The 144,179-nt window shown below is 42.3% G+C and overlaps 1 protein-coding gene and 1 long non-coding RNA gene across 3 annotated transcripts; one reads left to right on the top strand and one right to left on the bottom strand.

Moving 5' to 3' along the window:
- Window positions 1-43,171: 43,171 nt before the first annotated feature.
- On the top strand, window positions 43,172-98,129 carry LOC122181952. Its single transcript, XR_006179632.1, has 3 exons — window positions 43,172-43,240; window positions 92,467-92,759; window positions 97,873-98,129. It is a non-coding gene; the product is annotated as an uncharacterized LOC122181952 (long non-coding RNA).
- Window positions 95,829-128,480, bottom strand: MTX2 (metaxin 2). Of its 2 annotated transcripts, XM_042874870.1 has the most exons (10): window positions 128,374-128,480; window positions 115,400-115,447; window positions 114,418-114,464; window positions 102,797-102,869; window positions 100,178-100,254; window positions 99,447-99,539; window positions 98,710-98,748; window positions 98,205-98,330; window positions 97,522-97,598; window positions 95,829-96,321 (listed from the first exon to the last, which is right to left on the bottom strand). In XM_042874870.1, exons 1-10 carry the CDS (start codon window positions 128,411-128,413, stop codon window positions 96,111-96,113), a joined length of 831 nt encoding a protein of 276 aa, XP_042730804.1. In that variant the 5' UTR covers window positions 128,414-128,480; the 3' UTR covers window positions 95,829-96,110. The 2 variants fall into 2 exon arrangements, with proteins under 2 accessions (XP_042730804.1, XP_042730805.1); XM_042874871.1 differs by lacking the exon at window positions 98,710-98,748.
- Between the last annotated feature and the right edge of the window lie 15,699 nt (window positions 128,481-144,179).

Here is a 144,179-nt window from a genome sequence, read left to right as displayed (position 1 = left end):
AAAACAGCCTGGTTGGTAATTCTGGATGAGCTTTGGGCTGGAATGATGAAACGAGGCATAAATTAGACAAGTTCAAGGCTGGCGGTGTTTAATATACATAATACAGGGAGGGTTTCGAGCCAGGGCTATGCTTTTGTCCTAGTTGCAGAGCAGAATAATGAAAAACCTGATCTTTTAATCTTCCAGCAAATATTTTAATTCCTTTTTAAGTCCTTTTTCCTTTAGCGCTGCTGGGTGTGTGAGCATTCATAGATCTACAGCGGCTGTGGAACTTCTTCACGTCCCATCAGCCAACAGAGAAATATTACCCAGCAGCGAACAGACCACCCCAGCCAAATTTGACTGAGGAGGATGAAAGCAGCTTGCCAGGGAACACTCTGATCTACACACTGGCTTTTTGAAAAGCTGGAAGAGTCTGAGGGGACTGTAAAAGAGGCTAAGGTCATGCAAATGTTTTTAAATGGTAAATGTGATGACTAATAGACAGCCAGCCTATTAATCTGAAAAGAGCCAGGGTCCATGCCTTGGAAGCTTAGTATTCATAGAATCATAGAATGGTCTGGTAAGGACCTCAAAAATCATCTAGTTTCAACCCCCTGCTATGTGCAGGGTTGCCAACTACAAGACCAGGCTGCCTAGAGCTACATCTACCCTGACCATGAATGCATTCAAGGATGGGGCATCCACAACCTCCTCGGGCAACCTGTTCCAGTGTGTCACCACCCTCTGGGTGAAAAACTTCCTCCTAAAATCTAACCTAAATCTCCCCTGTCTCAGTTTAAAACCGTTCCCCGTTGTCTCATCACTATCCACCCTCGTAAAGAGCCGTTCTTCCTCCCGTTTGTATAGTTGGCCTTCTGGGCTGCAAGTGATATTAGAGGCAATCAGTAAATAACAAAAGGACAGCAGCAGAACATTCCTCCCTCTGTGCTTCCAGGGAAGCAAGTCTTATCAAACAAGTCTGATCTTCAATGTTTTTGGTTGGAAAAGGAATTTCTATTGATAATAAAGCAACGTTTTCATGCTAAATGGACTAAACTTAGCAAACAGATAATGCTGAGTAGTTGAGAACCAGCCAGAATTCCTTGTTGAGGTTCCACAGACACTGCCCTCATCCTTCTCCTATTCTGTAGCTGAGGGTGGCCTTGAGGCCAGGACAGGGATCTGCACTCCAGCAGAGCAGAGCAGGCACAGAGACAGCACTTGCCACAGGCCCAAGAACCCACAGAGCCCAGAAAACTCCATAGCATCAAGGTCGAGCAGGGAACTTCTGTGAGAAAGTCTAGTTCAGCATCAGCATGGTAGAAGACTGACACAGGTGTACCTAAAATGTAGCTTGGGGAAGACCAAAAGCAAAAGTATGAGCTGAAGTGCAGCTTCTGAGCATTTTGTGTTAGGTAATGTGCTAGTGGGAATATTGGATCAGTTCTTGAAGTATATTATGAAGCTAGAAAAAGATTATAAAAATATATTCAAAGAAAAAAAGTCAAGAAAAGATGCTTTAATCTGTTAGGGTTATCCAAGAAAGAGTTAAAAAAAATGCTTTAATCAAAGTCTGCAAGTATCTACGTAAGGAAAAGATTTCTGATAACAAATAGCTGCCTAGTTGAACAGAAAAAGGCACAGGAAGATCCAGTGGCAGAAAGCTCAGTACTTTCTCCAGCATGGGCCATTAATCATTAATCTACCGCAGGATGGGGTGGATCATCTGAAGTCTTTACATCAAGGCCACATCTTTCCAAAAGAGGTTCTCCCTCTCTAACAAAATCTGCATCTGATGCATATGCCCTGGTTGAGGTTTGCACCCTGAGTTACTGAGGATTGAGGTGAAGTCCTTAAAATGTATCACAGGAAAAATACCAGCTATGTGGAAAAATCAGTGAAGACAAGTGGAGTGTTATAGAGCAAAGTGACTGATTCTCATGCCTTTGTCACCAAAGCTCACACAGCTTCTTACAAGAGCAAATTATGGAAAAGGTGCAGACTGGGAAAAGGTGATTTTTCCAAATATATGTCTTCTGTCCTTTAAACACAGTGTAAGATAGACATGCTTCTTCTTGAAGTTCGTCTGGTGAAGTTTTGGCTGAACATGGTGATGGGCTCACCAGTTGTTATTTATGAAGCACAGATTCTTGAGCATGGTTAAAAAATACCAGTTGGTCTTCTTTCAGTTAAATCCCATTCCTTTGAGGCCAATTTAATCATGCCTGAAAGAGATCTGTAAAACAGAAGCACTGTGAGTTTCCTACAGAGAAAAGAGGAAGGCACCAGCCTGTGGGAGAGATTACAGCTCTCACGTCAAAAAGAGCACATGCACAGGGTGCAATTCCATGGCTGCACTCCTGAGCTCAAACTGCCTACGTTTATGGCCAGAACTCCCACGGGGAGGGGCAGGAATATATGAGGATATTTGCCACTATTTATAGTAATAGCGGTATAATTTATATACTTGTAGTGCTCTCCTCTGATGGGACTTTCTTTGTGCTGGGAGCTGGACATATACAGGAGACAAGGCGGGAAGAAGACAATTCAGGCACTGTGGGAGCTCTGTAGCACAGCGTCTCCAGCAGCCTGCTAGAAGGCTGGAGCTGCTCTTTTGGGGCTGCTGCCCAGGCAGAAAAAGTTCTCCCATTCCCGGCTGCTTTGAGCCAGTGTGAAAAATCATTCTCTCAGATTTTATGTTGAGTTTTTACTTCTGATATGCAAACAGCTGCTGGATGAAAGAGTCTGTTCCAAGCACACTGGGTTTTTCATGATCAGAGAGCAACAGTAAAGAGCTGGATGCAAAAAGTTAGTGCTGGCTTTGCTCCATCTGTCCCTTGGGATCCAGTAGCTATGTTCTAACACTTCTGTGACCCAAGCTTGTGCAATGCATATCATATGGCTCAAGGTATCTATGAGGAAATGAAAACGCACAGTGATCTACCTGCTGATTTGTTATCTGCGTGCCAAGAGACATGGACATGGCATGTGAGAGGTGGATGCGTGTGCTGTGTGTGTGTGTGTGTGCTGGATGGCGTATGTGTTGGATCTGTGTGTGCATGTCCATGTTCCACATGTCTGCATGCTGTGTGTATGTGTACGCCATCTTCTCACTGAAATATGATGGCTTAATTAAATTTGGGAGCTCTGCGGAGTGAGCAATCTGTGCCTGCCTATTGCTGGTAAAGGAATGGGAGCGCAAGCCCAGGTCAGGGCTCTGAGTGCAGCCATAGCATAAATAGCATTCAGTCACAACTCAGAGTTCCCGCTGTCAAGCCCTTAAGCTCATTGGCCATTTCACATGTTTTGCAATTTACATTGTTGAATCGCTTCTCCTTCTTCCGTAAGCTTACAAAAACAAGCAATTAGTTAAGAAAATACCTAAGGCTTTTCTCCCCACACAAGCCTATTTCAGTCTTCTCTCCAGAGCCCGCTGTTGGGCTCAGCAGCATTCCTGCCCCCTGTGGGCCACATCCCTGCAGTGATGGCAGCCAGATGAGGCCGTGTTGGCATGGCACAAGTGCTGCTATCTCTGCAGAGGCCAAACCTGTGCCCAAAGTACCCCACAGAGCGCTGGCTGCAGCCAGGCCGCAGGCTCTGCCGCTGTTGGGCAGTCACACTGTCCGCCATCCCAGCCGGGATCCCCCACACGACATCCCGGGCTGCAAATCACACACAGCGTGCAGCGCTCCAGCACTGTGTGTGCGTGTGTGTGGCTTCTGGGTGAATGTTTTAAATTTGTTTTGTTCTGGAAATACCAACCGTGTCCTTTGGGACCATTAGAAATGGGGTCTGTGTAGACGTGGTAAAAGACCACTGTGGGCAAGGATAATAAAATATGAAATTATTATTATGAAAGTTATTACAACTGGTTTAAAAGAGGAAGTGCTGAGTTTTTCAAGTTCAGCAAGTGTGATTATTTTTCTCTTTTGTTTTCTATGTGCCTGCAAATATACAATACTAATTTGAGAAGTGGAAAAAATGGGTTTGTTTACGAGCAAGCAATATAAACTCATCTATCAGACTCATCAGTACATGGGGCAAATCATAAATTGCCATCTCTGTGTTGGCTTTAAGGGAACAATGACAGTTACCCCATGCGAGCATGTGCCCCTTATTTCCAAATCAGGGAAGCTAAGAGCTTTGCTTCTGGCAAGGGCAACTCTAAAAGGAATCATTCCTAATGCAATCTGTCCTTGAAATAAAGCTCTGTCTCTTCTGCATTCCCTGTCTCATCTGATAGGAGCTTCAAATATACAATTTCCACTGTTTTCATATGACATTGTTGGGACAGGAAAAAATATTAGCAACATGATTCCTAACAGAATCTGCATGAAGTCATCACGCATTTGAGTTCCTGCTAGACATAAATCCATTATCTTACAAACTGCGTTGCTCACATGACATTCCTACTAACCAGCTGCAGATGATAAGAGCTACTCTGCATAATTTACTTTGAAGTATATTTGAGATAGGATTAACCAGATGATGTGCTCTTTTTTTTTCTCTTTCCCCTTTTCTCTCTTGTTGTTGCTGTTGGTATCAGCAGCAGTACGCTCCTATGAAAAGGTTTGTGGCTCACAGATACCTATGGGATGTATGTAAACCCTGTGAGCAGAATGTCTGTATCTTACTCTGAATGTGTTAATGTTGGAAGTGCTAAATAATGGGCATTTCTGCCATGCAGAGAGAAATCTGAAACTGCTGAAATCAGATAGTAAAAAAGCACTGCAATTAGCTTGTACAAGTACTTGACAATACATCTGATTTACCAACAAATGATTGTTCTGTCTTTTCATCAGCTTTCTCTCAAGTCCAAGTGTGCATTGTTTTTTAATCATTAGCTCTTGGAACATGATTTCATTAACAAGAATGCTTCAGCATTGTTGGAAAATGAGAATAGTTTATATTTGCATTTGGTGACAACATTCTGAGACACTGAATTGTTTTGTAGCTTCTTCCAAGGGATAGCCTTGCTTAGTGGAGAACCATGTCTTTGCCCATTCATTTTCTGCTTCACTTGTTATACACAATGCAAAGGAAGTGACTATGAAAATGCAAATGAATATCCTTGTCTGAGTAGTGTTAATATGATAGCATGCTGTATGTCTGAATGGCTCCGAAAATTAATGGATAACAATCTGAACTGTGGAACCGTTGAGCCATGGTGAGAAAGTTGCAGTTCAGATGCACTACTTTTTCCTCCTCAACTCCAAACCTTGAATAAAAGAAGGAAGCGTTTATGGGACACAGACACCAGATACCTTCATGGCATCAGCTTGGGTTTGGCTCTTTGTCTTACTACGGTCAAACGAAGCACCTCGTCAAATTTAGATGAAGATGGTAAACTAAATCAAGGTCAACTTTTTATTACCTTTTGCTTTTACCTCTACTCTGTTTAAGTGTGTTTGCTCTGAAATCTCCCGGCTGCCACTGCTGGAAGTTTAGTGGCAATACTAAGACTTTTAGCTTTTATGGATTCTACAAGAACAATATAACATAATACTGACAATCATAAACAGATACTAAGTTGTTTCAGTTTGGAAACAATTGCAGCCATATAACCCTTGGTGGGCTCTTTTATACGAACTTTTATTTTTCTCTGTACAATGGCTAACATGGGAGCTATCCCCCATCCAATAGGACAGCTTGTATTTGCTCAGGAAATGGTTAAGTTGCTGCAGGTCACTCCTGGTACTTCGTGGAAATGCTTTGATTTGTCTTCCATACAAAAACAGTTAGAGTCATTTGTTTTACTAACAACTCCCCTCAGAGCAGAACCTCAACAGTATCTTAAAAAAAATTAACTTCACACATGACTTTGTCAAGAACCTTATTTCCGTCTCAAGAGAGTTCACATTTCATAAGACCTGGACACTGCGTAGTTAAGAGGACAGACTTTGGAAATGTTATTTCCTTTATTTTTGCTGTCCATACCCAATTCAGCCATGGACATAAAGGCTTGCTAAGCTTATCGAAATGTCTGGACTTGACTGGGTGTACCCAGCTTGGCCATTACCAAGATGGCTCTGGACAAAATCGTGGTGGTGCCTCCAGACTGCAGTCTGGCTAGTTCAAAGACATATCTCATGGATAAGTCAGCAGTAGTCACACTTTGTGCAAGCTTCTGGCAATTTGAAAAATTTGGTGTATCTAAAAATAGGGAATGATTCTGGACTGGCTAATTACTTTCAAAATGGAGGAAATACAGCTGCAGTCACAAAAATAGATTGGCAAGGCAGCTTAAAGCTACAAATAAGAATAGGTGGATAGCAGGGGATTTGGATGTATCCCATTCCCCCCTCCTCTGAGGTGTCACATGGACATGAAGCTTTTTACTATTGAATGTAAGTCCTGTAAGGAAAAAAACCAAAATCTCACTCCTCCTGTTGTTTAATTATTGCAGTTTAATTGTGATAAGTCTAGTTTGTCTTGCACATCCAGATCGGTTGAGAATGCTATCTGGACTTGAAATAGAGGAAAAATAAAAAAATTCTTTTTGTTACAATTTCAAAGCACTTCACATTCACCACAAACCGCCTGCAAACAGTAAAGCTCAGAATACCAGCCTGTATCAAGTCATTAACCTTTTAGGACTCAATCAAAGCAGTGTTGTGTGACACTTCATTAATGAATGCTTTAATGTGGTATATAAAAGCTAACAAACATGGAAACTGGCAATGATTCATCAAATTTAATATTCCATCAAGCATTTCATATTGAAGCCTGGCACTTTTTAAAAATAGTCCCATGGCATACAAGTTCAGAGGAATTCCTCTAACGAAATTCATCCCCCTCTTCTTAGGACTTCTCAAAACTGTGTTTAGACACCCAGCAAAAGCAAGAAATGTACATAAAAAATGTTGAAGCAGTTATGTGACCTTCTAAATTACATTTGAAGATATTTTATGGAATCTGTTGTGAAGAGTGGAGGAAGTTGTCCTTACAAATACACTTGCAGTTTAGGTCACAAATTGTCTGCAGTCATTGCTAGGAGGCAAAAGCCCTGTTGTAAAACAGCTGGGCTTCTTGGCTTGGGGCAAAGGCAAATTCCACAGCCAGAAACCTAATTAGACACTTTTGGAATTCACAGCACCCTTTCACGCTATGACCTTTTCCTTTCTGTCTTCCCCTCTCTTCTCTCCAGCTCCCCCCCATATGTCCTCCGCCCCCTCTGCCCCCTGTGATCATTTGAGCCTCTCCTCACTAAATATGTTGCTTTTTTACATAAATACTGTCTGCCGGCCAAATTCAACTCTGCTGGTAACAAGAGCAACTTGGAAGTCATCAAACTGATGGCAGGGCTGTATTTGTCCCTGAGATCCATTTAACTTCTGAATGACTCACAGCATATCCAGTCCCCTACAAATTCCCAAAAACATGTGCTGCAGAGCAGTGGTGTCAGAGAAATGGTTTCATCTGTGCTGGAAAATTGGAGAAGTCCCCAAAGAATTCTCACCTTACCCTAGGAAAAAAAAAGCAAAAACATAGAGGTGTGTTCTAAACATGACCCATACGGAGCGCTTACCTGAATGGGGACAGCCCAGGTTCAAATGCCTGCAGGGACTTGAACCTGAGTCTTCCACATCTCAGGTAAGCCTACCAAATCTGGCCTCATACTTGCTTTTTTTTTTTTTTTTTTTTTTTTGAAGCTGACTTTTCTCATTAAATGTTTTACATGTCCACCAAATATTTTTCAGATTGTCAGATAGGTATTTTTCAATGAACAGTATTACTGCAAATTTGCTGAACACCTACATCCCCAAACATGTTCAAAACTTTTCTAAAAGGATGATAAACTCTAAGTGTTGCTTGTATCAAGGAGCAATAGCATCCAAAGGTAGACATAAGGATCTCTGTGTCTTGTAAAATAAATGAGTAACTGATAGAAATGAAAGGCTATTAAATGCCACTGAGGTTGTGTAATTTACAGTGAGACTATTATATATCATTTTCTTAAATTGTTTTTATAACTGAAGTTGTAATTCTTATCCAAACTCATTTCAGCCAAAGAGCATGTTCCCTCACATGGATTTTTCACTTAACTAAAAACTGCAGCCTTCATCCATTAAAAAAAAAAATACATGATAAATAGGATATTTTAACAGAATTGGGTAATGGAGAACTGCTGTGCCACTCTGGAGAAATGTCTATAACTCACTTATGCCTTCTGGTATTTGTACAGAATGTTGACTCATGAATCACAGAGTAGCTATCATAAAAAAAAAAAAGCAACGTCTCCTTGACAAAAAAAAATACATTTTACTCAGCTGAGATTTACAGTAAAGATTCATGCCCACATTTTTAAAATCACAAACGCTATTATGTTACACTTGGGGTTTTGTTTTGTAAATCTGTGGAGTCCAGTAGTACGTTTCCTGTTCCAAGTTCCACAAAACACTAACAAATTACTTCTTGCCACGCTCCTGAAGGACCATTCTCATTTTACAGATGGCAACACTGAGGCAGAGGGGCTCACTGGGCTGACCAGAGGAGGAGTGAGGCTTCACTCCCATTTTCCATGGCTGTCAACCCCAGGAGCAGGACCCTTCTGCCTTTGCAATCACCCAGCAGCAGCACCTCTCCACTGCTGCCCCTTTTTGATCAAACAGCATTTTTAGGCTTTTGCACCATTCTGCCTCCTCCCTATGGAAATACACATTTTTTCCCTAGCCACAGGGCTTGTAGTTTTGTATGGAAAGAAGCAGAAAGGTTTAGGCAGATTTTGATGAAATATGTGGAGCACTTTTCATGTCAGTATGCTTTTGTCACAGCCGGGCATGACGAGCAGCAGAAATTATCACAGTCACTGACATTGGGAAGGAAACAGAGGGCTACAAAGCATGCAGGGAATGGCCAGGCTGTGTGTTCCTGTGGGAGAGCAGGAGCTCACTGCTCAGAGCTTGTGGAGCAGAGGGCCAAAGTTGGGAGGGTGCTGGAGGTGCTGCTGAGAGGAGACTCTAGCAGAACAGAGTCCCAGCATCAATAAAGCAGAGAAGAAATCCCGCAGGGCTCTCTGTGACTTCACATAGACACAGTGTTGCCTCTTTCTGGGACCGGTGATGCTTCCCCAGCTGTCCGAACACCAGACACCACACATGCCAGCTGCGGCTGCAGCACATTCTATCCCTGTGCCTCCAGCCAGTACCTCCCTTAGCCTCTGTCCCAAAATAGCCCTCATTTCATCTCCCCCAACAAGCGTGTACCCGCACACACTGATGCCATTTGCATAGGATTGGATATTTAAATCAGAGAAAAATATTGTTCATTATTATTTGCAAGTATCATTTTAATCACAACCTAAACCTCAAAGCAATGCTAAGCATGCCTGATAGCTACCTGGTCAGCACCATCAAGATCCCCTGGAAAAACTAATGAGTGTGTTACTATATATCTGCATACCTCGGAGATAAATGTTGTTTGCATCTCCTGCCCTAATGACAGAATGGAAATTGTTCAGTAAAGCACCCTACCTCTTAATATGCAGGGTTTGTTATAGCAGCAGCTCAACTCATATTTCCACCGGTTTGATGGTAAGCGAACAGCAGTAGCAATATTAATCTGCAGTAACCTGTCAGTGAACTCTACAGCTAATATGATGTAGTTATGATTTTACCATCAATCAGAACTGAACAGGCCCCGGACAATCCTTACAGCACTGCCTCAAAAAATCTAATTGTGCAAAAGCTTCATCGGTTTCCAACATTTCTTTTTTATCTGTCACAGACTTTTGGCCTACTACACAACCTTTTATTGTTGGTCTTATTGCATTAGCTTGTTGGACAAAAAAGAGAAGGCTAAATCTAAGAGTTCCCCTGCATTCCATCATTTGTTACCACGCGGGATCCTATTTGACAGATCCATATTATTTTAGATTTAGATAAATATTATTGGGACATATGGTATTGTGTGAACTTTTGAACCACCGATTGCCAGCATATAAAAAAGGCTTGTAATGTTTTCACCTCCGTGTTTGCATGTTCAGATATATAAGAAATATAAAACAAGAATGGAAGAACTGAGGTGTACCACAGAGCTGGATTTTAGATGAAATGTAAACACACACCTTTTTTTAGTTAATTTTATTCATAGAAAAGAACAGTGGCTGAAAAACGAATTATTGGCAACAAATACGAACTTTCACAGAAGTTAGAGTTCTATTAGCAGTTAAGATGCCCTCTTTGGGGCATTTTTAGTACAACCATCTATTATGTAGTTCTGTAGCTTAAATCTGATGCGTGTGTGTAAATACCATAAAGGCAGCACAGACACACGTTCCCAGCAAGGAGCTCTCTTTCAAATGCTGGCTGTAAGGGATCACAACTTGCTGTGAGATACGTTTCAGCCACACTATTTCTGGTGAGTTTGCCACGCCAGAAGTTTGGGTGTAACTTTCGCGATTTTAAACATATAAAGACATCAAGGAAGACCAACTATTAACATTATCTGTTGAGACATTGTAATCTCTTGCATCTTAAATGTAATCAGGGTTTTCAGAACTCAAATTGCTAATCAGCACGTTGGGTAAATGTGCACATTCAGAGTTAACAGCTGGCTGTAAAAATATATTTATATTAGTGATTTAACGTATCACCGACTTTATATTTCATTTCACTTAGCTTTACTCAGAAACTGTGAACATTTTTGCTAGCATGATGTTTTTGGGCAGCAGTTTTAGAGCGGCAGAAAAGCAGGGAGTAATGACTGAGGTGTGCCCACAGTGCATTGTGTGCTCTTTACAGCGAGTTATGTCCTTTTCACCAAACAAAAATTTGTGCCCACTTTCAGCTCGCTTCATCCCTTCCTAACAGGAGCAAAGCTCCTACAAAGCAGAGGAGGCTGTGCAGGCCCACAATGCAGGCAGTGTGTGCTCTGTGCTGGAGCGGCCGCTTGGGAATTGAGCAATTCAGACACTAATGGAGGAAAGTCTTGTTTTAAGAAAAGGGCTCGGACTTCAAAGAAATATTTTGGCTATATGAACATCAAATGAACAGCCGAGTTTTAGCCCTCAATCGATCATAATGTAAAGTAATTGTAATCCAATAAAAATAGCCCTACAAAATAAGGAAATGGCTGTCGCATCCTGTCAAAAACACGTAGGAATGCGGCTTCGGAACTACTGAGAGAGCCGAGGTGGCAGAAAGACAAAAACAGGATGTCAAACTGTTAGGACAATTGGGAAGCGCTGATTTTTTCAGCACCTCCCGCCGGCCGCGGTAGTTGGTCAAGCTGCCTCTAGGGGGTCCTGTGCGGCTGCGGAGCGGTGCTGCGCTGCAGGTGTGCGGCTGCGTCCTGCGGGGCAGCGAACGTGGCAAGGGAGGGGTTCGCACCTTCAGCCCGCCTTGCTGTGCGTACCGCCGCAATGCACGTCATTGCATTCAGCTGTGTCTGTTAAGTCTTTTAGATGGCTGTATTCAAAAGCCAACCACAAAGTCGTTTGTTGCGCTTTAACAACAATTTCACTGTTTGTTTTGGAAGGCTGTCAGTGAAGAATGCTCATTTTGCTTCCTAATTTCACAGCCCTCTTTTGGCACAAACTACAGCCCCACGCCACATCTCCGCTGTGACTGGAGGACCAGCTCCAGCAGGTTGCTGGACTTCGCTCCAGCAGCTTGCCAGGGTTCCCTCTTCCTTCAAGTCCAGCGTTACACTGTTCATAATGGAACAACAAAAGAATAACGTGAAAGTCGGTGTGGTGAGAAGTACTGTGCCCGGCCAACCACAAATACAGCAATAGAATTATAAGCTCAGCTGGTTAGAGAACAATAAAGCCACACCCATTAAAATGAGTTCAAAGATTAATAACAATATAATTAAGAAAAAAACCTCAAGCCATTCTTTAATGAATATTTTAACATGAGCAACAACGTTTGGGGATCTTTGTAACTAACAACTCTATTTGCCCAGATTTTTCAAACATGAGAACATTTAGTCACAAATCCTGATTCACTCTGGGGAAGGTCAGTAAATGAGAGGCAAAATATTGCAGAGGTCTGCTAAACTGCTCCTCTTTGCTGTGATACCTGAGAAAGAGCTCGCATGTTGCAGGAACCCCGTCATTCACTGCTGGCACAATAGGGTAGCTCTTAACCTGGTGCTCATAGTGAAATTGATAGAATTTGAACAAATAATTCAGATAATGATGGTTTGTCTGTTTTTAACCTTTATCATGGATATGGCATCATTTTATTTAGAAAGGAAATAAATGAAGATTCTGACTGTCACCACTTATATTACAAAGTATAGAACACCTCTTGCTATTCAGTAGCTAGGAAGCTCCAAGCAGAGCACTTGCAGAGAAAGTTAATTGTAGGTAATTTCAAGTCAAAGTTTGACATTCTTCTCCAAAGCGGTGGATGAGGCCAGGTCTGGCTGAACTGTTCTCACAGTCCACACTGAGGTGAAGACCTGTGCATATATATATTTTTGGACATTTTCTCAGAATGGAGCATCCCCTCTGGGCAGGGATGTGACAAGAGTGAGAGCTCAACCCTCCACTCCCTGACACGCTTCCCTTCACCCCACCTTTCCTTTCTTCCTTCTGTTGAAACCCACATTCCAACAAAGGTTGTCCAAACTCAAATAAAATGTCCTGTGGTTTCAGCTATCTTGGGGACCTTGGGCAAATTTCATGCTTGTCTCTGCATGCAGCTGAGCTGCTGAGCCGGCCCGCAGCGCTGGTATCTGGGTGAGGGGTGCATGGGAACGCTCCCCGGCAGCTTCTCACAAGGCCCTGCCTCCCTGGCTATTTGCAGCATGGACATCATAGTAAAATCAGTGAAAACAAAGCAGTGAGCTCTAAGGGGGATTGCAGAATGTGCAGTGACATTTGACACTGCCCAGCTAAAGAGCATTTAGGCAGAATGTCAGCCACCACCTAAGACACTGTACCCATACATTTATTTTTTGCTTTATTGTCACTACAATAAGAGTAGAAGTGAAACTATAACCAGCAAGCTGGGAAGTCGAATTTAAAAAGTAATGAATTAGGCTGATATCTATAAAGTGCAACTTTTTCTCATTTAATACATACTTTAAAATAAAATAATGTATTTCAAGACAGTTAAAAGCAACCTTACACTAATACAACCAAGTATAGAGATTACACCAGCTATTGCCTATTTTATCCCACAAAATAGATACTTATCTAATGAAAGCAGGTATGCAAAGCAGCATCTTCTCAGCTTCTCCTAACCAAGATGCAGATGTAACAAGTCCTGGGAGTTCTGAACTCCTCCAAAGGACCCACTTTTAAACAATTATTTCCCAAGATGACATAGTCTTTCTGGGATGGGTAACATGCACGAATGAACTGTGGGCTACCTCAGAACCAGCCCACAAAACAGGAGAGCACTCTGAGTAACAAATGTCTGCTCCACTGTGGTCAGTCATGGGAGACCTTATTCAAAATACAGTGAGGTTAATAAGATTTTTGTATGCTCCAAATAAATTTGTCTCAGATTCTATGCAACGAAGGACAACAAAGTAGAGAAAGGCTTTCTTGTGTTAGAAGAGTATGAGAAATTAGAATTCATAAAAGTAAAAATAAAATGGGTGAAGATTAATTTAAACACATCCTTATCAACTTTAAACTATTCAAGATATTTCCCTTTGCACCATTTAGGTTGTTGTATCATTAGCCTGAGGTTCAAAGGAAAAGATTTCTTTGAGCAATTTTTTAAGAAGCCATTGATACACTCTAAAAATCAGAAACATTTCCCCGTACTTTCTGAATCAAAAGAGTTTTGAGATGGAGCCCTCCTTGAAATCATTTTGGTTCCAATGGCTCACGATTGTCATGAGAAAACACTCTGTCATTTTCTGATGCAGAGCTCTGGACTAGTGTACATGTGGCTCTTCAATCCCTTGTGACATCCAAGAGAGAGGACTGCTGTCTTGTCACCCGTTGGATCCACTGCTTTTGTGAAGTGGTTAGATAGTTTGGGAGTACTTTTAATCTTTATACATCAAAAAATAACTCATAGCATTGTGTACATAACGCAGTAGGGAGAGTAATGTCAAACTTAAAAGGAACATTAACAATAAAATAAGATTCATAACGAGTGCATGCAAGCTCTTGGAACTAGCTGCTCGACTGGCTGTTTTCTGATCCGCTGACCTTCCGCACAGAGCGAGGGCAGAACTCATAAGCCTGTTCTCCATCCCATCAGAGCTCAGGGGAATGCTCACGACCACAGCTGACCACACAGCCTCTGCGTTTTCATTCTAAGCCAAGAGGCCAATAGTTTCCTCTATAATTGAGCTGAAGGACATTTAGAAATAATTAATAGGATTTGGTACAACTACTATTATTTGTTGTGCTGTGTGCAGTCTAATTTTTATTGCCTGCTTCCAGAGCTCACTTTTCTTAGGAGAGGTTGAATACCAATGGTTCTGAAAGTAGTCCCAAGGCAAGGCAGAATATAAATAGCTCTGCAAGCATAACAAGCTGAAGGCTCCACTGAGGCGAAAGCACATCAAGTAATTAAAAAACACTCTATGATATAAATAGGGAATAGCCCTTTGCAGTTGCAGAACATATATATTAAGTATACTATCAGGATCTGAGTTGTTTTTAACTCTGATACTGATGGGAGTAAAGCACAAACAGGAAGAGTGAAGGTACGGGGGGAACAGCTTGTTCCATATACAACCCCTTGAGGCAGGTCCACCTGGTAGTGCAAACCCACATGGTAGCCGTTTCTGACAGTCTTGTGATCCAAGTTTTCACCCATAACACAACTAAATTTTTAGTCAGAAAGCTTCTTCTTGCATCAAGACATTAACAAAAAAGAGCAGATTTTTCTACTTCATGCAGATCATTTCGCAGACCTATCCATCCTGAATTATTTAGGGCACAGATAACTGCTGTTGCTTCACTGACAGAAGTGTAACAGATGTAGGACTGGGGTTTGTGAGAGAGAGAAAATGAGGAATGACTGTATGCATGCTTGATGCGAGCAGCTATCTGACTGTATGCTGGAAAGCTGTGATTTTATTTTGCCTTTTTTGTGGGCCTTGCGGACTGGGATTGACTTTCCCTCTCCACAGGAAGTCCTGACATGCAACCAATGCAGAAAGCCTTCTGAAGTCTCACGAGCCCCTAAAGGCTGTGTGTATTTTCTTCTAAGTATGGCCCTACCTGATGTTGCAGCACCATCCATCATGTCAGCAACCAGCACTGCTCTGGGGACATGATTTGTTAGTTAACACAGCCTTTGTTAGCTGGCTTTCCAGTAGCACACATTGATGGAGGCCTGCAGCCTTCAGGAAATTTCCAGCAATAGACAAGAAAGGCAAAAACTAGGCCAGGTGCAATATGTGCACTGATTTGAGCCCATCAAAAACTTGGCTGATCCTGTTCATTACCCAGGTGATGTACTCTGCCATAGAAACTGCACTGTGAGGCAGGTTACTTCTTAGATTGAGATTGTGGCCTCTTAAATCTAGTTTTCATCTCCATTTAAACATATATAAAGTGCAGGAGCCCTGGATGGAAACCCGATGTATATGGACTATTCCTGCTTTTTATTCCTTTATTTATTAATGTAAGAGCAAGCATAAATGCAGCACAAATACTCTAACAACCAGTGTACAGGAGTACAAATTGGTATGCTGCATCAGAGGAATAAAGGAGAGGGCTGATAGAATGGGGAGAGTAATTTACTGTGCACTGGTCTCAGCTGCCAGTGATTGCAAAGGGAACTCAGCAGATGTTTTTTTGATAAAGGTTGTTTCTTGCTGCTGCTGCAGCAAAATCCATAGCATTATTCTGTAGGACTTTGCACATCATGATTCTGCCATTTCAGTTAGTCTTAACAGCTGGATGATAAAAAAAAAAAAAAAAAAAAAATTGTTCCAGTGGATTATTTGAAATTTGTCATGTTGATTTAGTTTCATTACTGTTATTAAATTTTATTCTGGAATGGTTTACATATCAAGAATGCATAATGGGTTTCTGTGTGGCCTGGGATTTATTCCTTGAATGAGGAAAGGACTCTACTGTGACAAAGTCATAAAGCCTTATTGACTTGATCCTTTGCCATAAACATAGGATTCAGGGAGTTAGATCAAATATTAAAATTGATATGATGGTTGTACTTTCATCAAGAGAATAATCTCTTCCAAAATAAAACCTCACAGTAAGTCTAGACCTACAGAATAGTTTCAGAAATCTGCTATTCCCTGCTGTGAATAGGAAAATATTCTCCTAATTAAGAACTTTGTAGGCAATAATGTTGAAGAGTACCAAAATAAATATGCACATTTAATTCACTATCCAGATCCTGAACAAAAACAAAACAAGATTAACAATGTCATAAAAATTAAAAGTGCACTGACATATGGAAGGGTCTAAACAAGCAAAAGAATGTTTCTGAGCAAAGAAATTGTGAACACAAAACAGCAAATCAAAATTGAAGCTGTAGTGAAAGATGAGCCAACTGAAATCCTACACTCAGAAGACAGTCACATTTTATTTTAATTCAGCTTTTGGATCCCTTCTTTCCTAATGGGGACACCTGCAACACAACAAACCTTTGCATTTGGATCTAAACACTATGGTGTAAGAAAGCGCTCCTATGTGAGTAGTGGCCATTTTGTCACATTCCTGGAGGGCAATTTGCACACAGGAGAAAGCTGCCGTGTCATAGAACGTAAATTATGCAAGATTGCATGTCACCTCGGAGAGATATACTCTTGCTGATTTGTAAATTAAAGACAAGCCACAAAAGTTCCTAATTCCTTCACAACATAACTACTCATGAGTTTCTGCTGAAAGACTGCCATCAAAAGGCAATAAATCTTCAGGAAATAATATCACAATGCAAGCTTTAAAGCACTCATGACTTTTCCCCAACTTTCTCTGGAATATTTCTTCCAAAAGAAAGCAGATGGCAAAATACTCAGTGGGACTGCTTTTGCGTTCAAACACTCCCAGGGGTTTCCATTAATGTGAGTTGTCTCTACACAGACACAGATATGAACAGAAATAGCTGTCCATCTTTCCTTAGGATCACCATGTTTTTTTTCCTCAAAGTATCATTTGAAACTCGTGTCGCTATTAGGTGCATTTGCAATGCAAAAACACAATGAGAGAAAATACAAATTAGCACTTCTAGCTGAAGTGAATTTGCAGATCCAGGATGTGTCAGGATCCAGCCTGGACCCATCCTTCTCCTATGAGGCTGTGGAACAGAGGACAGAGGACCTGACTTTTCTGCTTCTCTGCTGGCCTAGCTGCATGGCCAGGCAAAAACAGGTCTGCTCTGGAAGTCAGAGACCACCGCTGAGCTGAAGTTCCTGAAGAAGCTGAATTACTGTGGAGAATTAGATTTATTTATTTACTGATGTACCAGGGAAAAACAAACCCCTGAAAAGACAGATTTTCAGAGCTGGCCCCATTCTGTCTCTATTGATGTCAGCAACATCCATTGAAAACAAAATAAATCCATTGTTGGACGATTCCAAAGATCTCACATTTTGTAAAGCACAGAGAAGTTCACAGCAACTTCATTAGTGGCATTGCAGCTAACAAACAAAGCGCAGCCGGGTGCAGGGCGCTGGCTGGCAGCCCCGTGGTGGTGGCCGCAGCCTGGTGGCCCCAGGGATGTGCGTCATGGCAGGGAGCACCCAGCCACACTGGTGCTGAGCAGCCGGCCGTTGCCAGGGGATACAGTGGACACAGCAAGGGACCAGGCTCGCACAACCTGGAATGAGTGTTTCAGTCCAAAAAAGGGAAACATCGCGCATGAGAAATGCAACAGTGAGGGCTAAGCATGAGAGATAATCAGATGTTAATATAACCGCGGTTCTTCCCAGTGTAATAAATAAACATCAGAAAACATGACAAGCATGTTCCAAGTAACAGAGGGATATTTTCTAACAGTGAATTCAGATAACTCAGGTTCTGCTGTACAGAAGCAAACAAGAGAGACACAGCAAACCCAGAACAGTGCACAGGTCTGCAGCAGCGTTGCAACACCTCTGCATTGGCGAGCTGCACTGCTGGGCTTGAGGCCCACAGCACATCCGCAAGGCCCACTCATCCCACCCAAAGGTGTTTTAAGCAGCCCACAACCGGGAGGAATTAAAGGTTTATGACTGCATTTAGACTAACCACCTCTCCTGTGTAGCTGCACGAGGGAAGAAACCCTGACCAACACCTATTTGGAGTGAAGGCAGCCAGCTCACCAGCCAACACTTAAATGTCAGATGCTCCATCTTCAGACCACATGTGTTTGCAGTTTTTCAGGTGATTTCACTTTTGAGCATGTACACTGTGCGGAGACTAGTAAGCTAGTCACAAGTTGTTTTTTTTTTTTTAAAGGGGTTAAATTTTAATAAGCACACAAAGCTGTTAGCTTGACAGTCCTGTTTTCCATAAAACTCACATTCATAACAAGCAATAAAGATGGAACTTTACTGCAGTTTGACTCATGAGTCAGCCTAAAACATGGATCTGAAGAGGTCTCCATCAAAGGAAAATGTAGTATAGGCTTCATGCCAGGTCAGTCTTTTGTTTCTTTACAATAAGAGAAGGAGTGCCAACTATGATACAGTTTTATAAGGAAGTCATCTATTTTTCAATAACATGTTTGAAACTGGCCGTTCACTACATGTAGGCATTCAAAAGCCAATATTGTTAATTGACATAATCTTCTTCCTTTCTTTCAAGTGAAAAAAGAATACGTATCTTTTTTTCTGATCTGTTTTTACCTCAGCATTGATATTTACTGCATTCCTCTGCTTAAAAGGAGAGAATTAAATGAAAGCCAAAGACCTGACCTTATTGTGGTACTTTTTTGCAATATTTATCCATCTCTTTCTCAAGATGCATGTGTAAAACACAAGACTGTAGCAGAACATTATTGGCTCATTCAGGCCAAGCATGCTTTGTTTTGAGTCCATTTGGCACATGCACCATGGATTCACAGCACATTAAAATCAATAGCAGACTTTGCGTACACTGTATTGAACTTCAACTGCATGCCACAATGTGAAAAAAAAAAGGACAAGATACAGAGGGCTGAAACAATTGTTCTGCCAATTACTTTGTCTACAGTGCACAGCCAGCATATTTGAGGGGACTACAGGCAACCATTGTAATGTATTCCACAGGAATCTCTTTTCCAGAAGAGCAATCCCTATCTGCAATCAAATTAATTGTAAAAATGTCTGTAATAATAAAAACTTAGATGCTGACAGAACCTGCCAGCATCCGAGAAATATGGCCTATTTATATATCTCAGAATGGCAAGTATTAGAAATGTAAAAGAATTATCTCATCAGATCCTGAAAATCCAAAATTATTTCTTCATGCTTTTTTTATGCTTGTTTTTTGAAAGATAAGAAAGAAACAGACAGAAAGATCTCACTGTTAAAATAGCTTGTAAACAGAACAAGGAAGAGATTTGTCTCTATAGGTCTGATTCATGCCATACAGTCAGTTTGACTCCTGGCCTTTTGTTTGCCCATCTTTAATAAGAGAGATAGCAATATCTTTCTATTCTCCAAGACAGTTATGCTGATTACTTATCACTTACCAAAATCTTTCAAACTGAAAGAAGTGTCACAGAGGCTACATGAGACATAATTTGGTCTTTCATTGCATTTCTTGCTTCCATTTTGAGTTGAGAGCCAAGACTCATTTCTGATAGCTATCATGTTCTGCTCCTTCTCTCATCAATTACTTGAAGAAGTTACTGCCATCCAAGGTTATGTTTCTAATGATTTCTTTAGTTGTGTAATTTAGAATGTAAAATCACTCAATTTCATCTTATTCTGGAGATCACTAACTATAATTATACATGGAAATGATGAAATGAAGGATAACTAGATATACTCTCATCCACTTTCAAGGTCTACCATAAAAAATCCAGGTCAGATATGCTTATTTCAAACAATATCATTTCACCAGCATTTCAGAATAATAGGGCTCGCATCCAATTATGGTGCAAAGGTTTGCTTACAAATATTTCATTTTCCTTACATATACCATGGAACTGTATTTAAAAGAAATCATTCCGACTCTTTGGCCAGTCAAAAGTTGCAAGTGAAATGAAAACACAGATATAAGCAATTCCCAATACAAAAGACATCTTTTCCCAAAAGCTCCAAGCCCCCAAAGCAACTGAAAAAAAAAAACATACTGCAAAACTTTGTTAGCCAAAGAGTTCGAGGAGATTGACCTTGACTCTTTCAAGGGCTTTCAGAAGTATTCTTTGAAGAAAAGAAAGGCTAGTGAGAACAGATCCTTTCACACACAGAAGGAATAAATGAAATGGCTCTGACACCAAGTTCCTTTTCAGATATTTCCTCAGTGGGAAAAACAAAGAAACGCTTGGAACACTGAGGGAGGATGGGATGAGAATCCTTTAAAAATATATATATAATAAATTAAAAAAAAACCTGCAACTGAGAAATGACAGACAAGAGAACACATAAGGGAAATGTGAACAAACACAAAAAAAAACCTGGACAGCTTGCATCTGTTAGGGCTTACAGGAGTTAGTTAAACTAATTTATGTTCACCTTGCATAAGCCAAAGAACTGAAAAAAGATAGAGCAGAGGGAAAGATACACATTACCAACTTTTACAACAGCAAGGGTACTGCATCCAGACACTCTCTTGTAAATGCAGTTTCTAATAGTCACTGCTGACTTCAGTGAGCTTTGGCTGTAGATCCTGTAGCAAGGACAGAGAACTACAAACTAGCAAACACATTGTGTATCAGCTTTCATAAAGCTGTGATGATGTGTCTCACAGGATCTTAGCTGAAAAAGTAATTCACACTGCCTTGGCCATTTCCATATGGCTTTCAATGAAACTGTAATGAAATTACAAGAAGTAGGCTGCAATGTAGTAAAGTGGTGGGAAGTGTCTCCTGGCTACCATGTGGGTGACTGCTAGGAACGGTCTGTGTCTGACTTCTTTATTAATGAGCTGGAAAAGGGAGTGCACAGCACTTTGATGAACTCACAAATACAAGTATGAAAGAACGAAAGATCAGTGTACAAAGAAAATAACAGAGAATTTCCTAGAGCAGATAGAACCGTGGAAAGAAAATAACGAAATGAGACTCAGCTTTGAAAAACTGCAGGCTAGGACGGCATCTGAGAGGGAATAACAGGAAGGAGAAATCTGGGATGCAATAACGATGAAAGAGATCTAAGTGAGATAGTGCATGCTAAATGACATGAATTGGCAACATGATACGGTGTGAAAAGGCCACTACAGTACTGCAGAGAGAAAACAGTATCAAATCACCACAAAAGGAAAAAATAACCGCATTCTGTATGGGCACTAGTATAGCTCCATCTGGAATATTATACACATTTCTGGATATTGACAAATTAGAGAGTTCAGAGAAGAGCACCAAACATGATCCAAAGACTAGAAGGATTGATTTATGAGGAGAGATTAGAAGAGTTAAATATATAAATTGCTCATCTAAGAAATGATTAATGGAGGACATGATAACAGCCTACAAATATTTGAAGAAGACCACCAGTGAAGGAAAGGCATTTTTCAGTGGGATTCACAGGGAACAGCTAAGAGTCAGGAGATGTGACTGAAAAGCCAAAACATGCATCAAGTATCAAGAAATGCTTCCTGAACGTGAATTAGTATAATCTGTGGAATAATTTCCCCAGTGGAGCAACAAGGAGCTTTTACTTGTGGCTTTTAACTGCAGAACTGAATAATCCCTCAGGAAACACATGCTACAGTTTAACTGTCCACAACTGGAAAGGTGTGGACCCAGTGACCTCTCTAATCCCTCCCAGTTTAGCTGAGCAGGATGCAGCCTGCGTCTCTGCTTTCTCCACAGAGATGAATTTGGCATAGGAGAAATGACTGTATTTGTAAACATGCTGCATTCTTATTTGTGTTTCTCTCTGTGCTGTTTGCTATGTTGGCATTCATCAAACTGAAATAAACAATAGCTGCTGTTACAGAAGTACTTTTATTACTTGATGGCTGTGGTGAAATTCTCAGCACCTGTCTTACCGCTGTGTGCAGATAACAAATCAGCACCTGATATGCACAGAGTGCTTTCAGTGGCTCAGTTGGCTTTGTTGATGAGATATATTCAAGATAAATATTAGATGCCAGTGCAACTTTCTTCTTTAAAGGTGAAAAAAGCCTGACTACTGTGGTTATATCAGAAAGCTCATGCCAGCTACCAACACCAGAGAACTGATATAAGCATGGCAAGGTGTGGAGTCTGCTACAGAGCATTATCTGGGGAGGCATAACACCATGGCACGTGTCATGCATCAGCTACAAAAGTTTAAATCTTGCAGCCCCCTTAGCTAGATCTATCTCCCAAAGTTAGATTAATTGTGAGTCTTTCATCTTCAGGCATCTCTGAAAGGCCTTATCTTTATCTCTGCTTTCAGAGGTCCATAAATTTCTTTGTGTTCAAAGGCTCCATCCCTTCCCCCAGTCCATTTCTAGTTCAGACATCCTCAAACTCCAGCATGATGGTCAAGTCTCTCTGTATTTAATACCCTTAAATTATCTCCCTTCTTTGTAGTTCCTTCCATGATTTTCACCAGCTTCTTTACAGTACTGCACCTGCTCAGCACATCTTTGCTGAACCTTTCTGCTGGAAATTTCCCTGCTACCACAGACATTCCCATCATGGGTGCCAACACTGCTGCTTTCATTATCCCTGCTACATCCTGCTGGTCACCTGCCTGTGAGGTGCTTAGCTCAAAATGCACCTAGCTTCTGGAAAACCTAGCTGTCACCGGGCTGACTGTAAACAATTTAACCAGATGGTTCCCAAGCCACCCTGGTACTAAAAAACCTAAAAGATTTAAAGTAAGTTTAAAAAAATAAAGTTCATTTTAATGCTTTTGCTTTTTTCTGTGGACACCTTCCTCACCTCTCTGGAGGCAGCTCTGTAAGCTGCTGGCAGTGGTTATGCATAGTCTTCGTGGGAAAAGGTAGTGTGAAATACATTCATCTTTGACACTTGCTTTCTGCCAAGTAAGGGGATTTTAATCACTAAACTATAATAGATTTAGCTTATAACCAGGCAGCTATGTTTTTCAGCATTGTTTTCATACATATTGTTATACATCAGACATACCTGTACACTAGGTTACCATAATTATGCACTATACCCATCTCAAAATTAGTTCCAGCTAGTTAGCTTCTCTGCAAGACAATTCACACTGCCAATTGAGAATTCAACCTCGTTCGATGATGGATTTGTATAAACAGTAAAATCCATTATTTATACACTGTAGGAAAATAAACTCTGGCTGGCCGGGTATATGAAGCATGTGAAGGGTTTTCATTTTAGATGGTTGGAATTTTAAACTCAAGCAGCTTTTAATCAACGTACCATTGAAAACAAATTTCAGCAATCACATTTCTTATTCAGCAGCAGTACAATGTAACTGAAAATAGAATCTCCAAAAGCTTTATGGGCTATTACTCAACATGTGCTTATAATAAATTAGATGTAAATAGCATTTATTGTGTAACAAGAAAAGCAAGAAAAGATGACCAATTTCAATAAGCTGGCAGGGCTGAGAAGATGGCCATTTCTGCCCTACTGGTCTGAAATAATTTCTATAATTCAAACATTTACATGTATCATTGTTCTCTATTATTATCAAGTCACAGTAGCATCTAGACACTCAAGACCCATCATATTAAAATAGTTTTTCAAAAGCTAATGGCAGTCATCTAGTTTATGAAGTAGGCAGCACAAGACTTTAACTATTAATGTAGACATCAGATTAAGAATTCACTGAAACAGAGTGAAGTTCCTTCTTTTAAACCTGGAAAAAAAAAAAAAAAAAAAAAAAAAAAAAAAAGAAAAAAAAAGAAGACAAGCTGTTTTTATTTATGGCTCTGAAGATTTTCATATTCTTTATGTTCTAGGTGAAGACAGCCATGAAGCACACACATCCTACAGAATGACTGCGATATGGACTACAGTTCTTCACACTGACAGCATGAGAAGAAAGAAGAAACAGTGATGAATTCACTCTGTGTATTAAGGATCTCTACCACGTTCCCCCATTAACCCCTGCCTTACATCCTCATCCTGCACCTCTGGAAGCTCACTTGTTAGTGCAGTATCATGGGTTATCTTTAGTGCCTCAACTCAGGGTGTGGTTGGAGGCAGCTGGGTGCTCCTTCTGTATACTAAGTGTCCTAGCTCGGGCTGAAGGGGCAAACCCGCTCCCTCTGGACTCTGTATCCATGTGAGCAGAATGACAAAACACTTGTTGTAAAAGTTGGCGAAGAACTGCTGCAGAGTTATTTGGAGTCTGATAAAACTGACTGGGAACAAAAAACCTCACTGACACAGCACAAGAATTAATCATCTTGAATCACAATAATTTGTCATAGAAAAAAAAAATACTAAGATCAAAGGCAATTTTACAGGAGTGATTATTCGGACAGATGTAGCATGTGGAGCTGTAGGTATTATAGCACGCAGCATGGAAGTGCCAGCCTATGCGAAATGTGCATGCTGCTATCAGAAGGGTATGCACTAAAAAGTAAAACATTCAGATGAATTTGTCAGCCAAGTGGTAGACAGCACTGCAGCCGATGGCAAGTGTTTACCTGACAGAAAAAGGAGTATGTGCTACTTCATGTTGGACAGTGATGCCCAAACCAGTGCAGTACAAGAATCTTAAGTCATTCACAATGACAGAAAAGCCAAAAGAAGAAGACAGAAGCCCATTACTTGGTATAACTATGTTCTACAGCTTCCTCAGGAGAATGTCTTCATCGGGGAAGCAAAGGAGAAAAACAGCTTAAGAAAAATTTCAGGATTTTCCATAGCATAGTGACAAATTGCACCTTTTCCAGTTTGTTAGCTATTATATATATCTCTGGTAGGGAAAGGATCAGTGGTACATATTTATCTTTCTCCACTTATCCTAGGATGAAAGTCTGTAGAAAAGTACATGTGCCTTTTAGCACAAAGTGGCTGGTGCTGTATATTCCCTGCATCTGATGCCAGCATAGAAGAAAAAATGACATGGGACATTGTTTAAAAAGAATGGAAAGATGACTTACGCCATGTTGAATAAAAATACTGAGAAGAACATGGGATGGTTAGCTAGGCATGCATAAACCCTCGCAAAAGGTATGAAGATATGCTGCATTGCCTGAAAATGGAAGGCGACATGGGAAAATCTAAGACTCTTCACAGGTGCCAGAATGGAACTAAATCAAGCAAAACTTCAGAAGACAAAGGTTCCTCAAAAGCAAAGCAGGCTTTGCTTTACATAGGCTTGAAAAACAAAACCACATACCCTATGCTATTTTTCTTTCTTTGCTGAGCTAACCTAAATAGAAGATATTACAGATGAGTGTATGGGTCAAAAGCATTGGATAAGTTGGGATGCAGCTGACACAACCATAAGTGACAGCGACATTATTTAGTTTAAGTAGTTTGCAGTTAAGTATAGACTTAGACATAATCTTGCCAATGGAACAGTTCCCACCCTAATATGTGAGTAAGAAATGGTGCCAGATTAATAAAGTTTATTGAAGAGAAGCCAGAGCCAGAGCCTGATCCACATTTAGAACAACCAAGTTTGAGAGCAGCATCAGTGATGCATGGAGCTGTCACCTGAGGACGTTTTTTCCTATGGAAAACTGAAATTCAGAATAGCTGCATTATTAGACACCAGAGACTTGTAGAAATGGAGGGTGAGACAGCAAGGCAGACTCCTCGGTTAAACTCACTGTTCTCAAATCCATTTCCTCTGAGAATAAGGGTCAGAGTTGATACAAAACTTCACGGGGATTTTGAGCCTCCCGGCAGTTACAAATGTGTGATTCTAAGAGTAACTGCTGCGTAAGTAATCCGTTCATGTTCTTCCTGCAGCACGCACTCCATGCCCACTGCAGACCATCAGCACATACTGCTCGTAATCCCCATCCCGGTCCATTCTTTTCACTTCGGCACGTGTGAAAGACTCAAGGATTTTATGTTATGGAAATAAGGTCAGTCACATCTGTAATGCCAACTTGTAGTACACCGCCTCAGGGCTCTTTCAGGTATTGCATTTATGCAAAAACTTGTCTCTGCAATACAAGAGCGATTGCGCATTCAGAGTGCTGCTTTAAACACAGCAGGTCGTTCTTTCTGAAGCGTGACTTCAGAGGGACTTTTACATGTTATAAACAGTTCACTGGAAGATTAACAAAATAGTGTGACGTTGTCTAGATCATAAGTATCTTTATTTTATGGAATATCCAACTGTAAACACATTGTTGTCAGACCAAATACACAAAATCTAAGCAGATACAGGAAAATACCCTAAACAGTAACGGTGGTCGGCTTTCATAGCCTCTGCCACAGAGTACCGAAATTCACGCCACGGGAGCCCCGGTCGCCAGCTCAGCAGAAGCCGTTGGACAGAAGCCGTTCCGGCCTGAAGGGAGGTTTTGCTTTCACCGAAAAGCAAAACGCCTCTGCAGACGCCGAGGCCGCAGCGCCGCGCGCCATGCCCGCAGCCAGGCGGCCGTTGCGCCGCACCGCCGCTGGGTGTCGCCCACGGTGAGGCCGCGGCGCGGAGGCGGGGCGCGCGGCGCTGCACAAAAGGAGCGGCGCCGTTGTTGCGGCCGTCGCCATCTTGGCTCGGCGCCTCCCTCGGTGGTGGGCGGGGGAAGCTGCCGCCCTAAGGCGAGGTTTAACCCTCTGGTGACCGCCGTCCGTCAGAATGCGTCTTGTCCTTTAACGGCGCGCGCGGCGGTGTAGCGGCGCCGTCACGGGCGGGGTGGGGGGCTGACCGAAAGCCTTGTCCACGGGTTTGCATGCGAGGAGGAGCCGTGCGACGGCAGTGGCGAGCGGGGCTGCGCGGGTTTGAAGAGCGTTGATACCGCAAAGGAATGCAGCGTGCAGAGCGTGCTTTAGGCTTTGCGAGCAGCTGATGTAATTTGCTGGAAAATTGAATTTGGGGGCGCAGAGAAAATCAAATCAGGGACAGAAAAGTGATAAGAATGCTGAGCAAGGGCTTGTCTTAGGAATCACAGATGAAGACTGATTTTGCAGCTGTAGGAGTGGCAGAGCACTCCCAGCTGCTGGGAAACCAAAATCAAGAGATGAGGAGGTACTGGAAGGCACAAATACCCAGCGGTTGCCCTTGTTTTCTTTCCTGGAGACCAGGAGTCCACGCTGGGGAAATGAGCACACTGTCCTTCCACGTGGTCCTTCTAAGACTCCACACATGTGGTCGTTCCACGTGGCTCAAACCTTGCTGTAGGTTACCCCAAGGCTGGCCCCCAGGCTGGGTGTGGAAGGTGCCTCTGGTGAACAGGTGTGATGGCATTGCCTGCTGCCCATCCCCAGAGCAGCCCTATGGACCATGAGGCAAGGCACAGCAGGTTCAGGTTCACAGTGCCGTGTTTAATGTTTGGCGTTCCCTCTTTGTGAAAATGTCTGTTATTGGGAAAGGGACAGCGTTGGCTGGGGCTACTGATTAGCAATGGACCACACGTTCCTGTGACACTGCTGTTTGCAACCACTCGCATGTGCAGGAGTACTGTGAATGCTTTATAAAAAGTAGTGAAGAGAAATGAAAGTGGAAATTAGGAGATGAGAAGTTTATGGAAGTGACTCGTGACAACTGCATGCAAAGGTGAAAGATACTCAACACCTTAGATGGGAAAAGAGCTCAAATCTGCTTGATGCGAATTTCCATGAGGATATTTTGATGTTAAAACGTAGACTGTATAAAGTCAGTACAGAATCAAGTTTTTAACAGGAAAGCTGCTTAACTTTTATGAGGCTCTTTTTGAAATGTTCAGAATGACAGAACTGATAAGAAATGAACACTTCAGGAATTGATCATATTCTGGAACATTTTTCAAGTGAAGGATGTTGTTAGAAATGATCGTCTTTGAAAATGCCTTAAGAAAACTTATTTTTTGCATATTTCTGACATAAATCTGTATTCATTCTATATTCCACAGAATGCAGTATCGTCTTGGTTGATCACTGTATGGTAAAAGGCCGTAGTTTAGCTCAAACTAAACTTCTTGGAGGCAGGCTGTTAACTTTCCTGCATGGGACTTTTCCTTAGGATGCTGCCTCCCTTAGAGGCCAGAAATGGGAGCTCTCCTTTCATTTACATCCTCCTCCTCCCACAAACTGAGGAGGAGGGGAATAGAGTATAGCCCTGGTTTGTGCCCTGGAAGATCTTTGCCCAGCCACAGCTATCACCAGCCAGGTGCCATGTGTCTGTGATGCCTTACCAGGAAATAGTGGTGATGTGATAATATGAAATATGATGCTTTCATCATATTTCTGCCTGTTTCCTTGCCTACTCAGTCCATGAACTTCCCAAAATAGCTGATTACAGCCCTTCATCTTACAGGGAGAAAAGTCTTGTATCTCCCTAATAAAATGAGACATCTAAAGGGAGCTGGGAATCCCCTTGGGAGCAAATGGAACTCATCATAGCAAACTGCTGTTAAATTCAGCTTTAAAATTTTGTAGTTCAGCTGACAAATCTACAGATGTCAATACCAGCAGCACTGATACAAGAAGCACTGGGAATCACTGAGAAGACATCTAACAGTAGCAGCAGAAACAGATTAGGAGTCTGGTGCATTTTGTCCTCCTCATACATCGGCACGCACTCTCAGTAGTGAGCTGCTCAGGCAACAAATTGCTGACAGGTGTGCAACGACAAGCCTGTCTAGATAGGCTTAAATCATCCCTGGTGGTTGCACCTGTGTGTTTATGGTCAGTACAAGTATAAATTTGATAGAATTTAGCTAGGATACCCACTAGTTGAAAATATCTTTAAATACAAGCAAGCCAACAGGTTCAACTGGAGTTGTTCGCCCCTGGCCTGCTAACTTTATGTAAGAGGTGTGGGCAGACAGGTGTAACAGGCTATGGGGAAACATCAAATGTGTACCAGAAGGAATCTGCGAATTCATTATTTTTCCTTCGTTTTTATGTTTTGTTTAAACTGCCACATGTAACAGCTTTGATTTCCATGTTTTAAGAATGAGCAATGGATGTTCTAAACCCTGCTGTAGAAAAGGTGTTGGAGTCTCAAAAATTGCTATGTGCATTTTGTGTCGTCGCCCAACGCTGGTAAACACATAAAGAGCAAAGGAGTATCTGCAGCTGCTACAAGTTGAGACTTACTGAAGCCAATCAGAATCTGTATCCATTTCTCTACTTGGCAGATTAGATATGAATTCAACGGAGAACTATTCTTCTTTGGAGTTAATTCTATCTTCGTTTGTGAATTTATGCATCGAATAAATAAAACATGAACAGCAGCAATGTGATCATTCACCTGAGATGTATCCATCCTGAATCAAATTAAACTGTGACAGGTAGAATGGCTCTCCTGTACTTCTGCTAACCCAGCCAATACAATGGTACTGGTGACAGAAGGCTTTAAGCAAGATAATATCTGTCTGCTTTATATGGGTGACAATCAGATGATAATACATTCAGGCTGCTGAATTAGATTTGTGCAGGCAAATGAGATTCCTTTACTTGTTAACCTGCAGTTGTAGCCATTGTCCTGGGCACAGTTGTTCTAAATAAGATCATAGGTGTCAAAGTCTTCATCTGCTTTGCTCTTAGTAGCAGAACACAGCTTGTGGCAGCTGAGTTTCTGGTGCTTTCAAGCTGATTTTGAGGGCCACATAAAAATAAGTTGTTTGTTTAACCCGAAGTAAGCAGAGGAGGAAGTTCTTCGCACAAATGTTAAAGATCCTCAATTCAGGCCCTTTAATGTAGCAGAAAAGAGTCATAAAAGTCTCAGTTTTGCAGTAAAAGGATTCCTTTGATGTAGAGAATGTGGAATAAGCTTTGTAGATATCTTCTAAACTCCAGTACAGGGTACATGTGCTGAGGAGCATGTGTTCTAAATGGAGGTGCAGTGGAGCGCAGGCAGCATCATGGCCCCTCAGAGGAAGGACTGTGGGGAGGCTTGTAGTGTTTAGCCTCTGCATGACTAAAGTAAGGTAGCAGACTTAGTAGAGGCTTCATAGTAACAGACTGTGTACAATGGGGAATTTTGTCAACACACCTTACACTTAATTTTTTAATCTCAATTATTTCATATATCTTATGTAAAAATAGCAAAGATCTCAACAGCACCCATGTTCCTGCAGCAATTGCAGTTCATTCATACAGAAACCCTTTCAATATCAAGTAGACTTCAAATGAGCTTGTTTTCCCACTTTATTCAGTTTGTATTCAGTGCAACTGTTCTGGACTTTTTATAGTCATTTTTTATTCCATGTTCTCATCTGCTGGCTCCATGTTTCAAGTAAATGGTGTGTTGTTTGTATGTTGTTTTGGAGAAGTTTTTTTTCCAAAATTTAGAATGTGCATATCTTTTTTTAATCCCACAGGTAAAATCCAGCCTTTCATTTCTGTTGGAATGCAGCTGGCCAACCTCCCTTATCCTCTGAGCCACCTTACCAGGGTAAAGGGACTATGAACTTTGCAGAGGTTTACAAGTGGCACCTGACATCCCATCAGTCTGCTGCAAGGTAGGGTTCAACTGGGCTGGACTGGGTTGGAAGCTGAATCTTTAAATAGCCCAGAAATGTTGGAGTCAGGGATTCGCTGCCCCACTCCCTGCCTCCCATTTTTCGGGGTTCAGATTAATCAGTATCTCTGTAGAAGAACAGCGGTGCCTTGGTTATGTAGCAGAACCCTAATCTGAAAACAGCTTCCAGGCCAAGAAAGACAGACCTTAGGGGATTCTGGCCCTATCTATGGCAGTGATGTTTTTTTGAAAGCCTTTACTTTCATTAGCAAACCTGTTCAAATTCTAAATTGTCTATCACACTAAACTAGTACAGTTCAGCTTCTAGAAAGAGGTAGCTGCTGAAGCGTGTATTTTCCACTTACAAAAGGCTCCAGCTTCAAACATGATGATGCTTTTCTGTCATCTGCTTCTTCAGCAATGGAATATTCCACGGAAATAATTTGATGTGTGTGAATTTCCATTAAAGCATATTACTCCTGTGCACAAACATTTTTACTGAATTAGTCAGCCCTGTTCCGTGTGAGTGGTATAGAGGCAGCCCTGGTTATAGGAAGGGATCCTTTAAAAAGAAACAATGACAAATGTAACCATTTAAGTGTGGTAGGGAATGCTGTGTAAAAAATCATTTGCATTTCTGCCCCGCAGTAATGCCCTGTTTCTAGAATCTTCAAGACAGCAGAATAAGTGGCACAAAGCATCAAACTCTTTTTTTATTATTTTACAAAATGTTCTGCATTGTGCCAGTGGCAGAGAGGACAAGAGGAAAAAATACTTCTATCAGGCTGCATGCAAGAGCTTTGTGGTATATTTAGAAACAAGCAAATGACAGAAAAATGCAGAATGTGGTTGAGGTCGCTTATTAACACTTTGTCTGAGTGCAGAATAAGGAAAAATGCAAGATTCTGTAGTGAATACATGAATATTTAACAAATCTGAATGAAGATAAATTGAGGAAATCTTTGAATAAACACAAACAAATACATCTTTATAACATAGGCATAGCTTTGCATTTCACATGGCCAGCTATGTTTTATGTAATAGGGTGAATGTGTATTGCTAACTATGTGGATACTGTTGAATTGAGAAAATACGTTTTTAAATTTCCATAATGGAGGAAGGCACCATGTCTGAGGTTACCAGCATTTTAGATTATTATTACTGAAGATATTTTTTACATCATTAGTTTTTAATATAGATGCTCCTTGCTTCTGTCTTACAATTCACTGTGGATGGGAGACTGAAGATACAGCACTATAGAATGTAGTCCTGCTAGAACTAAGCAGATATTTCTTGAATTTTTACACATATCTGAGAGAAGCAGTTTTTGACATTTTTGTTTAAACATCCATCAATTCCAGTCTTTCTCCATGTAAGACAAAAAGCAACAAAATCAGCATACTTTGTTTTTTTGATTTGGGCAAATAAATTTTATTTCTCTATTGACATTTGTCAAGAGAAAGTGAACATTATCTAACAGTCTATAGCAAGGATCTGAGTGCATTTCTTCTCCTCTCCTTTACGTTCCCACACAGATACAGCATGGGTTTGTTTTATTTTCTTTTTTTTTCCAGAAGAGAGGCGCGTGTAGGGCAGAGGTGCTATTACATAAAACTGCTGTATAAAGTTTGTCCACTAGGTGGTCCTTAAAGACATATTTAAGGAGGTTGGTTCGTGTTTTCATCCTATGCGTGAAGTCCTTCTTAAAGCAGGTAATTCAGTTAACAGTGTAGCAAGGCTGCTTTCAGAAGCAAATCCCTTTCTACGTGAAGAAATCCACATTTGCAGCTCACGTACTCTGTTCATATTCTGGGGACACTAAACACTTGGAAATAACAAGTTTCATTGGCATGGGGTGATGCAGGGAAAAGGGAAAAAACCACCATAGTCAAAAATAGACAAAATGACAATATACAGCACTGACAGGAATATAACTAAATATTTGCACTCCTAGCGCACTGCTTTTATTTTGAGACTACTGGAGATGAAATCTGGGAATCTTCTGTGTGCCAAAGTCTTCCTGTAGAATATGGAGCTCCATCAAAATTGAGCTGGTGTGAAACTGCCCTGAGGTATGTGCAACAAGGGACTTCTCTAGACAGCTACATCACACAGAGCCACTTGTTTTGTTGCTTGCACTAGCTATTTCAAACCTGGAAAGAAGCATCTTCACTATAGATGGCATGTGCAGATGAAGGAAACCCCTTACAGTTATGTTGTGGAATGAAAAATGTAGTGGATAACATCCACTGCAAGAAAAATGAGATGCATCAAGAACAATAGAAAATTTCACACCATTCTGAACTTTAGGTATGACAAAATTGGAAGAAAACATATAGTAATTTACACCCATTGAACAGGCAATGATTATGAGAAGGAAGTAAAAATATTTATGTCCATCTCTCATACATGCCAAATGCTGTTGTAATTAAATGTAGTTATGCAGTAGACGCATTTTGCTAAAAGTTCTGTAAATAAATGTAGAAATTAAAGTTTTCTAACAGATTTTTTAAAGTTACGTTCTTATATTTTATGATAAAAAGGGAAACCATGAGTCCATGAAACAGGTCTGCAGTCATTATGTTCCTTTTTTAGTATATTGGTGTAGTTTTTTTAGTGTGGTGATGATAAGTTTCTAAATAGATTGTACTAAATTCCATATCCAATTTTGACTTACTTCTGATTTCAGTGGTGTGAAGTATGATTCCATTAGTCATTATCGACTGATATAAAATGTAGCAAGATCTCTTTGTTAATGAAAGGAAAAATAAGAATGAAGTTATAGACTGTCATGAGGTTTAGAAATGAGGTTGCTTCATTTCATAGCAGTTCTGCTGAAAATTGTGCCAAGATTGGCAGTTCCAAGTTGTGTATAGCTTGCAGTACAAACTATGCCTAATCAAAACTGTGGGAAGGCAGGTGTGTGGGAGCCGTTAGCTCACAGCCTGAACCAGTGATTGAGCACCTGCTGAAGGGGTGTGGCCAGCCCTGAGAGCACAGGTGCAAGCAATTCATCTGGGCAACCCTGAGTCCACCCCTCCCTAAGCTCATTTAAGGGCTGGCAGCCCTGGAGATCGCCTGTTTTGAGAGTTTCCAGGGAGCTCTGATCCTCAGAAAAGGTAAGCTGCTGCTTCTTTATTACCATTGTGACCGCTGTCTTTTTTGAGCTGAAACTGGTTAAAGGCAACTGTATCAACTACCTTTTGTCCTTGCAGCTAGTGACTTGGCATTCCTATTCTTTTGTGAGCAGAGCTTCTTGCTGTAAACCAGTACGTTTGCTTAGGTATTAGAAGAAAGAAGTTGCTCCTGTAATAGGGAAATGGATACATCATACAGAGAGTAAGAGTGGAGATATATGTTTCTCTTACTGCCACTTCTGGTATCAATTGAGCTAAAAAGTTGAGTGTAGTTGTTATATTTTCCCCAAACATTTCTCCAAGAGAAATCACCACTTGCTCTAATGGTCATTTGGTAGTCCATGCTCGTTAAGTGATAGGCTTCCAGTATTCAGTGCAAGTGTTCTTGAAGGCAAGGCAAGCTACACCGTCCTGTGGGTGAAGTTCAGGTTGGAAGAATTATTTAAATTGGCATTGAGTCAAGACTTAAGCTTGCACAAGGCTTATAAGAGATGTCTATTTAGGCAACTTGTACTTTATAATAGTTGACTTCTTGAAGGAAAACTGATAAGCACTGAGCAAAAGAACTAGAAAGGTAAATCCAACAGAATCACTTCAAATTTTTATATTCTGGTACAACATATTCAAAGTAAGAGACATAGGAAATAAATAAAAACACTTTTCCATTTTCTTCCCTGTAACAGAAGTATTGCTTCCTATTTATTCAAATCTTTATCTAGTAAAAACAAGGTGCAGCCTTTAATACAACAGCCTTTAATACAACAGCCTTTAATACAACAGCCTTTAATACAACAGCCTTTTTGCATTCAGCTTCTGAATGGAGAACTATCCTCCAGCTTCTAATTTCCTTTTCCTGTCCCATATATAAAACAGCTGGGTGCGGTTGTCTGATGAGACCAGCTCCCTTGGTCTCACAGACTGTTTACCCCTTCCTGCCTCTCATTTGAGTTTCACTGTGTGTAGGGGGCAAGGAATGAAGTGAATAATTTTGGTCTGGTTTCGCATGGCTGTTTTAATCCTGACATTTCAAAGTCTTTTAGGAACCAAGAGAGTAATGTGTTCATTCTATCAGAAAAACTGAAAAGACGACGCAATGAGAGAGGGGGAGCAACTTGAGACATACACAGGGAGAAACCTCTGATCCAAAGCTAGAAGAGGGGGCTTTGTAACTTACTTCGTCTTACCACAAGGGAAAGCTATTTTAGGTAAATAAGTTACAGAAACTGTTACCTAGTTATGGTATGGAGGTGTTCCACAGAAAACTAGAGAAAAGAATCTAGTGTCTGTCTAAAGGATCAGTTAAAGAAATAAGGCAATTGAGTTGAGGCAGCATTAATGAAAGTATGAGATGGTAAGTATTTGAGCATATGCTGTGAAGTGCTTAAGAATAATACATAGAATGCATGAAAATGAAATGACTGTGTGATATGTCTAGGAAACAATCATTTGAAGGGCTAATGACAACATCCTTATTGAATGTGAGGGAGGAGATTGGAGAGGATTTTAAGTGGAAGTGGTGTCGAAAAACTACACTGTGGTGTTAATACTATGTATGGAGTTCTTAGTATTTTTCTGAGTTGGTTCTTTTCCATTTTGTTCTGTGGGGATTGCTTGGTTAGATGTTCTGTTATTGGATTTTTTGTTTTCTTTTTAGGACAAAGGTTTCTCTGTATTTTCTTTAGAAAAGAGCTTAAGGGAAAAAATGTGCAGGGACCTGTGGGGAAATCTCAGGAGAAGATAGGAGGAGATCATGGAGTGGTTGGAGGAAAACTAGTCTTCTGTGGATACTAAATGGAAGAGATCTGGGGAACAATCACTGAAAGCAAAGTAGTGAACAGATAAGAGGAAGATCTAGTCATACTCTATCAAGGCTCTTCTGGGAGACTGATATGGTCTTGTGCAGTAAAAAGGGGATAGAGACAGAAGGATCTGAGTTGTGGTTACTAAAGTTTGCAGACAATAAACTTATTTCTGCTGGGAGAAGACCAAGAGAGGAGAATAGGTTTTAGGTGGGGAAAGCCATTCTGGCCACATGCTCTTGCCAGAGACATTCCTGAACACTAGAGTAGGGGTGGAGGAAGCAGATGTTTGAGGGACTTGGCAAAATGGACAAAAATGTTGAGGCACAGAAGAGCTGAGAGGGGGAAGGAGTGAGCAGCAATCCTCCTCAGTTTGAGGGGTCCTGAGAGCCGATCCAAAACTGCCTGCCCTTTGCTGACCCTAGGCAGGTCTTGCCCTTGAGAAATGTCCTTTAGGAAAAGAAGCAACATATGTCCAAGTATAACAAGGCAACTTAGCATTCGTCTGGAAAAACAATCAGAAGGATAATCTTATAACTGTTGGAACAAATTTCATTAACAGCAAAGAGAGTGACTGTGGGGTGTTTGGTGGAGAAGACATCCAGAGAATGCTGTTTGATTCTTGTGCTTCTCAGCGGCCTCCCATTGCAGGGGGTTGCCAACTGAGCAGGGGGAAAAAGAGAAGGGAGCTCTTTTCAGCTTCAGGCAGTGAGGTTAGGGAGAATTGAGCAAGGACTTAAAACCAAAAACAAGAGCACTCAGTAGTCAATAAGTTATTTTTCTCACCTTGTCAAGTGTCCTGCTGGTCCTAGTTATGGGGAAAGCTAAATAACCATGGCTGCAGCTGATTAGCTTGCCTCTACAAAATAAGAGAAGAACTGTTCTTTACTTTTTTTTCCTGTTTCACAATGTGATGGTATTCCTCAGCAACATGTTTCCCATCAAACATGGATTCCCATTTTATGAACTCTTCCTCATTTTAGTAAAAGAATCATGATTTGGCAAGATTTTGTAGCACAAAAGTTAGATCTGGCAAGCACATCTGTAAGCATTCAGCTCTGTTTGACTCAAGGGAATTCCATCTGTGAATGTTACATGTAGGAGTCAGATGCTGAGATGGGGCAGGATATTCTCAGCACCTATTTATAGAGGAATGTATAAAGTTCTATAAACCCTGCCACGTGTGACCAAAGCCACATGACTCAAACATTGAACACAGAAATACATTCACGTGCAAACAGATTAAAAGCTAGTATAATTGAACATAAAGGCACCTTCACAAAATATATTGAGTCCCTTGTCGTTTCACATTTTATCCAGTATGGACAGGCCACCTTATCCCTCGTGTTGCTGGACTTAGTCAAACATACTGCCACACCTGAAAGGATAATGCTCTTCTAAGGAGTGAAGCCTTTTGTATATTCACTGTGTATTCTTTAAGGCACGCAAACCAAAATAGTGAAAGACATCTTAGACTTTTTTATGTGAGGATCCAGTGTGTCATACAGAATACCCTATTCTGTCGTCCTATGTTATACTTCTTAATTTTCAGTCCTGAATATTCTTTGTTACATGTATGTTTTTGTTTAAAGATTATTTTTGGATAAAAGAATGGCTTTGCTGAGCTGTACTGCTCTTAGCATTTCTTTTTACAGAAGCAGTTCTAGTAGCTGTGTAAGGATTGTAAATCCCTTCCTCTCTTTGCCCTGTGCTTTCCACAAAAGTCGTACAATTTCTGTGGGGTCATAGTGGAGCTGTGATAAAGCCTTGGTTTTGGTGCTTGAGAATGCTTCCAAGGGACAACTGAAAGTCAAAGTCAGATTGAATAGGCAAATGTCTGTTCTACTGACCTATTCTGGTGGCTCTGATTTGTGAAGAAAATTGATAGAGCAAGTGCAGTGTTTCATTATAATCCTAACCTAAAGTGATGATGTTTAAGCTGTGTTGAGATGTGGTGTTGCAGATTCCTTTTCCCTCCTTGCAACCTCTCTCCGATGTTCATTCTCCTCTCAGCCCCCACCCTCTTCCTTCTTTGAGAGCCAGTTTCAAATTAAGGCAGAGGACTCACCAATGCCTGGCTGCTGGTGTCTGCTGTCAAAGTGCTGGATGAATCCCGGTATGGTCCGTGATCTGAGGTTCACGTATTCATGTTGAGATCAGTCATGTAATGCCTTCACAAAGCTTTATAGGATAGAATGTGGGCCGTGGACTTGCTCACCCTTGGAACTGCAATCACGGAGGAATTACTGTAGAGCTGCTACCTTCAGCTTGGTGAGCTTAAGCAAAGGCTTGTCCAGGCAGTTTGCATGCTAGGCAAGTTTGAATGACAGCATGGGTTCAGACTTGAAATATAAGTGAGACTGGGGTGCCTCTGGGTCCTCCCTGCGTATGTGTTTTGCATAGCATGCCTTTTTCACTGAGGAACTCCCTCAAAACAGATATATGGCCTGACACTCACAAGAGTGGCAGACAAGACTTTGGAGTCAGCTAAAACGTTTGTGGGAGTCTGGAAGCACTTTAGAGGCCGATAGATAAGAAGTTAGAAACATCTGAAGCTTTGAGGAGGAAAGCAAGATTTATGGTGACTGTGAAGAGCAGGAAATCGAAACTGTTAAGAAACCAGCTTCGGGTCATCATAAAGTTCTGATCCCTAGTTTCACATTAAGGAACAGAATGCTACTAGAAAATCCTGCCTGCGGTAATAAATAAAATTAATAATTAGCTACTATATACTGCTTTTCATCTATAGATCTCTGTGATAAGAAGAACATAGTGAAAGTCTAATTTATTGCAACTAAATAGTTGACTGTTAAACATTTCTTTTTGTGAGACTGTAAATTCTACCTGTTGACATAAGCTCGATCTTAGCTACTTTCTGGGCTGGATTGCTTCATCATTTGGAATTAACTCCTTGCAGACATTTACAAGAGTTACTATTTCTTGCTAGCGTATTATGAAAAGGAAAAATCCCAAAAGAGAAAGAGAAATAAATTGGCAAAATGCTTTGGTGCTAATTGTAGGCATGGCCACATTTATTGTTATACAAATCAATTAGGACAGCGTTTTGTGAGTCTTAATTGAGGAAATCTGCTGTTTATTTATTTCTTTTACTGCTAAACTTGGTCTTAGAACATGCCGTATTTCAATCACATCATTTGCCTACTACTATAGGAAACTTTTTTTTTTAGTGCACACTGAAAATGTAAGACTACGTTACAAGGTGTACCCACTGTGTATCTTCTAATATAAGTAATAAATTCTGAAGGGCCTGTTGAAATAAAACACTAGTGAGAATTCTTGTATTACTTACAGACTTTGGAATTTGCCCTCTATTTAACCACAGATTTTTGGCTTTAATTCTGAAAAATGATAAATAATTTAGAGTTCCTTTGTTTTCATTGTCTCAGCAGGAGACCTTTCATATGAGCTTGGGTTCACTTTCAAATTTGCTTTAGAGTGAATGAGGTTCTTTACAGTTGTCTGAAAGTAGTTGCCCAAATTATGAGTTAGTGTTGCAACACACATTTGTGTAATATATATATTTATATATGGTGCATGTGTTTAAAAAAAAAAAAAAAAAACCTTTAAAAACTAAAAGAAAAAAGTAATAGTGTAACTTGTGTCTGACAGGTTTTTGTTATACTGAAAGATGTGTGAAGAGTCTTATTCTGTCTTTATTCTGCTCTGAGAGAAATCTGAAGGCTGTCCCTTAGTATAGTTTGGGCAGTGAGTGGAGAGAATGTCCCTAAATGTAGCTGGAAGCTCCACTTGTTGAAGCAAGCATTTTGAATTGATGTGCTGAGGTTGATCTGGTGGCTCAGTGTGATCCCAGGAAGTAGGATGGTGACTCTGAGCTGCTGAAGCTTCTACTTAAAAAATTGTGGAGAAAAGGCAGATGGAAGCGTGAGTTCAAATGTTTCATTTACATAAGTCATTGGTATTTTTGCCAGATTTCTTTTTAAAGTCTGATGGAAGTCATATGAAGATGTATATCATCTTTTTGAATTAAATATGACATGAATACTGGCTGGTGACAGTACTTAGGCTTATTGGCCTTGATCCAGAGCTAAGCAGATGTTTGTGAAGAGTTCAGATACAAATAAACTTTGAAGCTGTGAGTCACATTAGTGAAATAAAGGTGTGCTAATGTGCTTTGTTCAGGGAGGACTTGTTAAATCATGAGACCAAAAGAGTTTCCTTGGCCTCTCAGTGAGGTTATCCTGGCAACCAAAAGGACTGGGCTAACGAGGATAGCCCTAAACATGTTTTTCCTTGGTGAGGAAAAGCTAGCTAGAAGGAGCGAGTGGCGAGGAGGTTGCAAGGAAGCAGAGTGTCTGTTGTTGGAGCAAAAGGAGAGGGATTGCAGTGAGCAGTTCTGCTTTGGTGATCTTTTTGTGGGAGGGGAGAGAAGGGATTTCTAAAAATAGTAAAATATGATCGTCCAGTACTGGCTTTTGTTACCATCACCCACTTGAGTTCTGCTTTCAAGATTTATTATATCACTCTTAAATCTCTTGGAGTCATTACAATCTTGCCTTTCATCTAGTCTGTATATAAATAATTGATCATCATAAGGATTGAAAACTGTGGAAATGAAGACAGCTTAACACAGATATTCTTTATGACATCAATTACAAGGGGAATCATTTGATGAGAACAGAATATTTCAAATGGTACAATAATGCTGGCTTCTAAAATTACTTTGTATTTGAAATGAAATGTGCACGCTGATTGGTTCTGTTGCCAGTTTATGGAGAAAGTATATTATGGTTCAATGAAAAAGATGGTTAATTATCTGCACGCAGGGCTTGCTTCACTCCTCCCTGCTTCTCTTCTGCTCTCGTACAACTCTGTTGAAGTAGCTGTGTACAAATGGAGTAATGCAGTGGTGAATCAGGCCTGTGTTTTGTAAGTAATTTATTGCAAGCATTTGCAGTACTGAGAGGGGAAACATTCAGGCGTGTTCATTGCTGAGATTTAAACTCCCAGAGCTGCGTTCAGCTGGCAGCAGTCTCATGTCACAGGGTTAGACACTGAGCGCGGCAGCTATGACAGTAGCTGAGCACGTTTGTTGTGTTAAGACCTGGTAACATGCTAAAAGACTGTAAACAGTGAAAGGAAGCTGAAGTTCAAGTGATATTTTTTTTGGACGCTTTATGTAGTGTTGACTGTTAAACTTACACATTCGGTTAACTGGTGAGGACACTTCCTCTCCCATTTGTTAGTTGTCACATTGATAATTTGTGTCATTTCCCCATTCATCCATTTGCAGGTGACGCATGGCTTGGATCAGTATTCAAGCTACTGAAGGAAGCACAAGCAAGGTGCAGAAGTATTCATGGTGTGCTAGGAAGTGCTCCTGGTTGTCTGGAGTGCTCATCTCCAGCTGCCAGGAGCATGCTGGACGTGTGCAGGGCAACAATGCCATATTATATAACGTGTCTGTTGAAGGAGGAGTGTGTCAGAAACTGCTTTAATCTGTATGAACAAGTATCTGCATGGTAGTGACTTCTGTAATGGGGACTGAAGAAAAAATTAATCTCAAGTAATGTGTTAAGAGCTTGGCTTTATGAGCCATTTCTAGAACTAGACAACATCAAAAATACACAGCAGAATTGTTTCATGGTGGATGGTCTCAAGAAATGATAGGAATTGAGCTGTGAAAGAAGAGTTAAAGAATATTCCAATTAGCATGGGTGAGAAAGGCAGCATTAACTCCGGGTGTGTATTGTGTGATATTTTCAGAACTATTTCACGTTTTAAATACATCGTGTATCTGTTCCATTGCTATCTCATGTAAATCCTTTTTGCCACAGTGTTGGTGTGGTTATATGTTGTAACTGTTTATGGAGCTGGGATGAGAGAAGTTGGAAACTGAATTTATGACGAACAAAAATTCATGGTGTTAGCTTAATTGTTAGCTTTTATCTTGTTGAGGATTCAATTCAAAAAATACCGCTGTGTGTGCTCTGAAATCAGGTCATTTTCAGACTGAAATATTTCAGTGCTGTTTTTCCAGAGATAACAGATGAACAATTCATTTTTTAATTGTGGTAGCTTCTCTTTGTGTCCTTTGACTTCCAACCAAAATTATCACAGTATGTCCTAATAGGTTTTCTTACTGTTGTTATTTGTTCCTATTCGGTAGTTGTCAGAAGCCCATCATGCTTATGCCATCTGAGCAGTAGTAAGGATAGGCACAAAACCATTGGTTTGCAGTTAGAACTGCGCAGGAATATGCAGACAGCTCTTTGATTCCTTTTAGTGTATTAGGGTATGTAAGGAGTTTGGGCAGAGATACTTGGTTTTGGAGTTAAGCATTTTAGCATGATATACCCTCTTATGGTATTAGTTAGACAAAGTATTTGTCTTGCATCTCTTTCCCTAGAGGTACCAGATGCAAAACTCCATCAAACTTCTGCTTCCAGACAGGGCTTTGAGAGACCTTAAAAGACCAATTCTCCCAATTTCAAGTGATGCTTACAAGGCAAGAGAAGAATATATTGTTCACAGAGAGGCAGGAATAATGGCCCACAGATAAACGAGGGTAGGTTCTGCATGGAAGACTCCAGAGTTTATTATCCATTTAATTATTTCATTTATTCTGAGTTGTTTTCTAGAGCTGTTCTTCCTCTACTTTTTTTTATATTTTGGTGGTGAACATACCTACATTGCAACAACCTGAAGAATGCATGCATTGCATGTTGATCCTGGTAGATGATGGAAGTTCATACAGCAAAGAGAAGTTCAGAAATGGACCAGGCAGCAGAAAGGATTGCTTATGCTGACTGGAAAGCAGCATCCATTTTGAATATCACTTAATTGCACATTTTTCCAGACCGGGTTTGCACAAACCAGACTGAGTGCATTTTCAGGTTTTGGTACCAAACAGTCACATTGAGAAGTTGAATTGTAATTTTATGTAAGAGAGACAGATGCCTGTAATTAATGATAGGATTTCATTTCCAAGGGTTTGTGATTGCTTTGAGGAGTTAATGAGAACCACAGAGTGTAATACAATATCTTGTTGATTTAGACAGTAGTTTATTTTCTGTATTCTTTCATTTGAGACACTCAGGTATGAACAGATGTGCAGATGTTAGTCTGGTGTGTAGTGTGCCCAGAGGGGGAAGCGTAGATCAGGGATGATTTTTAAAACATTTCTTTTTAAGGTGTGGGATGTAATACCTTCAGGGGTTACCTTTCTGAAACTTCTAGATGACATTTCTAAACAGCTACTGAGAAAATGAGTCCTTCCATTTAAATAATATCAAAAAGAAGCTGTGCTTAAGAAGTAGCTGTAAGATCTATTCCCACTGCTGACAGATGTAATTTTTATTTGCTATTTCGGAAAGTGCTTGAAGTTGTTTTTCCTTTCCCAGTCATAGCAGTGTCCTTTGGGAAAACAAGTATGATGCTCTTGAATTTTTTTCCTTGTAGTTACCAACTCCTTCAATTAAAGGTGAAATGTTAGAGACGAGGAAACAGTAATATTTTTCATTATGAATAGTCATAGAATTGCTCAACTTGGAAAAGAGCTTAAAGATCATAGAATCCAACTACAACCTTACCATACTATCCTAATTAACAACCCTTTGCTAAATCGTGTCCTTGAGCACCTCATCCAAATGGTTTTTGAACACATCCAGGGATGGTGACTCAACCACTTCCCTGGGGAGCAGTGCTTAACAACCCTTTCTGTAAAGAAGTTTTTCCTGATACCCAACCTAAAGTTCCCCTGACGCAACTTGAGGCCGTTTCCCCTCATCATGTCGCCGGTGAGAAGAGACAAATCCTGCTCTCGCTGTAAGTATTCAAGCTCTTTGCTTGAATAGTGGTGGACATTCATATTCTAAGGGACTATGTGAGAAATGTTAAGGAAGTAATGAGGTTTGTCTATGCAAATTCAAGGACAAGTTACATCTGACAGCACTAATTACTGAACTTTTTCAGCTATTTCTTGAGCAGTTAAATCTAGTTATAATAATGCTACCTTTTAATGTTTAACAGTTTCTAACCCTGGGTTTATATGTGCTTTCTAAGACCTAGCACTATATTCTCCATTGCAGTGATGTATGTGAGCTCAAATCACAGATTAGGACATCACTGTGTACGGATGGAACAAAAATACATTTGCAGTTAGTCACAGCCAGGTCTGCATGCTGATTTAGTTTGGTTGGGGGGTTGAATTACTCTACTGCCTGGGTAGAGCTAGCCAAAGGACTACCATTTATTGAAAACTTGCCCCACATTGCAGTAATAATCATCATGTGCTCTCAAGGTCTGTAAGATTCACATCATCAGCTTTAGCTGCCTGCAGTTTGTTGTCTGGGAATGTGTTCAGAAATAGATGGATAAATTCAGGGCACCCTGGTAGAGCCTTGATATCTTCCTTCATGCTAAAGGGAGGATGGACAGCAAGCTCAAATGGGACTTTGGTAACTTTTAGATGATTAAATTAAGTAAGCCTAAGTCTGCCTTGTCAAAATGAGACCAAGTTCTTACTATGATTTCATGCTCATTTTTTTTTCCTGAGTTTCCAGGCTGTTTGAAAAGTAAGGAGAGATTGCTTTTCTTCCCTACTCAGTGCCTTTAATGATTATTTGTCTGGCTTGCTGCTAAGCTTTCAGCATCCTGGAGCCTGTGAATTTTCAGACACAGTGGTGCCTTCCAGAGGGGAGCTGGACTACTCAGTATTTTCCTCACCAGCAATTCCCTAGCTTCTCCTTTGATTTTGGGAGTATGGCACAAAGTCAGCCACTCTCTCAGACTAGATTTCAGGTTACCAACTATACTATGCTTTATTTCTTGTTTATTATTTAGAGTTTTGCTGTGTAGTTGATCTGTAACATAAAATGTGAAATACATGTAGATGTGTGGGTACATACATACAAGTGTTTAGCAGGTTCTTTTATTGTTTGAACTGTGTGATGTTTTATGTCTGTCAGAATGACAACAGAAATAGATGGGTGGGATCTGCTACTACTGTATGTGGCCTCCATCTCATCTCAGTCATCTGAAAGCATGGGGCAGGGGCAAGGACATAGCCCACTTCAAAGGGATGTTTTAGACTAAAACTATTAGTAGTTGTAAAGCATTGGGGAAAGTCTGTACATATATGAGTTCCAGCGTTGTTGTAATGTTCGTTAAGAACTTCTGAAGTTCAACAGTTCTATTAACAACTTGTGCATTTAGAAAGATACAAGGGTGTAGTGGTAGGTTGTATGAAGTTAATTCAGCAAAAGATTTAAAAGTATTACTGAACTCATAGACCTGTTGGGCTAATAAAAGTATTTTCTTCAGCTGGCTCTATCTACCCAGATGGTCCAGATATCCACATAAAAATGTAACTAATACTCCTATGAAGAGTGAAGCTGAGTATCTCCATGGCAGAGCTTCTGTGATTATTCCACATGCTCCAGTCCTTGTCCCATTAAAATATCAAGAAAAACAACAATCCTCAAAGGATGTGAGGCCAAGCTAGCACAGAATCTCTTAAAAATTCCAAACTGGTAATTTCATCATTGTATTTAACCATATTCCTTGCAAGTTTTGTGGGTTTTTTTGTTTTGGGTTGTTTTTTTTTTGTTGTGGTGGTGGTGGTGATGGGGGTTTTTGTTTGTTTTTTACAAAGCTGCCCTGAGCATGAATGTGTTAGTCTCTAGTACAAAGTCCTTAGTATTTACTGAGTATGTATCGCGCATCCTTTGGAATGCCACTTATTTCTTCTGGTAGGTTTGTGATTTAGCTGTCCTCTCAGCATGCTGTTCTAACTTTTTCTCCCTCTTACAAGTTTGTATGAACCCTGCTGCTTGCTGTGTTTATGTACAGCAACATATGCACATCTGTATGAAGTAATGTGATGAGGATAACTTCACACTTACTAGCATGGCTGTCTTCAGATTGAAAAATACTTTCTGAGGTTCATTTCTTAGCATCAGCTTCCTGATTTCTTGCTTACTAAATCATGTAGTGTTTATGAAATAAAAGACTCCCAAGCTGTCAGTCAGAACTCTAAAGCTTTTCACAGACTGTAAATTCACATTCCTCTACTTATAAATAGAAAACACTATTGCAATGGCTGTAAAACTCTCTCTCTGATGATTCTGCAGCACCAACAAATCACAAAAAGAGATGGTTGGGATGCTGTTGTCAAGATCTTTTTTGCTCAGAATTTGGATTGTGCAAATAAGTGAGCTTGTGCTGATGATTTGTAGTAATCTGTTATCACCTTTCATCAAACTATGAGGAGAAACGAAATACAGGGTATTCCAGATGTGAGTCTGGTGCTTGTATACTAAGGAATCTGTATTTCTGCTGACTGTGAAGGACAGTGAGGGTGCTGTTGCTTCTTGTACTATTTCTTGTACCAATGACCAAATCCAAGTGACTTTGTTAATGTGTTGTAATTTATAATCCTTTTGGGCATATTTGTCTTTTCAGTATTCCTCTCTTCTGTTTTGCACCACTGTAGTTCAGATGTAGAAATTAGTCTGCAGAGGAGTAAACTTCCTCCTTTTCCATGTTATTAGCCAGCTTTTCCTGCGTGTTTTTGCTTATTGCTCTTAAAATAAGTCTTGCTAGGCTACTGACTTCTGCAATGTTCTGGCTGATCAATGCTAGCATAGTTTTCAGAATGTATTTTCCACTTCAGTTTCTGGCCCCTTCATTAAAAACGGAGGTATTTGGTATCAAGAAATAAATCTAGAAGAGATCTACCAAGATTTATTTTTCTTGTACAAGTGCTGCTATGGGATTGGATTATACAGCAGCTGGGGCTTGGATATTCACTCATGTATCATTTGGACTTCTGTTATACATCAGCCACAGAAGAACAGCCATTTTTGAGTTCCAGGAGCAGTGGCTCATCTAGTGGTAATGGTAAGACTGATACAGCCCTCTATGGAGTGAAGGATGCAGTACGCAGTTCAACACCGTGAAGATACAGAAGCTATATGGAAGTTCCTAAAAATGCTGACTGGATGAGGTATGAATGTGTCCAGCTTGTTTCAGGCAGAGGCAGTAGGAGAGACTCTTTAAGGAGAGTCTGCATGCTTGGCCATTTCCCTGGTCTGTAGTCCTCATGCAGTCTTAGCATCACACTTGTTGTATTAAGGGTTCTAGAGGCCTTTTGCCTGCACAGTCCTTCTGGTGTTTATGAAACTGTTTTCCATGAATTTGCTTCAATCCCACTTGATCCTGTTGACGCTGTCTGCCTCAGCAGCCTCCCATGGCAACAAGTTCCAGGGCTTTGCTACTTGCCATAGGAAGTACTTCAATTTGATAAGTACCCTCTTAGTTTCATAACATCTTCTCCGACATTCTCTATTATTTCAGGATTTTAATTGTTTGATCATGTTTGCATGAAGTTGCAATGCTCGTAACAACCTTTTAAAAATTGCACTGACATGCCACATGTATGTTGTGCAAGAAAATCTACCCAATTTCCGCAGCTGCAAAGGTGAAAACTTTATTTCCTGAGCATCTGTGCTGTTGCATTGTCATCTGAGAGGTTACTTTTTTAGGCGTTATTGTCACCAAGTGGTCCCACTGATCACAGGAGAGCTTCCTGCTTTTCATGTATTCAATGAATGTTTTAGTATTTGGGCATTCTTTTAAAGGCTCTCTTCAGATTCTTCTTTAGAATTCTTTATTTTGTGTTTACACTTGATCTGCTTTATTCTGTGGGCTTCTCTGTCTTAATTTCAGCAAGGTGTTGCAGCTTTTCTGACAATGAAAGCTGCTATTGCTTTCCTATTACACCCTCCATTTTGGTCTGTGCCACTCAGGTCACCTGGGCTTCTGACAGCATATTCAATAGCCTTCAGGCTTAGTGCAGTCTCAGTGGCTTTTGAATAACCCTCTTAAAGTTTCTGGAGACAGGTTTATTTATTTATTTGGGGGGCAGGAGGGGAAAACCTACCCACTGCTTTGCAGCAGTCTGAATTTAGCTTCAGTAACCTTTTTGCATCACAATATCAGTGTCTCATGCGAGCACGTCAGTTCAGCTAATGTTGCCACACCACCAGGTAATAATAGTAGCTTATATTTGCATTTACAGGAGATGCTAATATCCATACTGCTAAGCACTAGTCCTGGGCAGTGTCCTCCAATTAACCCAGCCTGCTGGCTGACATGTTTTCAAAAAATCCCTGCAGGGAAGCAGAGATTTACTTCTGTCTAAGGATGCTAAGGAGTAAAGTCTACCTGAAGAGTTCATAAAGAGGAAGAAAAATATGGGTTGCCCACGTTTCTAGTATGGAGAGGAACTTTTTTTGGTAGAAGTTTGGGAAGTGTGTTTCAGGCAGGTGAAGAAAGCAGTATTCATAAGGGATAAAATGTAACACTGATTTTGGAGTTGGAAAGGGAGACGAACTCACCTGATACAAAAATAAGTCTGTATTTCCATTGCTAGCATTGAATTTTTTATTTACGTTGAAAACTTACTTTCAGTACTGTAAGCAGAAAATACAAAGCCTTTAACAAGATATGAAAGCAATGAAAATGTTTCAGATTTTCATTGGGAAGGAGTCTTTGCAGACCAAAAAGCTTTGAGTCTAATTGCCTTCGGAGCTTTTGTAAACCCTGTTGAGTTTTGTCTGACAGCTAGAAAGTGCTGAAGGTGCTCCCTGTGGGTCGGTATCTGGCTGATATCTTGAACTTCAGATAGGTACAATTCCATAATGTTGCTTGCACAGCTCAGCAGTATTCATCAGATACAGAAATGATATGGAAATGACTGATAAATACTCTGCATTTGCTTTGTAACTGCTGTCACATTGCAGTTTAAGTTCAAAGAACTCCAGTGTGGACTTTCTGGGAGGATGTTAAATCACCATTAGGGCTCTAAAGGAGAAATGTTCAGTTTCTTTCCTGGAGGAAGAATTAAAATACTTGAACTGTTAAGGCTGTCTGAAGAGCCTCTAGCAGATAAGGTGGCAAGAGATGGGAAATGGGGGGGGGGGGGGGAACCTGCTTTGAAAAAGGAAACCTTTTCACGGATGCAAAGAGTTTTCCAGACTAATGGCAAGCACAGACAGCTTGATGGGTATCAGGAGCAAAGCAGTGGGCTCCGTACTGTAAGGATGGTTGGATGGACTTTCCATTTTCCCACTCTACAAGCTTATAGGTCATGGTTTCTGCCCAGATAGGTGGTGGTCTGCCCAGATTTTTTGTGACAGAAGTGGATCTGCAAATTGTCTTCTTTCTCTAACCAAACTAAACTGAACATTGGTGCATGTATCATTGTTTGAGCACTGAAGGCCACTTTGAAGATATGCTTCTTGTTATGTCCTCTTTTTGATCCCAATAACTAGCTGGTATGTTAGAGATGTTATTAGATCAGCAAATATGATGATTACATTTAAAAAAAAAAATTAACTAGACATGCATTTTTTTAAATGGCTTTTACACTGCTGGGGTGGTTGTCTCAGGGATGCTGTGTGGCCATGTTTGGGTAGAAGAAATGGACAGTAACTCCAGAAACTTAGAGAAAGCTGACTAATATCACAAACGGTTGAGTGTTTAGGTTTTGAGTGGCTGTGCAATAATTCACCACACGTTTCCTGTGCAGGCTGATGTTTCTGCTAAAGCCTTTTACTTTTTGTGAATATCTTCATGGATTTACAGCGATTACACAATTATTTACAAGGAACAAAATGTGACCCCCTATTAATCATAACTAATCAAATTCAGCATGTTGAGTCATAAAATTTTCAGCCACTCTTTTTGGTCCTTTCATCTTTATTCATATTTTTCAAGTTAGTGATTCATAAATTAATATTTACAGTTACCACATGCTAGTATCTGAGAGCTTTTTTTTTTTTTCTTTTAGTAGGTGTTCAGTTTAACTGGGCTGTAGCCTGGGGAGACTCTGCTCCAAGCAACAATTGCTATGTTTCTGTAAAGCTAATGTTCATGTGCACTGCAGAACTGACAGCTTCTGGAGATCATGGTCCTTAAAGGAGAAGGGAGAAAAGTGGAGTGCAGAGAGCTTGCTGTCTGTCTTGCCTGGGTACCTCAGCTCTGCCTTATGACATTGAGGGAAGCACTCTGCTTTCAGGTTACTCAAACTTGGTGGCTCTGACTTCCCAGAGAGCTTGTATTCCTTTGTCATTCCTGTGAAGCAATGTTTTCTTACTTGACTTCCAGCTGATTTTTACTCCTTTGCTGTTATTTGGTAGGTGACAAGTACCCACTCCTGTTGATTCCCTGTGTAGAAATTGTTAAGATCCATTAGGAAATTGAAATGCAGCTAGTAGGTTTGTTGCTGATTGCTGATTGCTGACTGTACTGATGGTGTGTGATTTGCATGGTGCTAAACAGGTCATGCTGTGCTCTGATGTATATTTGAAGATGGGCCATTAAAAGCTGAAATGTCAACAGTGACCCATACACCTGTAATAAATATCAGCTTTGTAATTAGCAAGCTGTCTCCAAGGGCTGCATGTGTACTAAGATTAATTTTCATTATGGCCTGCCCAACGTTCTTGTGCAATGTACAGCCACCAGTTAAGACTGTCACAAGAGGCGCTTCAGTTTCTGCATGTCAATCACAGAACCAGCCTGTAGGTTCCTGGTGGCTGCAACCTTGTTTCTATACGTTAGTCTAGAACTCACTACACTATGTAAGTGTGAAGCAGAATACATACAGAGGGGGGGAAAAAGAGTTGAATTACAAGCATGTATACATGTATTTTACAGGTGAGCACTGGAGTTGTCAGCAAACAGCCTGCAAAAAAATCATGAATTGGAGCTCTCCTCTGTCTGCCCATTTCAGGCTTTGCTAGTGCTGATGACAGACAGGTGGCTCTGGATTGATGTGAAGAAGCCTCAGCTGAGGGTAACTGACACTGAAGCACACTTAAGGCAAAAAGGCATTCCAAAAGGTATCATAGCACGTCTAGACTGGAATTTGTGGTTGAAAGACAAAACTATTATCCTTTGGGTTGAAAAGTGACCCATGGCTTTTAGGCATTAGTGAATTTTGATAAATGACCTGGTTTTCCCTTGCCCCACTGTGGGAAGCAATTGGTTTCCACTGTAGACCTGAATTGTAGACAATTTGCTTTATCGTATTTGTAGGAGAGTTAGCATAGCCTAATGCAGCAGAAAAACAGTTCTTGAAAATGCCTTCATTGTGTGTTTATTTATATAAATAATCTGAACTATATCACACTGAAGACTTGAAACTTTTCATGTTTTTACTAATGCATGAGTTCTTTTTTCTCCTGGAGTGTTTTCATGGTGTGTATATATTAGCATGAATTTTTGCTATCTTAAATTGTGACGTTGCTGTTGCATATGAACCGTTTTGGTCAAGAGCCTTGTTAACTGCCCCATCAATTACCCTTCTGAATGTCTGTCAAATTAAGAAACTGCAGCTCTAGGCCCCTCAGGGTTTTTCCTTCTTTTAGGCAAAGACTTTTTGTTTTCTCCCAGCACTTTCGATCTCCTTATCATTCTGGAAAGTTTTTTGGTTTTGGTTGTTTTTTTTTTTTTTTTTTTTTTCGGATAGAAATATCTTCATGTGTGAAGCAAAAGGAGCTTTGTGAAATCTAAAACTCATGGCAGTGCTGAAGAGTCAGAGCATTTAGAATTTCTGTAGGACAGGTTATTGTTAAGGCAGAGTTTTTAATGTCTTGGGTAGAGTAACAAAGTTGCAAAGATAATTGCTATTATAGTTTGTTCTGTTCTCTCTTATTCTCTATAGAAATATGTTTGCCATGCCACGCAGGATGTATGTAGCAAATGCTGGCATTTCAGCCATAGCCAGGTATACACTGACATATTATTTCCCCTTTGTATATGGTGTGGAAGTTTGTTTCTGAGAGTCTGAGACAAAATATCTGTGCCACTTGAGAACACACAGGTACTTAATTCTGTATATTCAGTAGACCAAACATTATTGAAATGAATGTGGTGGAAAACAGCTGGAGTTAAGTGAACTATTGTTCTCACAGAGTAGGCTAGATTAAAAACCATGAGAAAGAAAAGTTTAAAAAAAGCTATTTTTTAATGTCTACAACTACAAGCCCATCTCAAGATGAGCAGCTGGCAAACATATGACTTCTTTTTTTTTTTTTTTTCCCTCCCCCACATCTTATAAAAATGGATTTCACGTCCATCCAGCTGTGCCTTTCTTAAGGGAGCCTGCTGGCATGTCATTCCTCGAGGAAATAGTCCATCTGGGAAGGCTGTAGGGTACTGGGCTGGCACCAGTCCTAGTGCCAAGCACTGCCTGATGGAGGGAGCAGAACACCCCCAGAAAAAGCCCAAAGCTTATCCCCAGCTTCCAATTCATCTGTGTGCAGGCAGGAATTTGGTAAGCATTCTCTGCAGCGTTCCTGAATGTTTTTTCCATTCCAGATAAGCTGCCAGTAAATGGGAAGGGCTGAGTGCTTCCTATTCTGCTTGTACTGTTCTAGTTCTGGGTGGCTCTGTGAAAACCTTGTATAGTCCTGAGAGCCACTGTGTAGCTTTACTTGCCCTATGCACATTTTATTATGTTTGGCTTTATGTTATGTTGGTGAGAGTCAGAAGAAAATTATTTCTGGATTACAATAAAGAAACTTCAAATTTAAGTGTTTTTAGATCATTGACCATATTAAAATAAAATTTCAAAGGGCATCAATGTTCAGAGGAAACACTTTATTTAAAAAAAAAAAAAAAAAAAGTAGCATTATTGGCCTAAAAATACTGCTGAGCCTTGGGAAGAGATTTGTGCCACGTTTCTTGTGACACTAACATCACAAAGGATATAAACCAGTCATTGGCACTCTCTCAAGAAACACATCACTGTAATTTGTTACAACAATACCACTGTGATATTTGTTCATAATATTTATGAAAGCTAGGCTATGAAAACAGTATGCACTGACTGTCAGTAGCCATGTATCATTCTTTTAAAGAGAATATGCATGACAAAATGTTTTAAATGAACTCTAAAAATATACTGGTGGGTTAGAACAATTTGGCTGGTCTTGCACTCTGTGCCAGGAGGTGCTTCCCAGGATAAGCTTCTGGATGACCTTTCTGAGGACATATATCAAATAGTCATGTATATTATGGTCCCAGTCAGTCCACAATAGCCATGATGAATGTTATGTAGCATGCACAGTCATTACAGCTCTGTGTATTGCTCTGCTCAGTTTCCAGTTGCTGTCTTTTCTCTGGAAAACAGTGCTGCTTGTGTCCTGTCACCGCGATAAACCCAGCAGTTACCCGCAAAGTGTTCCCAGTGGCACACAGCTCTATCTGGCCTGGCAGGGGGATACAGATGCTGGGAGCCTGGAAAGAGGCTCCTGCTCTGCTTCTGCAGTTGTGCCTGTGCCCTGTGGGGAGTGGCTTCTGTAGGCACTGTGATCTTTTCCAGCAGTATGCTGGCATTCACTGCACTTGTGTTAGCAGCATAAATCTGGGTCTGGGGACACTGAGGAAACACTTCTTCTATAGCTGCGTGGTCCTAATGTCATTTTTTCATCTTCCCCATTAGCATCATGGGGGAATATAAGCAGCATTAATGTTATATTTGCTGCAACCCAGCTTGGGTTGCGTCTGCTTCCTAGCTGGGAGGAGGCTGCAAGTCCTGGGTGAACTCCAGCGTGGGAGCAGGCTTTGTCTTGAAGATGGCATAGTTGGGATGAGGCTGAACAGCTGTGGTAAAGAGAAGCACGGATGGCTTTTTCTCTTAGAAAAGTGTGAGCTTTTGCTATGGTTTGGGGATATGCTTCGCTAGTGAAGGAAATAGAAACCTCAACTTCTACCTTTTCCCTCTGTTCTGAAAGCTCTGTCTGTTCTAGTGCAGTTTCTCAGCAGTATCTTGGTTATTTGCTGCACTGGGATGTGCGTGGATGAGAAGCAAAAGTGAAGGTAATTGCCTCTTACCATTGAGCAGGAAGGCTCCAAACAGGCTTGTGTCTATCACAAATGTACTAGGTCTAAAGTGGCTTAAGTCCAGTTTCCTGCGTTTGCCACCCTTTGCATGAATGGCTAGATCTGAGAACAGTGAATACCATCACTGCAGGAAGCCCCAGATCTGAACTGTGTGCATACAAAGCTGCTTATGAATCATCCTTTTTTATTTAGCCACTTCCATCTAAGGTAGTTGGTTCAGTTTAATAACAAAGTGGCCTCTCCAGAGGTCCTGTACCAGATCAGCTTATTTTTTTAGGCCAAAAAAAAAAAATCCAAATCTCAGTCTGCTTAAAAAAGATTTTCAGAAAAAATTATTTAGAAATGATAGGAACAGCTATAGATGTGGTGAGTTGTAGATTAAAAATGTAAGAACAGAAAAATGGGAAAACAGCAAATTGAGATGGAGTAAAAAACAACAGAAGAAATGATTAAGAGACCATGGTTAACAAAGAAGCAAAGATTAGAACTGGGGCAGATATGTTCATATAATGTTTTATGCAAAAACAAAAAATCGAGCTTGTTCTTTTAGGTTCTTCTCTATCACTATCCCTCTCCTGTCTTTATTTATAGCTTTAGTCATATATTATATTCATGTTATCCACTCTGTCTTTGACTCTGTAAATGTAATAATCTTTTCCAGTTTAATTAAATCTCTATTTTATACATTTACTTTAACTGACTTGCCTAAACAGCCCAAATTTCCTTTTTCATTCCTTGAGTGGATTGAAACAATACCACATATTAAGAATCAATGTTAAAGTACATGCATTTTAATAACCATATTAAGGATGACTGTAAAATTTCTGATTCATGCTAGGTTTGCAACCATGCCAAAGATTGTCAGTGATTCTACCTGATAATTTACACGTGTAACTGCAAGTACGAATATCTTATCTGCTTATAATGGAATTTCACCTGCAATGCTAGGATCCAGGTGAGGTAAAGCTGGCCAGGAGCCAAGGATGTACCCTCTTTGTCTTATTGATTCATCGGAAATAAATGATGGGCTTCCAAATGAGGGAAATCAGAAACCCAAAACTCCTAAGAGCAGTACGAAACGGTTAGCAAATATTTCTAGTTGAAATTGTTGACATCCTTGACAGAAAAAAATATTTAAAAATAGAAACCAATAGACATTTGGTAGCAATTTAGTTCCCATTTTAGCTTTAATCAAGAAGACTTAGTAATCAGAATATCGACATCAGTAATGACTTCAGTCAGAAAAATTTATAGGAAATGCAGTGTTTAGATTTAAGTTGAGAAAGCCAAAGAAGGACTTACAAACAAGGATTTAGGTTTAAAAGAAGAGACCAAATATCTTCATCTGGCTTGATTAATAGTTGCTTAGTACTTGCGTGCATATCAGATGAAAATTCACATATTGGTTTTGTAGACAAAAAATATAGAAAGTAACAAATGTTAGAAACTGAATGTATCTGTCAAGCATAGCATAAACACGCTCCAGATGATCTTATGAGATCATCCATGCACACGGACAAAAATTCAGAAGAACAGCCAACAAGATTTCAGAGTCATCCCATCTGAATGTTAACTCTGTTTCACGCTCTAGACCCACCCTAGTCTATTCCCTTTTCTCAGTTCATTTCCAATATTGATTTCAGTGATATGGGTGTTTTATTCTTTGCAAAGCAACCAGGTGTTTTTATATATAAGAAGTACTGTCAAGTAGCTCAGACTGTGAACAGAATTTTGTTTGTTGAAGGAAAACTGAATATCAGTGAACACTTGGGAAGATAAATATGAGTTGAAAGGGAAAAATAAAAAAGAGGGAGGGAGGCTTGTGCAGCATACATAGCTCTGATCTACTAGAACATATAGTCATGCAGAAATAACAAGTTTCTTAGGGAGTATGTTGTAAGCCATGTTATTCTAGAAGTACTCTGACCTCAAGAACTGATGATTTCATTTTCCATCTCCAAGTCCAAGGGAGGTTTTCAGTGTGAATGGGAAGAGTCATGGTACTTATGAGCTTTGCATTTTCAAGTCACTTCTTGCAGTGGCTTTCACCAGTCATGAATCACTTAGATGGACAAAGAACATGTTGTGTGTGACTCTTTGCTCCTTGTGAAGTTTCTTTCTTTTTTAGTCTCTACAACCACTTACAATATTTCTTCTTTAAACGTTCTACTCTTTAAAATAGCAAATTATATTTCTGTGACCTCTAAAGTATTAGGTGCAAAGAATAGGAAGAAATGCTTTCCAGCTAAATGAGAGCACTCTGTCTCAAATGCCTACAGTTTGTAATTGATATTTCCAGGATAATCTCAAGGAATTTAAAACAATCTTGAATTTAAGAGCAATCAACAGAATCGAGACAAAGTGAAACTATTACACTGAATTTATCAAAAGGCAGGGTTTAAATTGATGCTATGCATTATTCAATTTGACAGCTGCAAATTCACATTTAAGATAGCAGAGTCCAAAAGACTGCAACTGGAGGAGGAAATGCTAATTTCTTACAACTCTGAAGCTAAGCTTTTTAGTTACAATTGTTAAACGCTTTACACTTCCAGAGTATCTGTGATCAACAGAAGCTCCAATGCTTCTGAATTTATAAGTATGGTCTTAATTTCCTGTCCCATTTGTCCCCTGTGCCACCACCTATCCCAGGTGATATGCAACTGTCTCTGAAATGCAGCAGACCATTCTAAAGTGCCCTTTACACAAAGGAAAAAAACAACTTTTCTTTCCGTGCCATTTTATTTGGTTACATTGCTAAAGCACGTGTCCTCATGCTGTATAAGAAAGTGTGTGTGTAGGAAGTGAAGAAATCTGAATCTTCTCCTAACCACACTACTGCTTGGTGTACGATTTGGGATAAGTCGTATGTCCTTACGCTACACCGTAAAATGGGAACGGTGTTAGCTGATTTAGCGGTGTTCCGGTGATAGTAGATGAACCATACAGTGGATTCCTTTTTCTATGAATTGTTCCTCAGTATTTGGGAAGCCTGAATTTATTTTTTTAACTGTAAAATTATTAGAAATCACTCGGGTGGAAAAGCAGTGTAAACTATGTAAAAATGCAAATTGCTGGAGATTTAAGGCTGATGTTTTGCTATGTAATAGTTTATTTCCTGTGCAGTGATAGTGTTGGGAGGTTTACATGTGTGGGAACACCAAACGGAGATGTTGTACTCATTAACTGATGGCAGTGTCCAATATTTTTAAGCCATTACATCTCTAGTGATGTCAGTCTTCCATGAAAGCTGTCGCATGCTAGCACAGTGCCCTATAATGATTGAAGAGAGAGTTATCAGCTTTCTAAAACCCTTAGAACAAGTCACAGCTCAGAGGCATGATGAGGCAGAAAAGAATCATGCTGATGATATCATTCACTTTTTTTGTTTCATGAGTATATAGTGTGGTTTCCTGATGTACAGTATGGATGAAAACTCCTACAACATTGAATACACTTCTGTGTGTAGTGTATTGAACAATTTCTTAACTTACATTTTAATTGATTAACATAGTTGTTCCAGATTTAATCTGATGTACATTCTGCTTAGCAGATGTCAAAATATTATCTAAAAAGCAGTTAGAAGGGGGATTAGTACCTCAGAAACCTATGGGGTCCATCCTTTCCCTTAAGGATACTTGTAGGTCCTGTTAATGTCATTAGAGTCCATGTTTGCAAATGCTGTGACAGGAGGTGTTGAATTGGTACTTCTTGTTAACGACAGTTACCGAACATAAATATTACAATATTATATTCCTGGGTTCTTCCTAGGTCACTTCTGAACCATACAATCAGACACAGGAACCGGTCCAAGGACGTTCCTATGTAGCTGTAAAGCTGGGACAAATTCCACAGATTAGCCTCTTCAGTGAGATCAGGAAATGGGATTGGGAGATCAGACTGCCAGAGTTGGCTCAAGTATACTGCAAAGAATAGGATAAACCACTTTAAAAATTAATGAACTGTATGAGTTTAGGACTACTCAGATTTATAGGCTAATGGATAACCATCAGAAGGAGAAAATATTGTATGAAAACAAACACTGGGGGATTTTAGAGCCCTTACATCTCTCCTGGTTTATGCTGATGTAAATCAGGATAAGTTGCACTGAAGTCATTTGACTTACCATAATATAAGTAGAAAGAGAATGGGTGATTTATGCTCACTTTGCAGTACCACACAGATAGAATTAAGTGGTCTTTTTGGAAATAAGAAATGGGTCTTTTCTGAGCCGTTTTGCCGGAAATTAAAAATGGCAACCAGATGCTTCATTCAGTGCAGATTTTAGATGGGAAAAAGTGAACCCTGGGAGGCTTTTACAGTATTTCGCAAGACCATGTGCTATGTATTTACCAGCTATAAGTCTGTGAAATTTATATATACTGTGGACAATGTTATTTTTCAAAGAAATCTAAAATATCCGCAGCAAGAAATTCTGATCGCTTTCTATAAACACTACAGAATAGGGTGTTTTCTGCAGTCAGCCAAAGCCACAATAAATCTACAGCACAAGAACTTTGCTTCTTAAACCTGGCCACACACTGACTCTTTGTCTAGCTGTAGTAGTTCTAGAGGCTGACCCTCAAAAGGAGGCCAACTACTCCTGTTGGGCTAAGTCTCTATGTCCTGATTCTCTTTCCTTGAATTGATCCCTCTACTTAAGATCCACCTCTAACAATTAAAAAAGCAAGGCCAAAAATACTGCTGCGAACAGTAAAAGAAGATTAACTACTTGGGATCCTACCTAGTGCAGTGGAAAAAGGGGATGATGAATGCAGAGGCAGGACTTTGGCCAAATATTTATTTATTTGCCTAAGAACTTTTCTATCTATCGAAGACTGGATTTTGATTTTTGTCTCCCATTGATAGGCAGTTGCTCCTACTATTCTGTGTGGTGGTTTTAAAGAGGCTTCTGCAGTCTCACAAATAATCAGCTGGTTGATAGACTGAACAAAGTACCTAAGTAAACTAGGTGATGGAACTACCATAAAGAAGTTCCTACTAAATCTGGACACAAAACTGGCCTCAATTGTAGTTTTGGTGTTTTTTTTTTTTTTTGGTCTGTGTTCTAGGCCATGAAGAAAAAAATATGCTGTTTTTTGGAATGTACGTGCAGCTGTTAGTTCTCAGTAAATCCCAGGGTAAGTGTGATATTAGGGAGCTAGTTTTACAAAGAACTATTGGAGTATGAAAAAAGTGACTTTTTGTGTGATTGACATCTATTATTAGGTAGCTGGGACTCTCTAACTTGGAGCATGCTTCATTCCTCTTCCCTAATATAGAAATAATGTTTCAGGAACCTATCATCTATTTCACTTCAGGAACACGTGGAGACTGTTTGCTAAGAGCTCTTTCTTTATGCCTCTGTTATGATGGAGTTAAGGAACAGATGCATGGTGAGCTTCTGCTTTATCCACACCTTGGACACCAGATCTGCTTTTCTTGCCTTCAGTCATGTATCCTCCTGTTGGAGCTCAGCTCCAAGAGTAAACCCATCCTTGTGATAACCTGCAGTGTCACTCTGCGGCGCTCTGATTGCTCTGGGGAACCCCCCAGCCCTGCGCACAGGGGCCTTCATTGCTTCAGCACGTGGTGAAAAGTGCCATGACTGCCAGCAAAAGATAAATAGGAGTGAGCTAATACTGCTTTGCCTCTGCTTAGAGCAAAGTACTCTTTAGAGTAGAATTGGGGTCTGACCTGAAATTTAGTTCTTCTCAAAAGGAATTCTGTTGTGGTATTCAAGTCTGCAATTAAACTTCTTAGTTAAGTGTGAAAGTAATTTACATCTAAAAAGCTGTTTAGTGCATGCTGCAATGTTAAGGAGTTGGCTTCAAGTCAGGAAATTCTAAGTACTAGGGTAAACTTAATTTTTATCACTGTTTTTATTTATTTAATGAGGGGAACAAGGAAGGGTTAGGTTTGAGACAAGAAAAAGCAGCTTTGACTTTGAATTTTCTTGTTAGTTGTTCTGACGTGGCTAAGATATTGACTTATTTTTTTCTTAAGTAAGTATGTGACCAAGTATTAATCCATTAGTGAAGGAATTGATATTCTCAAAGATGCTCCCTAATCTCCTTCAAATATTGATTTAATATTATTATAACATGGCCAAGTACTGTATTACTCCTTATCTAAATTAACTTTTTTTTTCCAAGATATATTTAGAAAGGAAATGTGTGTTTATTGATTGTATGAATGAAGTGACTTTAATTAAGGAAACAGGCCTGCTGCCAAAAGTGGCATACATGACTATTAGTGCTGGCTGCTTCCTACAACAGGCTAAAAAGGCATCATCAAAAGCAGATGCCTGAATTAGTTACAACATATACATCCTGGCTGGACAGATGCTTCAGATGCTTGTCCATTTGAAGGATGGATTCTCTTTCCTTTGAAGCAAACTGGAGCACAGTTGCACTTGAAAGTTTTATACCAACCATCACTGAAGGCTCTGCAGCTCTAGATTAAAAATTATGCCACTGGATCTAGATTTTTCTTGTGGAGATTCCCATGTCACCTTTTAGCACTCTCATTTAGTGCTTGGAATGGGGCATGTGAAATACTTAAATTTCAGAAGTTTAATCTTTTTGCATGAAAACACAGGCTAAGAAGTGATGACAGTAATGACTACTGAAGAGGAAATATCAGTCTGTTGTGCTGTGGTTTAGTTTGCAGCAGCATTCCAGTATTCTGATTTGCATTCAAAGCTTTTAGCCTCAAAGTTGGTCAGAAATCCAGTGCAAGCTTCCAAGTGCCAATGCTACCTCCTACAAGGAAATCTTCAAAAATGGGCTGGGATCTATGGGTTAGCAACTTTCTATTAAAATGTAATTTGAGGATGCTGAGAAGTACATGTATTTTCTGAATTTAAGGTTGGTGGTTAATGGGGTGCCATACTTGCTGAATCCTCTGATGCGTGAAAATACAAAATATTTCAAACATATTGTGGAATTTTTTCCCCACTCAGACTAGAAATGGTTAAAAAATGTGTATGTAGCCTGTGCATCCAGCCGCCACAGTTGTAAGTCTTAAGTCTCACCTCCAGGCTTTTCTTAAAAGGGAGAATCCCACCACAGCAGGCAGCATCGTAAAATGAGCAGTGTTTCAGTAAAACCGTGGAAGAGGTTATCAGGGAATTCTCTGGCAGCAGGAAGTTGCCAAAATCTGCCTGGCATTGCGTGATGCTATCTAAGTTCCAGGAAGCCTCGTGGCTGAGAGTGGGCTGTAAAGAGGGTAGAAACAGCGATACTGCTTAGCAAGCAAGCCAAGGTGTGATGCTGGTGATTTGGTCAGTAGTGTTCTCATCCCTGCTGCAGCCTCTTGGGTGGTATGCAAAGGGTTGGGACCTGCATGAAGGTGCTATACAGGCAGCTTGTTGCCTTGGGAGCAAGCACTGCTACAGCTAAGCCTACCCCTGCGTGGTAAGGACTGCTCACGGAGGAGTCCCTGACCTGAAAGTAGCTAGAGAATTGAATTCAGCCTTCCAGACTGAGATTTCCTTCTTTACCTTCATTGGGAGGAAGTGCAACTACAGATCTTCCAGCCTGGTGTTCCCCATGTGGTGTTGATGTATCTATGCAGAAGAAATGTCAATACAGAGCACCTAAGTGTGTGGCATGGGAAATGGAGGAATGGTTCTTCCCATGTTCTGGTGGCCTCTTCCTCATTCTGACAGGCTGGAGTACAACTGATTATGGGAAACACGCTAGCAGGACTTAAAAGCATCTGAGCTTATTTTTGGTAGAGCTATTCTAGGCAGTGGGCAGAGATGCTCAGGAAGGATTGGCTTTACAGTATTTCCATCTGTGGGAGTCTCTGTGACCACCTCTTGCACACACCCTCTCTCTGAGGCCGTGAGATTTCTGCATCCCCTGTATATATTGGCAGAAAAAACTGGCTTCAGCAGTACTTCTGGCATGACTGACACAATTATCACTTACCCATTTTTGTAGCCACTCTGTGTAAATGTCAGTAGAATCTTCCAACCAACCTGTGTAGCTGTAATATGTGTGTAATACCTGTAAATACTGTGATTACTGTCTTAGCATGTAATGTTTGCTTACGCGCTCCCAGTGAGCATCCAAATACAGTAAGGATGCAATAAATGCAGAGACCAGTAGTATTTATGGATGATTTAAATGCGTTTGCTAAACGTGTGTGCCTTGAAGAAACTCTGTATGAGGGGTCCTCAGCTCCAGACATACAACCAGCAGCTGCTTTACATTAAATCACTTGGAGATTTGAAGCTGTACTGGGGATCTGAGTGCTGCAGTATTGTGAGTCACCAGTAAGGGGAACCCTTTTTGCAGTAAACCTTCAAGCTTTTACTGCTTTGATGGAGAGCATGGTCATAAAGATAATGTGACATTTTGGTTTAGAAAAAAAATATATATGTTTAATCAGAAGGCGAATAGAGATAAGCAGTTTAAGATGAAATCTGAATGACAATTTCAAATCTTTTCTTTAACTTTTCAGTGAGATTGAGTAAGAAATGTGAATGAACCTGCATTAACCCTTACAGTGGTGCTAAAGAAAAGATGAAAAGTTAATTTTGATGACAGATTTTAAAACCAAATGTGTCAAACTACCTCTGAACAGCGACTGTCATCAGGGATTGTTTTAACAGGAACAAGTGGTTGCTTCACTGTTTGAATTTGTCATAACAGGCAAAATTTCATGTGGCTGAGTCTTCAAGCTCCAAAAACACAATTTTGAAGATCAGTAACTACCATTCCAGATATTCTGAAGCTGTAGCAGGATGACAAGTCTCAGTACTGTAAATGATGTAGAAAAACTCTTGAAACTATTTTAATTAATCTGTGTTGCTGTGCACTAGGTACTATAACAGGAGAAAATTGCTATGCATATGGATATTTGTTCATATAATATCCATAATCATTATGATTTCTAACTGTTCTACAGCAGTAGGACTATTTTTATATTGCCTAGATAGAAATAGGCTTTATTGAGGTGAACAGAAGTTGAGCATTTACTCAACTAAATAATCTAACTGTAGGTTTTCTTATATGGGTGGTTCTGGATCTGCTGTGATGAATTGGTCTGAGGGAGCTCCCCTCCCTGTCCAGTGCAGGCTTTTGTATTACACTTAATCTTGAAAAGTTTGTTATACTTAGTCACACTTTCTTCTTTACTAAGTATCTGATAACTAACTTTATGAAACCACTGATGTACAGATTTGATGCAGCCCATAAAATCTAATGATAAATACCACTGTAAATCTGAGCCAAAGTTTCTGCCATGCTTTCTCAAAAAGTCTTTCCTTCAGACTACTAATTAGCTTTTCTCTAACAGTGAGTACACTGCTCTTTGCTGATTGATAGTGCATCAATATTAATTAATAATTTACTAGACTATTGGAATTTTCCTCTGCATGTAATCACAGCTTCAGCTCCTTGTAAACCTTTCTTTGTGTAGCGAAGAGGAGTATCATTTTACTTCACCCTCTGTTGTGTAGTCTCTCTTTTGGTTTGTCTCAGGAAAACTCCCTCTTGGATATTTCTGAAAATTCCCATGGTTTGTGTGGCAGTGTGGTTCCAATCTAGAGAAGAGTGCTGCTGCTGCTAGTTGGAGCTAGTCTAGCGTGCTGCTTCGTGCTTATACACGCAGCACAGGAGTGCTCCAGAGTGCCACCCGTACTTTGTTGGGAGCCCAGCCTGCAGATGGAATGGATGCAGATGAATTTGGGAGCGCAGCCCTCAGATGGGGCCTGGCTGCCAACCCAGCCTGCAGGTTGGCTTCTGGTGCCATGCTCTGTGCTCACCCAGAGCCGTGGGAGCTGACAGCGGGTCCATCCTTCAGAGGGTGATTGGTGCCTATATTCACACAGGCATTTGTGAAGCAGGCTGTAACATTGGTCATAATCAGGAATAATGTAATTCTCTATAACATGATCAAATTACATGATGACAGTAAAGTAATAGGTGCTGCCATGGTACGCAATAGAAGCCGAAATATTCAACCATGTTTTCACAGTAGTTGTGAATCGGTTCCTAAAAATGTTTTTCTTTCACAGGAGTCTCTGTGTAACACTTTTGTGTAACATTGATTCCCCATAAGCTCCTTGTTCATGTCCATTACCTGCTTTGTAATTGAGATCTTGACAAAAGTGAGACGTCAGGCCTCTGGAAAAAATCTTTATTTACGTGAGAGAAATATGAAAAAGTACTTTCCAGCTGCATTTAGAGGTGCTATACAGTGTCAGTCATTTGACTAACGTTATTTGTGTAGTCCCTCTTCTGAGGGGGAAGAGCTCAGGATTTGCAGTTCATTCTCCTTGTGATTTGTTCTTGTTGCAATTTATGTAGCTCAACATTGGTGCCCTTGTTCTTGTTACCAGATGGCTGTCAGAGCCTGCAACATTGTTGAAACATTCCCCAAAAGAAGCTACCTTTGCCCAAGGCTGTATGAATCTGCAGATCAGGAGCTTTTAGGGGGCAAGTTTGCATTGATTTTTGTTTGGACCAGTTTTCTGTTTCCTTCATGAGATACCAGTACATGGTATCAGCTACGTGGATAAAATACACAGCACTAGCAAGCCTTCCTTAGGATGTGCTCTCCAATTCTTGGTTATTTAAATACAATACAGGAAAGTGTACATTCTTAAGTAGTATTCAAAATGCATACATATATATTTAATTTACATTAATATTTTACATTCAAGGACAGCCTCTTCAGAACATGCAAATGGTGGTTCTGCTTTGCAGGAGGTTTAGCCAGCAGCACAGAAGGGCAGCTCAATCAGCAGGGAATTCCTGACTGAGCTCAGAAAGGTGGAGGTATGTGAGGATGGGAGCAGATACAGGCTGCCCAGGGGGAGTATAGAGACACTACTCCACTGTGCTGAGATAGAAGAGGAGCAAAGCTCAGCTGGAGCCAAAACTAAAAAGGGACACGAAGGGAAGCAGAAAAGATTTTTATGAATACATTGGCAGCAAAAGGCAGTCTAAGGATAATATGGACCAGTGTTTAGTGGACCAGGGAGCACAGTGATGAGGAGCATAAAAAATGCCAGGGTACTCAATGCCTTTCTTGCCTTTGTTTTTACTAGTAGGATCTTCCCTCCATTCTCACAAGTTGCTAGTGAAGGGATCTGTGGGAATAAAGCTCTTCCCACAGCAAGGACAAATTAAGGGACCAGTTAAGCATACTGGACATATGCTTACAGCTTTAACATCTCTGTTTAAACAGCTCAAACAGCAAGTTCAAAGGCATGTACTGCAAGTTTTTGCTCAGTACTAAACTGTGGGGAGAAGTGGGATATACTGGTTAGCAGGAATACTACTTTTGAGGGAGTTTGATAGGCTGACAAAGTGGGCTGACAGGGATTTAATGGTTTCAGTGAAGACAAGTACGGAGTCCTGCAACTGTGGGACCAAATAACTCAGTCTAAGCCTACAGCTGTATATCCCTGCATAGAAAGCAGGGATGCAGAAGACCTGAAGCTCTTGGTAGGCAGGAAGCAGTAAAGGAGACTTTTTTTTGTAGCATACAAAGCCAACAGCATACCATGAAGTGATAGCAAGGGCATCTAGGGTATTATCTCCAGTTTGTGGCTTTCTGGCACAAATAGGATATTGACATACTGAAGGAAGTCCAGCAGAGATATCCAAGATGGCCTCTAGAGCATCTGATATATGAAGAGAGACTGGGGGAAGGTTTATTCAGCCTTGAGGAAGGAAGTTAGAGGAGTCTTATTGCTGCTTGTAATGATTAGAGGCTGATCAGGGCTGTAGAGAAGAGACACTTTTCTTGGAGCCATACAGTGATATGATAGGAGGAGATAATGCAAGTCATGACATGGAAATTTTTTATTAGATAAAAATAAATTCACAGTGGTATTGCTTAAGCACTGGAATAGGGAATTAGAGAGACAAAGTCCAACCTTGGAGATCATCAGAGCTTGGTTAGAGGTGGTCCTGAGCAGTCCCATATAGCTGGACTTGTTTTGAGCAAGAGGCTGATCAAGTGACATCTGAGAGGTCCCTTCCAGCACAGACTGTTCAATGATTCTGTGATATTGCAACAAATTCCTTACTAAGTATTGACAATGAGTCAATATTACTCTGTTAGAGCCTTTTACAAGGTGTTTTGTCAAAGATCTAGCTGCCTCCATACTACAGATTAATGATGCTTTCATTATCAGACTGTGTCTCAAAGAGAAAGTAGCTGTTATTAAATATAATGTATTTTTTAAAATAAGAATGAAAGAAGATACGAGCCAAGATCAGGGTCTAGTTGTTATGTAAATTTTGCTAGTGACAGTGAGGATGAATATTTTTCTGGTCAAAGCAGGACAAGACTCCTTGCAGTGAGAACAATCTCATCAACGTTGCAAATGTAATCGGAGTTCAGAACCTTATCTTAAAATACTAGTTTGACAAAACCTGGCTGTTTTAAGGTGACTTGGCATTTTGTGGGAGCATTAAATGATGTCAGCAATCTCTTCCTTTGTGCATTCCTACCATATCCCTGTGGAGACCTTGCAGGGTAGATGCACCACACTTGCATGTTGCGGAAGATCCCCTTTACTGGTGGCTAGGTATTTCCAAAGTGCTGCATTTTTGACTGCGTAAAGTGACTGACTTACCAGGACTGCAAGTTTCAAAAAGGAATAGAAGTCTGATGATCTAAGATAATTATTAAGTCCCATTTGCCTCTTAAAAACCTACTGCTCCTGGGACAAAGCAGGAGTCTAATTTCCTTACAGTAATAGTAAAGAAACAGTTTGCTCTTGTTTTGAGCTGAAAACATATTCATTAGAATCAGAGTGCTGAGTAGGAAATAATTCTCACTGATATGTCTTAGGTCTCAATAATGGACGTAGTAGGATATGATAAAGAGATAAGCTTGTGATTGAAAGTACATTCATATCTTCAATGTTTTTCTTTTTTCTTCTAAATATAAAGTTTGCGATCTGCTTCGGTAATAAAATTGAAAGATCATTTGGGTACAAGAATGAATTAACATTTTTGTAATTTGACTGTTAATAAATAACCTTAATAGTTACTGTATTTTCTACTGGAAATGTTTTTATATTGGTTTTTCACAAAGGGAAAGTTTAGATCCTCTCCTCTCATCTAGATTTTTTAATCGTTTGAAATGGCCATTTGTAGCATATTTCTGTAAATTTCCCTGTGCTATTGAGGCTTTTGTTTTTCATCCAAACATACAAAGGTTGTAGAAAGGACCTGAGCTAGACAGAAGGACCTGACAGTAGGATGGAGATATTGAGATCTTGTCAGGTCTTCCTAGTTCTTGCAGACTTTCCAGGTAGGAGAGACTGATTTTTACTTAGAAATGTGTGGCTGTATCCAGAAGAATATGTATTTTTTTCCTTTCTACAGTGGTCCAAAAGCCCCACAGGCGGTTGCCTTACTCGTTCCAGGCTTCAGAAGGTGTCTTCACATAAAATAGAAGCAATTTTGGCTGGAATGGTTGTGTGGTAGTCTCTAGAAAGTCTGATCAAGCATACTGGAAGCTCAAAATCAGTTTAAGAGGAGTATGTTAAGGTTGTTTTCTGGGATTAGCCTATATGAATAACTGATTCAAATTTTTTTTACTGGCTAGATTCCCAATAGGTAACATGAGAATAGAGAATTCTCCAAAAAATAATATATATACCGAATATATGTCATAACTCATTGAAGGCAAATTTTCCTGGGCCTCCTATTCAGAATTATTGTGGAATATCTCTGTGACTGCTGTAACAGGGCTACTCAGCTTAATTTGGTATTGGCCAGAAGGCATTTTGCATTCTCTTTATTAAATCTGGTGTGTTCCAGTTTTGTGTATGTCTGGTGGAATGAAAATATAAATGAAGGATTTGGTTACCTCCTCCTCCAACTCATTTTCATTTTTTTGGATCTTTTTCGTGATGTCTTTGCTGTAGCGATCCATTAGGCAGGTTGAATGGAGTGAGTGCATGGTGGTGAATAGCACCTTGGCATAATACTGAATTGGGTTAAAACAATGTAGGCATTGGTGTAGGTGAGACAGTGTACAAACAGTCTCACGAAGGTACATGGAGTGTGTTGCCTTCAATATGGTTAACCACTCATTTTTCAAGCCAGTAAGATGTCCAGTATTCACCACAGCAGGATACAGGACACTCTTCTCAGGAGCATGCGTTTTACTGCTATACACCAAGACTGCCCAACATTCTGTGATATTATTACAAGAAAGTGGGAAATATCAGAGGTGCATCTGTGGCAGTGATCTCTGTGGCTAGAGTAAACCAACCCCTCTGAAGGAAGTTTCAGAACGGAGGAAAACATTGGGCCCCACCATCACAGTCTGTAGGAAATTAATGACACTTCTTTCCGTGTTTTCTTTGTATTTTGGGTCTGTAATATGCAAACATTATGGCATGCTTTTAACAGATTGTTGTCCAGTAAGGGAGGAAAGGGCTTTTTTAATGGTTTCTCTGGTGCCAAATACTAATAGCAAGACTGTATGTGTCTTTATATATTGTTCCTAGTATCTTCAGAATATCCCAACATTTTCACAACTAGATGTGGAGTTTGTGGACAAAGGCATGGTGACCATGTGCTCCTTCAGACCTGAGATCAGTCTGCATTTTTTTTGGAGCTGAGATGTAGATGGCCAAGAGATAGCCCTGTATTTTAATCCCTTTCAGTAGCTCGTTCAGACAAGTTTCTGAAGTCTTTCCCAGACCTGCCTATGCAGCCTTCATAGGTGCTTCAGCCCTGAGCATTTCCTCACACTTGCTGCCTTTACAGGGAGCAGCACAGTAATGGGGAGGGATGGAGCTGTGCATCTCCCTTCTGCAGGACCCCCATACAGCCTGGTGCAGGCATCCTGCTTGCCTGGCCCTTTGTGCTGCCTCTCAGTGCTCTCCCTGCTCTCTCTTCCAGCTCTGCTGGCAGCATCACAACACTGAGCTGGTTCCAGAGCTCTGAAATAGCAGTGGGGGATGGGGATCCTGAACAGATTGATGTCTGCTACTGGGCTGACAGGGACATAAAATGGAGCAGTATGAATGGAGAGAGAGAGAGTACAGAAGGTGGAGGAGGAGGACTAATGTGTCAAGAATGAGGGGAGGGAGAAAAATCAGACAGCAGAAGAAAGATTACCTGCAAAGGGAAGGAGCTGTGAGAGTTGAAGAGAGAGAGCAGAGTAGCAGTGGGGGAGAGAAATTAGGGCTTGGATAAATCCATTGCTAATCAAGGAGGAGATCTGGGGTGAAATTCAACAGGAAATGTTGAAAGAGGCTTTGTGACAAGAGTAAAACAAATAATTAAAGGAGATTTCTAATGAAATAGGAAGAGGAAAACTAACTTGCTCAGAACAATACTGGGAAAACTAGGAAGTACAGCAGTTCTGCATAGAGTTCAAGTTTTCTCTGCAGATCTGTCAACAAGGGCTACTTCATACTTGGCAGCATCAGAACTGAGAGTTCAGCAACCACAACTCTAGTCCTTCCCATGTAATGCAGTCTTCCTTGAAGTAATTAATGTTGGGCTCCTTTCATGTTTTTGAATCCTTGTTTATTTGAATCCTTATATATTTGTGGTGTTTCCAAGGGGTCAGTGTTGGGGCCCATCTTGCTTAATATCTTTACTGATTATTTGGATGGGAGAATTGGGCGTGCACCCCCAATGAGTTTGCAGATAACTCCAGGTTGGGGAAGTACTGATCTGTCTGAGGGCAGAACTGCCCTACAGAAGGACCTGGGCAGGTTGTATCACTGGGCTGAAGCCAATGGGATGAAGTTTAACAAGTTGAAGCACTGGGGTCCTGCATTTTGGTCACAACAACCTCAGGCAATGCTGCTGGTTTGAAACAGGGTGACTAGTAAGGCACATGAAGGAAAAGGATCTAGGGGTGTTGGTCAGTACACAGCTGAACATGAGCCAGCAGCATGGCCAGGTAGGCTGATGTATGAGAAATAGCCAGCCAGCAGGAGCGCGGAGGTGATCATCCCCCTGTACTCAGCTTTGGTGAGACTGCGTCTTTAGTACTGCATTCAGTTTTGGGCCCCTCACTACAAGAAAGACATTGAGGCCCAGGAACACGTCCAGAGAAAGGCAACAGAACTGGTGAGAAGTTTGGAGCACAAGTCTTATGTTCAGTCTGGAGAAGAGGAGGCTCAGGGGAGATCTTACTGCTCTCTACAACTACCTGAAAGGAGGTTGTGGTGAGGTACGGGTTGGCCTCTTCTCCCAACAGCAGTATGACAAGAGGTAAAAGCCTCAAGTTGTGCCATGGAAGGTTTGGGTTGGATATTAGGAAGAACTTCTTCTCAGAAAGAGTGGTCAGGCATCGGAACAGGCCACCCACTGAAGTGATAGAGTCACTGTTCCTGGAGGTGTTTAAGGAAAAGGTAGATGTAGCACTCAGGAACATGGTTTAGTGTGTAATATTGGCACTAAGTGACCATCCAGCTTCCCAAGATTAAGTACTCTCCCACAAGAATATTCCATTATCATCGGTGTTAGAATCATTTTATTCTAGAAGTGTTTTACCTGTGTGGCTTGATGGTCAGCTTTATGGTTGATTTGCTCCTAGAACATCAGCCTTAACTCACTAGTGAAACTTCAATTGCATGTCTTTATTGGTAGCTGTGTATGTAAGGAGTAATGGCTGTAGCTGCTAGTATTAATGCATATGCAAGAGAGCACACAATCTCCAGGCAGCTTGGACAGCTCTGTTATATATGCAAGAGACTTAATCAGTATAAAATGCCCTAAGAAAAGGGATCTCTTTTTCTTAACGTTTGTCTAGATCATATGTGATAATAAAGCTGAATTCTGGACAAGACTGAGCCTAACTGGAGATGCAAGTGTTAATAATGGCAGAAATAAAGAAGTTCACAAATTCCTCTGCAGTTGGTGCTCAAAGTGAGGGGAGAATATTTCTGGATCTTAACATCAAGTACAATTAAAATAAAATGCCATGGGAACCACACCCAAGCTACACATTCTCCTACATACAGAGTTCCTCAAGAGAGGAGAATGAAGCAAAGATGATGAATTTTGGTCTTGTCAGTTAATGTGCTACTCAATGGACTTTAAATGTTATCGGGATGAAGGCAGCTTAGGAGCTTCTACGGACTATGAAAGAATAATTCTATCACTGCTAAAGTATGTAACACCTGCTTGTGCAGGGGTTCTGACATCAGAAAGAAATCTTCAGCAAGGTCATGAAAAGGGCTTCACATTAGGAGTGCTTAGATATGATGATTAAAAAACTGTGATGAAATCACATTAAATAGAAAATCACAATAAAAATTGAATATCATCATGAAAATTAGGTAGAAAATAAGCCCATTAATCTTCTTCAGATAAAAAAAGAAATAACGTAGCTGACATCAAACATTTTATTAGACTATACCAGCTTCAGTTAGTTAATGGAAGCCAACTTACAGTATGTTTGTTAGTCTATCCCTGACTTGCTAGAAGCTGAGTTTTGGTGAGATAGCGTTTGTCTTTGCCATCACATATGGTAGAAAAAAGGGCCTGCCCCTCCAGTGGGGAAACAGCATTGTCAGGATGGAGTCTTCCTGTGCTCCTTAAAGAGACTCTGCTGGACTTGGCAGGTAGATTTTTTTTGAACCATTCAGATGAAGGGGAAGAGGGGACAGAATCTGGACCTTCCATATTCCAGGGAAAGTCTTCTGACCCATAGAATATGAAACAAAATGAAAACACCTCTCTATTTTTTTTAAAAGACCACATAACCCCACCCTTCTCGGTGTTTCCAAGTGATTGGCAGCATGGTCTCTATTCAGTGTAGTGATCCTGAATATTCCATCTGAAGTTGGCTGATCCTCCTTTTCTCCTTCAAGCACAAAGACCCTGTACTTGGAGTCTAGGTACCGGAATAGAGCCCAGGAAAGCCCCTACTCCTCAGTGTAATGGGTTCTTTTGGTTCTAGCCCTTGTCCCGTGAGAGTCTTAACGCCCTCCTCATCATTGCAAAACTCTTTACATCAGTTTCAAATTACACAGGAAGATGACCATTTCATTAAATGCTTCAGTGAGATTTATAGAGAGCTCTAAATGCACTTTGCAACTGATACCAGACACTAATTCCTGTAGGTTATGTTTTTAGAAGAGTTTGCACTGTTATTGTCTCTGTGGTCAAAGGTTATGCTTCCTGCTTTCCATCAATGCAGCAGGCACCAAAGTGTTTTCAGCTACTAGTCAGATCACCTTTTTTTTGTGAGTAGCATGCTAGTGAGCGTCTTCCTGTAACAGCAAAGTGCTGGCTGTATTAGAAAGACATCTGAGTCTTCTTAGTACTGGGGACTAGCTATGCACTTTCATAGGCTACGGAATTGTGAGTATGCTTTATACGGTTATTATCAACCATCATACTTGTATCTCATACCACAGATTTTAGGAAATTGTGTTGCAGTACCTTTAACAAAACATACAATATAAAATTGCACTGTTTGTGCAGTGTGATGCTGAATGCCTTACTGCTAAGGGGAAAAAGCTGTAAGTCAGCAGGGGCAGGTGGATTCCAGCATGAGACAAATTGTCCTCTTTATGTTTAAGAAGAATTAAACAAGATTTAAAAAAAAAAAAAAAAAAAAAAAAAGCCACATAATTGTCTTTTTACTCATCCAGGTTCTTTACTTTATTAGACATTCCACTCTCCACAAGTTCATTGTGACAGAAACCCAATCCGTTTGAAATGCCAAACAGAAGATCCTCTGTAGCTGAATTACAGTTCTTAGACGCTCACGTCATCTCAGCTCATGTGTCTGGGGCAGTTTGGAACAACACCCATGCTGAAGAGCACTCACACATCTCTACCTCAGTCCAGAGCATCTCAAAAACCACAGCAGATGTCTGTAGCCATCTTTTTCATTTCATTTCTGAGCTGATGCAGCACGTTCTGTGCTGAGTTGTGAACAGTATTTCCTTCTTCTCTCTTTGTGTACTCTTACTGTGGTAATTAAGCTCCTTACCATAAATAATAAGGTATGACAAAACCTACCTTCATGTGGAGGTTGTGGTGGTGCTCTCTTTCAATGAACTTTTTTTAACAGGAGCTAAACAAAGCTCTCAGGGCCCACCCACTCCATGAGTCAATTCGCATTCTTCATCCCAGTTTTCATCTTAGTTTCTTCAGATAAACCCTCCAATCTTGCATCGTTCCCCCGGGCAAACTTTGAAGGTCAACTAATTTAGCAGAGTGAAGTTTAATTTGCTGAAGGAGAGGATTATTAATTTGTTCTGGTTCCTTTTGTTGATTTTTGTTTCCTATATACAAGTCACAGATGCATATGCGAAGGGCCAGGGAATATTAATTTCAAGTACTCAATATGTGTATGTTGAAAAATTACACACGCTTTGTTTTGAGGGGACTTGTTGCTTTTTCAAATTCTCTTTGTTTCTGCTGGTGTCTGTTTGCTGATCCAAGGAACTGCTGCTGATATGAGCAGGTCATTAAACATCTGCTCCAAGGCTCATTTCTGATAAAACAGACAACAGCTTAATAATAGTAATGATAATTTCTACAAAATTGACTCCAAAAAGAATTCTATTTTATAGGAAATATTTGGTGAATGCCTGTAGTAAATTTAAATCCTGATAGGGCTTTAACTGACTAGCAGCCAGTGACGCCCTGCAGTACCTTATCAGCTTCTAAACAGGGACCAGGTAGATCATCTAGTCCAACCCCCAGCTAAAGTGAGTTCTCTACAGTAGGTTGTAACTTGTATCTGTTATAACACACTTCTAAACATGATGGGTATGAAAGTTAGTGATGAAAAAGCAGCCCCATCTTTGACCCGTGCAAGCGACGCTCCCAGCTTCACATATGGGTTGATACCTGCTTGGTAATGTCTCTCTCCTCTAGTTATAAGTTGGACATCTCACATACAACATGCAATCAATTTCTTATACCAATTTTCTCCTTTGTGTTCTTACATCAGCTTTTCCTCTACCAGAGGCAACTGGAACAGGCCTCAACAGTGCCTCAAACTCAGGGCAACAGTGTAGAACGCAGTTCATAGGTCTGTCATTTACCACTACTGCTGCTGATAATCGTTGAGGTTGTTTCATCAACGTAAGTGTGGTATTTCATCTGCTAATAATCATAGCTGAAGGAAAAGCCCACAAATCTGTTTCCAGGGAGAGGTCAGACTTACAAATATGCGAGTTCAGATGGGAACTTCTGTGCATTTGATACAGAAGAATTCAAAAAAGAAAGCCTGATGTAAGGAAAGAAATAGAATATGATATAGCTGATCCTGATTCCAGCTTAGAAATTCTATAGGAAGAAGGCAACAAAAGTTCAGCTGCAAGAGGAGTACTCGGGGCTTACTGCAAATACCAGATGACATCAGTGTTTTCAGTGCTATGTTGACAGAAGTGCCAGTTGCTCTGAGTAGTATTTGCACACCTCATGCTCATCATGGTCCATCACTACTCAGATGTTTTGCACATCAGAAAAGAATCAAAGAGAATTTCTTCAGAGTACTAAGACAGGAAGGGTTTTGAAATGAAAAGTGAAAATGGCTAAGAATGTGTTGTTGTTGTTTTTTACGAAATACCCTGCCTGCCTATTTAAGCCATATTTAATTCTGCATTAATTTTGACATAGTTATGGCTGGCCAAGAAGTGTCTTGGGCTGAGTTGTACAGTTTGCAACTTCAGAAGCAGCATTAAAGCCCTGTAGCAAATTTCTCACTATTTGAGGACCACTTTCTGCCATTTATGTTTCCCATTAAATAGTTTGTGAACACCATTTTTATTATGATTTAGGTGATTTTAGTCCCTGATGGTTTCATAAAGTTGCCAACATCAGCCTGTAAGCAAACATTAAGATGAAGTTCATCCATTTTTTTCCTTGATTTCACCACCAGTCTTTGTAAGCTATTGTACTGTCCTTACCACATTATGTGAGAATCACCCAGAAGTGCGTCACACAACATGACTAACATTTCACATGTGGGATGTCCTTTCTTCAGTCCACTCCTTGGGGAGAAAATTGCACATATAATGGAACGTTTTGCTTTGGCAGAGTTTTATTGTTTAATTGTTGCTGTTTTTTAAAGCCTGTGCCATGTGTTTATTTGCAAATTGAAGAATGATGTCTTGTACTTGGAGCAGAAGTGGGTGATATTTGTGCTGATCTTGAGTTACTGCAAGAGCTTATTCCTTGCTGATTCTTGGAGCTTTGGGTTTTGTAAGCTCAAACGTTGTCTACTGATTACTTCAAAGATTTGGCCCAGTGTCTGAAACTTCTCTAGTTATCCTCGAAGAGTTAGAGTAGACTATAGAAGATTAATTTGATGTGTTTTTAATGTCTGGAGTTACTACTAATTTCTCCATGCCATCCTTTCTGATAAATATGAGAGGATCGCTCTATATGCTTTTGGTTCTCAGCCTTGTCTCTGCTAGGTATGTCAGGCTTCTGTTCCATATTCTGCAGCCAAATTGTGAGCTTCTTTTGAAGCAATGTATTGATTTTAAAATTGCTCTCTTGACTTCTTCATCATTGTCCATTTTTATTTAATTGATTTTCTTTCTATATAAGCTTCTGTAGGCCCTGTAAAGTAAAAAGGAAAAAAAAAAAGAAAAAAAAAAGGACAATAGCAGCCAACAGCTGGTTTCTTGCTTCTGGTTAAAGAGCCCAAGGTGTTTCTCCAAGCTGTTAGTTTATTTTCTAATCACCGTCATCTTTGGTTAATGCTGTCATTATCCACTGTATCAAAACCCAAACTGGGAATCAGTGTTGCCTTGCATTGTGTCCTTTTGGCACATCATATGCTTCTATGTGTTGTTAAAACAGTCTTATTGCTGTCCTCTTAGAAACTGCCTGCATGCGTATGTTTGTGTGTACGTTGCACACACACGCACACACACTAAACGCACAAGTAGGACGTATTCCTTGTATTTTAAGCATCTGCTATTGCTCTTTGCTTTCAAGCTGCTAACACCTCCAAGTCTGCATAATATTGTTATTTCCATGTGCAATGCTGGGGTCTATCTGAGAGTACCAATGTTGGCTGGTATTGTTTAGATGTTTAGGTAGAATGTTGGCTTGTATTGTTTAGATGTAAGTTTAGGCAGATAGTAACCAGTATGTGAGCCATGTCTTGTAGCCTATGTTGGTGCACATGCTGGTTATTTTCAGTTACTAGTATCAATTCTCTAATGCAGAAAATGTCTGTCTTGTGTTCCTTGAATTTAGGAAGAACTGTTAAAGTTCTACATTAGAGGTCAGGTGTAACGAGGACAGTGACAACGTTATAATCAGGAGGAGCTATTAAACTTGCTCGGTAGTAAGAGAAACACCTTTCTGTCCCCTTCCTTGATTTCTGTTACGTTAGAGGAGTTCGACACACCATTATTCTATGTTTACTCTTCCTGTATTGTTCATTTACTAACACAGGGCACAAGAAAGCAGTGATTAGAGTATATATGTATGGAAAGACATGTTACCAGTTAATGTAATGAAGCAGCATAATTCATCCTTTGCTGTCTACGTTATGTAGAGGGAAGCAAATGTGCATTAATCATGCAGAAAGCAGGAAATTGAGATGTATGGAAGAGAAGAGTGATATTATACATGAACCCATCCCCCAGCCTCCCAGAGCTGGCAACAGGTCTGTTTTTGAATAATGCGCATTTTGACAGCTGTGTCATTTGACGGGCAGGGCTGACCAGAAGGCATGTAAGGAAGAAGTCACTTATTAGCAAGAGAAAGGAGGGAACAAAGCATGATTACATCTAATGCAAGTAATCTTGACCCAGTTACCACCTACTAACAAAAAAGTACTGGCTAACTGGCAGATTTTGGAGAGCAGCCACGTGTGAGAAACTTTCTGAGTGCTGGGTTCCTGGTGTTGGAGGCATCCTGCAGGGCTGCTACCATGACTGATGCTGCCCGGAGTGGTCTGGGTTCAGCTTCCCTGCTCTGAGCAAAGCATGCACAGAGAGGGGGGGACAGAGGGCTGCCTCCTGCCTCAGGAGGAGCTCTCTGTGGTTTGCTCTGGGACAGAAGCAAAGTAGAGCCCACAAGATGCTACCCATGGAATAAGCACGGGTGGGGGCTCTGCAGCCTGCTGGGGGGCAGTCGAAGGGCACAGCTTCTGCAAGGAGTGCAGAAGTGTAGAGCAGCTCCTGGCTCCTCCACTCATCATGCTTGATGGGTTCCCACGCTGTGCGTGTCCACGTGGCTCACAGAAGGAGGCAAACTCATTGGAAATCTGCTGTGCCAAGTGGAGCAGCTCTTGCACGTTTTTCCCTAAAACCCCATTCCTAGTGTGTGGGACCAGCTTGGCGCGTGCTGTGCCAAGAGAAGCAAGACAAAAATCTGGAATCTGCTCAGCTGGTCCCCATCAGAGCAGTGCCTCAGCATCCTTCTTCTGTCACCCTTTCCCCAAGGCATGGCATTAGAGCAAGGCCACTGCAGCAGCATGGGGTGCTACATCAGAGCTGCATTTCAGGCTGCTCTGGAAGGGATGGCACATCCCAGAGCTCTCCTGCTACCTTCCCAGCCCTGAGCCATGTGATCTTTGAGATCACTGAAGCACTGTGGGCCTCGCACTGCACACCAGAGGCCTTCTCAGTCCCAGCCCTGATTTGTGCACGCTGTTGTTCTGCACCGGCCAGGGCAGAAGTTGCCAGAGAGCCCAGTGCTTCTTCCTGATTAAATTTCAATTCCCAAAAATGCCACATATGAAATTTATATATATATATATATATATATATATATATATATATACACACTATATATATACACTTTTATGCATATTTTCAAATGAAAGGTCATAAAAAGGATAAGGATTAATTACATAAGAAAAATACTAGAAAAGGGAGTTTTGGGGTCGGAAACTTTGGCTGAAGTTCACCAGGATAGTGTGCTCAGTGCTTCATTTTTAGCTGCTTCCTATTTTTCCACAAATTGCCACTTCAGGAAAATTAAAATCACTTTTCTTTATTACAAGTCTCTTAAAAAAATCACTGTCAATATTTCATTGCTGGTTTATTTCCCTTTCTCCTATCACCTCTGTTTTTTTAATATCTCTCTTGATTTTAGATTTAGTCTCTGGGAATTTATTTTGCTTGTCTATTTTCCTAAATTCCAAGATGCTTTATACTTAGCAGAAATCAGATAGTTCCTGCCAAGGCAGAAGGTGTTTATCTTGCCTCAGTTGTCTTACAGCCAGACAAATAACAAGAGATAAAAATAAGTCCATATGGAGGAAAATGATGCTAATGAAACTGTAGCCACAGTCACTGGGTAAGCCTAAACCCCCGTACTGGTGGTAGGTAGCACAGTTTAACATTTCTTTTGCTGTGAATAATTTGAGCTCTGTTAACTGAGAGCCTTGGTGACACACAGCAGTGAGCTCCGTTACATTCCTCGATTCCGGTCGTGCTGCCCCCCTTTCCCCATTCCCCCTGCAGGTGCTCTGACAGCGGGACAAAATCCCCAAGCCTGTAGTGCTTTGCCATGGAAAAATCCTTTCTCAAGAGCCTCTGGATGAGATTTCCAGTCACATATCTCCCACGTCATTTTGTTTCCAGCTGCCAGAAGAAATTTGAAATGTATCATAGTCACTGCTCAAACTGATAACATGTGAGAGGGCCAGAAGAAATTGTTTGTAAAATTTCTGACACAGTATGTCTTGTAATGCTGCTCTGTGTCATGTTCCAGAGCTTTATGTCCTAATCTGACATTATGAGATTACATAATGCATTCGATCTTTAAACAAGAATTCCTTTGAAATGTTTGACAGAGTTATGGCATTTCAGGTATTATTTCTTACTATGGACAGATAGGTCAAATCTGCAAACAATTTAATGGCCATACATCGCTACCCTTGTCAAATCAATTCTCCTGGCAAATGTGCTATCGGCAGTAGGGACATTTAGAAGCCTAATCCTTCCAGGTGCTAAACCTGCCCGTTTTTCAGGCCGCAAGTGGAGGTGAAGGCTCTCAGCACCTCGCAGGAGCAGTGCTCCCATTAGCCTGCTCTGTACTGATGTTGGAGGCATGCACTTCTTGCATGTGTATTAGTGGTCAGACCGCGCTTTAGATTTACTTCCTTGAAACCTGAGAAGATAGAACTGTGGCTTAAAATGGCTCCATATGTTTCTTGGCTCCAGTATGTGCTGAGGATTTCTTTTTTTTTTCTTTCTCTCAGCTGAGAATTCTGCTTTCAGTTTTGCTGAGCTTATGAAAAATGTGGTGTTCTCATTAACACTTTAACCCTGCTCCCAAATAAATTACCTCACACCACCATTTAGCGGAACAGCAGCAGGCAAACTGAAAGGATTTGAGGTGTCAGAAAGGGACCAAATCTGACCCCTAGGTCCTAGGGAAGAAGTGATTCCTTGTTTTAAAGAGCTGGAGGAGCAAACAGTGCCTGAAATGCACGGCCTCATGCAGCAAACACTGATGTGATTAATTCCTCCAAGACATTGTCCAAAAAGGGTCTGACAGTGCTCCCGACTTCCTTTGTCCTTCTGTAAGTGTGCATCAGCCAAAGTGCTGTCAGTAAGGGAAGACCATTAGTGCTTATTTTATCTGCCTAGCTGTGCAGCTTTAGGGGATTTCCTTTCCAACTCATCTTAACAGGCAAAATGCTAATGAAGGAAAGAAAGACTGTGCTTAGAGCCAGGTGTGTTAAAATTTCCAGGGCATTCCTTTTTCTGTTTTAAGCCATCAAGGCAAGAGCACCTCACCACAGGGCCCCATTCCTGCTTCCAACCAAAGCTGCCACCTTCGTACCTCCTCTCTGAGGACGTATAACATAAGCTTCTGGTAGAAGAGTGAGCTGCCAAAAGGACAGCCAGAGCCCAGTTGGACATGAGTTCCTTTCAGTATTTAAGGGAAGGCTATAAAAAGGAAGGGGACAGACTCTGTAGCAGGATCTGTTGTGATGGGACAAAGGGAAATGGTTTCAAACTAAAAGAGGGGAGATTTAGGTTGGACATAAGGAAGAAATTTTTTACAGTAACGGTGGTGAGGCACTGGAACAGGTTGCCTTAGAGGAGCAGTGCGTGCCCTGTCCCTGGAGACAGTCATTGTTAGGCTGGATGGGGCTCTGAGCAACATGATGGAGCTGTAGGTGTCCCTGTTTATTGCAGGGGGTTGGACTGGATGGCCTTTAAAGGTCTCTTCCAACTCAAACAATTTTGTGACAAGAGGTGCAGTAGCAGCTCCGTATCCCAGCACTTCGCCACCACTCTTGGACATGTCTTCCTGTGAAACATTTCAGCTATGCAATCCAGGGCTGAAGGAGAAGGAGACAGGGTCATGACCAAGGAGTCTGTGGGGAATGCGTGCGCCTGGGAGGCTGTGGGCGGTGCAGAATGTTCCCTCGAGCCCCGTGCAGGTGCACTGAATAAATCAGCCCCAGACTGCTTTAAAGTATGCATGGAAATGTTTGTAGCCACAGGAGTGTGTTGCAGAGGCGACTGGGAATGAGGAGAGGATCAACACAGTCCCGTATGGTTAGGAAAGCTAAACCAAATCAGGGAGCACAGGTGGCTGTTGGGGGGGCTCAGGTGCCTGGGAGTGCCAGGAGCAGGACCAAAATGAAGCTCTGGTGCTGGTTCCGAAGTCAGAGCTACTGGGAGTAAGCCCTCTGAACACACTGCTGCAAATGAAGATTTGTTTCTGACTCTGCAGAGTCCTGCTGTGAAGAGCCCTGGAGCCATCACACAGAAAAAAAAAAAAGAGTTTAATTGGCAGAGAGAAAATAAATTCCATGTCCTAACGCTGACAGTTTAAGCACATTATATTTTTTTTCAGAAGCCACTAAAATAATGTTGTAAATAGATGGTTTTGAATATTTCTTTACTATAACATGGTGTCCCTGCAAGGAAGGCACTTGTGTTCACAGAAGAGCCAAACCAATGTGTACCTATTTCAATATAAATAATATTCCAGTATAGAAGTTCCTTCTGTAATAACAGATACCTATGAGGCAGCACTTGCCTGACACAGTATCAAGCAGTGATGGCAAAGCTGATTTTAACATTGAATGAGAGTGAGTCAACACTAAGTTGATAATGGAAAAAATACCTTCTATAGCATGCTCATTAAACTACATTTATCCAGCTACTCACTATTTACCTGTTTCTTCTGAAGCATTGTTCATTGTATTTTCTTCTTGCTATTCCAATTTATTCAAACAGTATGAATTCCTAATCAATTGGCTGTGTACAAATGTGCATGCACACACTCAAACTGATTCGAGTAGTGTTGGCTTTTGAATTGATGCTTCAGGAGTGCTCAGTAACTCTCAGTAATGGCACATTGTGAAAAGTATCTTGTTAAATGTTTCTTTCTTTATTAATTCATTCTTTAGTAATTCTAGTTTCTTGTAGAAAGAGCACAAGAAGGGACATATTTCAACAATGTATGTAGTAAAATTACAGCACTTTGACACTATTTCCAATACAAAGGAAGATATGTCATCTCATTTCTGCTTTTCTCATATAGGTTTTGGCATGGTTAAAATCACTTCCCATTTGCTATTAGAGACTGTTTGAATTGCTTTTTATTCTCTGAATTTTTAATCAGAAGAGCTGAGATTTGCTTTTTAATCAAATACAAATGCTTAACCATTTCTGATCGTGTGTTGAAAGAACAACAGGTTGTTTTGTTTCTGTTAAAAACTTTTAAACAGAGTTGAGAAACTTTTCTACATGCTGACACTGAAGAGTTGTGGAGATACTCATTCTGCTGCTCAGGTCCTGTGGGTTTGTATGGGTGTAGGTTGTAATTCTCCACACGTAATACACAGATCAGATTATATCACATTTTTGGCCATAGAAATCACTGAGTCTTAAGCCTACACTGACTGTAATTGAGAAACATGTATACCCCAGTGGTGCTGGTGGTCAGTGCTGTGCACAGCAGGAGCCAAAACCCACACAGACGGTGCCAGCTGGCACTGGGGTTGTATTTGTGCTTTAGCAGAATTTTCTGCCAACTCCCAGAGAGAAGTAGCAAATAAGAAACAAGGAATCTGGCTGCCTTGTCATGTGTTGTTGACTTCATTTTGTCTGAGATGAGACTTTTGCTTAGTAGTGGAGGACTCCCAAAAGAAGTGAAGTTTGCCACATGAGCAAACTTTGATGCTGCCTTTTGAGTGGGGTGGGACTGATGAGTCATATTTGTAGTGAAGGGTCGCTCTGAAGAACTTCCACAGCTTGATCCCGCAGCTCTTGGCAAGAGATGATGTAAGCCATGTAATCCAGCTAGAAGTCTGTTGTGATCCTGAAGAGCTGGGAAATATAAGCATTACATTCAAATGTAATGTTGGAAGCAGGTTGTTGCTTGCAGGCTCATTCCAGCCTGCAAGCTTGCTGCAGCTTGTGAGCTTAATTTTAGCTCTGGAACTTGCTCCAGTTTTGAAAGTTTGCTGTAATCCTGAGAGAAGCAGACTTCTCACATGCATGTTTTCTTAAGAATTAAGCCTCCTCCCCCCTCCAAAAAAATAGAAGCACCCTCCCAACACCAAGGGTTTGAACCAGATTTTCCCACCTGTCAAGCACATGCTGGGCCACCTGGCCTTTGTTGTTTGATAGCAGTTATTCCTCACTCCTCTGATCCCAGCAGCTCCAGCTTGGCTACCAGGATTTAATTAGTGAGCTTTTCCCAGCCCCAGAAACAGGGAGACGTGAAGGCGGCCAGGAGCCAAAGCTGTTTGGTGCCGTGTTCTGTGTCGTGCAGTGCTTTGCTTTGTCTCTGCCACCCGCAGCGTCAATAAAACAATACGGCTATTTTAAAGTTAGAGCAGCATTTGTTTGACTAACAGCCTGCTCCTTACAAGGTATTTGTATTTGAGCGTATTGAACGTTCATTATGCATTAGGCACTCAGCCTTGTAGCATTGATCCTGGAGAGGCACACCATACAGGCACCATACCTGGCTTCACCGCAATTGCAGATGGCAGCTTGGGCTGTTCCCAAAGCAGAGACTGCAGCCCAAATGCCCACTGTCTGCAGCAGGACAGAGCGGCTGAGATGGAAGAGCAGCTCTGAGCCTGCCCCACAGGCAGCTGGGCTTTGGGTTGGAAATGATCCCGCAGCCCTGGACCAGGCACTGGCAGAGGCAAAAACATTGCACACGCGGCTCGTGGCATTGTGACTGTGCTTCACTTTCTGTGTGAGCAATTCAGACTGTTCATACAAACACAGGACATATACATACGGAGATATAAAAAAACAGAGTCTGTAATACAGCTGTACCTCAAAGAATGCATTGCTTTACTTCCACATTCAAGCAGATAGCACAGCAAAAACTCCTAGAAGCAGCCTACCAGTAAGAGCACAATAATGGTTCTTTTCCTGACCATTAATTCAGACATCATGCAATCAGTCAAATGAATCTCTCCTCCTTTGCAGCTCTCTTGGAGATTGCTGTCCTCTCAGCTTCGATGGAAGGGACCCCAACTCAGTAGCCTGTGTCTTCCTTTAATTAGAGCCAGCAATAGCCCACGGACAGGATCATTTTGCCAGCAGCCATATATCATGCAGACATCGCTCCCCAGCACCTAGATTGCTGCATGTAAGCACAATGTCTCTGACATGGCGGCAGGAAGCACCCTCCAAGGCTATCACCCAGTCTGGGTGGGTTTCCATGTGATCCCAGGCTGTAGTCCGATCCCACGTCGGAGCCGGATGAAGTCCTCTGGGAGCACTGTGCAGGCAGCTGCCTCAGCAGGAGTGACTGCTCAGGAACCATCTGCATGTTAAAGAGAAACAGCCTTGGCAGGCCATCAACTTTCCTCTATTTGCCGCTGCTGCATATTTTATGTCACCACCATATTACAACATGAATATTCCATATTACAAAATTAACACTGGAAATATTTCCTGTGCATTTTGTGGAATTATGTGTGTTTAGTTTTCTCATTATTGTCTTACTTTCCTCTCTGGAGAATTAATAGTATTATTATCCAGGGCAAGCAAGCCTGGAATTAATCTGACTCAATGTTTAATTATTACTTACGATGATTTCCGGATTATGTACCAGCACTGTAGAATGCCCTGTACAAGCCTGAGCAGAGAGATGTGCACTGGGGTTATCCCAAGTCCCTGTCGCTGAGGCTTTTGGCAGTGGCATCTGATACTGCATGGGGTGAGGCTTGGCACAGGCTGCTGCTGCTCTAACCAAAGGAGCACTTGGGCCAGAAGCTGAGAGCCACCACCTGGATGGTTTAGAATGGAGCACAGCTCAGGTCAGCCAGGCACTAGGCAGTGTGGGTGCTTCAGCAGGAGAACTGCTGTCTGCTTTGGGTGCTGAGGGTGACCTGAAGGTCCTCGGAGCAGCTGGGAGTGCTCTCACCTAAAAAAAGAGGGATTCTTTATGGCTTAGGGCTCTGCAGTAGGGAATGGATGCATAGTAATCTCTTGAAGTCATTTTCAGTCTCCCCAGTTTGTGTGAACTCTGCAACTTGTAAGCCCATCAGTGTGTAGGGTCAGAGTCCATAGCGGGGCAGCGCATCCTTGCAGGAACGACTGTGCAGGTGCCAGGCAGTGCTGTGGGATCAGTGCAGCGTCACCGCAGGGCAGGAGCAGGAGCTGTGCCCTCAGCCCTACAGGGGTTGGAAGTGACCCTTTTCTGCTTCCTTCACTCAGAAGAAAGAATCACTCCTATATTTCTCTTTTCCTTTTCTCTCTTTTTTTTTTTAATTTTACCCAAAGAATGATGGTAAAAGTAGAGCTAAAGGATGACTAAACAGCAAATGCAAATTTTTTAATTTAAAATCGGATTTATAACCTCCCAGCAAGTTCCAGACAAATTATACCTAAGAACCCGTTATTAAACACTGCTTAGTGTTGTCCACCTTTGAAATTTAGTTTACATAAAGATTTAGGGGTAGGGCCAAATAATTACGTGGCAGGGTAATCTGTTCTTTCTATCTATGGTTAGAATCATTTAACAGATCCATCCATGGAGTGGTTCAGGAGCAAGTACTCAGCAGCAGCTATTTTGGGTCAGCTCAATGCATAGTCTATTAGAGGTATTACTTCTGCTTCAGAGTAATGAATCATATTTGCAGCCAGGAAGTCGCTGGTGTAATTGTCCCTAAATATAATGAACACGGAGCTATTTAAAGGTTCAGGGCTGTCTGGTGTGGTGGAAGGTGCCACTTCTCTGGAGGAAGCTCAGTATTCTTCAGTTGGTAGATAGGAGGGAAAGGCGCTGTCAGGGTTTGTGCAGTGGCTATTGCCACATTTGTAGATAAATTCATAGAATTTGTAGATAAAGTTAAATTTTGGCGTAAGAGGCACATACACGGTTCAAAGATTCCCTGTGCACGTTAAAAAGCAGCTTACAAGTATTAAAGCTGTTCCTTTTGGTTATTTATTTATTATTTATTCTGAGGTCTAACAGTGCTTAAACCCACAGTGCAAATCAAAGCAAAGACTCTTAAAATACTCCGACTGTCGCAGACAAATTCCCCAGTGCTTCATTTGACAAAAAGATGGATTAGAACAAACTCGGGAGTGTTATTATTACCAGCACCATGAACGATTGTTTCTTTTATTTGTATTAATTACCGATTAGTGCTTTGCATGGCGTCGGCTCTCTCGGACATTCTGAAGGAGATGTACTGCTTCCCTCAATCTCCTCTTAAAGGGAACCCTGTTCCAACAGCAGGTCTCAGCCCACGCACACAAGTGGTCTCTGGGTCACGGCACACTTCAGCCAAGGCCCTGAGGGAGCAGCACACAGGGCAGCACCCACAGGGCAGCACCCACCGGTTCCCTGCCACCATCTCAGCCACATGAGCAGTGTGTGGGATGGCATGGCTGAAGGCTTCTGCTGTGCCTGCCTTACAGAGCAGGCAGCGACACTTGGGCCTGAACTGTTGTGCTGGCTGCAGGGTGCTGCACCATGCTCAGTGCCCCTCCAGCCTGCGCCTTCCCCAGTCAGTGTGAGCGAAGGCCTCGCTTCTGCCTGGGGAAAGGCACGTGGAGGAGCCTTGCACAGGCAGGTGGAGGAGGCTGTGTGTAAGAGCCTCAAGATGTCCCTGAGCCCGCAGGTAGCTTGTGGAGATGTCCAGAGGAGAAGTCCAAGGCAGGCTGCTTGAGTTAGATCTTCAGTACCTTACCTGAGAAGAGAGAGAGGCAGCCTGAGGCTCAGGGCTCCAGCTTTTGTACTTTCTCTGCTTGACCATGATCGTATATGTGAAGGAGACAGGCTGTTGTTTAAGGTGTCATGTAAAACAGGACTAATATTTTGTCAAGTGGCCGTATGAAATGCAGGGATGAGCTTTTTGTGGCCCAGGTTGTGTTAAAAGGGTGATTCTAAACTAGCCCGCTGTATGCCATCAGCTGATCTGTCATTTTCCATAATTCATGAGCGCCGGGGCAAGATTAGACAATAGAGTCCTGGGCAAGAATTCATTAATTTCCGCCGTGTTTTTAGAAATGTCAGAGGTGTAAAGCTGAGAATAATAAAAGTCAAACTCCCTAGATATATCTACTGTGTTCAGAAGAATATTACTCTGAGCATCCCTGATAGTATACATCTCGGCGTGTGTGTGTCTTTAATTGGTATGCAAGGAGTTTATCTACTTTACTGCCTGCACTTATCAGAAAAGATATAAAATGGGATGGTGATAATGGCTGCCTTCAAAGAAAAAGATATGTTCTTTCAAGGGTGTAAGTGCAATAAATCTTTCTAGTTTAAGGGCTCACTGGAAGCAGAAAGATTCTGTTCTGCTGACAACTGAATGTGGGGAACTTTCCCAGGGGAAAACAAATCATGTTTCTCCATTCAAAATAGAGTAAAAAGTCACTGAAATGCAGAATCCGGAATGTGTGTTCCAGTATTTCCTACTGACTCCTCCACTGATTAAGACACACCTTCATGCTAAAATGTTTCTCAGATGGTTAAAATGAGGTACCTGGCACTGAATGCACTTAGGATGCACTTGTGAGAGGTTCCCACAGTAGTCAGCAGTTCAAATTTTAAAAAAAGACTAAAATTAACCCACTGACTTTGGGCCTTTCTGTCTGTATTTGTTTGCTTGTTTGTTTGTTTGTTGAACTGTGCCACAGGAATTAATTTGCTTAGAATAAAAGACACAGTGCTGAGTTAATTGCTATTCCAGAGACATTCTGTTCCATCCACGGAAGGCAGGGTTAAAAACTACAGGCACCTATGGGGTCTTCTGTAAGTTGAAAAGAAATCCGCATATTGACTTTAGAAAAACCCACATTATTCATAAGAATCAAACCTTGTGTGTGACTGCTGTGGTGAAACAAAAAAGACACGGGGGTTTTAAATTGATCTGTCAGTACGATACTTTCCAGTGCTCACTTTGCTCATGCAGCCAGCAACTGATGTTAGCATGAATTTAAATAATTCCTCCTGCCTTGAATAATGACCACGAAAGTTGAGTAATGGTACCTAACACATTTCCTAACTTTCGAGGAGCTGGCTCTTATCTGCGACTGTTTGTTTGCTCGTCTGCTCCATCCCTAATTGCCGCAAGGTGCTCCACCGACGTATGACTAAACATAATACAATTTGATTTGTGTTGCAGTGTTCTGCAAAGAACAAATCTGTAAAATTACAACATGTGAAAGCTTAACACAATGATATAAAATGGCAGTGGCACGGTTCATATCTTAAACTGACAGACTGATGGTGATTATTGCAAGGACAATGCCCTGCATATGTCAAACGATTTGCAAATAATTTATGTCACCTTATCCTCCATTATTGTTTTTGCAGAGGACATAAACTGTGTCACTAATATTAAACTGTCTGCAAAAAAGAGCCTACCTCAGCTTTTTCCTAGCTGAGAACGCAAAGACATCTGCTCAGAGACAAACATGCATATGGCCATCATTTGTCCAACATCTTACACATTGTGAAGGTTTTTTACTTGAAATGCCAACCTATGTGGCAGATGATGTATGTGTTTCTTCAGTCCTGTGATTACCAGCACAGAGCTGCTCCGCGGCGCTCTTCACCTCATCAGTTCCACAAGCTGCACTCCAAGGTGTGTGACACATTTGCAGGAAGATGGCATCTGACATGCAGCAAGGCAGAAGCATTCTGGTGTGAATATTTGACTCCAGATTTTGTTCAAATCAGGGTCAGATTCTGACCTGGAGAAATTAGTGTGGGTAGAGATTTAGCACTACAAAATAGCAATTTGAAAACTGGAATGAATATATTTTAAAGATTGGAAAGCAAAGGAAAATGGTGCTGTCTCCTGGGGACTCCTAAGCGGCTGCACAGGAGAGGGGAAGGAGGAAGTCTGTACAAATGACCTGGGTTTTATCCGTTTGGAAATAAGCAGAGGACAAAGCGGGCTTAGTTATTTCTGTTTGTTAACTCGCGTCGTCTCGACTGCTGGGTTCTTTGTTTAGGTTTTGATGGTTCATTTGTTACTACCAAGAAATGCCTTTGAAGGGTTATTTTCAGAGGCCGTTGTGGTTAAGAGAGAAGCAAAGAATGCAGTGCGGAGGTTGGAGCGTGGAGCTGGGAAGGCAGCCTCCAGACTCCTGGTCCAGATTTTGCTCTGCTCGCATTTGGGACAAATTACTTGCAACTGCTGTGTCTTGACTTTGCTCTTCTGTTGAACAGGTTTTGCTATCTGACTCATCCACTTGGTTTAGTTTGCCAAGTATTTTGTAATCTTTGGGTAGAAATCTCTGCTTTGATTGCAGATCAGTGACGTTTCAAACGTGTGTTGTAGTGATGCGTCAAACAACTTCTGCTGGCTGCAGTGCAAGAGATGGCTCCAACTCACTGCAGAGAGAGCACAAGGCACTGACAAACCCACTGATCTGAGCTAAGGACTGAAATGGAGCTCCTTTCTCCTGTTGCTATCAGTTTTTCCTCTTTTAAAAACTTCATTTAAGCATTTCACGCTCTTAACCCCTCAGCAGAGAGGAGTTGCTCCTTGCACTCCCAAGCTTTTCTCAGCCTGCTTTTCAGTAAGTCATTGATGATTTTTACTATTCTAATACAAGCATTCCAAATAGATTTTACAGAGCTGTGTTAGCCAAATGAGTTTTCGTCTTAATTCCTGTTATTTTCCACTGTTGAATTTTAATCAGGGGAAAGAAAAAAAAAAGAAAAAAAAACCCCACCTTGTTGCAATTTTCTGTGATTTGTGAGTCAGAAAAGCAGATTTTAGGCATCGTGGCCTGTGGAAACACATCATGAAACTGAGTGACTTTGTCAGCCTTCTGTTTCCTGCGGAAGTGGCATGAGGACTCAGAGTTGCAGGTTACGGTGGGGTTGAAGGGTGCTTCTTTCCATCTAAGCAAGCCTGGAAAGCTGGTTTTTCTGTTTGCTCTAAGGTGATTTTAGTGGTGTGAGGAATCTCTTCCAATGCAGAGCAGACAGTGGGATCCATAGGCCTAAAAACTTCGCTACGTTCCTTTTCCCAGCATAGGAAGACCATGAAGTAGCAGCAAAGGCAGGAAGGGCCCCAGGACAGCGCGCTGAACCAAATAAAAGCTCCTCCTTTGAAACAGGTACGCAGGAGCTGTCCTGTGTGTGTGTCAGAAACGTTCCCATCAGCTGATGGGCAGCATTCTGCACAGCACTGTTTTTGTGCTTTGCTACAAGCGTGTTTTGACATAAGAGAAAGCCTTGTGTGCTCATGCTTGCTTGTCATACAAAAGTTAACAAGCAGGTCTGGCCTAATGCTGGTGATTATCACACACATGCATAAACCTACCTGCCTTTTGCAAAACACCATAACCTATGACAAAATATGCTGGAGATGAATTTATTCAAGTAGATAGAAAAGTACCCTTCCCATCATGCCCCCAAACTACTGATCTCCATCAACTGGTTCTTTAAGCATGCTACAACACAGACTTAAGCTGCAAATGAAAGAGATCTTAGAGATAGTCAGTAATTTGGCTGTATACTTCTTGGCTAGGAGGCACTGTAGATCAAAATACTCTCACTTCTGAGGGAAGGAGCCAACAGAAACTGCAGTGGAATTTTAGAGAGGAATTTACAGGAATTGACGTGGAAGCAGAAAGTGGACTTGAAGGGAAGTTTTTATTGTCTTGAGAAGAAAAGAAAGGGGCAGCTCTTAGCCTAACAGCTTCCTAACATCTGAAAGATGAGAGGCATTCATCACAAGATAATCTCAGGTGATTATCCAGGGCATCAGTGACAGAACTGCTGATCACAAGAGTGAGAGAATCATGTGACCAGCAAAAGATAGCTTCAAAGTCAAGAGAAGCTGGCCAAAATTCTGCTTTGTAGATAAAAGCACAGAGAGGAGATGCTCCCATCCATGAGGGGATGACAGAGAGAGCCTGAGGTCTATGAGGAGAGAGGTTGATCCACAGCTGGAAAGTCTTTGGCAAGAACTGGTAGAGAATGTGAATTCATTATGAGAAGACAAAGGCAAAAAAGGAGCACGCTCTGGCAGCAGGATCATGCCGTAGTTTAAGCAGCATGAGTGATGGCTGCTCTTCATTCCAGCACCACAAAATTGATCAAGGCTGAGCAGCACTAGTTCCTCCCCTCAGTGCCTGCAGAAGGGCACCAATACCCCCGATGGCTCCTGCTCCGCCTAGGAGGATGGCCTTCCACTCGCCAGCCCCTTCGCTGCTCTTGTGACTGGGCATCCTCTTCATTCTCATTTCAAATTCTTGTCACTGAACAGAAGGCGCAGACCCTAGGAGACAGGTGATTGCAGCAACTCATGTAGAGAAAGTGACCATCACGTCCCACTTCCCTGAGGTCTCTCAATTTCTTCTTAAATGTAAAATAAAGGTAAAAAAAAAATCTACGTTATAAAGCATATATGTGCAGTAAAGCTTGCTTTAGGAAAGGCATGATGTCACATCAGCCTCTAATGTCAGCTCATGGTTTCAAGTCAGCCTCTATGCATGCTGGTTTGGTAGACAGCAGTGGTTTTGACTGTGTCTTCTTTCCAGAAAATGTATTAGCTGGAGCCCAAAAGGGCCTCTAAAGCAAGTCCTGTTCTTTTTTTTTTTTTTTTTTTTGTTTCTTCTTTAAACCACAACAAAAAAATGGAGCCCAAAGTTAATTTCTTTTCAGTGGTGTCCCTTCTCTACAGGGCTGAGTTCTTTGACCGTATTTGAAGCTGAGAGCAAGTTTTTACATCTCATTTATGAACCCAAAAAATGGAGTGTCCATGGGCATTCCTACCTGGCCAGCTCCTCAGCTCCGCACCACAGTCTTTCAGGGAGAGGATGGGGCACACCATGGTGGCACAGTGGTTTGCAATTATAAGAGCACACACTCACCTCATTTCTATGGAACCATGTCTGTGTAGGCCGTTTGTGCATTTATATGTGAAACACCTCTGGTCACCCAGTTACCTGGGTATAAACTCGCTTCTATTGATGTTGCTTATTTTATTTCCTGTGCCCCCATTACAGCCTTCACACAATGGTGTTTTGCCAGTCTGGTGACTGTTCCTATGGCAAAACCTTCCAGCCCAGGCAAGTCCTAGAAGGTGAAAGTAGTTTCAACATTTCTTTCCAGCCATTACACAATGGGCCCTGAGCTTCTTGCCAAACGCTGCTTTTTGCAAAGTTGGCAATGGGAGTGTGAGCCAAGTACTGCGACTGTGCCACGCGTGAGTGCATGCTCAGTCGGTGAGTGACAGCAGAGAGATCTGCCAGGAAGGTTCCGCACTACATCACAGCACAACCGGACTGCGCTAATGGTTTTTACTTCCAAGTTCCACTTTTATCCTAAGATCAGATAACAAATAGCATTTTTTCTTTGTAACAATTCATTAATCAGAGAAATGATCCTTGCTGGTGTTTAGATGTTTTACTTAATTTGGTACTTCTGGTCTGCTGCCCCAGTAGTGCCAAAATTATTATTTCTCACCCAGCAGGTGATAAATAACAACTTCAGTCATGATTAATACCATGAATTTCTCAACCTGACTAATGCAAAAAACTTCAAACCTGCAGAACAAGTGGGTGATAATTGTTGTGAGAGCCATTGGAGCTGCACTCTGCTTGTAAAGAAGGAAAGCCACAGGAAATGAAGCATTTTCAGGCAGCGTGGCTGATCCTAAGAGGCATCATTAAGTGCAGCTCAGCAGCGTTCTCCATGTGCAGGGCTTGCTATGCTCTTTTTTTTCCACCAGCCCACATTTTAAGTACATTTGAGAAGCAGGAGATTGCCAGATTATTTTTTTTTTCCTTGGAGAGGTGGAAGAGAAATAAAAGACAGAGAACACAGCAGATGTATATCTCATTAACACCACTCAGTACTACAGTTTTTACTATCTGATGTATGGAGTGATAAATCCTAGAGAAAGCTGCTAAATCCGAAGATCCTTTACCTAATGTTTCTTTGGTAACCTCATCACAGCAGTACAAAACGCAGCAGCAGACACTCCCCAGTGGAGAACTGCCTTCAGGGAGGGACAGGAGAAGCAGGGGCTCAGGGAGAGCTGTGAGCTGGAAACCAGGATCAGCGCTGTAAGGCCTGCAGCTGAAATTCCAGCTGCTTTCACACTTCCACATCCCGGGCTGTTTTCCTGTCACTGCTCACAGTGAAGTTGGGTGGATGCTCCATTTCCCACGCTGTACATTTGGATACAGGGCCCCACACTTCTACCCACTGAGCTAACCTGTGCTGGCCAAGGGATGTTCAACTCCGTGGGAGGCAGGGCAGCCCTTGCTTATTAAAAGCCATTAGGAAAACATGGGGCCATGCAATAGTTCAGTTATAATCAAAAAGGGAGAGAGAGAGAGAAAGGAGATACCCTCAAACATTTGCAGCAGAGGTGTTAATGCGTTTGGACAAGAGCAAGACACACAAGGTTCCAAGTTGGGTTTTTAGTTTTTAGAATGGCTTTTGTTTGCCCCACGTAAACAACCCTGTCTATATTATTTAATGTTCAAATTCATGATGATGGTTTCAGTCCTCCCAGGCAGCAGGCCTTGCTGCACAGATTCAAGGCAGAGACACTGCCAGCAGCTAACCTTTTGCCTACAGGGCACAACTCTGAACATCCAAAAAGGATGCACAGTAACACTGCCGCTTTTCTTGTGTATGAAGAGTTATATAATTATAAAACATCTCTAAAACTGGACTTTGTTTCAGTCTGCAGCAATCACATCTGTCGTACACAGTATAAGCAACAGTAAACAATAAAATCCCTCTTCTATTTGTTGTCCTCAGCCTACAAGTGCCTGCAGTACAAGTGCCTGCTGTACCACCACTCTCATCTCTGAAACCAGTTTCTCCATCACCCCACAGCTGATGCAGAAGTTGCTGTAGTCAGGCAACACAATGCCACAGCAGCACCCTGGGAACAGAGGAGCAGTTATTTTCACCACAGCTTTCCTATTTGGTTTAGCTCTGTCAGGCAAGGAAAGCACGTGCCACTTTCCAGCAAGAACTCATTCAGCTTGAGCATCTCCGTATGAAACAACTAATGGAACAGAAAGGCAATGAGAAGAAATCCACCAAGGGTAAGTGATGTATGTGTTGCTCAGGCTCCACAGTGTCCATTCACTTGTAAATAAGTGCTTTTACGACCACTTGTACCACTTTGGCTGAATGATCCTTGCAGTTCTTGTGGTAGGAGCATATTCAGAGGATGTACATTAAGCCATGGCACAGCTGCTTCTGACATGCCTTGTGCTAGAAATCTTATTTTTGTCCTAATTTTGGGAAACAAGAAGTTCCTACCTGGCTTTATGTCTGGTCATGTTTCAGCTTTCATTCTTTTTCTTGAGCTGTACACAGCAGCTCAGCAGCAGTCATTGTCCTTTATAGGACTGCAGCTCCCCAGAGCTAGAGCATGGTCTGCAAGCCGTGATCCTCAGTGCTGAGTTCATGAAAGCATCACGGCTTCCTGTATTGCTGGAGCTCGATGTCCTCCATCTATGAGTGTAATAGCCATCTTCAGCATCAGTAGCAAAGACTTTTCTTGTAGTTTTCAGTTTAGAGATTGCATAGAAGGACAAGCAGTTATGAACAATCCGGGTATGCTCTTAAGGAAATCAAAAATCCTTTTTAAATTTTGTTCTACTACTAAGGAAGGTATCAAAGTCAGACTCAAGAAGCAAGAGGGGGAGGGGTTAAGTTTTCAGAAACTATTCAGGTTAGCCTGCAAATCCCTGCATGTCCTCTCACTTCAGAATGGAAAGCTCCATGTAATTTGCCTGTCTCCATATCCTTAAGTGCAGTCTGAGTAGCTCAGATTTACACAAACTTTGCTTGGAACAGATCGCTATCTTTTGCTGAACCACTTCCACAGCATTTGGGCATGTTTTCTACATGAGACATTCAAAGTGGGTGAATACATACAGTACCTCAGCGGGGTTTTTTTCCTGTGAAGTTAAAAGCTTGCTAGGTGTTACCACACAACATTTGCAATGACTATCAGCTCAGGATTCAAATTGTTGTCTTACCGGTGCTCGCTCATCCTCAGAGAAACCTGTTCTTGCCAAAATGCAGCAGTGGGGTTTAATCCAACCCTGTCATTTCAAAGCAATCCCTCAGATTAGTTAAGAAATAGGCCAGTGGCCACTGCAGCCTTAAAAGAGGAAGAATACATGCCCACTGGTGCTTCTCAGGCTATGTGTAAGTTTGTGCCTGTGCACAGGTGGCTTTGGAAATCCACCAAGTAAATTACTTCTGTAGTTCAATCTACTGGTAGCGGAACTGCCAAAACCACTGGAGCTGAGTTAAATCCTGCATTCATGAATGGCACTCTGAAGTTCATAGGAAGTAAATCCAAGTTTAATCCTTCTGGATTAAAATAATTCCTTTTATCCAGGATCCCCCACCTTGTGGCACTGCTAGCTTTCAAGCCTGTCAGAAAGGATTTCACTCAAAGCAGTGCTTATCACAATATGCCATTCCCCCCAGTCCAAGAAAACCTCCGCAACAAATTCACTTCCTAGTTTTTCCAGAGGTGACATTAATGCAGGAAAGGTAACCCTAAAGAAACTTCTGGGTTCTCAGCTACCAACACTGATAGCAGAAATTGCCACTAAGCAATTAAGAGATGGTTGTTTTGTCTGAAATCCTTTTCAAACTAAAGCCCAACTTGCGAAGCTAAGAAGATGAAACACAGAACAAGGGCAACGTTCCTCTCCTAGCAGAAGTGATTTGATAGATAGCCAAGCCCCGCTTACGCACAGATACTTACCTTAGTTCAACTCCATTGTGAGTCCCAGATCAGAAAGCAAGCTGCAGGAATTCAGCTCCATTTTCCAGTTGAGCTGGCAATGCTGGTCCCTTGCAGTGTGAATAAGTAGCAGTGGTTCATGAGCCACAGAGCCAAGAGAGACCCAGCCAATGCAAGGTATGCTGCTGCTTTCTGCTCAGGTTTTAAGGAGGAAACAGCAGCCAAAAATCTCGATCACTGCGTAACAGTTCAAGCCATGCAGTAATTCTGACACTGGAAGGTACAGCCAAATAAATATATTTCATGGTACCAAAACACAATGGTTCCAACAAGTCAGACTGCTCAGGCAGGTTCCCGGTTTGTGTAGAGCGTGTGAGGGCTGGTTTTGCTACCAGCATTTTCCCTGGGTTGTTAGCACTTCTGGAAAAGCATCAAGCACAACTGACACAGCAAAGCAAAGTGATGCTATTTAACATGCTCAAAGAAACACCAGAAAGACAGAGGCCTACGCACAGTCTCTCTTTCCTTGAAAAGGTCCAGATTGCCAGGGTTTTTGGAGCACCAAAGAATATAGTTTTGCTTACTGCTGTATTATTTTATTGTGCTGCCATGCATCACAGGATATGGAGGCAGGAGGACTGATGCATGCCAGCATAGGCTCACACCACCTCATTTCAGGAAGCAAACCACCCCAGCAACTATTTCAAAGTTTAATAGCAGTGTTAACATACTGAAGGTAGAAACAGGCAGATGCTTAGCCAGCAAATTTCCTTTCAAACAAAGAGCAAGACAAACTGAGGGAAAAAAACACTGGAATTAAAAAAAAAAGAAAAAGAACTCTAATCTGAAAACCAATGGTGAACAAGAAGTAAAAGCAGAAACAGGGCAAACACAATGACAACCAGTAGCTGTTCTGACACACTGACACAAAATAAGGACTGAATAGAACCTCATCAGTTGTGATGTTGCAAAGCTGCAAGACATTTTTGTCACTCAGTTCCTGGATGCATTTTGGCTGAGGCAGGAGAACTTCAGTTCTCTAACGCTGTCCAGAACAGTAATTTGGACTGTTTACCATACAGCTCTCCTCCAGGTAGAAGTGTTATTCTAATAGGAATAGTATGAGGGGAAGGAAAAAAAAAAAAGCCCTAGAGCCCTATTTTTGACCACTCGTTTACAAATGCTGGCACTTTTGTCGACATTAATTTTTGAAGTGCAAGCACATGAAAGGCTCGGGAGTGCTGGCAGAAGGAGGAAGTGTTTTCCTATAATGAGTTTTATTACAAAGTCAAATGATTCATTCGCTATGTCACGTATTCCTTGTGCTTTTTTACTGTAAGGATGAGCAGAAACTATTCCACTGGCGTGAAGCTTAGTGAAAGCCACTTAGAAAGATCAGAGGGACTTTTACAAATATTTTATTCTTTTTAGTACAGACACAATGTTCTTTCAAGGTCACTTCAGAGTAAGTGGCATGCAGCCTATTGAAATCCAGGTGCCCGTACAGTCATTTCAAGTTAAATGTGCACAGTGTATTCTACAACACTACGTTTGGAGAGGAGTTCTCGCTTCAGAATGATTTGGCAGCTTCAAAACCAATTCAATAAACATTTTCAAAACCAACTCAATAAACAACAAAAAACAAAGCAGAAATGCAGCACACCCTGACCACCAAACAAGACGCTTATCTCAGTAAGGACCTTTTAGCACATCTGGCTGAAGCAGTTGCAGGGCTATCTTTATCGTGACCTTCAAAGTATTGCTGCTCTATTCGCCTACAAAAGGCTGTGAGGTTACCATAGTTTTTCACTTTTTCAGAGAGTTCATCAGTGATTAGTTGAGTAGTAAGGATTGTAAACAGATGTCCGAATACCAGAGCATCTAATTCAGTTGGTCTGTAAAAACAGAAGAACAGAACAGATAGTTTGGAAGGCAGGTCCTGATCGAGAAATATCCCATCTCTGGTTTGAGTAACCTCCAGGTAACCATGCCATCTAAGAACTGAGAATTAAACAAGCAACAAGGAATTTAGCAAACACGTGGGAAAGGAGCATAGCATGAGCATAGTTCTCAATATCTCAGCTTTCTTTCCTTTTGGTAATTGGGCAATGTAAAAATAACACTTATAGAAGGGGCACAGTTACTGATCGAAGTCAGCCATGCTCCACCATGGGTTTTCTCCCTTTTATTTATTGAAAGGGATAGATAAACAAATAAATAAATATTTATTTTTCTAAATAAATAAATGAATTGACTAAAAATTACAATAAAAGAGGGGGAAAATAAAGCTCTTTCTATTCCCTTTTTGTGCTTCTTCATACTCAAGAGCTACTTATCCAATTAGAAAAGGAGCTCCAGACTGACAACAGCTGGCGATGTTTATTTCATAGAAGTGGACACAAAGCAGGTATCACAGAGTCTTTTTCAGCATCTCCTGGGTAATTGTCACACAAACACAGTGGTCATTTTGCTGTTTTTCACTGTTACTCCCCTACTACTGTTTAATCCACAAAACCTCCAACTGGCTGCAGAGGATACCTAAAAACCAGAGCCTGAGAAACCTGGAGGTTTTCAGCACAGTTCCTTACACTATAGTTATCAGCCCTGAATACAGCCCAGGAAGTACTCCTCAGATGTTATTTAGCATTTAATTTAAATATGTAAAAAAAAACATGAATTACAGAGAGAAAAAAAAAAGCATTTTGCAGTTGGCATCAACGAATGGAAGCAAAAGACATCTGACAAAGGCCAGGTTGTTCCTTTTATCTCCTGTCCTGTGCTCAGTAAAGAACATCGCCTAAGAAATACAAGCTATAAAAGTATCTTTCTTTCTTTCTTTTTAAGAAATCAACTGTATACAGGTGCAAGCTTGTAGCCTACATGAGCTGTGGTGCTCTTTCCTTTTAAAATCTGTAATGACTTGTTTCTGAAATTGTATTGCAGCCACCCATTCAAATTTCCTCAACTATTAAAGTAAAAGAGAAGGTTTCCATATTAATAAACATATACCTGTATGCACGTTTTTAAATATACTTATATAGATACACGGGTGGGGGTTTTCTGTGGATGTACCATTTCTGTAGGGAGCAACTTACTGCTTATTGAAGAAATATGGTTGTGTTCCTAATCTCTGGGAGAGAGCCTGACAACACTGGTCTACATCTTCAAGCACCTATCAAAACACACAAGAGATAAGATATTGTCAGAAAAGAACAACAGTAAATATATATATGTACTTCCTTACTATATTTGTGCTGGCAGAGGGAACAAGGAATATACGATGCTGGAGCATCAAAAGCTGCTAAAGGCAGCAGCTAAGTGTTATTTAATCACACATTCAATGTAGAGCCAACTCTAATTAAGTGCTTTCCAAGAAATTTTTAACTTAGCTTACTGGAAGGTACTAACTTACACATCAAATTGCTTTCTTTTTCTTTTCATTTTAGACTACTGAGAAGTGAAGCTGCAGTCCTGCAAAGCGTGCTTATTAATGCCACAGGAGAGGGGCAGCAATTCAAAATCTGTTTTTCAGGACCGTCAGCTAAACTAACATGAACAGAGATGCACGTGTGGTAAAGCATCCTTCCTGCCACTCCATCAGACTGCGAATCATTTAAGATTTATCACTGCTGATGACAGATACCTCACCTCACCTAACTCTGCACAGAATTTTGTTGTAACAGTTGCAGTTAAATAAAGTGTTACTTCTTAACACTGTCTTAAATGAAAGAACAGTGGAAAACACTGGGAAGAAATAAGCCTTACCCCTCATACTGACCTGTTCGAGCGTCTTGCCAGCCCACCCAATGGCCTTCATCTTCCTTCTTATCTCCCATTGCTTCTGATAGGACAGAATGCGGTTAAGAGGCCAGGGGTAAGGAGAGCCATACCTTGGGTGAGTAATCTTTGTTAAGAAACAGAAAGTTACTTTGTTACAATCTAAAAATGCAGGCAGCTCTATTTACAAAACAGCTAAGAGAGCAATAAAGAAAAAGAATGTTGTGTGATACGTTGCAATTATTTGTGCAGAATTTATTGTTTTCAGTATAACCATTTGAAATTATTACCTTGGAAACATATGCAGAACTCATATTTGTTCTGCAGTCACATACCTCCAGTAAAGTTACAACTTCCCTGAAATGTATACGCAAGCAGAATTCAAGTGAGAAGACTGTATCATTAACGGAGCTCAATGTTTCATTTATGAGTAGGGACTTCCATTTGTGAGCAAAAGTGTTTTCTCATTAAATTTTAATTAAGATAAATGTTGCAGAACCACTCACCTCCTCTACTGTAACATCATCACACCACTGCAGATAGAGCTAGGAACAGAAAGAGCACTTACTACAACTTCCTAATAAACGAGAATACAGATACAATCATTTCTCACTAGTAGAATTTTCCTTTCTGTATTAGATTAAATTTCCATTTGGTGCCTTCTATTAGACTTCACTTCACAGTGAAGAAATTAAAACCAGAGTCACAATCCCAGCTCCAAGTTGCCGGCTTGCAAGCAGCAGAACCAAGCTGGAGCCAAAGGCCCGCTGCAGTTGCCTGTGCCACACACAGCTCAACACCCAGGTTCCCTCAGCCATGTGCCTGCGAGCATTTCCAGCACCGGCCCCACATCACATTAACAGGCCATGGGCACGACCCGCGGGGCAGGCCAGCCTCCAGCAAGGCCCAGCAGCTGTGTGGAAGGCGGCAGTGGGGCTGCACAGCCAGCAAGGACTGCTGGCGTTTTCCATCCGCGCAAATCAGGCACTTCTACAGCCACAGGGCGTGCTTCAGACAGGCAAATGGAGCTGTACACATGGCTTGTGTCTGCAGGAATATGTCATCAAGTAGTCCACAGGATCCACAGCATTTATTCCTGTCTCATTTCACCTTAAAAACTGATGATCTGATCTAAGATTTTTATCTAAGAACAAACAGTATTTCCAGAACAAGAAAATATCATGAAGCATTCTTGCCTATGATCCCTTATGGAAGTATGAGCAGTTACTATGGTTTGCTGTACCTCCGCTGTCAGGAGCATATTGTTGACTAATTCCATGTAGGCTTTCATCTCAGCTTTTTGGACTTCATCCAACCCATCGCTGAGAGAATGGCCCTAATGGGGAAAGAAAGAGACACGTAAGGAGGATATTGGAATATTCAGCAGTGCCTGACCCAAAGACCTCAGAAGTCAATGAGCTTTGGTTCAGATACTGATCTGTCACACAACACGTCACAAGTTACACACGTACTTTCTACATAAAGTGCCCTTTAGAATGAAAAAGAAATAATCATAATGTAACAGAACTGATCTGCAATAAATGTAGTTATTACCAGTTAGAGGTGAGCACACAGCCTGTGTCACGAAGTAAACACAGATTTACATCTGTGCTACAGCTTTATGAAGTGCTCAGTGAGAAAACAATGTTGTTGAAAATACAACTTCAAAATTTACACCAGTGATTTCTGGGTTTAGAAATTCAGAGACAGAGACGTAGAAAACCAGCTGCAGAAACTGGCAGTGGAACGCACGTGTCCTGCACAGAATTTGCTTCCTGAATTTGAGGTAATGTTAAACTGAAACATTTCCACCTCAGCGCTCTCACTTCGGAGTGTCTTTCTTTTGAACCAGCACCAGATTGCTGCACCGATTTAACAATGAAGTAACATTCCAGCAGAGCACAGCAACTGCACAGCAGTGCTAAAGAAGACTGGTACGCAACCCAGTAATAGATGCAGACTGTGTGTCATTACCTTGGCTTTCACAAACTGGACTATGGGCCCGAGTTCAGATACTACTTGGTTTCCCACATGAATAAAGGGCACTTTGCCTGTAAAATGAGAAATGTATTTTATTAGGAGCTTTTTATACATGTCAACTATCATTTCCTATTTGCGGTGCAATTAAATATCACAAGTATGCCTGAACATCAGTCTTGGTTTTTTGTTGTTGTTTTTTCTTTTTCCAGATGAACACAGGTCAAGTTTTTACACATGAAGCTCACACAGCTTTCATTTGCAATAACCAGTGTAACTGCCCGATCTTCTTCCTTCTGACCCTCTTTGACTTGCAATTCCTTACCTCAAAGTTACTGAATGAGATCTATTGACCTGTATTTTAATAACAGATTTTGCTTTGCTGGAAAGACTGAATTCAGCATTGCTCTGAAGTACAGGTGGGAAATCCCAGGCAATCAGACTGAGCCCTCGGACAGTCTGACAAGAAGACGTTCCCACCCTCCCTTCCAACCCACGAGCAGGGAAAGGGCTGCTGAAATGAATGTGGGAGATGTGGCACCGAGCCCAGAAAAGCAAGAGGAGAAAGCAAAATGCACACTCAGCAAGGCTGGATCTTGTCTCTCTCTCCTCCTATCCTCCTAGATTTCCAGTGACTGGGACCAGCTCATAAAGGAGAGCTGAGGGCTCCTCTTCCTTCAACCCACCCTAATCACGTTGCTCATTTTCTAACTCTTCAATCAACTGCAATGACAAACATCAATCTTAAGTACTGTGTAAATTTAAGACTAAATGTTTATGATTATTTACATGACTGAAACTGGCCACAAGACAGACATGCACTGGGCAGTTTGTATTACTGAGAAAGCCCTCACGACCAAATACAGCAAAGAAGCAGCCCAGTGCAGTGGGACACAGCACACTCTTACTTTCCTGTCTCACTGTGGGCAAACTCTGCTCTCTACAAAACGCCTGAAGAGCAAGATCAATACCTGCCCAGCTCCAAACATATTAGCAATACATGCATTCCTTTCCACTGACATAAAAGCTACTGCTGGCCTAGTTCACACGGAGTTCATGCTCACAGCACATCCAGTCTTTATTTTTACCCTGAGATTCACTCTCACTGGCCCAGCTGGCCTCAGGGTAAAGAAGTGCACCATACCAAAGGCTGCACTGCGTCCGTATGCTGCGTACTGTGAAAGAAAACACAGCCCCCTCTGAGCTCCAGAGCTTCACAATATCCATCAGGTTCCACTTCACACACAACAACCAGCCCTCTGGTGCTCCAATTCTGACTCCCTCGTAATGGATTTTCTCATTATGTGGACTGTGAGGTAAATAACCTTCACCCCAAAAAGATGAGATACACATCTGTCTACTGCTGTCGTGAAACTGTTGGTGGCAGAGGAGTGGACAGCAATTAAAAACCTGTTTTGAATTATTCTTACAGAATCAAAATATTGTAAAGAAAGACAATTGGGAAAGTGAATAAAAATCCAGGAGTAAGGGCAAAAAGAGCATGTGTAGCTATGTTTAAAATTGAGCTGGTATCCGTTCCCTTTGTGCTCATTTTCTTCAGCCAGCAGAAAGAAGAAGGGGTCAGACCAAAATTACACATCAGGTGCCCACAAGTGTGGCCATGGGCTGGGGAGGCAAAGGGCACAGGGCTGCCATCTGTCCTGCTGCTGCACACTTAAGAAGCTCCTCTGTGCAGACATTCGGCTTTCCAACACAGCCTTTATTTATATATCACATATATAACTCCAAAGTTTGGCTAGCTTTTACTCTGTTTCCACTTGCTTTGCCTGCAATACCAGCAGCAACAGAAGCAATACGGGTGGCAGCCATGCTGACAGGCAGGCATCAGCTAGAGGCAGGCAACTGGCAAAGAAGCACCTCCTTCTGCAACAAAACACTGGGAAGGAGTGCAAGGACTGCCAGACTGGAGAGCCCTGCAGTCAGCAGCTCCCGCTGGGTTTTAGGCAACCTTCTGGAACCAGGCTCTGGGAAATTTTAGGCAACCAGTCACCTTCAGCAGAAAGCAGACTGTACGCTTCATACGGTGACTTTATTGTTGGTAGGTTTGGTGGGGTTCTGGTTTGGGGTGTTTTCGTTTGGTTGGTTGTTTTTTTCCCCAGACAGTCTCCTTTATCAGAGAAAGGTTTAAAATCACCTGTCACCCTCAGCTGACAATGCACTCACTCTTCATTTTCGCCCTGTATTTACATACTGGCCATTATCTCTCAGGTAAGGTAACAAAAGAGGCTCTCTAGTATTCTCACCCTCTCACATATGGGAGAATATACCAGCACTCGCTGATTGGCAGGAATATTCCCTGGATGCAGAATAGAGACATTCTAGGAAATGTAAGTCTTTCTGCTTAGGCCTTTTAGAGAAGATTGCCACCAGAGATTTGAGCTGCACTGACGTACTGCGTTCACAGCCTCGGTTCCGTGTTGTACCACTGTTAGTTGACATGTAACTGTTCTAATTGCTTATGGGAAAGGAACAGGAGGAGGGGGAAGGCCCCGCACAGGGCAGCGCTGACCGCCTGTTATCAGCGAGAGAAGGCACGGTTGCCATGGTACCAAAATGGAGGTGTAATGCAGTAATCTAAATGAAGGCCGCACTTACCAGATGGGGACATGTACTCTGCATTGGCCCTGCAAACCACCCGAACTGGCAGATTGCACATCTGCAAGAAGGCCTGGAAACAAAGCATTGAAAGAGCATTAATACACCAGTGACAAACAAATGCCTTCTTCTAGATACATTTGACTACATCTTAGCAAACTGTTAGCAGGCACCAACCAAGTACACATCCTTGCATAATGCTTCTAACAAAAAAAGGAAACCAAGGTTTTCTAACTTCTTCAGACAATTGCTTATCATCCAGTCAATGGCTGGAATTTCTCTAATTAAGATTCTCCCCCACACACACACTCTTAAGAGATGCAAAGAAGCAGTGCTGTAGCTGCAAGAAATTAAGTGACGTTCTGCTCCTCCTGAAAATCACAGTGCGTACTTCTTGTGGCTGAAGCTGGCTAAGCAAGCTGACGCTGTGTAACACAGCAAAGACACACAGCACCTTCCCACATCGGAACAGTCATCAGAAATTTTGCTTTACAATACTCTGTGAGCATGTCTGCTTTATTTATTTCCTCTACTGCACGTGAACTGTGAGTGCAAGTGATCGATTTACTGTTCCTTTCATCTCCAACCCTGGATTCAAACATTCTCACTGGGATACCCATTGTTGTCAGCAGCTGCCATTGCTACAAAAGCCCCAATGTGTTTCTGTTTAAATAGCAAAATATCAAGAAATGCAATTTAGTTGTATCGTGGAAACAAGGAATCTTAACCTCCAGAGTCTCTCACAACTCAGCTGAAGTCCTTTCATTCGTTTTGTCTTTGCCAATAGAAAGGTCAGAACTCCAGATTCCAACATCGCACCTTTTTATCCACTGTGGCTGGAAACTAAAGCCTACACCATGAAGGTCACTAACTATGAAGAAAAAGGCTGCTGTAAGTTGAGGGACAGAACATGGTCTGCATTCACTGTAAGCAAGCAGACCAAATCCAAAATGCCAAGATCTTCAAGGAAGGCAAACAGCACAGCATACTTTTAAACCCTGTTTTGGAAACAGCTATCCCAGCCTGAACAACATGTACTCCATTTACATTTCAGCCTCATTTGGGAGAGGAGGTAGAAAACCGAAGGAAACAAGGTACGCAGCATCCAGCAAAGCCCTGCCACAGGCTCCCAGAACCTGACCCAGCCATAAATAACTACATTTAGGAAATCAGTGCCCATGGCAGAGGGGCACCTCTGCACTATCTAAGACCACCAGGCATTAACAAGTATCAACATCAGCCCTGTTCCTAATTTGGTGGTTTCTGTAGTACCCACCAAGCAAACAAACAAACCACGCCTCTCCTCCTCAGGTGCTTTGTTCCCAAACTCTAACCCAAGCACTGATGCTAACAGTACCAGGGAACAAAAGCCAAAAGCTTTGCTCCCTTGCAATGCCTCTTCCAATCAACTCAGGAACCCCACAACCCATTACATCACTTGGCTCTCACTATTTCAGATGACCTAAGTAATCCCAAACCCCAAATTAAAGCAGGGAGCTATGGTCACAGCTGCTAAAGACAATGATTGCAGCTGACAGGAGCACGGGCCTCTGAACCCAAGAGGCTCTGCAAAATCCACCAGTAACCTGAGTTTTTGATTTCTTCCTAACCCCAACTGAAAGTACTGCTCAGGAGCCAATTAGTACACATCCACAAGTCGATGCACCTCTGCCAAATGCTCAGAACTTTGACCTAGTCTAGAATAAGCTGGTCGTTAGATTGCCAAACCTCATCCCAACCAGCACCCCTATAACTGCTTATAGCAGCAACCATCACCCACAGAGAACACAGGGCACTGGCCACATTTGACAACATCACACTTTCCAAGTGCACAACCACCAGAACTCAATGCTCTTGTAGGCTCTGCTTCCCGAACTCCGTGCAAGCAGTAAGAACCCAAAGGAATAATTCTTAAGCAGGAACATAAGGCACTGTCTCAGTGCTGCAGCTCCTCCTTTGCCTATTGGCTCTGGGGCTCCAGCGCCGGTGCAGACTGTTCCAGCTATTACTATATGCATCGTGTCCTCTGCCCAAATGGGGCACCGAGTTCACTGCAATTCTGTATTAAGCTTGAGATGAATTTTAAGGCCGCCATGTACTGTTCCCACTGCTGGTTCAGATGAGAATGTCTGATCTGTGCTGGAACACATGAATAACTAAAAAGCTCATGAGCGCAGAGACACAGTCAAGCAAAAGGAAGTACAGGACTATTTTTACATTTCCACATCGGTGCAACAAAAATGAGATATGCCAGCACAGAGCAGTCAGGTTATATGAGCTGCTTTGGCAAATTCTTGTCCACTGTACATTGGCTCCTCCACAGTACAAAGTTTCTACCAAAAACACGGCTTGTGTCTGTGAAAAGCATTCCTCAGTATTGAGGTTAAATTATAAACAAAATCTTTTTAGTGTAAAGAGTTCAGCCAAGAGTTCAGCAGAAATCTGAACGTTCCTTCCTCCCTCCTCCTCCACAATAAACATCCACAGACCAAGGAACATCGACCTCTCTAATACTTGGCAGGGAAGTTCTACCTCGGTCTCTGGCCTGCCTGAAAGTGATGGAGAACACATTTGGACATCTCAGTGCTGCAAACATGCTGGATCCTTGTGCCTTCTTAGCACTTAATAAAGAAAAGAGCAGAGAGGAAGCTGGGCTAGAACTGAGTTCTAACATGGAAACAAATTTTCACTGAACACAATAAAACGTTCAGTACTCTGTGTAATAAACAGATTCTAGCAAGCTTAGAAGCCAGTCAGCATATCCTCTGCAAACTTTAAAAAAGGCCCCTGAAATACTCACCAAAGCACAAACAACCAGAAAAATCCTTCGGAAGTGGAGAACTGCTGTTGTTTGAAAAGTTGCAAGACTGGGGAATCAAAACACCAGTATGCTTTAGCACACATCTGTACCCAAAAAGCATGACCTATCCATCTCAAGCGCCCCTTAAATATTCTTGTGCAGAAAAAAGAAGGGCAAAAGCTCCACGGTGAGCTTTCACCATAAGGGCTCAGCCTAAGAAACAGGCCTTGCATCACCACAGGCATACCTACCTTCTTTTATTGACATAAACATGAAAAGCTTTCAAAACTGCTGGTTCTAACGACACAGGTAGTTCTTCACTCCTAGGCACAGCGAATGCTCAAATATTCATGATTTCTTTTAGAAAAGACATTGGCAATGGCTCTGACCAATGCATTCTTATGAACACTCATTGCCAGAAAACCTCAAACTCTTTCCTGATGTGCTCAGCTAGAAGAATTCGATGTCAGACAGCAACTGTTCTGTGGCACAAACTCAGGTGAAAATTGGCAGAGATTTTAGGAATCTTACAGCGGGAACACAGGACAGAGAAGACAAAAGCAGCAGTGTCTGTGAAGCGTTATCTTGTTTAACATTTCAGCCCAGCGATCAAGGGAGGATACGTTCCCTTTTTGACCACTCACAATGTGGTCAGAATGTTTCGTACCAGCACACTTGGTGTGCAGATAGCATCAGACCATGAGGTTTCCAGTCCTGGTAACAGACGCAGTGGAACACAGCTCAGAACACCTCCTTCTCCCTCCGTACTTGGCACACACGATCTGAGCAAGCCCCCGGCACGGCAGTGCTCCAAGTGCTGTGGGAGCAAAGGGCGAGAGGGAAGGTTGCAGCCACCCCAGGGTGGTTCTGCTGAGATTTATGAAGATATCAACACCTCTTCAAAGACACGGCATCAAAAGCTGAGCGACCTGAAAGATCAAGGGCCCAGACTTATTCCAGGACATCAGAGATCATTGTCAACATCATAAATTTGGCTGATGAACTTTAAAAGAGGCTGAAAGGGGCCAACTGAATTCCAAGTAACACACAAGCTAGTTAATCAAACCCCTCTAAAAGTTCACCTAAAAAATTGGTGAGTGAGACAGTAACAGCACAACCAGAAACCTGACACCAGCGGAGCCCCAGCCGAACTGTCAGCCCCCAAAGGTGCTTTTAATTCTAAAGAAAAGCACTGAATTCCCCTCTCTCTCTTTGTCCTCTGTGAAAAAGAAAAATTACTGCAGCAGTACAAACAGAGCGAATCCACAACGTGAATCTCCTTCAGCACTTTGGATTCTCACACAAGAACCTCAGAGTAGTTGCTTAACACCTACCCAAAAGAGTTAATTACTAGGATCGATTAGGAGAGATGAGGGATTGATATTCTTATTTCCCTTTGTCCACACTGCAGAAGATCAGAGACAGCTGCCCAGCAGACTTTATACCAGCAAAGGAAACAATTCAAGCATAAATATACCAAAGTAACTACAGCTGAAGGAAATCAAACCAAAGTACTCATTTATTTTAAAAGCCCGAGCAATTTCATGGCTCATACTAGTTAACACTGCTTTTATGAGTGTAATAAAATCTCAGGTTGGGAAGAACTGAGTTTATTCCCCTGGTATCAACAAGACCTCCTCTTTTATCCATGCAAATCACTGGTTATGTGCATTTCTGTAAACTTAGAAACAAGGGCCTGACTTTCTTGATAGGTATTGACATTTGCCAACAACCGAAGCAGAAACTAGGAAGATAATCTGGGTTAGTAACTTTGGTCATTATAATGTCCTCTACAAAAACCTTTAAGTTATTTCTAGAACAAAACGTGTCCTTTCTTTGGATGAGGTTAATGTGAAAAACAGATGAAGATATTAAAAATAAAGATTTGGTTTAATGGAGTCTGTCATCATCTCTCCCACACATGCTCTGCTCTCCCCTGCAGGCTAACCAACCCCCATTCTCATGCTTTTCCAGTCTCCATACCTATAGCATCACATTCTCTTCTGGCATCTGGGAAAGAAAAGGAGAAATATGAACAATATCTTTGTAGCAATGCTACATCTCTCTTCTTCCACACAGAAAGCACTGAGTCTACAAAGCTTCCTCTGCCTCTGTGCACCTCAGGACACTTCCGTTTCTTGAGTACCTCCAGGTACGGTGACTCCACCACCTCCCTGGGCAGCCCATTTCAGTGCCTGTCCACTCCATCAGTGAAGACATTCTTCCTAATATCCAACCTGAATCTCCCCTGGCACAACTTGAGGCCATTCCCTCTCATCCAACCACTACTTACGCAGGAGAAGAGTCCAACCCCTGCCTTACCATAACATCCTTTCAGACAGTTGTATAGAGCAACAACGTCCCCCCCCGCGAGCCTCCTCTTTTCCAGATTGAACAATCCCAGTTCCCCCATCTGCTCCCCACAAGACTTGTGCCCCAGACCCCTCACAGCTTCAATGCCCTTCTCTGGACAGCCTCCAGGGCCTCAGGGTTCTTCTTATAGTGAGAGACCCCAAACTGAACACACTACTCAAGATGCAGCCTCACTAGAGCTCAGTACAAGGAGACAGTCACCTCATTCCAAAATATTTGGTAAGAGGCTTTGAGGTGACGCTTGTTAGAAAAGTAATCGACAATGCTGTGCATATCATTCATGACAATAATGGCAGGCACACCTCCTGACAAAATTACTGAGTACACTTACAACAACAGTGTAGCTTACAGGACACAACAAACTGAAGGCTTGCTTTGTTTTCTTATACTTTACCCAATTTCAAATTAAGAATGTAAATAGCATGTTGGATTTCAATTACTGAAAAAAAAAACAGTCAGTACTGCTTTGCCAAGGTCCAGAAGCAGAGAACTCAGATACCCTGGCCCTCCCCTCCTCTCCCAGAAATGACATTTCCAGCTCTGTGCTGCTGCCCTCCAAACAGTACAAAAGTGATGCCATCCTGTCTTCCTGTGATGACAAGAATGGAAAATGACTGCACATGAAGTACAATGGGAAAGAGTAAGAGAAGGGAGGGGGGATTTTGTATTTATTCCCTTGGTTAATTGGTTTATGTAGCAGCTTTGCCCTCACTCTCCCTTCCTCTTTGCCCTCCCCAAAGACCAGACTGTTTGGACGTCGATTGGAAGCACAACACCCATCAGGCAGCAAATCAGCCCATCAGAGCTCCATCACAACGCTCTCCTCTTCCCCTCCAGTCCCCTCTCAGAATAATGCAAAAGAGCAAACACACACACTCATTAAAAATGAGTTATAACTTGATGTAAATTGTATCCAGATTGCAGTTTCCAAGATCAGAGGGAAGAATGAAATTGCTTATGCTAAGTCCCAAATAGTTCACAACTTATATCCCCACACAAGGAACACTGTTTTCAGATGGCATACACTGCAGGCTTCATTTGAAGAAGACATTCTCATGATTAGTTTTTTAATAAAGAAATCCATTGCAGGCATCTCTTATTCAGCAGCACTTCTAAGTGCACCCGCATAATACTGCTGTGAAGAAAGAGAAAAGGCATTTTGTTTTCATTCTTGCACTATTTCATGAGCAGACAAAGGACAATATGTGACGACAACTGAAGAGTTATTCTCTACTTTATTGCAGGAATGCATTTTAAAATTAAAAACCATGAACAAATCCACAGAATAATTCAGTTTTCATATCAAACAGCTGCAGACCCTGTAACCGAAATAGTATGTCTAAGGTTATAAATGAAAACTGCTCAGTATCATCCTTTGAGTGACAGATTAAATTCCTAATCCAGTTATGGTAATGGCCACATTTGTAGTTTAACATAAATTAAGAGCTTAATTACATTTGTGACTATTTTAAACAAAATAACAAATTCCTTTGTACCTGTGAACATAATTTATAGCAAAGCCACGTTCATTCTCCAAAACAATCTATTTTACACTGCGGCACAGCACTGTTCTAATGGTATAATGTAATTCTTGTTGTAGAATGTGGAAGGAGTAGATTCAGTGGTAGCACAGAGGTTTTGAAGATAAATGAAGATGCTATTCATTCAGGGGTAATTTCATCTTAGAACTATATGAAAGATGTTTCACTCACAAACAGTACCTCTACGGCTTGGGATTTAGGCATGTTTTCAGCTACAACATAATGCTGCCAGATTGATTATGTTGATATTGCATTTCTCATGGTGAAGAATTCCAGTTTTTATTCTCTTAAAAAAAAAAAAAAAAAGGTCAGATTCTCATTTCTCTATTCAGCCTTGGTTCAACCTCAGCAACAAGTTCACATTTCTCCTCACATTTTGTCTAGGGAAAAACCAAACCACAATTCATACACCAAAAAAAAAAAAAAAAAAATCACAAATGTGTAGAGAGCAATTAATCATGAGTGATTTACACATTCATTTGATTACTTGTTGAAGTAAATAAGCAGTTAGTCTATGTAACACAATTTTAAATTGCCCAAACATCCTTCTGTCATTCAGGACTAAGAACAGACAATTCTAAACGCACTTTCCTGGAATATATTAAGATCACTTACAAGGACATCAATTGCACAAGCAATTAATACATATCTTAACGTAATGAGCTGCTGGCTATATAACCTCGGGACAGCTGTGAGAATTTGCACAGTCGTGAACATTTTTGACAGCCTTTTAAGCAAGACTCCACCGCTACCCGCATAAATATTTCAGAAGAGTCTGTAATGACAGAGGCAGCCGAAATGCTCGCATTCCTCCCCCCGACAAGCTGGGGCAGCACGCAGAGATGCTGCCGCTGTACTTGCAGCCGCAGGCCAGCAGAGCACAGCTGTGTGCGCCCACTGTCCCCTCCCCTGCCCCAACCCCACCAGCCTTCACCTGCACCAGGTACAGCCGGGGGACGGGGCCTGGGCAGGCCCTCTGCTTCACACTGAGACCGTCTGCTACGGTTATTTAGTTTTAGTCCAAGCTTGCGGCTGAAAGTAGATGAAAAAACTGTAATCCACCTATCTATGTAATCCACCAATCCAGCTACAAATGCAGCAGCATCCTAACGCATAAACATAGCAACACACACACCAGACCTAATTCACCATCTGGAAGTCCTCGGCTCTAACAACTAACCTTTGCAGAAGCAACCGTAATCCACATCTTAACTCCACAGAATCACAAAGGCTGGAGAAGACCTCCAAGGTCATGAAGCCCAGCCATCACCCCACACCCACCATGCCCGCTAACCACGTCCCTCAGTGCCACAACCACAGACTGCTCTCCCATCAGGATGGCTGCACGAGTTGGTGGCCTTTGCCACCACGGGTGAGCAAAGTAAGAGCCAGCCAAGGTGAGGTAACACCCTCATCAGTGAGGAGAGGAATGCAATTACTCACTGAAAAATCCTGTTGCAAGAAACTGTGCTCAGAAGCTTATACACATGCAATCTTCTGATGGCCCATGGGTGGCAAATGCCTGAAGACACCACACTTACAGAACCAACAGGCAGAGCTGCGCCTCAAGGGAACTGCTGACAAGTGTAAATAAATAATAGTAAATAATAATAAACTGGTTGCAAATACAGACAGCATTTTATCACTGAGAATGAGCATTCATAATTTTCATTTTCCCCTGTCTCCTACCCATGATCTGACAATGATAACCAGAAACCCCTATAAATGCATTCCCAGCATGCACAGTTCTCTTCCAAATCAGAATTTGTCTTAAACACAGGACACAGCAGGTAGAAGCTGTACAAAAATCTGAGTTTAAGACCTCAGAATTCCTAGGATGGCCCCTTCCTTACAAAAAGGCCCACACCTCTGTATTAGATTTCCAACAGCAGTCCGTTGAGCTCCTTGTAATTATTCACAGAATGGAATGCATAGCAATCTACTGAATTTGAAATGAAGCAGCTTTTTAAAGCAAAGATAGTATCAATTTGTTAAATGTGTTCTTACACTACCCGAGTATGACATAATAAATCTCAATTTCTCAGGCTATCATTTTAAATAGTAACTCCATCTCTACCTCCTTTAAAAGTGGAGCTGCTCAGGGGTTGAATTATAGCTGTGTGTTTGATTCTGAGTTTTGGTGACTTTTTTAGAATGGCAAGACTGATAAGCAGCAATGCTGTACTTTGGAAGCTGTACAGTAAACAAGGGGAGAATGCTTTTAACTGTGAGTCACAGTGCCCAGGAAGTATATGTATATTCATTAACGAGAACAATGCCAAGCATCTCACGAGAAGAACAGTCTTCATTCTAAATGCAACGTTCTCATTCCTGAAGCTGGAAAATCATTGCTGAGATTAAAATCAGGGCAAAGCAGTAATTCCCCTGAAGTGAAAATAGCACTGCATTCAATATCAAGGTTCTGCAGCCTTCCTTCTCAACAGGACCATATAATAAAATCCTTCAAGCAAGGAGTGCAAACACCAAGTAGTACATGAGACAATGCACTAGCTCATTTCTAGTGATGTTGCATTTTCAGCAAATTCAAAGAATCTGCACACTGGAAAAGAGGAAGGAATTCTTCACTCGGCGTGTTTCCAGGAACAACGGTAGAAGAGGACAGAAGAATTAGAGAACATGGGTAGAAGAGGAATTAAAAAACAACAAACCAACCCACCAGGATCAGCTGAGATTCCACAAGAGAAAAGGCATTTGTTTATTTGTTAACTACTGAGGACACCACCAATACAGCTGCTCAGCAATACCCAGCATACTCCGACCTCCCCACTTGCACTGCATGTGGCTACTTCCTATGGCCTTGGATTTTTTCCTTATTTTAGATGTAACTCTCTGTGTATCTGTTTTCCAAGAGCTACTTCAGAGCAGTGTAACACAGGGCTGTTGTAAGGGGACTGGAGAAAGATGCAGAGGACCAGTTCCAGCACAACCAGTGTCCCCACATGAACCATGTTCCTTAGGGACCTGATGGCTGCCGACTCCACACGCTCTTTTGAGCAGACGCATTCAAAATTCCAGTGCATTTCCATCACATGAAAGTTCATCAGGCCATGACCAACCCATGCCCTGCTCTGTGATAGTCATGTGCCCAGAATCCCTAACAGGGGAAAGGGAATGGCAACTGTGGGGGAAAAAAAGCCCCAGGTACCAGCTCCTATTTCTCCTCCTATCCACTGCTCCCATTTACTCCTCAGGGAAGGGGGAGCAGGAGGGAAAGATATCCAGTAAAAAGATGAACAGGCTCCTATCAGCATAAAATGTCATTTCCGAACCAGAGGAATGCAGCAATTTCCTTATGCAAACTACACTGGTCTAGTCACAGCTTTCTGATCTCTTAGCTGGTAACACATAACTACAGCTCCTCGCGTTTCAAATTGGATTGCATACACCAAGGATAACTATTCTTTCACAGTCACAACCTTGTTACACAGGTTCTTCTAAATAGATATGATTCCCCAATAGAAAATTATTCTATAAAGTTGAAGATCAGATATCTACCAGAGCTGTATTTATAGTCATGGCTACTATCAGCTGTCCAGCTAGAGAATATTGAAGAAAAACAAGCGTTTTTAATATATTATAGTTAATTTATCATCTAAGTGACATGTGTAGGATAACAATGGGCTGGATACAGTAAAGTAAAATGATGCATTAGGAAAGGAAATTTTAGGGTTATGTTATTGTTTCTTTTGTTTGTGTGTTTTTTAATGCAAGCCACACCTATGTGCATTGCTACATGGCAAGAAAATATACAAGAACCACAAAAAATACAGGATTCTGGAGTAAAAAGGAACACTGAAATCAAGGGAGCAACAAAAGCACTTATTTGCTTTATTATGAGACACAATATAAAACACACCAACCAAAAAAAAAAAATTGCCCCATTTATTTGATATATCAAAGATGACTCATTTTTCTAGCACAAGACAAAGATAGCTTTTGTTCTGATAGAATTTACTCTTACAGATATTTCCTACATTGCCAGACTGGGAGGAAAAAATGTTAGAGATCCAGTGAGTAGTTAATATGATCATATAATCCCAATATTTTTACCAATAATGTCAGTTACAGTCTCCAGTGTCCCACGAGGCTAAATGAGAAGTGACCCCCTGGACAGCCCTAAGAGACCCCTAGCTCTTGGCTGACAGCAGCCAAGCCAGACCACACACCAAAGCAAGAAGCAGGGGAACTGTGCAGCTCCCTGCTACACAAAGCAGCAGCAAAGCTACTTTGAACAGGAACCTGACAGACATCCTGCCCACCACCACTTCTGATAGCCTGACCCTCTCTGCTAATGGGAGCACATTCCCTCGAGATCTGGGGTGACTGAACCTAACAGGTTAATGGAGTTTACACAGACTTCACAGCCACAGAGGTGCTTTTAAGTCAGTTAGAGATGCAAATTTGTCAATTATATGGACTATTTCTACAAACCACATTGGATCTCTACTACGTATATATGAAAGCTCTCCTCAATTTCACCAGAGACACATGGAGGTTTGATGCCCACAGCACATCTGCCTGGAGCTGGGGGCAGCAGTAGGTCTGAGAATGAAATAGCAGCAAGCATCATACAGGGGGCTACAAGGGGAACTGGCACCCAGCTGACAACAGGGGCACCCCACAGGGTCCCAGATCAGGAAGATAAGCAGATACCGTACGATAAAACACAGCATAAATACAAGCACAAGCACTCTGGAAAGAACACCCAAACCCACGTGTCCTTTCGGCTCTGGCACTTCAATGACAACACGAAGCACATCAGACACACTGCTTATGATTAATTCTTAAATTATTCATTTGGGTAAATACAGACATTGTAGCTAAAAGAAAATCATTCAGAACCTAAAACAGAAATAACATCTTTAGTTTAGAAGAGATGACGTTACCTGAACAGCAAGGGAAGCTGCATTATCAGAGAGCAAAATCTGGTCTTCTGTTCAAAGAAAAAAGAAAAATCACAATTACAAAAAGCATGTCTATTCACCCACAACTGTAAGTCACCCCGAGTTGCATTGCTTACATGCAAAAGAAGGAGCAAATGTATAATTGTTATGGAGCTAGGCTAGAAAACCTGCTATATTTTTTTTAAAGTACCAGGAATATTTCTCCTGCAAATGCAATTGCATTTATCATACACTACCAGCGACGTACGATAAAAACGCTCACAATTGAAAACCAAACACTTGAGCTTTGTGCCAATTACTCTTCTTCTAATCAAAGTTAAATAAAACCGCATCTTCATAACTCCTCTGGCTAAAAAGTAAAAGCATTTGGAAAGCTATAAAAACGGCTTGCAGTTAATACTGCGCACTGTGTCTAGGTCTGTCACACAAAAGAAAGATGACAAGTTCACTGCAATAAAAATTCCATGCTTAGAAGACTAGGGCTGCTACCTATTAGTCTTCATTACTTTGCAGTCTTCTGACAACTGTAGCAGGCTGCTGAGCCCCAAATGGGGGCCATAATGTGATCTGATGATATATGAAGAGCTGCTAAAGGGAGCCTGAACCATCCTAGCCTATACATTTTAACAGTTCCTTTTTACTGAGAGCCCACTTTACCACAAGACTTCAAAAATCTGCTGCCTCAGCTATTGGTGCAGTAAATCTGCCAACTGTGCCTGCAACCACATCATTTTACACTGCCTACAGCAGCCAATATAATGAGTCAATAATAAACCAAGGACCTTATAGGCCATGAATAGCTGGTTTATATTGGCAGATGTAAGCGTAGCTCAAACCTCTGACCAGACAAACAACACAAAGGGCTCTTAACAGTTGCTGTGCTTCCTCGCAGTTAATTATCTTCTAGCACATTTAATAGGTTTTTAAAAATAGAGTAATTACTAATTGCAAAAAGCGTACCCACCCTTCAGCTGCTGATACAACGCAGCATTTTCAGGCCAAGGCTCTGCGGCTGCGGAAAGAAGAGGAATTAATTAGGCAAGCCAAACAACAACGCACTGCAGATGCTAACAGAACACAAACATTACCTAGAGCAGAACACAAACTGCAAAGAGCTGACGTGAGATGTGACCTGCCCTGAGATGTCTCCCTCCCACTCTCTTCTGCTCGTAGGGGCGCAACACAGGGCAGAAAATTAAGCCTCAAAACTAAACGTCGCAGACAAAGCTAAAACCCAAGCTATGTTGCAGAATGGCTTCGCAATCACCACACAGCAAAAGCAGCCAGCTTCCTCTGCCATAGGGCATCCTTGTGCACATTCCCGTCACAACTCTGGCCACTTGAGCAATTATTTATTAAGGTACGAAACAATGAATTCTGGAAATAACAGAAGAAATCACAGAGAGAGAAGCAGGAACCTCAAAACCAGACAGGAAGAATGCTCCGGGGAAATGGAAGAGCTCTGTGCCCGACTGGCCTGATGCCGTACCCAAAGAGCGAAGTGTGCAGGCACAAGATGAACCCCACCAAGACCCGGGCTGCCTCCTGCCTTAAATTAAACACTGGCCAGCCCTGGCACTGCAGTGGCAATATTCATTTAACAACACCTGCACCATCAGTCGCAAAGCAAAGAAACAGAAGACAATGACAGCTTCCAACTGAGAACTGTTGCAGTTCATCATATTCCATATGAATTTATGGGAAGGCAAAAAGAATAAACTGCTAATGAGCACCGATTACATTAGCATTAGGATGGGTCATTGTATTGCGTGCGATGTCTCTGTTACATTCTTTGTTAAATTCATTTTAGAAATCTATTCTTAGATACCAATTCAAACCTGGATTTGATCCCAACTAGGTATGTCGTATTTTAGCCTCACAAAGATTACTTTTTAAAGCAATGAGGTGTCTAAATAACTATGCGTGCTTCAAACAGAATTCTGCCACCAGCTTCAGTAAGGTCATTTGTACCTTGGTCCTCAAGCTCCAAGAAAATACCGAAGATGTGGAAACATGTATGGAAGTAACAAAGCTGGAAAGCTTGTATCACTCTGCGCAGTCCCGCAAAGGTCGCTACCTTTAACATGAAGGCACAGAGCTTACCAAAGCCACACTAGCAGGGGCATGAGAAAGCAACTAATCACCTCTACTTGTCAGGAAGAAATGTTTTATGTTTTATTGTAGCAGTTATTGGTTTTACACCCCTCCATTAAAGTTTTGCCCTGGAGTAAAAATTCTTGAGATGGAAGTACATTTACTTCTTGGAATAAAGAGAGACTAGGTATCATCTGCGGTACTGCAACCTTAAGCGTTCAAAATCATTTATCTAAAATACATTTCTTCAGATCCACTCAAATCTTGCAAGAACAAAAGTAATGAGGAAATTAAGAAAGCTAGTGCTGTACTTTAGCAAACTTACAGTGCTGACCTCTGGAACACTTACAGAAGTAAGCCACAAAGGCACACTGCTCTTGTACATGGCAACACCCCACCGTGCCAGCAAACAGAGAGCATCCTTTTTCCATGCCCAGAATGGCACTGAGAACTCCAAATCGCATGTGCCCATTTCCACCCATAATTTTTGCCTGTTTGTAGATCGCCGTGCCAGATTTACATCCAGTTCTTGGATTCTGTCCCACGCTGGAAGAACAGGCACGTGGCTGACATGTCTCAGGCCCACAAAAATTAAATGAACTTTTCTTTTTCCAACAAGAGAGCTAAGTCTGTTTCAAGAAGTTCAAACACTAATTCCAGTCTGATCTTGGCATTAAGCTCCAGGCAGCCCTCAATACAAATCACAGCCTCTTGGCACACACAGTCCAACTAGACACAACTGCAAAGGCATTCTGCATCTGCGTTATAAACCAAAACACAAGCAGAATGTTTTTGTAACTTGCTGGCCTTTATCTGCTCACAATTTCCTCCCACATTCTACTGATCAAATACAGATTTTCACAAACTGTATTTGCTGAGGATCTGACCCTAACTCGGTCACTCATTATATGAAGCTTTTACCACCAATCTTAGTATATACAGGAGCACACACCAAGCTAAAGAGAAGGAAAGCACATGGGCAGTTTTACACCTTTGCACCCACTCATCTAGCACACGGTTGTGAGCTAAAATTTGTCTTTTGACAAGTAAATGAAACAAGAACAAACAGTCACATAAAAATCTCAGCCTCTCTTATCTGGACATCTGAACTCCAAAATTCAGCAGTTCTGTGTGAAAGAAAGCACAGCAGCCCTGCACTCAGCATCTACCAGTCTCCAGAGGAGCTCCCAACTCCAAGCACACACGCATGGACAAGGTGGCCACGTGCTCAGAGGCCTGGAACCAAAGCCTTCAGTTCTTCATGTCCAGGCTGATGAGGGACGAGCTAAAATCAGAGACCAGCCCCACAACTGCTGCAAGGCCAAAATGTGCAGCTCGGAGAGGCCAGAACCTGCTGGGGACAGAGGAAGAAGTCACTGAGGGGACACCACAAGCCTGTGCAAGAGGAGAAAAGGAGTAATGTGTATGGCAATGACTCCTGCTTTACGAATGTAGGTGAAGACATAATTTGTAGAATAATAGGCACTAATATTACACGCTGCTTCAGTTCTGTCATATTTCCAATCCATCAAGTTGATTAATGTTATAATAACTCCTCACAAACTTATCATTTGTGCACTAATGAAGTCAAATCCAGTTTATCCTCTGGCAACTATAATCTTCTGGTCACTAGATGTTAGTTTCCCAGCTAAGGGAAGCTTCCCAAGACTACTAGGACAGAAGGAGAAAAAAGAGAAAATTGAGAAGAAAATTAACAAAGGCCATGTCAATTCAGTTTCAGAAGCTTTCAACACGGAACCACATTTATGTGTTAGATCCTATGCAATGCACACTTTCATCATTAACTGCTCACAGGATGAAATAACTGCCTGGAAGTACACCTTCCAGGAACTGCTTTTCTCCTTAACTTATGAATAAGTAACCATCAGCTTCTTCCTTCTGCCTCCAGAATGAGCAGAACCACGACCAATGGGTCTGCCTCCCAGGCACATAACCTTTATCGAAGATTGCTTTCTCACCTTACTGACGTTTTCCCCATGCTTAAGGAATTCAAACACTTAATCTTTCATATGGATTGTCTGCTGTTTTTCAGGACATGTGAACCTCGTACTCTTGTCTTCCCCTATTTCTCTCCTTCTGTACTGCTTGCTTTCGTGCCAGTTATAGGAAACTGGCATCTATGGATCAGTTCTCCCTATTATGTGCATCCAGAACAAGCACCGAATTCAAAAGTTGCTGGCAAGTGAGAACTAAAAGCATATGGACACAGAAAGCATCACCACATAAGCCACACGAGCAAAGAATTCAGTGCCACAGAGGAAACAACCACTGAGGGGACCACCTACAAATAATCTTCTCTGGTTTTGTAAATCACTAAAAATAGATGAAAATTTCCCTAAGCTCAATGTATTTGTTAGTCAAAGTGTTCTACTTATTAACAGCTTAGCATAGAAAATATAGAATACAAAGTGCTAACAGGATTCTTCGGTGTCAAATTAGACTTTGAGAGAATCTCTGAGAACTGGTGTGTTGCATGTTCCCAGTGGAGTTGTAATTACTCAGGTTTGCAGCTATCTATTAAAAGAGATCGCTAGCCTCATCTGTCATGTAAGAGAATGAATTACTGAATGTATCATTCTGCTCAAACAAAAAGTCTTTAAAGCACAGAACAAGACATGACAGTCATATGAAACTCGTTGCCACTAAAAAAGAACAGCATCAGGTGCATTTTTCAGGTTTTGCAGTGAAATGTTTTACTTGAGCTACACTAAGGTCAGAGATTATATCCAATTAACATCCCGACTTCAACATTTCCAGATGTTTCAGAGTTGTCATTTCAATAATAAGAGTTTATCAATCTAAATGCTTTTGGGACAGCAAGAGGGATGAATGCATTTAAGCCACAAGAAGAGAGCACTGGAATTCACTACCAGCAGGAGAAGGGCAGCTCACTCGAAGCTCACACATCTCAGTTCCAACTAATGCTCTCAGAACAGGACAGGCTGTACCTCTCTGTGGTCCTTGCACACACGTGAATTTCAAGATCAAAGAATGAGGGGCAGCAACAACATCCCCTCAGTGAAGTCTGTGACAAGGAAGGCACCATTTCCCAACACTTTCTGCAGCACTTCAGTCCCACCAGCTCCCTGTCCAGACTGTTCCAACATCTTATTAGAGCACCAAATTTGTTTTCAACTCCTACATTCTAATAGCTGGGAAACTTCATCCCATGTCAGTGCTGCCTGGATGGATGGGGAAACAGCCATTTTCATCCACTTTCCCCAAGCAGCTTCACAATGATGAAAGAGTTGAAATGAAATAAATGGCTTACAATTATACCTTTAATCCTGTTACTTAAAAAATAAGACTGACTGTGGAAATAAGTAGACATAAAACACTTTGCATGTTAAATTGTGGAATATGCTAAGCAAGAATGTAACATTTTCAGAAGCCTAGCATGAATCGCCAGTTTCGACCATCACAGTACACGACGTGGTTTGCAGCACGAGCTCATTTAGCACAGGTCTGCAGGCTGCTCCTTCCTGATTATTGGGCACAGACATGAGAAACCTCCAGATGCAGGCATCTAAGTGTTCCCTCCTGCAAGGGAAATGAAGTTATTACCAGGAGAAAGAGCTCTGCAGGACGATGCTCAACTTGAAATTAAGCTGTTCCCAGCAATTAGCACAACCGTAGAATTTGGGTGGAGTGGGAATGTTTTTGGAAGGCAATGCAGATGTAAGTAATTTTCAGCTGTAAAGCCAAAATATGCCTAATCAGAGTCAAGGCTAAGGAGCTAACACCAAATGTTACTAGCCTGCAGATTATTTGTCAAGTGCTGAAACTACATAAAGAAAAGTAAACAAGACAATCTCTGCCTCAAGTATCCTGTAAACTAAAATCTCCCGAGTTCTCAGTTTGCCAGTAGCTTATCCCTCAACAGCTTCTTTCTGCTTCTGTAAATCACGCACCCAAATGACCAGCACCCTCTTTCATGCAGACCTCTGTATGAAATTACACAAGTGAAGCCAGGCCTGGGACAGAATCATTGCCCGCAACTGTAAGCAGAAGTTTACAGACCGTGCAGAAATAAAGACAGCTTCTCTGAAGTCACCAGATTTGCATGGATCATTTCCCTTACTGTTATATTCTTAAGCACTTTGATATTAAACTTGCATAGAAAGGAGGAAAGCAAAAACATCTGTATTTACAGGTTTGGTTCACATAGCATTAAAGGCCTGTTAAAACAGCCAAGAGGCAAAATACTCTCTACTAAAACCTAAAAAAGTTAGCATTAATTTGAATCGCCGTATTCCAATATTACAGCTGGAGAAATTAACTTACGCATTATTTCCACACTGTTTCCTTTAGCCTCTCCCTAGGTACAGATTTGATTAAATTATAATGAGATACCTCAAAACTGTTTTCTCACAAGAGTAAACACTACAAAGAAATCAAGTGCTACATCTGGCAGCATCCACATCCAACAGCATTATTTACAAGTCTCCAAGCACCGCGGAGCAGACATCGCAACAGTTGGGAAGGCATTCCTTGCCTGGCTTCCCCAGGCTGCTGCTACGGGAGCTGTGCTCAACCCAAAGGAACCACACTGAAAGCCAACCCACAGACTCCAGAAGGAAAAAGGATCATTAATAGCCTGATGTTGAGATGCATCAAAAAGAAGTAGGTAATCACTTTCTTCCCTTTTCACAACGCAAAAGGTCACGTTTGCAGGGAGCGATACATTGTTTTAAAAGAAAATGCCAGGAACTGGTGCATTTCTAAATCTCTACTACAGGAATAAGGTGCAGAAATACATTTTGATTAATGCCATGAAGGCACATCCCGTCCATCACCCACGACCAGTAATATAAGTATGAGGAAGTTGTGGACTGACCACCTTGAGCCCCACTCAGTCAACCCACCCACACTGAGATCAGTGCCACGTAATTGGCCTGGTCCTGCAAACTGACAAGGGCCAGGAAGAAATGAGAGCACCAGCAGCTCCCTGGCACTGCTGACAGGGGATCAAGAAGTGTTTCACAGTGCCTTGCCAAATGAAAGCTAAACAGGACACATTAAATCATGTATCAAATAATTACATCATTTGCTTAAATCTATCCTGGTCCTCCTTCTCAGAGATATTACAATTCAGATAAATCATGGCTGCTCGGTAATTATTGATCAAGCAGACACTTCAATGCGAAGATTCAATCTGTGCAGCCATTCCCAAACTCAAGTTTCCTGCAGCAGAACGCTCACAGAGGCTGAGCACGACATGACTGCAGCAGCCATTTAGGATGAGACAATCTGCTCCTTAACCCTCCAAGAAAGCTATTAATGGCATGGATTGAAGCATTTGTCCAACTCCATTACTTTGAGCTGAGTGCCCAGAGCGCAGGCACTGCGCTTTGGCCCCTGGGTACTTGGCATGCTCCCTGCGAGGAGGCAGCCTGGTCACAGAGATGCCACTGAAACCCAGCAGAGTCAAAATCATAAATACAAGTTGCTCCTAAATCAACATTTGGACTCCTTCAGAAAAGCGCAGAGTGCCAACTAATGATCTCAATAGATTTATTTCTCAAGTCTCGACAAGCTGGAGCTATTTTACTTATTCCTGATATTTAGCACAAATGCTCCATCTCAAAAAAACTCTGTAATTCTTTATCACAGCTTTTTCTAGATCTCTAAATCAATCTCTTCCCTTTGCGTTACTCAAGTCCTTTGCCCCTGCCTGAAGACATAAAGCTCCATGCATAGGAGCTTCCCTGAAGAGGAGGACAGACATCTGACACTCATGAATGTCCCAAGTGCCCTACTGGACTAGGACAATTCTTAGCCACATTGCCTACATTTTTATACTGTAAGTTAGCCTTTTGGGAAGCTACTTTAGATTGAGAGCTCCTCATCCAAACAATTCAAACTCCTCCAATCCTAAGGATGCCTGGCAGGCAGACTGAAAGCCACTTCTGCAAAGTGCCCCTGGGAGCTCCCTGCTTCATCCCCAGTGCCTTTACTCTGAGCCACACCAGGGATCCAACCCACCTGTCCCAACAGACCAGCCCTCAGTATCCCTGGTCTTCTCCCAATGCCTCCCCCCATGCACTCTTCCTGCTCATCCAGTCCCAGCACTGTGGCCTTTCATTATGTCTGCCCTCCATTCCCTTTCTCCCATCTGACCCAAGGAGCCAAGGGCAGCATTGCCAGGAGGCACAAATGATGACAGCAGTGCTGAGAGCCTGGATCTCAGGTAGAGGAAAGAAGTGCAGAGATCTAAGGCAGGAGAGCAGCGAGGGGCAGCAATGCAGGCAGGGCTGGCAGTGGTGCAGCCAGCCAAGCACTGCTGCTGGTAAGGGGAAGGCACTGGTGCCTCTGCTGCTGCTGTAGGGCTCATGATCTTCAGGTCAGCCCCCAAAAGAGACAATGATATTTGCAAAGCAAATGAGACAAAATCAAAGTAAGCGTTCCTTTTCATTTACTAATTTTCTTGTCATAGTCCTAGAGCAATCCTGTTTCCTGCCATGAGAAAACAAGAAGATACTACTTAGCAGAAAACATCTAATAGTAAAATCCTGATTAGAGGAAAACTGCTTTGTCTTAATGGAGCCAGAACCAACTATAGAGGGACATTCTATTATAAACTGTCATTAAATTGCTTCATAAAAACAAGAAGTAGCTAACTCAGAATGAAATATGTATAGTACTGCAGTTATTACAAAATAAAGTCATTTCTCCTCTGGCCTAACAAAAGATTAGACAGGCAATCCCTTCAAAGGACTGATTCAAATCAAGCTACAAAACGTACCTGTCTGAGCAAACTGGCAGGAGCCACCTAAGAGACTTGCTCATGGCAGAAGAACAGGAGTTAAAGGCATCTCTTAGGTTGGATTACCTCCCCCTCCAAAAGAAAACAAAAAAGCCCACATCCGTGTCCCCAGCCTGAAGTACATCACAATACAAAACCAAAACAGCCTGGCAAATTCAGTATTGACAAACCATCCCTCAACTACAAGCATTTCAGCAGCAGGCTTCAACAGCCTGTGCAGCAGACAGTCCAGTATCAAGTAAAACCAGGGAACTATTTTCTTCACTGTATAATGGCACAAACTGTTCACATTCACACACGCACATCCTAGTGTACAAAATGCATGCCCAGCTTACATTTCATGCCTCTGTATGCTGGAGCAATGAAGGCAGGCAGTTTTCACTCTAGATGTTTTCTCTAAGCCAAACTGAAGCTTGCCTTAATACATAAAACGTGCACAGAAGAAATTTACTTTTGCTCTGGCATGTTACATTGCAGGTAGACTCAGTGAGAATGTAAAATATCTAAAGGCAGAAGGGCATCTGTTTTTCAAACTGCATTCATTTCCCTCAGCACTAAAACTGGCCAAAGACCTCTAGACATAACTCAGCTGCAATAAACAGAAGTAATTTTCCAGAGATCAAAGGACAAACAAGGATATTATTTTCTCTCTTTTTGATTGCTGATCTGAAACTAACGTGTGGGGGAAAAACATGCTAAGCATATTGAGTAATTCAGTGACAACTGAACAACATTTCAACAATCTCTTCAGGGTGACTTGAGCAGCCAACTTCTCTAAACTACCACAGTCAGAGTTTAATATTCTGCACCACTTGAAAGCTGACACTCTAATTCTTCTTATAGCATAAATACCCATTTCCTACCCTGTTAAAATGTGATTGATGCTAAGCTATTCTAAACAAATTCCCTACCATACATCCAATTAATATTTGCAACAGTTCAGAAACTGATTATTCAAACTGTGGTATAACATGCTTGCAATTCACAGAACTATGGAAGTATTTATTATTCCCTGAGACACAGCATCAGTCTCTCTACATTCCTGAACAAGTGAACGCTTAAACGTCACTAAACCAAGCATCTGACTCCACGCAAGAGATAAAGTCATCAGTGCGTAGTGCATCACTAAGGCATGACAGCAGCAGGTCATGCTCAGCACGTTGACATGCACACACGTTGCACAGACTGCTGAGCCTCTGCAGATGTGCCAACAGGCTGAGCCAGCGAGAAGCACAGAGGCTGAGCTGGAGGTGCTGGAGCTGGAAGCATGTTGCCCAGGGCTGTCACCAGCTGGGTTCTGAGCATCCCCAGGGACACAGATTCCAAAACTGCTCTGAGCAACCTGCGCCAATGTTAAATCAGATTCACAGTTTGGGGGTGGGTTTTTTTTTGTTTGTTTGTTTTTTCCCTCTCAATCAACCTTACCATTCCACTTATGCATAATATAGCATAGTATTCATAACCACAGGTAGGAGGAGAAGGCTATTAGAACAGCCATTGTTATGTATGTTTTTCCTTTCAGATACACCATTTTTCATCCTCAAAAATACCTGTGAGACATTTAAACCTTCAGAGTACCAGAATAAAATATTCCCTGTGTCTATGCAAGGTCTCAGCAAACCTACAAGTGGGGGGTATTGGCCAAGATCCTGGACAACTTCTAGAAAAATTTTCCAATATGAACAAATTGAGCAATTTTTCCCTTATTTAATTTCAGTCTTGGAGTGATACATAATACAGAAGAGCCAGAAGGCCACGACCCACTAGCAAAGGTATTTATTATTTTCAAGGCAGATAGCTGCTTTTGACACTGATCTGCTTTTGGAAAGCAAAGGCAAGGTCATAATTTTGTTTTTAAAATGATTCAGTGGTGTAGTGGAAATGCTAAGTCGGGGCTTGAACCAGTGATTGAGCACCTGGTGGGATTGAGCACCCAGAGAGCTCAGGTGTATGCAATGCCTCTGACTAACTGGAAGGGGTGGAGCCAGGATCCATCCCTTCCCAGATCTCATTTAAGGGTTGGCAGTGGAGGTGAGGGTTTCTTGCTAGATATCCCTGCCTACTTGTGGCCTTCCAAAGGTAAGCAGTTTTTCTTCCTTTGTTTCTGTGTCTGCAGCTGCTGCATTTGGGCTTGTTCCAAGGATCCAAGTAATAGGCACTGTGATAACCACGTAAAATCCCAAATGAGCAGTAAAAGTAATCTTCTGCTCCCTGCCCCTGAAAACCTAAAGCCAGGTATTTGTAATATAGAATGACCTTGGAACTACTTGCACCTTCCATAGTGGTGTGGCCTACCTGTACTTTGGGGGAGATTACTGGAGGCTGGGGGATTGGTAGTCCCCCCAGTAATGGGTGTATGGCATGCAGATATTGTAGTCAACATTCTAGTTTTAATTGCTAAGGGGACCTTAATCATGTCCCTGTGGCAAATCAGCTGCCCCCCTTTTGCTACCCAACATAGTTGCGCAGTCTCAGATATCAAGCCAAAGGGTAGGGCACAGACAGACAGGACATGCCCCAGTGCAAGCTGAAGTACTGACCCAGAACAGGAACATGGGCCATATCTTGCTGTAGAGGGCAGACCCATTCTTTCTGGTACATCTGAAACATCAATACTACTCCCTGTGAGTCTCTTTGGGTCTACATGATCACTGGGAGGAGCAACATGACATCAAAATGCTCTAATGACACTATAAGATCACCATGACCCAGTGGAGGAGTATATGCGACTGATGAAATATGAGCTGAACCCTCCCTGGTCCAAGCAACTGTGTGCCTCCTGGAGACTCAGTATTGGCCCACAAAGGAATATGAACTTCAACCATGAACCAATCATCAATTGTCTTGTATTTTGTTAACTGACACTCTGACAGGCAAATTCAACAAAGTGTCAAGGTCTACTTGATCATCATAATGGAAAGGGCTTACTTTTTAACCTGCTCAATCACTGGTTCACACCATGAAGAGGTGGAGCGTAGCAGAAATGCTAAGTCACAGCCTGGACCAGTGATTGAGCACCTGTTGGGAAGGCAGGACCAACCCAGGGGAGCTCAGGTGTATGCAATGCCTCTCAGTAACTGGAAGAGGTGCAGCCAAGGATACAGCCCTTCCCAGACCTCATTTAAGGGTTGGTAGTGGAGGCAAGGGTATCTTGCTGGAGATCCCTGTCTACCTGAGCGTTTTCAAAGCTAAGCAGGCTGTTTTTCCTCTGTTTTTGCATCCATAGTTGCTGAATTTGGGCTTATCTTCACTGGCTGCAGCACAGGACTCTGCCACCCACTCTTACTGCTGTGCTTTCCATTGCATCATAGAGTTACAAGTGGACAGGTCCACAGCAAGGATTTGTACTGTACCTTCAATCAAGGTAAGTTGCTGCACGTCCAGCAGATCAATGAAGTAAGCACTGAGCACTTCTGCTCAGTAAAAATATAGGAGCATTTGCAGCAATTTTGTATTACATACCTGCATGTTGTATTACCTAAAAACAAAAAAAAACTAGCATTGCTTAACCTGTATCTGACAGGTGAAAGATGAGGCTCTGTGCTTACTAAAATTTAGGAAGGAAGCATATGAACACTTCTGATGCTCTCAGAGACCCACATTCATAGCATAACTGTCATCACAATACTCTGAGGCTAGCAATAGCAACCAAGCCAAAGGGGAGGCAAGAATCTGCCCAGAAACAGAGGAAGAACAACTCTGAAAGGAGAGAATGGAAGGAACCAGACATTGCAGTATTTCTTGCTTATAGAGTTTAAAACACATGTTTTTCTTGCACTATGCACATGCCTACATGCAATACAGCTTTGAGCCAATATTTCTAATTCCAGTAAGAAAGTACCTGTTCTAAGATATTCATAAAGGCCACAGCAGACAAACACAACAGAATCAACTCCTACTCACATTTGTGATTATACATGTTTCACAATGTAAGTGAATGAAAAGTATTAAGGAGATCACAGTAGTAAATGGCATGGAGTGATGCTGACATACCATAATACCCATGTCCTGAGGTTTCTGGCTCTTAAAATGTAACTGCTCCCAGAGCTAACATCAGTGAATCAACAAGTCCCAACCCAAGAGCCTAGCACAACTTTAAGGATGCCTATGGGTACCCAATTTTGAGCCATCTGGGTTTCCCTTATCATACCGGCCACAAGCAAGCATGCTCTGAAAACTGAACTGGGGATCCTACATTAGAGCCTCTGCAGGCCCAGCGTTTGGGACAAACGCTGGCTTCTTCCCAAACAGCTTGGCAGAAATAGTAATACCATCTCCTTGCAGTATTTGCTCCTTATGGGCTCATGTAGCAGGAAGAAATAAGGACAGAGGCAACAGAAGAATGTGACCAATACACTGAGCGCTTTCTGAACTCCTCAGCCAGAAGCTAGCTGAGGTGCATGTTTGTTCCTTGAGAGCACTTCTGATAAAAAGTGTCGGTTATGCACATCACCTTGATTTATGACAAGGCTCACATTTGGTGCGTGTGGCTAAGCTGGGGCAAACCATAAGAGCAAATTATGTATTGCTGTACTTCTTAGCTTCACAACAGCAACACAAGAAACGCAGCACTTGTGAAGGAACGTTATGAAATCAAAATGAAGGTGCCGCCTAGCACAGCTGGGAGCTGCAGGCTCGTTAAGTGAGCAGCGGCCGTGATGGCCGCCCGCAGGTGTGCGCTGCGCCATGGCAGCGGGAACCTGGCGAGGTGCCGTGACGGCCGCCCCGCGGGACAAGCGCGTGCGGAGCAGGGCTCTGCACGGAGCTGCGGGCAGCCGGCTTCCCGAGCAGTCTTTGCAGGGCCGGCCGGTCAGCCGGCTCTCCTCCGGGCGCTCCCGAGCCTCGGAGAGGTCACGCAGGCTCCGGCCGCAGCAAGGGCACCGGGACCTCGGCGCCCAGCGGGATATCGCAGGCTGTGGCGGGGGACGGGGCCCGCCGCGGCCCGCTGGCGGCTGTCCCCGGCGCCCCGCCAGGCGGGGCCGAACGCACCCGCGATCACCAGCGGCCACCCCGGGCCGACACCCGCCCCACCGGCCGCCCGCCCCCCCGCCCCTCACCGGCCAGCTGGTTCATGAAGGCCTCCGCCACCAGCGACATGTTACGCAGGGCGAGCCCCGCCGGGCTGAGGGCACAGGCAGGAACTGGGGCCGCGCCGTAAGGCCGTGCATCCGGGGCACGCCCCGCCGCCCGGCCCGCCTCCCGCCGCCAGCTCTCGCGGCGGCTTTGCGCGGCCGTCGCTCGCCGCGCGGGCGCGATTTGCGGCCCTGCTGCTGAGGGGGCGGGCTGACGCGGCGGCCCGAGGAGGGGAGCGGAGCGGAGCGGAGCTCTGCGCTGGGGGGGTGCGCGCGGGAAAGAAGCGGTGCCCGCAAGAAGCTGCTGCTGGGCCTGGGGGCGCCTCGCCGATATGCTCGCGTCCCAAGTAAAAGCAAATTTTAAGACCGATAAAGAAATGCAGAGGGCTGACGTACTGTGCGACTCCAGCGCGGGGACCTGCTGTTGGGAGCGCGTGCTGCGCGATGTGAAGGGGAGATTCATCTGGAAATGATACGCTGCAAAGCAGCGCGTGCAGCATTAGACCTGAATGCAAATGCAAACATTTCAAAGTGTGTGAGTGTGCTGTGAAGCCAAACAGCTTTAATTCCGTCCATTTAAGATCCTGTTCCTGGGGGTGGAGGGATCACAGCCCAGATCTTAATGTTCCTTAGTTCCACGCCATGAACCACAAATGATACATTCCCCATCTGCTAACGAAGGTTTAGCAGCCTTTTTGCAGCCCTGTGTCAGCCACACAGAATTTCAGACTTCATAAAAGAGATATGTAACGTGAAGGGCATTCTTATGTATTACAATACATGCTTTCCGTGACAACTACAACTACCAAGAAAAGCAACTTCACTGGGCTCTGTACGAGCTCTCTGCAGAACTTTTCCTTAAAGCTTTTAATAGGTAGAGGATAGAAACTTTGAGAGGATTATGAACAACCCCCTATTTGGGAAATTACACCTTAATCCCCTTAGTTAATCCAGACTGAGGAAAAACCCCTTTGAATTTGCACCCAATTGAAATGTTATCTGAGATACAACTTCATATTTAGCTGTGGTGTAATAATTCTCTTTCTTTGCCTGGAAATATAATCAAAAGAAAAGTGAAAACAAAACTACAGTCTGACAAATGGTAGCAGGAAACACTGGCCAACATCATGATGGATGAGAATATTTATCATAATTCTGAGTATTGTGATGGATTCTTGGGCTGACTTAGCCACATCTCTATCCAGTAAACAGTAGTAAAGCCTTTGCTCAGGGAGCGATGACATTTGTTATTTAACTTGTGACAGATGCCAAATCCTTCAGCAGTATAAACATGGCTGACATCTGAAATACTGCAGACACTTCAGCTTCATTCAAGGAGAAAAATGAAATAAGTGCACGTGGAAGGATAATTGCAGATGTTTTGCAGCTTTTTCTTGGTGATATATTATGTGTACACAACTTCAATTATGGTCCTATGGAAAGGAGTCATGGCAAAGGTGCCCTGGACCAGTGGAGCAGCATCAAAGGACTTTTAAAAGTGCTCTGGATCCAACAAAGTCCCCAGTCATGGGCAGTCTCTACTACTGAAGGGAAGTTGGTTTATCTAGCTCGCTCCACGTGACATGTAGAGGCAATAGATAAGGAGCTGAAAGGTGTAATTTCAGTCTGTTTTACCTTTTTTTTTTTTTTTTTTTTTCAATTTTATTTAAAAAAATTCAGTGTAGGTAAGAGCTACTGGGGAATGCTGTAACAGGCCCCAGAATCTGCTAAGTAAGGCAACTCAATCCATCTTCAGTTCCTCTGGCACTTACACTATATGGAGCTTCAACACATGTGAGAACTGAATCCCAGTAGTTCTCTGAAGATAACAGAAACATCTAAATGTGGTTTAGAGTCTGAAAGCAGAAAAAAAAGATCAACCTCCAACTGCCTGAACTAATTGCAAATTAGGACAAGAACAAAGACATTAGTTGGGTCTGTGTGTCTTTGGAATATGTACCAACTGGATCATTCACTTTTTGACCTTTATAGAAATGATCAGTGAGCACAGGCATTAAATTAACTGAATTTGACAGGAGTTGATTTCCAAGAATTACAGATGTTTTCTTATGGATCATACCAGCTATCTCCTTTTCATCATGTGAATGTTTCCTGAAGTGTTTTGTGGACAATAACTAAAGGGAATCAATTAAGGGTATAACTGCCTTTTCTTCGTCATGAGTTAAATTCCATGGTACAAACTTCGTGTTCTGAGATGTACATCTTGGCCTTGAACCACTATTAATGTCTTAGTCTTAATTCTGTGACATAAAGGTTATCTAAAGTTTAGGAAAATGCCATAATATTACATTATGAATACAATATGTGGATTGTTGTAGATGTCCCTGCCTTCAAAGTATGGCAAGACAAAGATGCTCAGGCTCCCTTCTCTGTGACTGGAGATCAGGAATTGCTCATGGTGAGCCCAGCTTCTTTCAGGGCCATCATATACATTTCTTCAGCTGGCCATGCAATTCATAAGCTTCCTTCTGTAATATTTAATACCATGGAAAGCTTCCCACCTTTCACAGATTGCAAAGGCAAACAGCAGATCCCAAGATGAAAGTCCATCAGATTTCAATACTAAGAGAAAGATGCACTTCAAGTTAGAATTTCAAGGGAAACTGAAGGGCAAAATTGGGTAATCTGCAGAACTTCGTATTTCAGAAGGTCAGCTGAAGTGGTGTAGCAGAAATGCTGAGTCATGGCTTGAATCAGTAATTGAGAACCTAGTGGGAAGACAGGGCCAACCCAGGGGAGCTCAGGTGCATGCAGTGCCCCTGAGTGACTGGAAAGGGTGCACCCACGATCCACCCCTTCCCAGACCTCATTTAAGGGTTGGCAGTAGAAGAGGGGGAATTTTGTTGGAGGTCCCTGTGTATCTGTGAACTTTCAAAGGTAAGCAGTTTTTCTTTCTTTGTTTCTGTGTCTACAGGTGTTTCATGTGGGCTTGTTCTCGTTTGCTGTAGTCTAGGATTGTGCGATTCCACTGTTATTGCTGTTCTTTTGATTGCGTTCTAACATTACTGCATTACAAGTCAATGTAGCAGAACCACCTGTAAACAGGGATCTTGCCTTACAAAGGCACGCCCAGAAGATGAAGTACAGCCTTCACGTAACTCATTTCTTCTTGTGGGCTGCTTTTAGCAAGCAAGATGTTAATCCCTAGGGTTGAGTTGTCCACCAGGGAAATAGGACTGTGTGGTGTGGCTGGTGCTTGGGAATAAGCTAAGTGGTAGTTAGGGATTCTCTCATTTAGAGGAAGCAAGCAAACCAGCACAGAAATGCCTTCTCCTTGCCTGGCACACTGCCATGTTGCCCCTCCAGTGTAATTTAAGGCATTCTAGGCGCTGGTCTGAATTATGCTGCCTGTCAGCGTCTTTAAAAAGCTATTATGGCTGCTGGGGATCCCTGCAATGAAAGAGGATTTGAGCATGTCCTTCCCTGCCAACACACTGAGTGCCAGGCAACAGCAGGAGGGTGTTTCTAGCATGACTTCGTGCCAGAGGTGATCTGTGTGCTAAGCAGCCTGGCAGAGCACCCAGAGCAGCAGAAACAGATGCATCTGGATTGACGTGATCAAATAGATCTCACAGGGTGTTTAGTGTGTTTGTCATGTGAGTGTTTGCCTGTCAACTGTTTCACGTAATTCACTGTTTTTCCATGTGAGGAGTGGTGCCAAAATCACCCAAGTATAAGGCTAAGTTACAAGGTTTTTCAGTCCCAGAATTTAGTGAGCTTACTGAGATACTGCTCTGTGACAGATTGAAGTCAAGGCTGAGGCCTAACTCCCCCCTCCACAATTCCTGTCCATGTCCTTGGGAACTTGACATGCCCTATGGGAGCATCTAGAACTCAGTGAGAAGTAAAGGTGCTTCTATGGAAGTTCAGGTGTATTTTATAGTAGTTTACATTCCATGAATATTAACTGCAGGATGGTGAGATGTATGGGAACTGTTGATCACGACCTGAACCTCTGATTGACCACCTGAGGTGAGCAATGAGTCGGCTGCAGGAGCACAGGTGAAGGCAATTCAGCTGTGCTACTGGAAGGGGTGGAGCAGTATAGAACATGATTTTTAGGAATATGCTTCCATAGAAATGCAGCAGTTAGAGTATTAACACAAGCACTTTGCATTTGTGGAAGACACTGCATACTTAGCTGACAAATCAACTAATGCTGATATATTTCCAATAACCCACGTGAGCATAAAAAGAGTTTTCGCAGTCTTTTAAGAGGTACAAGAATAGCGTTTCTGAAAGCAAAGAGTGGATCTTAAACTGAGTATGAAAGCAATTTGATAAATCATTTTCTTCTTGCTTTCTCACCTCCTTTCTTGCCTTCTTTTATTGAGCGTGGTCTGATTTTTTTCAGGAGTACCAAGTCTCTTTTAGAGCATCTGTCATCCGCACAGCTGCACTGAGCAAGCATCAAGGCTACTGTGTGGAGATCCTCACTTCACTCTTTAATCACTGGGGGCATCATCAGCCCACAGGCTCTTGCATATCACTGTCATTCATGGCAATTGCTGAGGAGGTTTTCCCCATGTTCTGAAACATGCAGATCTCCACTGGACTTCCCCTGATTTCCCTGCACGTGCTCTCCCATGGCCATGGCTGCTTTCATCCATCTTCCATGCTGTGCTGACCTTTTGGCTCTCTTGGGTCCAACCTGTAGTAACAGACTGATTCCATACTTGTCCATCTTTTCTGAATTTCTAATTGATGAGACAAATATTAATTCATCTATTTATTTGTTTATTATTTGTTTAATTTGAAGCACGGTTCACAGTTGCATTGCTTAAACTGCAGGAATGTCAAAGCAGCAGTTATGGCTCCAACTGGCAGTAGCAATTGCTCTAAATGTTCATCTTGATGTTTGTGTAGCTCACACAGCTGCTAAATCCTGAATCATCTTGTTAATGAAAGTCAGAATAATTGCTCACAGTTTGACTGCAGGCACAGGTTAGGCAAGTCTTCTCAAACTCTGGAGATGGTATCTGTAAAATTAAGGAGCTGCAGCTGAGCTCAGTTTCTGGACAAGTGTGGTAAATACTGAGGGGGTTTATTAATTCATCAGAGCTCCTTGTAAGATGGTCTGAATCCTTCTCTGGAGGCCAGCATAGAAAGAATTAACTTTCTTCTTCCTGTGGAAACGATCACAACTGCCTACCCTGTATAGAGGGAAGAGGCAGCTGTAATGAATTATTTATCCGTAGCGCACTATAAGGGATGTGCTGTGATTAATTGTAGAGCTGGGCAGGAAATAGTTTCCTCATCCCAAAAGATTTTTTTAGATTAAAAATGTGCTGTTATTTCACACAACTCTTGTAACAGTTTTAGAAGTAGAAGACCAAAACAACACACACAAAAAAAGTCTAATATGTACAACTCTAGCAAAATAAGAGCCCAATAGAAATTTTTCCACAGCTGAGAAAAAAGTTTGCTATGGAGTTCCTGGGGATTGACCCACAGCGTAGCCCCAAGCTGTGAGCAGGTGAGGAGCTTTCCTGGCTGAGAGCTTGGCACCAACCAACGCATTGGTGCGGGGTCGCAAATGTCACTAATCGCATGTGTGTGCCCCAGCTGCTGAGCCAGGGCAGGGTAGAGTTCATGGCTGCTCTTTTGGAGGCACTGTGAATCTCACTGCAATGGAAGAGCTGTGACTGGCTCTGCCCAAATGCTTGGTCCTTAGAGCAGCATCTGTTGTTTGTATTGCACCCTTCTGTTTTTACAGAGAAAAGCTATGGAGCTGAGTCATATTCTATGAACCTGTTTGCTTACAGATGTGAAATCTCCTTTTCTAAAAAAACATAGAGGGAAGAGAGGTTTTTATTCTTGTGATTCACTCCCCCATGTGCTTCGTAAATAAGAGGCTTTTCTCATGATTGTTTCCAACGCTTCCAGTTTAAACATGTAGCCTGACTGTACAGGAGTGCCCTGGTGTATTTCTGAGGGAGGCTGAAAATTGATTCACTAGGTGTGATGTGGCAGAAACTTCAGAAGTAGAATCTATGCCATTTAGAATCACTGTCTTGATCCATAAAAGGGAAGGGAAAGCTTTTCTGTATCTTCATTACAGCTGTAGAAGTTCATACTTGACACAGTTTCTCCCCGGGGTGTAACTGTGGTGAAGGAAAAAAATGACGGTGACTGACATGACTTAAATGTATCTACATTAAAAACATATGGTCTTGTTAGCAATAGGTATGAGCTGGTGAGGCTGGCTACCTCCAGAGATTTGTAAGGCCGTGTGGCAGAGCAGATTGATCCCTTCCCTGGTAGTAGTAGAAGGATGTGAGAAAAGCACCACGTGTCTCCTTTGATCTTTCTTAAGGCCAAGCAACCAGAAATAAGAAGTTCATGCTGTGTGAGGAAATAGTGCTCAGTTAGTAGTGTGGTGATGATTTCAGAATATTTTATGAAGAATATGTACTTTGAAGGTTTTTGAACACTGATGCAGAAGAGTTTTGAGCCACATGAATCAGACTTAGCTTCCACAAACATTCAAAGAGCAAAGGCGAACTGAATTCCAGTCCAATCCAGCTAACAGCCACGTGTAACATTCCCAATCCATTATTTCCTCTTAATTCCCCAAAGGCTAGCAAATGTACAAGGCTAATATTGTTAGAATCTGAAGTTGTCTTAGTCAGTTGTTTAGAATTAAATTTATTTAGTAAAATGAATACCTGGCTTTGCCAATATATCTCAGCTCTGGTGAGGGAGCTTTGTGCTTCTGGGTCATACGGTCAGTCAGCCTGGACTTTCAATGCAGCTGAATGTAGTCTGGAAACAGCGTGAGAATTCCTGAGTGGTGAGCTCTGTGCAGTATGGCGTGTGGGTTACAATGCTGACTGTGCACTCTTCTTATGGGAGGCTTGTCTGCAATGTTTGCATCACTATGGTGTCATGCAGAAAGGAATAGAATGACTTGAGTAAACTTCTTCCATTAGCAGGGTGAAGGAGATGGACAGAGTTGGCTGTCACTGTCTCAGCCCTGAGCTTCTACTGCTGTCTCAGACTCCTCAAATGCAACTCCAAGTGGAGCCTCTTGAGAGCAATGCATGGTGGAAGATCAGGACGCTTTAATGATTTCTCCTATAAGGAGATGGCTACTGTCATTAGGGTGGCAATATTCAGTTTGGTCTTGCTCAGGCTGCAGAATGAAAGTGATAGCACTGGCTTTCACACAGTGCAATCTTACTAAATAACAGATAGGTCTTTAGAACTGGATAGTTTTGTGGGTTTTTTTAATAACCATAATGTTTGGCCGGTTCAGTTCTAGACCCTGTAGTCATTCTGAAGCAAAAATATACCTTCAGAAGTGATGAAGCCCAAGTCTTCCAGGAGAGAAATCACTGGCTCTGCTGTAGTGCCTCCTACCTGAAAGACTGTACAGGCTGTATGAAGGGGGGCCTTCTCTTTTCAGTGACTTAAAAGCAGAGCACATTTTGGTGGCGCTCTGAGTTTATGGACTTCAGCTATCACAGATATCGACCTAGGCAGTGTCAGCCCTGGGCTCGTTTATGCTTCTCTTATCCACTTACCATACAACAGGTTTTAGGAAACGAAGGCTGGTGGTGACTGCAGATCCAGGTGTCCCAGTCCAGATGAGACTGCTGCTAACAACATCCAGGTATGCCATCATTAATTTATAAAATTCAATGGGCTTCAAATTTAGGAAAAAGTAGTCAGAAGAAAAGGGCAGAGCCATGCCTTTGAAAGCATGACTGTCTGCCTCTGAGGTCACAGATGACGCAGCAGCAAAGTAGATAGCATTGACAACATGCAGAGAGGATGCGACGCATTTATTTTTATCACATTTATGATCATCCCCAGAGTTGTGATGGTTCTTCTCTCATGTGGCTCTTGTTATAACAATTCACACTTGCGAGTTATCAAATCACATTAGCCAATCTACTTAGTACTACTTTTGAAGAGCAACCAGAAGCACCAGGTGGTCCATTTCTTGAGTGAGACGTGACTTTGAGGGTGTTCAACAGCCCTGTACTCTTTTCTTTTTAAGAGGCTGCCTGCTCGTATTAAAGTGAAAGTCTCAACACCAGTTAAAATTACAACACTTCACAAAATCTTGTTCTTAGTGTAGGACATAACTATATTGTGTGTGTGGAGTTTTGGGGTCTAGTTTCTCCAGTGTAAGAAAATAAGTGTGATAGCCCACTGCCATCGTGTATTCACACACATTCAGTCAAATTAATTATTAAAGAGGTATATAGGGCTTAATGACAGGCTATTAACATTGTGGATAATTGTCTTTGGGTTTGATACACTGGGGTGTTGAAGGACGTGCCTCCATGTAAGTGTTTTAATTTATAACTCCATAAATGTGTAGGTTTTTTAAATCGTTTGCATATCTGTGCTTAACATATGGATCTGATACTAGCAAATGCCAGGAGTGAAGGCAGTGTCCACTATCTGAACAGTAACTGGGTGAAATCTGATCTTGAGCAGCCATTAAAAAATTTAGTGAGATTTTTATCTGTTCTCAAGTACCACTCTAAACTTTATTGTGTTTAATCTAGTTTACTTGTTAAAGGAACATAAAAAGAGACATTAGGAATGCAGATTTAGTGTCGTACAATCTTCAAGATGAAGAGTAATGGCTGGGAAGCCTTAACTCTCAGGCTCTGCTCCTATACTAATGTCACAAAAATCATATTACTGGGATGTAGCTATCTTTCATAGGCAGCAGAGGCAGAATGGATGGCTCCTTTCCCTCAGCAGGAGTAGCTATCCTGATCCAATGTGAAGAGCCAGAGCAGGGTCAATTGAGCCATCGCCAGGGCCTTGCTCTCAGCAGAGCTGCAGGGATGTGAGCACTCTGACAGGTATGTCCTCATTTGCTGGGCGTATCCTTGTGAGGCCGGGGGTCAGATAGCCTGGGTATGGTCTGCTTTGTGTTTTTTATAAGGCATGATATGTCACCCCAGCTAAAAGTGCCCTGGTCTCCAGGATAAAGTGAAATTTCTTTTATTATTTGTAACATTATGGAAGGATAGTTAAAAGACATGTTTCCTCATTGGTGTGAAGACTGATAGACCAACGTGAATTCTACTTGTTCATGAGTCTGCTTATAGTTTTTCAATCTGTTAATCACCAGGGAAACAAAAGCACAAGGAAAAAAAATTGTTTATGAAAAGCTCTTTTGTGAGCCTATGGCCTAATTCTTTCAGCGCGGAGGAACAAGTTGTTCTCAGGGCTGTACCTGAGTTCTCATCACCCTATACAGGTGTCAGTGTAAGCCAAGGAAGACTCAAATGTTGCCCAGCTGAGGGTTATTTTGTTCATTTGGCTGGTGCTCAAGAACAAAAAATAACTTTTGGATAAGAATAAAATACAGTAAAGCATGTGTGGTAAGTGTATTTTCCTGTATATTGCCCAGAATTATTCCAGGGGCACTTCATAGGAGCAGTGTTGACCAGCAGGCACCGGATAGGGAACAAAATAATTGCTGGCTTGATTCACTTCTTTCATTGTGTTTCCTTCTCCTGGCCGAAGGCTCCTCTAGCTCAGTGACTTTAGGAAAAGTAATAAGAAATGATGTTTGAGGCTAGTCACATATACATATGTGGGGACGTATATTGCCAATAGAATGAGTTTCCCATAAACTTCAGTTGCCTATTAATGCTAACCTGGTACCAATCAGGGTTTCTCTCCACACTTCTGACTTCCTGGCCATCAGGGATTTGCAACTGTTCTTAGGACTCACTGGAATTTAGGCTAACAGAGCAGTCCAGGACAAATCACAAGCATGATTTATTAGCTGCTAGTGACAAATGGTTGGACCTACAAGGAAGCCTTTCCATTTTGTAATTTTGCCTGCAAATATTTTTCTTAAAAGAAGTAATAGCCTGGTTTATTCTGCTAATAATCTGTACTGTTTTATGTGTAAGCCATTGTTCCAGACTTTACCAATAAATGGAGGAAATGGCACACTTTTAAAAGGAGATTAAATTGTGGCGAGTGGGCTGCATGTTTGTATTTTCTGGCTTACTGTTGTGTCTTTGATGCTCAAAATAAACTTGTATGTGCAGCTGATGCCATAAACCAGAGCAGTGGGTTTGACCCCCAAAAAAGCATTCCCTATTGCGTGTTTGCACATGATTGCTTGTTCACTCAGTTCTGCATTGACTGTTGGATACCAAAGCAAGCCTGGCTCCTGGCCTGAATTCAGCTTTCAAAGAGGTGTGATCGTCTGTTATCACTTACCTAGCCAAAGGATATCCACTCTACAGGCTTGTATATAAGAATGGTAATTTAACAGCTTTTTTTTCTCCTTGGAAGCTTTCCAGATCAATTGTCTTGTTCTGTTTCAAGCGAAATGGGAACATTTAAAAAATAATAATAAATTATATTGTTCATATCCCTTTGGTATGCTGTGGCTCTTTGAGCAATAGTTGGTAGGCACAAGTTAATGTTAGGCTAAAACAGAATGATCTCTTTGTTGTTTCTAATGTTGTTGAAGGGTAAATAAGGCCAGGAAATAATATTTTCATGAGTTTTGGTATGTTATATGGTGGGAGGTGTTTACTGAGGGAAGTGAGGAATATTTTGTTCTGCCTCTGGTGAGAATTACAGCCGTGCTCTTACTTCTATCTGCGGAACCTAAATCCCACTTCCAACTGTTAGGCATCAAATGGAATGTGTGAGGTGCAACTCTTGGGACATTAAGTGAGTGAATCTTAGACCTTATCTATTTATTTGTCTCCTGTGTGCTCCCATGTATATCACAGGCATTTTTATTTAATTATTCTGGAACTGGCACATGACTCGCATTACCTCTGTCCTCTGGGTGTCTTGCTGACATAACAGTGTGAAGGAGTAATGGCTTATATAGTAAAAACTGGTTGTTAGGAAGAGGGATGCCATTAAACTGTCCCTGTTTAGTAGCAGAAATTACACTTAATACTAAGTACCAGTTTTAAAACAGAACATGGTTGTGTTCAGACCAACAAATTCATTCAGACAGCCATAAAAGGCTTGTAAGGTCTCATCTTAATTCGCAAGTAAATCTCCATATATTCAGGCTGTGCCACTTTGATACAGAACTGTGCTGTACTACAAGGCTGGCACGTGTATTTAGTTAGTGGAGAAAATATATGGCATGGAAACTCTCTTTATGAAAGACTTTGTGTGGTCTAACGGCCTGATTCAGCACACTGAAACCAATGCGAACCTTTCTGCCTGTTTTGGGAATGCAGGAACGTGCCACCAATGTGGAAAACATTCCTCGGGCTGGGAGTGACCAGCACAAATGTCAAAATCATTAAGAAAATAACAGGCTGACAGACCAGCAGCCCCACAGGCATGTGACACATTTGCAGGCAACTGAAAACACAGCTGTTGTCTGAAGATTGTGTGTGAACCAGATGCTCTTAGAAAGCTAGAGGCTATCCTGTTGCATGTAGATGTGTTGTGTTTCTTCAAATCTACAAACAGTGGATTTGGTGTAAAATGTACCTAAAAAGGAACTGAAAAGAGCTGGTTTGTAATTGATTTGCTTTTAATAATTATATGTAATGTAATATCAATGAACTTTATCACATCTTGCTTTATTCTAAATAGCTTCTTCTCAAAAACAGCTGGCAGGAATAATATTTCCTGTTCTTTAATAAATGATGAACAGAATAAAAGCTTGTTTGGGGCCAGTGCTTTACCAAGGGGCTGCCCATCCTTTATTTTAGAGGTTTGTATCTTGGTACAAATTTCATACCAGCAGCTCCACCTTGGGAATTCCTTATGGTTGGTTTGTTTGTTTGTTTTAACCTGTGAAGTGCATCAGCTCTTTGGAAGTGAGCTGTAACACTGTGTGCAAAACCTAAAAGTCTCTGTGTGCAAGCATGGCCATGAGCCCCTGCCTGGGGTATGGTATGTAACCAGAACAGAAATCCCAGCAGCTGGTAGTAGCTGGAGCTGCTTTCCAGGTCCTGCAGATCCCTTTCTCAGTGCTATGCTTTTCTTTCACCTGAGTGAAATCCAAAGCGAACTCCCAAGCTTTATTGTCCCCTGAATCCAGCTGGCATTCTTATCTGTGTGACTGTTATACATTCCCAGTCAGCAGCCAGGTGATGGAAAAGCCTCTGAATCCAGCTTCTCTGTCTACTTCAATACCATCATTTCACCACTGGGAAAGGTGAAATGCAGAGAAGTGAGGGTTGCTGGTGAATGTTGCACTTAAGTGGAGTAGCTGGGGTTGTCACCACTCTGGAACTGGTTCTCTGAGAGAGAGACCCAGGAACTCCCGTGCTCTCACTGGCAGAGGTCTGCAGTCAAACCCAAACATCTTGATGTGCTTTAACAGCTCTTAGTGTTTTCAAACTGTCTTAATATGGTAACTTTTCTTTAGATGCTAGGTACAGTAAGGCTTGGGAGAGCCCCAATCTCATGAGAGGCTCTACACTGTCCTTGTCCTCATACTGGGAGGCAGCACAGTGGGTGCTGGCCCTGCAGGGGGCATGCAGGGCTGCCTTTCTCCTAGTGAACCTGTTGTTTGAGGTTTCTCTCACAGATTTTGTACTAAATCAGCCACATAGCAAGAGGGCATGGAAACTAGTGAGGAATGAGTACAAGTAAGCTCTCTTCATGCCAATTTTGCAGAGGGAGGGAGGAAGATGGGGATACTTTTCTAAAAAGGGATTTTTGCTACACTTGCTAATGGCATACATCCCTCCCTTTTCCTGCGAGGGGAGAATCGTCCTGTTCTGCTTTGCCCCGATGGGGACCGGCCCCCGCTGCCCCCCAGCCCGGCCGAGGCACCGGGCACGGCTCGGGGAAGCGGCGGGGCAGGGCTACTGCTCCAGCCGGGGGCGGCCCAGGGGAGCCGGGGGCTGCGGTCCTGCCCGCCCCCAGCTCCGTATCGGCTCTGCGGTGCGGCTCTTCGAGGCTCTCTTCCGGCTCTTTCGTCCCCCCGCAAAACGACGAAGTTGAGCGGCGGCGCTTGGAAGCGACCGCTCTCCCCGATTATCCCCATCAGTACAACCGGAGTAAAGCAGCGGTGGTACGGAGAGGAGCGCGGAGCCTCCCGCAGCATCCCCGCGGCACGCCGTGGTGGCGGGCTCAGGCGGTGCCGCTCGGGGCTGCCCGGGGCGCTGCGGTGGAGCCGGGCAGCGCCTCTCGCTCGCGCTTCTTCTGCTTCATGCGGCGGTTCTGGAACCACACCTTCACCTGGGCGTCGCGGAGGTGCAGCGAGCGGGCCACTTCGAGGCGGCGGGCCCGCGACAGGTAGCGGCTGAAATGAAACTCCTTCTCCAGCTCCGTGAGCTGCCGAGTGCTGAAGCCAGTGCGCAGGGAGTAGGCTGGGGGCGCCGCGCTGCCTGCAACGGCCGAAAAACACCGAGAAACAGCGCGCTTCGGCGGGGGCACGGAGGGTCAGGGCGGGGGTCTGGGCAGAGGGAGCAGAGACGAGAGTGAGCCCCGCCCGCGCCCCGCCGCCACACTCACTTCTGCCGGGCGTGCTCCGCTTCATCCGCATCCACTCGAAGGCGCGGGGCTCCGGCGGGGCCGCCCCCGGGGTGGGACAGCAAGAGCGTGGCTTTTCGGGCTCCGGCGACGTCGGGCGGCCGCTCCCAGCGCAGAGGGACTCGGCGGGACCCGGACACGTGGCCCCGCGGGGCTGCTGGCAGCCGGAGGCAGGGCTGGCCGCGTACCCCGCCGCCCCGACGCAAACAGCCAACGGAGGATGCGCGGAGCTGGCCGCTGAGCTCAGCACTGGGAAGGCGTCGAGCCCCCGCCGGGAGCAGGGGGACGGCGGGGTCCCGTTGCACAGCCCGGGCGAGAGGACGATGGGGAAATAGCCCAGATCCATGCCTGCGCGGACAGCACCACTCTACCCCCCACCCCCCGACGGGGCAATATTGCCCTGATATAGGGCCGGAGCGGAGGCACGTCCCGCCCCGCGACCAATGGGAGCCCGGCGGGGGCAGCCCGCACCGGGTATCCCGGGCGCCGCCGGTGCCCTGCCCGCTCCCTGCTGCCCGCGGTCGATGCGGGGGCAGCGCACCTCGAGCGCCCAGGCGTGACCCTACGACGGTCTGGCCTCGAGACGGAGGGAACGACGCCGGGAGTCGGGTGGCCGTTCTCTTCTCAGCCCTCCCGGGACCGCTAGGGATCCTCCACTCGCCGGAGCTGCCGCTGTCTTCGGAGCCGCTCGCCGAGAGTTTGGAGAGGAACCCGCACCTCCACGCCGCCCGGATTCGTGTCCCTTTGCCCGGCACGTCTATCCCCTCCCGGCCTGGGGAGCACCCGCGTCTGTCAGCACCCGGGGGGGGGGGGAAATGCTGTACCTCCCGACGCTTAATGGCCTCTCTCCATCAGATAAGTGCTCCGAGGGCTCTCCAAAGTGAATCCCCGTTCTCTCCATGCTAATGGGCTTTCACTCTTCCCTTGGCAATTCGGCGTTGCTTACTGAATGTTCACAGCTGGCACGGGAAGCTCACGGAGCAGCAGCACGGGAATGCGGCCAGTTGTGCTGCCCAGCTAAACCTCCGGCTCAGCCTCCTGCTCTTCTCCGTGAATGGCAAAGAAGCGGGGCTATAAGCCCCGTACTCTGACAGTGATCACCTTTCCCTGACTGGCGGCTACCTGGGAGGCTGGACCGTCGGTCTGAGCTACCTCAGGCTCTGTTTGGATGCTGTTGGGTTTTGTCCAACTCCTAAAACTGAAAGTCATGTCAATGCTGTTCAAAAAGGCAAAAGGCAGAGCGCACATGAGCTCGGCTGACCTGGGACTGGACAGACAAGGGACACAAGGAGGGCTGCATTATGCAGTTTTGACTTAAGCTTTGACTTAGTTTAGCTTTCTCAGTTTTAGGAGGTGGCTATGGACAACTGGGAAATGCAGAAGTTGCAACTTACCACAGAAATATTTTGGTCCTCAACAAAGACATGAAATTAAAACCCCTTCACCCGTCATCCAACAGCTGGCTGGTGGCAGTGAAGGAGCAGCATGGGGAGACATGATCAGAGCATTTCACTGGCAGCCTCAGCTCCTTCCCATGAGGGTTTGACTCTGCTCAGCCTCGGCTGCCCCACCATCGTGCCCCACTGGTGGCACTGCTTCTGAGCCAGCATGCTTTGCTTCCCTCCAGGGGGAGGGACACATCCCTGGGGGTGGTGGACACAAGATGGTAAGGGCACAGGGACACTTCCTTGCACATGGGCTCTGAACGGCAGAGAGGCTTTCTAACAGCCCCGCTTTCTCCCCAGTGCATCCAGCCCATCTGCTGTGAGAGCGAAGGCTGGTATATTGCTGCTTCATTACTCGGGACTGAGCATCTTCAAACAGAACCCTCACTGTAAGCCCAGAGCCCTATAGCTACAGGCACAGCTATGGGCTGTGCTGCCCCAGTGCACTAACAACATGCTATCACTTACACCACCATGCTCAAAGGACAAAGGTGTCAGTTAGAAGTGTTTAAATCAAATATACCTGCTTCGGAAACCCTAAATGTTGAGGGAGGGGTTAAATTCTAGGTGAAGCTTGCTCAGCACATCCAAGGCAAGCAAAAAGGTTTAGAAAATGTCATTTTCTGACCAAGCAGAGGTCTGGAAACACCATGCTTCCTTTTTAGCAAAGAAAGCTGTCCAGTAAAAAAGCATCTGCTCCTTCAGGGTCCCCTGCTGCAGAAACTCCCACTGCAGCAAAGCAAGCAGCGCTGGCTCCAGGGGAGGGCTTCTGTTTGCAGAACTCAACTGCTCTGATTACACCTAAAACTGTGTTCTAAATGCTAAAGCAAGGGCAGACCGTGTTAATGCTAACATATGATCTTCCCA

This window comes from Lagopus leucura, unplaced genomic scaffold (genome assembly GCF_019238085.1).
Source record: "Lagopus leucura isolate 7727_CA_CO unplaced genomic scaffold, USGS_WTPT01 Super-Scaffold_100012, whole genome shotgun sequence".
NCBI classification, from domain to species: Eukaryota; Metazoa; Chordata; class Aves; order Galliformes; family Phasianidae; genus Lagopus; species Lagopus leucura.
Note: the sequence above shows the minus strand (reverse complement) of the source record. Positions and strands in the feature narration are given on the sequence as shown.

Excerpts from the sequence above, each read along its gene's own strand:
- MTX2 (XM_042874870.1), bottom strand. The coding sequence starts at position 128,413 with ATGTCGCTGGTGGCGGAGGCCTTCATGAACCAGCTGGCCG. Across the intron at positions 102,870-114,417 it reads CAGCTTCCCTTGCTGTTCAG|GCCTTCTTGCAGATGTGCAA; the intron begins GTAACGTCATCT and ends CTTTGTTTCCAG. Across the intron at positions 99,540-100,177 it reads TCCAGTTTGTGAAAGCCAAG|GGCCATTCTCTCAGCGATGG; the intron begins GTAATGACACAC and ends TTTCCCCATTAG.